The 117,933-nt window shown below is 42.2% G+C and overlaps 1 protein-coding gene across 2 annotated transcripts; it reads right to left on the bottom strand.

Moving 5' to 3' along the window:
* Nucleotides 1–2,757: 2,757 nt before the first annotated feature.
* On the bottom strand, nucleotides 2,758–89,172 carry KDM7A (lysine demethylase 7A). 2 transcript variants are annotated; one of them, XM_046020315.1, is made up of 20 exons: nucleotides 88,873–89,172; nucleotides 49,346–49,431; nucleotides 43,776–43,893; nucleotides 40,392–40,552; nucleotides 38,428–38,569; nucleotides 37,940–38,126; nucleotides 36,584–36,746; nucleotides 32,403–32,490; nucleotides 31,089–31,195; nucleotides 27,790–27,881; nucleotides 25,483–25,572; nucleotides 18,381–18,590; nucleotides 16,797–16,921; nucleotides 16,433–16,587; nucleotides 15,093–15,190; nucleotides 14,479–14,627; nucleotides 14,136–14,344; nucleotides 12,500–12,585; nucleotides 9,783–10,056; nucleotides 2,758–9,287 (listed from the first exon to the last, which is right to left on the bottom strand). In XM_046020315.1, exons 1-20 carry the CDS (start codon nucleotides 89,064–89,066, stop codon nucleotides 9,193–9,195), a joined length of 2,829 nt encoding a protein of 942 aa, XP_045876271.1. In that variant the 5' UTR covers nucleotides 89,067–89,172; the 3' UTR covers nucleotides 2,758–9,192. The 2 variants fall into 2 exon arrangements, with proteins under 2 accessions (XP_045876271.1, XP_045876272.1); XM_046020316.1 differs by lacking the exon at nucleotides 18,381–18,590.
* Between the last annotated feature and the right edge of the window lie 28,761 nt (nucleotides 89,173–117,933).

Below are 117,933 nucleotides of genomic sequence, written 5' to 3'. Positions count from 1 at the left end.
AAGTTCTTTTCTCATTGTTCCACATTTTTCTTTTATCCTACTTCCTCTACCCCCTCCCATTCATCCCACTGCTAGAGAGAGAGGGGGAGAGAATCATGATAATAAGGACTGTGTTTATGTGTTTATTCAGTGTAATTTTGGTGAGATTGATGCTAAATTCTGGAAGGTGTCAAGAATAAAAGAACACAGTGAGGCTGGGAGTTCAGGCAGACAAAACGAGGAACAAGTACACACTGCAGAGTGAGAAGTACAGCAATGGAAGCAGAGACAAGGCAGAGAGCAGGAGAGGAGGGACAAAGAGCTCCCTTGGTGACCTGTTCTGTGTCTGTCCCCAGACCCACTAGGTGGCCAGTATAGCACCCCCGAACACAAGGGCCTGATTTCTGTTGGGTGTGAATAGGTACGAGGGTGTAAGTAGTATGTTCTTGCGCGGCTAACCCACACCCTGTGGCAGAACAAATTTGTCTCTTTTAATTACAAATTTAACAGCTTATTTGAATTAGGAAAAACAAAACAAAACATGAGACCTAAGGGTGTAGAAGTTCCCAGGCTCTCTGATGTCCCCATTCTCATTCCCCGGCCACGAGTCACCACTAATTTCGTGGGCGTTATTCCAGACACAGACACTCTCAAGATCTTCAGGTAGGGCAGCTTGTAGAGTGAATGATTAGGGGAAGGTCAAATACTATTTCTACTGTTGAGAATCTTTTGTTCCAGGTTTTATTTGTCTTTAAAAATGTAGAGAATTTACAAGTTACTTTCTATTTTGGGGGGCCTTCCTTTTTTTCCTTTTCAACTCTGGCATAGAAGGGACAGTGACTTTACAACATTCCAGAATTAGCACTTTAAAAATTGTCAAGGGTATTTCTGGGACCAAGGGAGGGAAGAGCCCAGGACGGGGGAATGGAGAACCTGGAAGTTGAATGAAGGTGAGGACGCGGATGGGAAGGGGTTTTGGGAGGTGGGGGTAGGAGAGAAGCCAGGCTCCGGAAGGCAAGCAGCAGGCCTTTTCTTTCCCCTTCCTTACCAGGGCTGGCCTGCTTACAGAGCTGAGGGGCAGAAAATGGCAGGAGAGGCCTCCACATGGGAAGGGCAATGGGGGCAGCAGGAAGGGAGGCAGCTATGCTCCCTGACAGGGGCCATGTCCCTGCCTGTGCAAGCCCCCCCCCGCCCCCGGGCACAGCCAGTCCTCGTACCCTTGGTATGTGGCTTTGGGAACTGTTGTTAGGTTCATGTATTTTCACAGTATTCCATGCCCCTTGTTTACAGCCTATTGTCCACTAGAAGGTGAAATCCTAGGAGGTTAACTGTCTTTCATGTGTGCCTGTCCCTGGGAAAACTAGACTCGAAGTTGAATGACAGAAAACTTCTGAAGAAAGTATGTTTCAATCCAAAATGGGTACCTACAAAGAAATGTTTAGAACCCAAACCATTCCTAAGGGCCTTCGATTCCTTTTTAATAATTGAAAGCATATAAAGTAATTAAAGAAAGACAAATTTTTAAAAATACCATAGCTTTTAGGTAGGCTTTTGATTAAAATCTCAATTTTACTTCTTAGCGTGTGAACGCAGACATATTTATGCTCTCTGGCCTCACGTTCATCCATAGGATGAACGGACAATACAGCACCCACATTGTTGGGTTGGCGTGAGGAAGGAATGAAAATCTGCCTTGTACGCAGGAAGTACTCACACGGACTGAAGATAATCAGGGCTTCTGTTCAGACCTCTGTAGAGCACCCGGTTCTTGTCAATCTAAAATGACGGGTGGGTAACACGCCACATCACACAGTGATGGGGTCTGTCTCCGTCTCACTGCTTGGTGCCAACTCAAAACTCAGGCTAGAAGTCTGAGGGGACGAGGTCCTGATAACTAAGGCGGAGCATCCCACAGGTATCCAGACAGTCTGTGGATTTTCACTATTTTTTAGTTCAGATTTAGGTCTCCATCAGCTGGGCCAAAAGGCAGGCCAGTTAAGGGGAAAGACTTTGGGTAGCCCTCTGGTACCGTGACTGAGGGACGCCAGGGGTGTGCGCCCGGCACACCTTCGGCCTTGCGGGAATTAGGTACAGAAGAGCACAGGCCTCTCTCAGGAGCCTCGGTTTGCAGGACCTTGTTTCCAGTCGGGGTCCTCCTCCAGAGGGGACTCTCAGCCACTTGCTGCCCCTTCCCAGGCCCTTCTTCTGCCCTCAACCCCATACTCCTTCTTCCTTGGTCTGTGGCTTCTCTCTCACTTTACCACGTATCATCCCAGACCCAGCTTTGGGGCCCCTCAAAAGCACATCTGAAACAGAGTCCGTCCTTCTCACTGAACCAGCACTTCCGCTCCCACCGTCACTGAGGCAGCGGCTCACCCCCCCACCCCCCCGCCCCACCATTCACATCTGCCATAAGCTCCCTGAGGACTGGGGCTGGGTTTTGTTCACTCCTGCAGCCCCAGCACTAGAACAGCACTTGGTATACTGCAGGTGCTCAACAAATACTTGTGGGGTGCCCGGGCTGGGGGCAATGAGTGCTCTTAAATGTCCATCAGTAAACAACCCCCGCCCCCGGCACAGCAGCATCCTGTGTTCGTTCCTCTCTTTCAGCAACTGCGTCCCGAGCAGTACTTGCCGTAAAGGAATAAGGCACATCACTTTTCACATTTAAACCTTCAGAAATAGCAAGAAGCGTGAGTGTGACACAGTTTTTCACATTCTCAAATCTCCTCTGCGTCAAGAAGCAGAAAAAGGGAACGAAAAGTCGGAATTGGATATAGAATTCAGATTTTTTTTCTTTCAAAGACACATTTTATACAACTTTCAACATTTATACTTTCAAACAAAATGAGCAAAAAAATACACCGAGTGCTAAAATAATCAAAACAGAAGGAATACAATTTTAATTTCAATATTTTAAAATACAGAAATTGGAAAGTGAGAGTACTAAATACAACTTTAAACAAGTCACGTGTCGTCTCCTATAACAACCAATGTAAGCTACTTAAAGACTTACAAATTTAAAACAGAAACAAAATAAATACTGTACACTTTCCCTGCCTGCAGGCAAAAGATGGGAAATACTGTTATGAATCCAAAAAAAAAAATGCTCTTAAAGCTTCAGCATCCCATTTCCCAGCCACACCCCACTCTGTTGTCACACCGTGTGCTTCTGTATTCAAAGGACACACATGTGCACACAAACGGACTGCCTATACAGACAGACAAGACGCTACTCCGCAGACACCCCAAACAAGAAAGGGCAACAGTCACCTTGGACCATGGGCATAAAAATCAGTTAAGGAAAGTCAGTCAGGCTAGCAAAACATTACTACAAAACTAGTAAATACCATAGCCAACAACTGTCCCCTTTTCAAATTTCACAGATTTCAAACCCCTAAAACCAACACTACCCCCCGCATCACCACCCGCTATGCCCCCACCCCCACCCCCCAAAAAAACCTGCTGAAGCACTGGCAAAGTTAGACATTTCACAGTAAATGTGAAAATTCATATTATATAATCTCTTAAAATGAACCTTTTCACCCTCTTTCCACAGCATGAAACTGTTATGGCTTAATTTATATTAAAAGTAGAAAAGTCTTTTCGGAAGGAAATACAGTCTGCAAAGATGCATATGTGTTTCCTGATCAGTGCTATTTCATACCTAACAACTGCATGACTTGCTTTTGCAGTCAGAAGCTGTTTTTGAAAAAACTGAGGTTATAGCTTTTGATTCAGTCTAACCATAAAATGTAAGGCCCTTAGTTTGGTTTAGGTTGCTTTTGCAAGATAAAATAACCTTGGGGTTCACTTAGCAAGTTACACCTCAGGTCCCTGACTATAATGTAGAAGTTTGTATGTATGCTTTGTAAAAATAAAAGGTTACTTAGGAATCTTAGAGGGAAGAAATGATTCTAGGCAAGGAATCAGTAACTCCTCATTATATATCACACGTAATGCTGGTAACTGTTACCAACCAAAATCCACCAAAGAAATGTAAGAGTATGTCTGGGTTACTTTATTCCTGCAAAATATTCTATATTCCAGCACTTATGATCATTGTTTTGGTGAAAAATCTTGGGGGGAAAGAGCTGACATTTTGAAAAGGAAATGGCCAAAATAAAACTGGGTGGAGGCAAGGTTTATCTTTATGATCAAGTTCCCTTTAGGACTGCTTTCTGCAAAAAAGAAAAGTGAATTCAGAATGTCACAGGTCTTGCATAGGTAAACTACTTGGAGGTCAAGGGCTACGTGGTAGCCAGGGTTTATTAGTGAAATAGTGCAGAGCAGATCAACTTGGAAGAATCACCGAATACAGTTTCAAAAAGGTTGTAACAAAAAATTTAACTTTGCACTTACTAAGACAAAGCCTTAGGACACTAGAAAGGGCACCAAGGGTGAGTGGGAGAGTCTAAGGGGTAATGCAGGCAAGTGAGTATTATTTTCCCTACCCATTACAAAGGGAAAAAATACGATAAAAGAATAAAACCACAGTCATGATAAGCTAATTGCTTTGGAAATAGGCATTCGCTTCTTATTGCCCTTACTTTAAAATTTTTGCTTACATAAGGGTATCAAATATTTGACTTAGGGCATGACGTTCAGTGTAAAACAAAATAAAAGGGTTTTTAGTAAGGCTACAGTATTATTAAAATTACATTACGTTCATCAGCAATGGAGTAAGTATATTATTTGTCCCCTTTTCTTTCCACCTGACCGGTAGTCAGTGTGTGACCATCATCCACCCCTGGATGAGGACAGGATGCACAGTAACAGGGGCTAAGCAAGCAAGCTACCTGAGGTCTAGGGTCTTCTGTGACCCCAGGTGAGTCACTGCCCTCCTGGCTTTCATTGGGCTCCTTTACTTACTGGCAACACTCCTTTCCTAAGCTCACGATCTGAAGTTCAACCTTTTTAAGATTGCTTTAGATAAAAGCTTGGACATCTGAAAATGACTGATGCTTTTTAGCTTCTCTTTTCGGAGGGAGCAATTAGCTTAATATTTAATGGGGGAAAATGAGCTTTTGAAAAATTTTCAGATTTACATTATTCATCTCTTAATATAAAATTGCAAAATGCTTACATGCTGCAATGGTTACTCCTGGCAGTAGTCGCGTGGGCCATACAATCACTCATCACTCTTTGGGGAGTAGCCCTATCACTACAGAGAGCATCTCTTGAAAAGGACAGAAAGAATCTTCTCCTTTGAAGATGTCAAGTCTCCTTTCCACCACTAGCGTGGCTGTGGTTTCTCCCTCTACCCAGCAAGCTGCTGTTAGCCAACCCTGAGCTGTCTTTGTTGGTTCCCAGATTCTGACCACCTTCTCTTTTTTCCCTAGCTCCTTGGGTAGTTGCTACATTTTAACTGCATGACTTACTTGACCTCTATCTAGTGCCTGAAGAATAGGTAGAGTCTGTGGAGCAGTACTGTCCTAATTCCTCTTTGAGAAAAACCTAAAACCATCTTTGAATTCCTTTAAATCATCTTAATGATTACGTGGGGATACACATTCTCACTCTTATCCATCAACTATCTCACTTCTTTTTCTTTCACTTCAAGCATGGATTCTGATCTCAATCCAACACCTTCTTAGAGCTTCTTCAGATGTTTTAGGTGGCATGCTCTGGGCATATACTCAATATGAAAGGAGTAACAGTTTTCACTTAAAAAGGATATAAATGTGCATTGTCAGTTGTAATTTAAATAATGATAAATTCTCTGCAAGTATGAAGTGTCAATAACTAAGGAATGCTTTTCTGTATTTTTCTTAACCACATTTTTGTCCAAACTGCCAAATGAGAAAACCAAGACTCAGAAAGTGTAAGTGACTTATTTACAGTCACACAGATGATCCGTGAATGGCAGAACTCAAACAAAAACCCAGGTTCATCATCCCTTCCATGCTATATACCACACCCCTCTATGACCAACATTAAGCTACTAACTTTTGAAACAATGTTTCTTAAATTTTAAAAATAAAAAAAATTGACTTCCACTTCTACAGTTGTACTTTTTCAGTTGAAACTGATATAGTTACGCTCTTTTTCTTACTACACCGGGCCTCTTCTGCTTAAAGTTTGCTTAGAAATGCAAGTAATACTGCTTATTTCTTGGAGAACATACCTTCCAGAACAGAGCCCCCCACCCCAGCTTTACGTTCCCCCCCAGTACTAAGTCTCGCCGGGCACACGAACGTCGCATAAATACCTGCGGCCATCAGGCGAGTCAACACGGCAGGGCTCATTGACAAGGCAAAAATTAGGATTATTAAAAAACAGACCAGTATTGAAGCTAAGTATTTACATCGTGGTCACGATGGTCTTGTTTTCTCTGGGCTTCTAGGATTTCAGTCGGAATTTTAAAATCTGTATGCTTATGAAATTCAGTGTATTTCTAGGGAGCTGAACTACTATCAACCGCCAGCTGTCTTGTTGACATCATTCATCCATCCTGGAGAGCATAGTATGTGACACCGTCCCAGTACAGGGGATCCCAGGTTAACAGAAGTCACTTGTTTCAATCAATACAGAAAAAATCATTATCTACTACTACCGTTAAAATCGCATGTTAAGTCACAACTCTTTTACCTATTTTTCTGCACTTAACTAGCTGAATGCCGCCACTGTTTTCTCCTTGTCTAAGCTGCAGCTTCTGTGTGGTAGAGAGTTTATAAATGAGACTGAGGAAAACACGGAATCCAGCTACTTCCACAAGATAAAGGGAGGCATCACAGCCAGTAAGTATAGAACAAGCTTGACTAGGCAACTCACGAGTCAGTAGGCTGAATTTTCACCAATTTGGGAAAAGATACATGAATTGTTTCAGTGGTTAGATTATCTTACTGAAAGTTTTTTTCACGTAGCCAGTTCATGGGCTAAACCTGCCAAAAATGAATCCACAGTACCTTAATACTTACACATTCTGGCTACTTAAAATTAGATGTACTGGCCTAAGTACACAGGGCAGATACTGGTCACCATTTTAACTCATAAAAATAAACTGACTTTAATTTTTTATAGCTAAAGAAAAGAAGTCAGGTAATTAAAAATACTTAGAGCTATGAAAATGTAAAGAAAACAAAAGAACCTAAGAAGGAATTGTAATTCTGATTTCTTAAACCCAAACAAAATCATGTGCTCTCCAACACTAACACCGTGTCTATAGAAAACCAAAACATCACATACTGGGAGATAGGAAAATCAGTCAAACCCCAACTTTTGACATCTTGAGATCCAGTGACCAAATAAATGACTGATTATACCTATCTCTTGACCAGTTTTGGCATAGTGTAGACAGAGTGACGTAGGCCCTTTACAGACATTTAGTGTTTCCATAAAAACTCTTTTTCCTGACACCTAGATAAGACCCAGAATTTGGTCCAGTCATCTGGACCAGAAAGGTTAATCCATAAGCTGTTTGGTATTTATTCCATGAGATACTGGAATGGAGACAGAATAAGAAATATTTCTCTTTGAAAATACACATTTAAACGCAACCATGAAAGATGATGGTAGAGATGTTTTTTCTTAGCGCTTCAAGTGATACTTAATACAGAAGGGCAAGTCCTGCTACCTTGCTGAGTAAAAGAGACAAATCCATAATATGGCCATATTACTTCCTCATAAAAATAAATTTTATCTTATTTGCCTCTATTTTCTTTGTAGAAATTTGTAGAAAAAAAATTTTTTTTGTCAGAATTGGGAATATCTTCACCCCAGCCCCAGAAATCACTTACTTTTATGCCATGGGGAGGAAAAGGGAAAATATAAGCTATTACAAGCAACTGAAAACTGGCCTTTAGTAAGAGCTATGCATAAAGGAGAGAAGTGATTCCTTAAAGCTCAACCAGATACTCAATATACACTGGTTAAGTTAGGACAGATGGAAGAAACTGCAAGAAGCACCCATTTTACTCCAAATCCCTATCTTAGATATTTCTTTAGAAGGTTAAGAAAGAAGAAACTAAACACACATACACCCAAAAGATCTACTCCAACATGCTTGCTTCTATACAACTTAATATAGTATAGTCCTATTATATTACGGCTTATTATGCAGATTTGAATATACGAAGTCAAACCATATCTCATTATTTTCCAACGAGTTAGGTACACAGAATAAAAGCGTCATAAAATATAACCTCTGTGGCAGGTGCTCGTCCTGCCCTCCAACACCAGCAGTATGAAGAAGGCCCTCTGTAGTTACAAATGTATTTGAAAAACTATAAACATGACAATTTAACCAAACTTATAATCCTTTTCCCACAAGTAGGAAAAAGATATTAAAGCTGTTCTCTTTGGGACCCAGATATTATCAGCAAAAATGAAAATGCAAGAAGCCTATTTTTACAGAATTAGAAGAAAACTGCAATGTCAAACGAAATGAGAAATGTGGGATCTTTTATGTAATTCTTACACATTGGCTATGAAAGTGTTTCCCTGCAAAGAGAAGAGTCTTGTTGCGTCGTCACAAAATGATGGGGAGTGCAGAGGGAAGGTGGGATATAAGGTAATCAACCTGGGTAACAGTATGCACCTTGGATGTTAGCAAAAGCGAAGCTAATAGCTTATAAAAAACACATGAAATATATAAAATAAAATGATTTTCATATACATCTTAATTTAAAATAATTAATGCATCAAATCCCTGTTTAAGACTTTAACCTGAATATCAAATTTAAGAGTCCAGACTAGTTACTGTTACTGTGGCTCTTCCCCACATGTAACATACACACTATCAAAAATAATTTAAAAACTTTCACATTCTTAAATCTAAATTAGTGAGATATTTCTCCAGAAATCTTCCAAATAAATAGCTTTAAAAAAGAAAGAATTTAAAAGCTGTTAACTTTAAAAAAAAATCTGTTAAATAAATTATTGATAATTCTTTACCCTACCACTGAAAATAAATCAAGACACTACCAACAACAAAATGAAATTCAAGCCCTGACAAGAGACCTTTTCCAGTTCAAGGTCTCTTTTTAAGGTTCAACCCTCCTTCTTCCTCTCCCCCCACCAGGTCCAAACGGTTATTGCTGAGTGGGTGTGGCACAGTGAAAATGCAGCATCAGGTTCATTTTGTTCCTCCGGCAGTGTTCTCTACTGTACATGCAAACTGCTCCGGGCAGGGGCGCGGCGGGGAGCGCCAGGCTCCCGCGCCTCCGCCACTAGTCTGTCTCCAAAGGGAAGAGCGGCCGCGGTGGCAGCTCGTCACACGAAGAAACGGGCATGGCCATTTCTGTTCAACTTCAGGATCTTCCCAAGACGTTGTTTGGCTGTGGCCATTCCTTTTTTTGGACGTTTACCTGTGAGACAGCAACGACAGTGTGAGTAACAGTGAAGACCGTTCCTGACAGCACCGGCAAGGCTTCAAGGGAGGGCTATGCGGCAAGGCTCGTGGGCGTGCTGCAGGGCCAAAGCCACACTCCCGGAATTCTACTGTTCCAAACCTCCCATCGCACTATTCGAGAGAGAGAGAGAAAAGCCAATCTCCTTCACGTGACCTACAGGCCGACCCAAGGTCTGATCCCGCCTCTCTCTCGAGCAGGGCCCCCGACCCGATCTTGCATCAAACCGCGCTTGGGCCACAAAACTGACAGCAGCTGCATAAACAGCCCAGGAACCGTTTCTCACCCTGGTACCGTGGGCCACACGATCTCCTTGACCTTCACTGCGGTCTGCCCTGCCACTTCCCCAACCCAGCTAACCCCATACTATCCTCTTCGGGATCACCACCCCCTTCAGAAAGCTACGCCCAAGCCCGGGGCTGACCTAGGGAGCCTGCCGCTGCGCCACGTTACCTTTTGTTGCCTGGTTGCTGATAGGTGGTGGATTTGACGCGGGTCTCTTGGTGGGGTGAAGGGGCACGGAAAAGGAAGTTTCACCAACTGGCCTTTCTGGGCTTACGCTGCCATTATTGATCCGGCACGCCCCTGAAATCAAGCTGGAATTCTGCGTATACTTCCCATTTTGAGGGCTGGAGCCACTGCTGTCCACAGAATTCCTACTTTGTACCTTCTGACTGATTTCTGATGAGCCTTCCTTTTTGATGCATTTCTGGCCTCTACTTAGATCCTAAAAAAAGGAAGGAAATAAGGCAGGATTTTTAGAGTTCCTTTACAGTAAGTGAGGTATTCAACCTCTCTATGCAATAACAAGTCAAGGGAGAGAAGAAACAGACCACTGCACTTTGGTTTTCTTAACGTGTAGCAGCCACAGACGACCATCCCGTCAGGAAGGTCATGTCACCCCAAAACCTGACAGCATGAAAGGACTCAAGTATGGAACTTCCGCATCATAACTTAAGTCCGGAAAAATATATGTGTGTGTGTGTGTGTGTGTGTATAAACTTTATACATACCTATGTAAATGTGTGTATCTATATATTATATGTACTGTCTATTACTTATTATAATACGGCATTCTGCACGTGCTTTGACATGCCATGGAAGGAACACATGGCTGGGACATGTGAATCTACCAGTTCCTCAGCACGTCACACTGCCGTGTATCTCTCACGGTGTGATGCACTATCTTTTTTAGAATCTAACTTCTGTTACGGTTCATCTCCACTGTATTTAAATTGTTTGCTAAAAAAAGCAGCTAGGTGCTGAGCCCCAAGCCTGGTTTTCCTCTAACAATTCTTCCTTCAATCTCTTTAAGAGACCACTGAGTGAACCATCAGGAAAAAAACCAACAATGCTACTGATGGGTAGGTCTTGAAACCAATGGAGAGGGTCATGACTGGAAAAGAAAGGAAAAAACAAACTTGAAAAGCGCATACTGAAGATGTAATGTTCCATGAAACTAGCCGTGTGTGTGTGTGTGTGTGTGTGTGTGTGTGTGTGTGTGTGTGTGTGTGTGTGTTTAATTCCTGATTCTGTAATGGTCAAATAAGCTTTAAAAACAGCACTACAGGCAAAAGAAATCTGACTTTCTCTAAGGTGATCTTGCTAATCATCTGTCCTCTACTTCTTTATTTTCAAAGACAATTATAAAAACAACAGCTAAATTTAAATAACAGCTTATTTTTTTTAAAAAAAAAGATTTTATTTTTAAGTAATCTCTATACCCAATGTGGGGCTAAAACTTACACTCCTGTGATGAAGAACTGCATGCTCTACTGACTAAGCCAGCCAGGGAGCCCAATAATAGCTTACTTCTAATACTGAATCCTATAATGCTAATAAATTATAAACATTATGACTGCTATGGCAACATAAAATTATACACTGAATAAGTGAATTACTAATAGTTAAGGGATTCCTTCCTTGACCTTTGATTCTGGAGCATACCCTTCTATTAAAAGGACTTGTACTTACAAAACGTTACCTTAAAAAATTAACTTGGCTCTTTCTGTCATTGTTAAATGTATAAGTTTTAGAAAATTTAGAAAGGCAAATGAAGAAAATAAAAACCATCCATCAGGGGCGCCTGAGTGGCTCAGGTGGTTAGGCGTCCATCTCTTGATCTTGGCTCTATCTCAGGGTCATGAGTTCAAGCCCTGCATTGGAGCCTACATCCCAACATAGAGCCTACTTAAACAAACACCTATGATTCCACTACTCAGTGTATGCTTGGGGTTAGAGAAGTTAGGGGACTCTACTCTGCAGCATGAGAATTTTGATTCTTTGGCTGTCATATTCCAAAGTTTGTAGCCAAAGTTCCTATCACTTTTCTTGTTTGGTGCTACTGGTAAAGCTGTGGCTTTTCAAAAAGCAATGTGAGGTTCATTTTGTTTGGTATAAGCATTTATATGCTGTGATCCCAAAACATCAAGTGTCTTGGAGCAAGGGCTCTTAATCTGGAGTCAATGGATGGTCTGAGTAACGATGAGGCACAAACCATAAGAAAATGCTATGCAAAAATCAGTATTTATGGGGTGCCTGGGTGGCTCAGTGGGTTAAAGCCTCTGCCTTCGGCTCAGGTCATGATCCCAGGGTCCTGGGATCAAGCCCCGCATCGGGCTCTCTGCTCTGCGGGGAGCCTGCTTCTTCTTCTCTCTCTCTCTGCCTGCCTCTCTGCCTACCTGTGATCTCTGTCTGTCAAATAAGTAAATAAAATCTTTAAAAAAAAATTCTAAAAAAAAAAATCAGTATTTATGATGAACACTTTTCTGGAAAGAGAGTCAATTATCTGTCATCAAATTCTCAAAGAAATTTGCTGCCTAAAAATGTTCAAGCAACAACATCAGAAATTAAAGAGAGATCCTCTTTGTACTTTTTCCCCCTTTCCTTCCAGCCGTACATAACCTAGAAGTGTTGGCAGCCAGTTTTCAACTTTCCTTAAATCAACTAAACTATTCTTTTCCAGACCACAGTCTACCCGTGAGACTTACATTAGTTGTTACATCAGAATTCCTAAAAACAGATAGCTGTTCAAATGTGCACTCATAAGTTATTTTTTAGCTTTCCAGATCTAATGGTTAATTACTGGTTGCAGCAAAAAAATAGAAAGCAGAAGAAGAATTAATGATGATCCTAAATCTCCTTTTGATGTTTCAAACCTTGCATATTACCTGAAGATGAAATCTGGAAGTTGTATCAAATTGTTTAATCCAGGAAGAACTTCTCAAGTCTTGATCTTCGGTCTTGACATGGTACCCTAAACAGGAGTTTTAATTAAATTTTCTCCACACAAACTTGATCATAACAAGCAAAATTCACCTAGTGTTTAAAACTAAAAGTACATTTAGGTTGACGCTTTATTAAAAAAACGACTATGTTAATATTTACTCATACACTTTCCACCACACTGCTTTCCCTCTCAAAAACAAAAGAGTCATCAGCTCACAATCTAACATGTTAATTCTTTCAATTCTCTCAAAGACTGTCTATATGACAGCTTTTGTGCCAGATGCTGGAAGATCCAGAGTCAAGTTCTATGGCCATCTGTTGTAGATGGAAAAGCCAAATGCAATATACTCTCTCCAAAACTGGTATATTTTTCCATATAGAATAAAGGCATATGTTTGCCTGAATTCTGCAGTATTTTCACAGAAGCCTTCTTTTCAAGTGAGGACCAAAGAAATTACAGGGAGAAAGAATGGTGTGGACAGACAGAGAGACCTAGACCTGAATTTGAGTTTTTCCATAATGCCTGGATTTTTAGTCAAGTTATTTAACCTCTCTAAACCTCTGTTTCCTCTTACACAGTAAGTCAAGATTTTGAGATCAGACAGTCCTCGATTCCAATTCCAACACCAGTGGATAATAACAGCTATGTAAGGGGGCGCCTGGGTGGCTCAGTGGGTTAAAGCCTCTGCCTTCGGCTCGGGTCATGATCCCAGGATCCTGGGATCAAGCCCCACATCAGGCTCTCTGCTCAGCAGGGAGCCTGCTTCCTCCTCTCTCTCTGCTTGCTTCTCAGTCTACCTGTGATCTCTGTCAAATAAATAAATAAAATCTTTAAAAAAAGAAAGAAAATAACAGCTATGTAAGTACAGACAAGTTCAATGAACTTCACTAAGTCTTCTTGCCTCTACCTGTAAAAGTCTTATTACATACACCAAAATGTGGTTTCACGAATTAAGTGAAATGGATGTCAGGTTGCTGGTATACAATCCACACAACCAGGTAGGAATGAACATGATTTCTGCAGCAAGCGTCTCTGCACAGGCTTTCATGGGATACCATCTTCTCCCGCATCCTCCTCAGACTTTCGGGCAACAAAATGTGCCACATGGCCATCGCTGGTGCTATCACTGAGTCTTCTCTTTCCCAATAATTCTTTTTCAAGTAGGAGAGAGAATGTCCTCAACCGGAAACAGATCAGAACTTGTTTTCCCTCCCACAAAAGGAAAGAGATAGACGGTTCAAGCCTAGCGGACCGCGTAAGATGTCTCCCCACTCCTTCCACTCAGAACGGCTTATGAAAGGCAACAAGTAGTAAGTGTCTTGCAATAGCAGTGCTAGGATTATGCCAGTGAACACGATTCTCCAGACATTAATTTACATTTTGAGTTCTTATAACTTGCGTCTTATATCTGTCAACTTTTTATGTATTTTTTTGGCCAATATGCTTAATGCCATTTCCAACTACCGATGTGCAATTAACAGTTCTTACTCAAACTGTCTAACCTCAGCTAGGATGGGGAGCTATGACGTTGGGAGTCCTATGTTACTTTTTAGAGACCGATCATTTATGTTTCTTACCACATTCCACTGGCTTATCACAGCGATACACCTGTCGAGCCTCCTGGTTACTGCTGTGGCAGCCGCCGGGATCCTGGAGACAGTCTCCTTCGCCATTGCAGTCTGTGCTTTGTATCTGCCTCTGTAAACACGCGGAGTAGTGCAACCCTGCCATCGACAACATGCCCTGAATAGCTTCTTCCTCTGTGCTCGTCGAGGTAGGACATTCCCTAAAGAGAAGGTAAGCAGAAGGACAAGAGCTTATTTCTTCTTCTGGCATCTTCGGTAAAAGTTAAAATTAAAAAATGTTTTCATACTACTTAAATTAAAATGTAGTAAAGCCACTAACCGTTGGTAAGCCTACCTTTTAACTGGAATTTCACTTCTAGAGGGCTTCTGGCCCTTCTGAAGGAAGTTCCTCATCACAGTAGAGTCCTCCTTGAAGTTTGATGTTATTTCTTGTTTTTTTTCATCACCTGAACTTTCAGACTCTTCAGTGGTAAAATTATTTTTCTGAGATAATAATTAAATGGAAGCAAATCCATATAAGAAATCTGATTAAATCTCTACTAACTAAAAACACTGTATCAGTCTAGACAAAGTTAGAAACTTAATTATCATGTAATTATTTCTGTATTTCTGTGACAGAGTTATAACCTCTAGTAATTGGAGTATATAATTCCTTAGTAAAAAACATATAGTACCAGTTGTCTTTAAAGTCAAATGAAATACAATCTAGGAGAAATATAAGAAACGTCAAAACATCCACCCTTTCTAAAGCCAGACAAAAGCTATGTTTATCAGATGTCAACAGTCACATGACAGGGTGTGTGTTTGTGTGTGTGGAAAGACCTTGTGCCACAAAGGTCATGGAGACAGGCTTTGGGAAAAGCTGTCACTTATTTTCCCTGCAGGTGAAGGAGAGGCGGGGTCATCTTTCCATGGAGCAGTGCACAAGTCCCGGGGGTTTGGGCATACCAGTGCGGTGCAATCAGGTCCAGAGTCTTCTGAATCAGAAATATCAGAATATTCTGATGATCGATTCCTGAGTTCTGATTTCACACTTGTAAAAAACCCTGCGAAGACAAAGGAAGAGAGAAAGAGAGCAAGTCAGTGGAAGCTCATGAACAGGGTGGGACCTAAAGTCAGACCCACTTCTGCGCAGGTCTCGACTGCCCCAGCTCCATCCATTTCCACTGCTTTCCTCTTCTTCATTCCTTTCTTCCCCCGAAGACTTTTCTCCTGAATTGACCAAGATACAGATTGCACTGTACTCTTAAAACATTTGTGGCATTTACTGAACATGATGATACATTCCTCATTTGCGTGGAAATTTTCTATTTCTTTCCAGAAAAAAACCTCCAACACTAAAATTGGCTGCAAGATGCTTATCACTTTCCCTCTTGCATTTTTTCCTCTCAACAGAAAACAAAAAGATAACTCTCCTAAACCTCAAAAGCACTCAAGCAGGCAGTGAATTCAACAAGCTTATAAACCGGGCTTGACCACTGCCCTTCTCTCCCACGTGGCACGGCCAAGTAACAACTGTTTGGTAAGTCCACTGAGGAGCAGCCTCTCCCCGGCAGGGGACACATGCAGAGCCACCAACTACAGCAATACCAGATTTACTTAGAATTAGCCCGGCCTGTGGTATTCAACACAGACGAAATGTTCGCTTTTCTTGTCAAGTTATCAAAGTATTTAACCACTTTTTAACACAGAAGGGTATAAGGAGACCCTGAAAAATGCTAAGAAATGAAGACTTCACTCGAAGAATGATCTCAAGAAGGAGGAGGTGTTCCTGTTTGTCACACTGATGATAACCAATTAGTAACCAAGTAGAGGTCTTCCTGTCAACAGGCAGTCGAACAGAACAGTACCCGGATTACTAATAGCTTCAGGGAGCTAATTATGTGTGTCTCCTAATGCTGAAAACCAGATACATGTTCACTAAAATTACGTATGAAACTATTAAACTTCCAACTATTTTATTATTTCGAGTAGAGGCCCATAAAATGCACAAGCTTTCATGTGACTCTTGAAACAACTGTCACCTGACAAGGGTGTCACTGACCTGCACATACCCTCGTCACTAAAAACACCTTCCCTGGGCATGGCACCTCACGCGGCATTCACATTCACATCTCCCCGATGGACAAACTACTCACAAATACTTCCGATTTCTCAGGAGAGTATTAGGGACACAACAATTTTCAGTCCTACTACAAACTTCAGAACTTTAAAATTAGCACGGGACTGTACAAATTATCACACGGGTAGTGAGCCGACCTTTCAAACGACCATTAAAACAAACATACTGTTAAGTGGTTTTTCAGACTCTTCATTCTCCACCCCTTCTATTCTTGAACTCTCTTCCATCTTCATTTTTGCCTTTTTCGTCCTTCTCTTGTCCTCCTCATTTTCGCTGTCTGCTGTATAAAGACTTGGATCGGCGAAGGGTTGTCTCTCGTCCCTGCACAGGGAGGGGAAAACAATCACGTCACAAAACAGTGCGCCACTGCAGCCGAACAGTCTACCCTCCCCCGTCATCTCCAGCCGGAGAGGAGCACTGAGACACTCTCCCCCGCAAGCGGGATGTGCGCTGGTGGGGACCAGGGGTTAAATGAGAAGAGGGAATCCACGAAAACTCATCTGTAGGACACTGTGATCGACTTTACATACTTAATTATCCTTCCGTTGGTCAGCAGTAACCGTAGATCATTATCTTTTGCCCTCCATTCAGGTACCGTGGAAGATGGCTGGAGATGTTTGTTAAATTTTCCATTCAGTTTAGAGCTCAAGACGTCCTTAAAGTATAAAAACAGAACTTACCTTACCATCTGCCCTCAGATACACCTGCCCCACTAGAGGAACCCAGGACAGTGCCGCCTCCCACCACGACCCCACACCCCAAACCGTGCAGCGTGTGCGGCACCGACACTAAGTGGTTCCTAAAACCACAGCATGAATGTGGCTCCTCTTTCTGCCCGTGCACCACCAGTAAAACACATTCTATAAAGCAGAATGTAAAATTCACATCAAGTAAATTCAAAGACATTTCAGTCTTGCAGAGAGCTGAAAAGCTGGAGCAGCAGCGCGCGGATGTGTTTCAGTTCTCTGCTCCTTGCTCCTGTCTGCTGAAGCACTAGCTGCTGGTCCTTCCTGGTCCTCCCATCCTTGACCTAATCCCTCAGCCTTCCCAGGAGGCCCCATCAGCAGCTCACAGATCACCACCTGCTGTCATTAGGAGCAAAGGCCACCGTGTGACATAAAAGCACAGCCATAGCTGGCTTTTTTAGGTTTCTTTTTTGTGGAACTTTTTTCCTTTAATAACAAAGAGAACCTTCTCCCAGATACTAAGGGTTAAAGAGGTTTAGAACACAAAAGCTTAAAACAGTATCAATACAATGATTTAAATGTAAAGTCTTTAAGTTATAATTTCTACAGAATTTCTTCAATATTTTAATTCGGAAACACTTCCATCTTATTCATTTTAAATTATGCCTGTTCTTTACTCAGGATGTGAAATGAAGGCTGTTACGTCTCATCACAAACTCACTACCATGTTTTACAAAGGCCCTGCCCCTCGCCCCTTTGTCCACTAAGTCAGCATTTCCCAAATTTGAATGGGTTTCTTCTAACAGTCTCCCAGCCCAGTAGCTGCTCGTGCTGGTACTGCTGGGGAAGGAACAGGTTTTCTGCACTTGCTTGTCCCTCACTCAGTTTCCTCGAAGCTCTGTATCCACCTGACTTCTTCCAGTATTTATCAGCTCAAATGCCGCCACCCAAGAGGCTCTCTGGCAGTCCCAGCTAACGGAGCCAGCCACAGCCCAGCCCCTTTACTCTCCCTCCCTCTACTGTCTCGGCTTCCTCTGTAGTACGTATTATCTGAAATTATGTTATTTTAGTATATGTCTCGCCTCCCATTCTTCCAACAGGAGCTGGAATGGAAGCTACACAATGGTAGAGACTTAAGTTTTGCTCACTCTGATAATTTCCCCAGAGCCTAGAAGAGCGTAGGGTATCTGGTAAACTCTCAATAAAACATGTCTGCAAAGAAAATGAGATCTACTCAGCCTACTACATGGATGCTCGGAAAGCTGAAGCCTGTTCCCTGTCCTGGACATCTGTACTGCTGGACCCCACAATGCGAAGCAAAGATTAGAAAACAAACAGTGCCAGACTATTTTTTTTTTTTTACTATCCCTTTAAAAACTTTCAGGAACAACCAAGTCTCTTTCTATAACCATGGGTCATAATACTTGCCTCTTCCCATGGACACATCTCTAACCTTCTGAGGACCTCCCTTGTATGGAGCTCTAGGATGTCTAGGTTAGAAGGAGTTCGGACATTATGATCTCGAAGTTTCCTCATCTTTCGCCGGGAATGGTATGGGGAAGTTGCTTCGTTTGAGGATCGTGAAACTGGACACACAGTAGGAATTCCCTGAGATTTAACTGGTTTGCCATTTTCCTCCTTTAAGAATTAAATTCAGAGTGTTTTTATGACAAGGCCAGATATATACCTGACTCAGTAATCAGCCATAAAAAAAACTTTAAAAAACAAAAACCATTCATATAAATAACGAAGACCAAATCATAACACTCATAAGATTCAACATAAGCTTTGCTAAGACCTTTATCCCCTGCTCTCCCCCACATAATACACTGTGAACATATTTCTTTGATTTTAAATAGCATTTTAAAAACTGAGTAAGTATTCTACCATATAGATACAGCCAAATTTGTTGACCTGATACTTACTGGTAGTTATTATAGGCTGCTTCCAGTTCTTTCCTATGATGGACACTCTTTCACATATATATTTGCATAAATCAGTAATTGCTTTTTAAACCAAAGTCACCAATCTATGTAGTTTTAAAAATTAACTCTATAAATATATCATGAAAACCAGTGGTATACTCTTCCCCATTCCTGATTCCCATTCTCCAGAGCCAACCACTTGCAAGTTTTCTTTTATTGTATTGTATTCTTTTACTGACATACACCTAATTTCATGGCACATATCAGGTATTATATACATAACTTACCATTTAATGTTGTGAGGTGTACAGGGCAGTGGCATTGAGGACATTTCACACCGCTATGCAACCACATACCATCATCCATCTCCAGAACCTTCTAATCCTCCCAAACCTAAACTCTGTGCCCATTACACAATAACTCCCATTCCTCCTCACCACCAGCCCCTGGCAACCTTCTACTTTCTCTATGAATTTGACTCTTCTAGGAACTTCCTATAAGTGGAATCACACAACAGTTATACCTTTGTGGCTGGCTAATTTCACTTAATGTAGTATCTTAAAGGTTCATCCAACTTAAGCTACACACCAAAATTCAAGATTAGTATTTACCCAATGTAAAGGCTTCCAGGAAGGAAAAAAAAAATAGTATCTTTTGAGAAATCCCTCCTGGACAGGAATGCCAGCTAAAGTACCAGATGCAGAGCTAAATTTGAACTTCAGATAAACAACAAATACGGAGTCACCCTCCTGATCCAACCTGGACTAGCTGTGCTCCCAGCCTGCACAGGTCAGCCAAACCTCTCCTGCGCCGCCTGCACGCCACCACTTAAAACTGCAACCCCCACCGCCAGCTCGGGCTCTCACACCCTGTCTCGTCCCCCTTCTATATTTTTCTTCGCAGCATGTGTCAATTCCTGAAACGTTAGAGTATTTACGGCTAGCCTCTTCCTACTCAGTTCCACGAGGGCAGGGCCTGTCTTCTTCACTGTTCTTTGCCCATCTGGGTATTCGTATTTGTTGGAAGAATTCCAGAACTCCTTTTTTGGCCTATGTTCTCTCTTTTAGAACAGCACCCTTCTAAGAGTTTCCTGAAAAGGGGACCATGGGAGGTAATTTTTTTGAGATCTTGCCTCTTTGACATCTTCAAGATTTCATTTATTTGAGAGAGATAGAGAGTGAGAGAGCGAGCCCACAGGGAGAAGTAGGCTCCCTACTGAATAGGAACCCCTACATGAGGCTTGATCCCAGGATATACTGTTACATGTATTCTAAAATGTAACCACTATGTGCCTTGGCATAGGTCTTTTCTCACTCACTGTACTGGGCATTCTGTAGGGAAGATGTGTCCTTGAATTCTAAAACATTTTCTTTGATTATTCCTGATTATCTTCTCCTTGTTTTCTATGTTCTCTTTTTCTCTTCTTCCTAATATTTGATGGTGACTATGTAAAATGACCTTCAAATTTTTCTGTCCTATTCTAGTCTCTTTTTTTTTAACTTTATGAGAGATTTTCCCAACTTTATCTTCCAATGATTTTACTAAAAAATGAAAAAGAGAGAAAGGAGTTCTTTTTTTGTTTTGTTTTGTTTTTCTAAATGGTATTTATTTATCTGTCAGAGAGAGAGAGCACAAGCTGGGACGAGAGGGGCAGAGGCAGAGGGAGAAGCAGGCTCCCCACTGAGCAGGGATCCCGATGCGGGGCTCGATCCCTGGACCCCGGGATCACGACTTGAGCCAAAGGCACTCGCTTAACTGACTGAGCCACCCAGGCTTCCCTATATTTTGTTTCTATTATATTTATAATTTCCAAGAATCCCTTTTCTTTCTTCTATGACTATTCCTTTGTTACAGCCGCCTGTTCTTTTTTCATGGAGGCAATATTTATATACTCTTTTCTCTCAAGGATATCAATTATATTTGGGTTTTGGGCGAAAGAATTTATTTATTTACTTCAAATCCTTTTTTTCCCCCTCCTTTAGTTTTGGTCTCTGTCTTCAAAACTCTTCTTGGCTCTCCATGCATTTCAAAATAGAGAGCATTAAAAAGCTAACTGTTTCAAGAAATGGTGCTAAGAGAACCAGATAAACATACGGGAGGAAAATAATGCCTTAAATGTACCTGCTGCTACCCACAAAATTCAAGATCAGCTATTTACCCAAATGTAAAGGCTTCCGGGAAGGAAAAAAAAAAAAAAGTATCTTCAACCCCTGGGGTGGGCAAAGACTTCTTAGAGAGGACACTAAGAAATACTAACTATAGGGGCGCCTGGGTGGCTCAGTGGTTTAAGCCGCTGCCTTCAGCTCAGGTCATGATCTCAGGGTCCTGGGATCGAGTCCCGCATCGGGCTCTCTGCTCGGCAGGGAGCCTGCTTCCCTCTCACTCTCTCTGCCTGCCTCTCTGCTTACTTGTGATCTCTCTCTGTCAAATAAATAAATAAAATCTTTAAAAAAAAATAAAATAAAAAGAAATACTAACTATAAATAAGAAAACAAACTTCTAAATTGGACTTCCTCAAAATTAAAATTTTCTGCTCGGAAAAAGATACCACTAAGATAATGAAAAGATAAGCCACAGGCTCTGGGTAAATATTTATAAGGTTCATCATATATGAAAGCATACATGCCAAATGACAAAAACTTGTGTCTAAGATATGTAATGAGCTCCTACAAATCAATAAAAACAACATAATTTCTTAAATGGGCAAGAACTTCAAACAGGTACTTCATAAGAAAAGATACAAATAGCCAAGGCACAAGAAAAGGTGCTCAACATCTTTCGTCTTCAGGAAAATGCACATTAACAGCATATGAAATAGCATTTCATACTCTCGAGAAAAGCAAAGATTAAAGAGACAGAAACCACCAAACACCAGCAAGCGTACAGAACAACGACAACTCCTACACCTTAATGGTGACAGTGGCGCAACCATCTGGGCAAACTGCTTGGCAGACTCTTATAAAGCGGAAATTCACTTACAACTTGGTAACTCTATTCCCAGGTACTTAATCCCCCCAAAATGAAAACATGTATTTACTACAAAAATATACAAGGTAGTTTATAACAGGGTTTTTTTTTTTAAATGATTTTATTTATTTATTTGACAGAGAGAGAAACAGTGAGAGCACAAACACAAGCAAGGAGAGTGGGAGAGGCAGAAGCAGGCTTCCCGCCAAGCAAGGAGCCTGACACAGGGCTCAATCCCAGGACCCTGGGATCATGACCTGAGCCGAAGGCAGATGCTTAACGACTAAGCCACCCAGGCGCCCTGTTTATAACAGTTTTATTCATAGCGGCCACATCTGTATATGACCCAAATATCCATCAACAGGAGAAGGGAAAACAAATTATGGTATAGTCATTCAACGGAATACCACCAGCAGCAAAGAAAAGAACTACTGGCAGATGCAACACACAGACGAATCTCAAAAGCATGACATTGAAAGAAGCCAGACACAAAACTAGGATATGCTGCATGACTGCCTGTATTTGAAATTCAAAAACAGGCGAACTAATCTGCAATGAGAACCACAGAGGTTTGAATGGTGGTAGTTTACGGTAGTCAGACTGCCTAGAAGGGGGAGAAAAGGCTTTCTGGGGTGACAAAAATGATTTATAGGTCTCAGTGGCAGTATTCGTTACACAAGCGTCTACTGAGTTTTCATCAAAACTCAAACTGTACTTTTATGATCTGTGCATTTCACTGCATGTAAAAAGAGAAAAGCTAACTGGAAGCTCTGTGTGAGTAGGGCTTTGTCAGCTGGTGGGTTTCACTGTAGGAACCCGCCTGGGTTGCTCCATCAGAAGGTTTCAAATAGTCACTATCACGGGATCTTCTTGGCCTTACAGGTATAGGCCAGGGTGCCAGTGTTTGGAGAGTCAAGTGGAAAAAGAATCATTCACTATGCAGACTGCCACTTAATCCTCTTGTTTGCAGCATGGTACCCATGTCCTTCAGCTGGGTTCGGTGTCCCGAAGCCCAGTCTCAAGTTCAGTCTCTCAAACAACTACACCTCTAGAGTTTTCAGCATGTGTTAAGATAGGGATTTAGAGATCAATTCATTCCTTAAACAGACCTATAATCAAACCTGTCCTCAATCCCACCTCCACTTTTATATTCAGAGGGCCCTAGCATCCCTAATTCCTGGCTTTTTGTAGGTTCTCCTGTACAAGTAAGACCTATCTCTGGGCTTCTCCCTCTACCCACATAGATTTTGGCTCTCTCTAGCGTGCTAAATCAGTGATCACTTGTATATTTGCTTTCCAGCTTCCAAAACTTGTGTGGAGTTCATCTCTATTATTTTTTGTCTTCAGGAATATCATTTTTATTCTTTTTTTTTTTTTTAAGATTTTATTTATTTGATACAGAGAGAGGGGCGCCTGGGTGGCTCAGCTGGTTAAGCAACTGCCTTCGGCTCAGGTCATGATCCTGGAACCCTGGGGGGTCAAGTTCTGTACCCGGCTCCCTGCTTAGCAGGGAGTCTGCTTCTCCCTCTGACCTCTCCCCTCTCATGCTCCCTCTCTCTCATTCTCTCTCTCTCTCTCAAATAAAGAAATAAAATCTTTAAAACAAAACAAACAAAACAAAAACATACTTGATACAGAGAGAGAGCAAGTGCAAGCAGGGGGAGTGGCAGGCAGAGGGAAAGAGAGAAGCAGGCTCCCCACTGAGCAGGGAGCCTAATGTGGGTCTCGATCCTAGGACCCTGGGACCATGATCTGAGCCAAAGGCAGACACTTTACCGAATGAGCCACCTAGGTGCCCTAAGGAATATCTTTTTTATTCTTTTACTATCATTTTAGTTCCAAGAGGTGAGAGCAGTAAGTAGGTATAGTTAATCTACCAAGTTTAATTAGAATGCTCTTATTTTATTAAAGGGAAAATGCTCAATTTCAGGATATGCCATGTAGAAAACACAAACTAATTTATATTTCCTAAATAGCAGGACAAGAATATAGAATTTTATCTCTGCTCATTAGATAAATGATCACACGAAATCATAAATTATTTGGCAAAATGTGGCTGAATACTTTTTCACATACTGAATACTTTTTCACACAGCTTGATGAAGGGGTCTTGGGAGAAGTGAAGCAAAGAAATTTATCTGCATGCGGAGAAAAGGCGGGAGAAAAAGAAAACAAAGTGGCACAATGGTAAAAGGAAAACCGAACTAACAGAGGCAACCAGCACTTGACACACAGGCCAGACACACATTTTTCATATTTTTATCGGATTGGCATTTCGTTTCTTCTTTAGTTTCTTTGCATATTTTCTATAGCCATTTTGCTGCCTTCTCAACGGTCCAATTTAAAAAAAAAAGAACACTTTGTGAGGGGCGCCTGGGTGGCTCAGTGGGTTAAGCCTCTGCCTTCGGCTCAGGTCATGGTCTCAGGGTCCTGGGATCAAGCCCCCAATCAGGCTCTCTGCTCAGCAGTGAGCCTGTTTCCCCCTCTCTCTCTGCCTGCCTCTCTGCCCACTTGGGATCTCTGTCTGTCAAGTAAATAAATAAGATCTTAAAAAGAAAAAAAAAAAAAAACACTTTGTTGGCTACTTTTGCCCAATTATTCTTACAGGTATAACTCAGCAATTTAAATTTGTAATGTTAATTTAGAACTGAGGTATTTTCAAAATGACATTTATTCAACTATTGTGTCACTTCCTTTAGTAAAGATTTATAGTTTTTTTCATACAGACCCACACCTTTCTGAGTTTATTCTTAGTTTTGGTTATCATATGAGATTTATATTTATTTATACATCTACATATATATTTAAGATTACATATGTGACTTTTAATTTTAAAATCTATTTATATGCAATTATTACCATTCTTTAAAAATAGAAAATATTTTCCTGCCATGTCTGAACACACTGAAAATTAGATGAAATATTCTATCCAAGGATACTAAACACAGCAGTTCATCATTTCTTAGATGTATACCTTTCCATTCCCCAAATACAGCCCTAATCTAAGCTGTTAAATTACCAGTTAGCCTCCATTCCTGCACTTAATTTCCTTTCAGTTCAAGCTAGATACTAACAGAACCATCTTCCTGAAGAATTCCTTTCATTGAAATCTCCTTTAATACCCAGAATAGTTCCTAATTAAAAATTAAAACACCTAACCTCAGATTTTATGGGCTTTCATCAAGGGGCATGTACATAACCACGTTGTTCTAATACTCAGTCAAGGGGGTCTCCTTGCCGCACACCACTAACAGAATCCCGCTTTCCAAACAGTTCCACCTGGCTCTGCTCACCCCACCTTACACCTTCCTCTAATTACTTAACACATATTCATCTCTGCCCAACAGAAATGAATGGGATCTGAAATTTTGTGTATGCTGTGTTTCTTATTCTTGGAGGAAGCTGAAGAAACCGAAGTGACTGGTAACTGCTTTCTTATTACCTCATTAGGATACAATCCTCTAGATTTCTCTGTAGGACTTTGGAAGCCTGAAAATCTGATTCCTTCCAAAAATGCAGCTCATTCTATTTCATCTAAGAGTATAAAGGCTTTTGAATGTTTGTAATGTAACAGCAGATCCATTTGCTTCTCAAAGCAGACAGTAACCAAGCATTTAGATGATCGTTTCTACTCTTACCTCTATTGCTCGAATTACTTTTGAAAGTTCTTTGATAAGATGTCCAGGTCTGACATTGTCTGGGATCTCAAAAGCATGTTCAGATACAAGCTGTATTTGGATTAACAAAGATAAGACAACCAAAGTTATTTACACTATAATGGATAAAAATTATTTCCTAAACAAATTTTGAATTCTCTAGATTTTATAGACATAGCAAAATACTAGTAAGCCAGGTCTCAGAGTTCATGTAGTTGGTACAATACCCTTTAGGGAGATTCTTACTAACTTATAAAATCCTCTTAGTTTGTGTTAGAGATGGACTGTCTCACAGTGAATTTTGCATTATACTGAGATGTAACATTGTACTCTATCCCTCAAAGCCTACTGTGACTCTTAACTACTACTATAATTAGTAAAGTAACTAATTAAGCCAAAAAACATTTAATTCATAATACATAAGGATTTACAAGTGGGAACAAAGGCACTAAAAAATGATCCTATTTCCTATGGGAGGTCTAATTTTTAATAAATTTTTGTAAACTTTTTTCTTTTACTAGGAAGAAGATCCCATCGATAGGACAGAGGAATCGATGAGTTGCCATACCTATCCAAATGCAAACTACTGTCATTATTTCTTATGTCTATTTCTAAATATTAACTTTTGTATCTAAAAACACTTTAATTTTTTAGATGCACTCAATATGCTAGTTTTTACTTTTTCTTTACAAAGATGTAAAGATTCTGGTTTTAGCAGAATTTGTTAAAACAAACTAGTAACAACGTAAGTGCTAACTATGTGCCAGTCAAGATTCTATGCTGTTAAGCACTTTCTGAGTGTTAACTCACTAAGCCTTTCAACAACAATGTGACAGAGATACTACTGTTAGTCTCATTTTACAATTATGAAATTGTTCATTTCACAGGACTGAAAGCACAGAGGTTCGCTAGTTTACTCGCAGCACAGCTGAGATTTGAATCCAAACTTCTGACTCCAGAGCCCATGCCCTTGAGCACTACGCTGAGCTGCCTCTCACCAGGCCACAAGGTGAACAGAGTTAAATGCAAATATCATGCTTTTAAAAGAACACTTCAAATGTCATGAATTAACAGTATTTATCACTGATGAATTTTACTGTGCATCAAAATCACCTACAAAGTTTGTTAAAGACAGAGGCTCAGATCCTACCACCAAACTAGTCAATCAGTGTCTCCCAGGGAATACCCAGGGAGTTTATTTTTTAAAAGACTCTGACAAACACACAAATTTGAAAACAACTTATCAACTTTTACAGTTTTTGCAACATGTATTTTGTTATTACCTTGTTAAATAGTTCTCTAATCTACGTATGCCTTTACTCCTCATCTACATGACGACCTCTCTGACACTCAAAGACTTGATGTTTATTTTCCTGATGGCTTCCACAGTGCCCTGCTCTAATCTGTACATACTAGCAGTGATAATAAAGGAAAGGAGTAAAAAGTTACTGGGAGGGTAACCTGTTAATAACTGTCTCCAGTATCTCTTAAGAGCAGGATTTTTATCTCAAGTGGATGGTCAACAAATTAGTATGGAAATATATTCTCGTCAGTTTGCCTATCTGTCGCTTATTAAAGAGTTGCATGTAAGGTTCCTGGTCTTCAAGAGCTCATAAACCTAGTGAAGGGGACAGGAATATATTGCTTTACAGATATTACTTTTAAGTCCACTGGCATAAGAAACGTGCTACATAAGCAGAAGGGAAGGACACACGGATTCTAAATGGGGACCTGGGATGACCTCTTGGAGGTAGTAGGATTCCAATGCTAACATCACATTTAGTGAAAATGAAAGCTCCTGCTTGAACCCTGACCTCCCTTTTCCTTCATTTTTATGAAAAGTCTAGCGCATGGAAAGGAATATGGGCTTTGCAGTCACAGAGACTGAGCTTTAGACTGAGGTCCTCCACAAAATTCTGGGCAAGTTACAAAGAATTCTTTGAACCTCCATAGTAGCTTCTCCATAGTAAAATGGGGATAACAAGAGCAGATGCGAGCTCAAAGTTATTTATTATCCTAAATTTACATGTTCATTTCCCAGTCAATATCCTAACCATATTTGAATTACTTTCTTTTCCAGATTAAAGATTAAAGAAATACTTAATTCTCATAAATATGAACATAAGCCAGCACATTTGTATACACCATACAAGAAAATGGAGGCTGTACCAAAAGCATTTCTATTCCCTCGACCGCCACCACTCACGTGCTGCCAAAGCAGCGTTAAGGACTCTCATTTTCAATCTTGCCACAGAAACAACAATTATTTCTCCAAGGTAAACGACTTACTTCTTTCTTCATCCATAACTTTAAAGCAGCGTGCAGTGCTTTCACTCCCTGTACTAGGTAAGTTTGAGGCTGGAAACCATCCTCTCTCAGTTCTGTGGGAATGGAAGTGGGTGGGGGAAAGGAGTTAGAGGGCTCCCAAGGTAACGCGTTAGCTTTCGCTGCTGAGCCACCAACTGTCAAACTGTGTAACTGCCGAATGCCCAGAGGGGAAAACCAGTGAAATAAAAAGCAAGAAAGAAAAAGAAAAGAAATGACATTAAATGTGATTGTACCAAAGGCTCCAAGTAAAAAGGAGCTCACCGACAGTCTGAGCAAGAGACAGGTCATGGAACAATGTCAGAATGGACCTACTCACATGAACTCTAACAGTGGAAACCATGACTACTTTCTCATCTGTGACACAGGCGACAAAACTGAAGAAAAGGATTACCACAGAAGTCAGGACAGGGGTTCTCTTTAGAAGGGAAGGAGGAGGGTGCACTGGGAAAAAATGACTGGATGTTTCAAAGGCACTGGCAAGGCTGAGCCAGTGGTACAGGTGACCCAGGTGAGCCTGTAATTAATATGCACACTGTTAGGACCGTGTATGTGTGTATGCCGTGTGCGGTCTATACAGTTAGCTACAAGGCGGGACACAGTTCATGAATGTAAAGATAAACATACCACACACACATACATCTTTTCTGGGTCTTTAAAATCATCTGAAACTCACATAAATGTATCAGATGTGGTCTAACATTCAGGTAAGCCAAAGCAAAAACAAAAGGTTTCACTTCTGTCCAATGGCTGACTGACTTACATACGTCCAAAATTAGTTCACTGTTTTATTATTACTGACCCTAAACGCAGTTAAGTTTCATACAATCTCTTTCCATTTACCCAATCATAGAAGCCTTATAATAGTCTGAGAGCTGGCAAATACTAGGCCATGATGGAAGGTTAAAAGATCAGGGATGAAAGAACATAATGTGGCATGATAAGACCACCATCCCTGCTTCCAGGCTGAATGCCTAGGGTGATGGCAATTGGTACAATGGTGATTTCGCCCCAGCCTTAGCGGGACTGGACTGACTCACTAGTATTACCAGGTCTCCTATCCTGTATTGATCCAGCTGACGAACTAAAATATGTTAAAACCTGGCCTATCAATATCTTTTTGAAGTAATCTTCTTTAGCTGGTGATGTATAGGGTCACATTTTCAATTAGATCTCAATATTTCTAAACTCTCAATGGCCTAGAACAAAGGCTAAATCATTGTTCTAAGATTAAGCACTTTACTGTTTGTGGCTGTTAAGAGGAACAGCCAGATTTTACCTTTCAGATAAATTCTTAATTTGTCCTAAAAATGTGATTGATGAACCCCTCCTGGACAATTGGAAAAAGCATCACTTGAGGGGTGGGTGTATGTTAGTGAGAAAGAAAAGATGGAAAAAGGCTCTGCACTTTTTTTTTTTTTTTACTTTAAAGATTTTATTTATTTGACAAAGAGAGACACAAGAGAGGGAACACCACTAGTAGGGGCAGTAGGAGACAGAGAAGCAGGCTCGCTGCTGACCAGGAAGCCCAATGTGGGGCTTGATCCCAGGAACTCTGGGATCATTATCTGAGCCCACGGCAGACGCTTGATGACCGAGCCAGCTAGGAGCCCCAGCTCTGAAATGAGTACTAACTGCCAATCTCCTATCTGGAGGGCTCGGTAACTGGGTTTTATTTCCGAAACACAAGGACATTTATAAATGTTTTTGTAAGTATTTGTAAGTGTTCCTATTTTTCTAGGCTTCTACTTGGAGAGGAGACTGAAAACTTTACTGCCCAGTACCCCACTGCAAACTACATATGGCGACTCTATGTGCGGTCCCCTGTGAGATTCCTGCAGCCAAGACAACAAGACACGCTCACTGAACACAGGTGCCTCAGCTTTGCCAACACCCGAAAACACTGGGTGAGTCAGGGACTCAGGGTAAGGGTGCATTTCTGGAGAGAGACTGGTCTTGTGCAGAAAGCAGCCAATCCCCTTCATGCACAGGCTCCTTCCTCTACCATCTCTCTCTCTCTCTCTCTGCACCACGTCAAGACACTGATCTCCATCTATACTGTGCGGGGTGTGGGATGGGGCCCTACTGTTTTTTCCAAGGAGAGTGAGGTTGTTTTCTGTTTTTGCTGTTTGAGGAAAAAATCATAAATGACTTTTATCATTAATTCTGTGCATGTTACCCTGGGAAGTAAGTTACTGATTCTTCTCATTTTACCTTTTCTTCCTGTGTAACTTTTAAATGGGGGGGGGGGGACCCATATGTTCAGAACAGACTTTACTATTTAATCTGTTTCTTATCTGTTCTTCTGAGAATTCATTATAATAATAGCACTACCTGCAAACTGACAAGAAAAGTCAGACAACACAAAAACCCAACGAACTCTATTCTCACAGGCACAAGGGAAAGAATGGTCAGAAGTAGATGTGACAATCAGCCTCCAACTTGACTACTCAAAGATTATTAAACCAAAGATAAAACACCAAAATCTGAAATTCTGCAGGGAAAAAGGTAGCTAAGTTTAAATAAAAGAATGTCCTGGGTACCTGGGTGGCTCAGTCAGTTAAGCGTCTGCCTTTGGCTCAGGTCATGATCTCAGGGTCCCAGGATCAAGTCCCACATTGGGCTCCCTGCTTAGCGGGGAGCTTGCTTCTCTCTCTCCTTCTACCCCTCCTACCTGCTTGTATTCTCTCTCCCTCTCAAATAAATAAAATCTTTTAAAAATTAAAAGAAAAAAAAAAAAAGGAATGTCCCCTGTCCAAAACCATTTTCTTCGACAGACTCAGTCTGACCTTCAGCTGGTTTGCGCTAACAGGTGCCTTGGACCAGCCAGCATCATAGTCCTAATAGTAATGGCTCAGGCACCCCCTGTTCTCTCAGGACATGAAAAATCCCCTCGATTTTTAAAAGCCAATGCTTAGGAACACACATGACAGTAACAGTCCCATAGCCTGAACTGTACTTTTGTGAGGGAGGCACTTTTACGTGCCTGACACTGTGCGCAGGGTACTAGAGTCCAAGGGGAAATGAACATTTTCCAGCATTTCCTGTGTCGCTCTGATGCAGCTCTTCATAGATCTGATTTTTAAGGCTATGGGTAGAGTTGATACGCTAAAAAGTTTCTTGGCAGGGGGAAATCACGCATTTTAAAAAACAAAACTGGGGCAATAGCTACACCATAACAAACAAAAAAAAAGGCCCCTCTATCAGTGGCTTTTCATGAATTTACAAACATCATGCATCATAATGTACAGATTATGAATTACCTTTCAAGGTTTCCAGCAAATTTTTGGCTACAAACCAACATATGGCTTCAAAGAAAGGGAATTTGAAAAGATCTGGTGTTTTAAGCCTTTTTTCCATCTCATAACACCTAAAGAAAATTTGAAGAAATTTATTAATATTAGCATTTCCAAGTTAAACAGAGGCAACCAACTTAAGGAAAATAAAACAAGCAGGCCACAATACGTAAGGCCAATCAAGTAGTGTGTATCACCTAACTCCACCACACTTGAACAAGAATGAACTGTGATCTTATCCAGCTCTGACCTTAACAAATCGGACAGTATACTGAAGATTTATACTGGGGTCTTCCCGTCGTAGTTTTAGCAAGAGGAATGTTATAAGGGTTCCACCGCAACAAATAAAACAGCATGTGTAGAGAACAGCTCCCTGTGTAGCACCACAATACCCACTCGGAGTTTTCTTTAGGCTCTGCTACACCCGGCGCTGGTCACAGTGAGAAGACAGGATCCACAGCCTGCCGGTGTTATTCTTCTGTGGGAGTCCTGGCAGCAGTACCCACAGCCAGTAGTCATCTCTCCCCCAGGGACACTCCAGGTAGAGAAACAAGATTCACATCTGATGGGTGTGGGAGGTGCCCCCGCTTCGAGCTTCATGGCGCTATTTCTCACAATACCTCCACAGACACAGAGCTCCTAGCGTTCCCCCGGGCACGCCAGGTTACAAGAGTCACCACATTCAGGAAAGCCCAAAGACATGGCTTCTGACTGAGCATCTCTAGTTCTCCCGGTCCTGATGCAGTTAATGAATCAAATCATTTTACCTTAAGCCATGTAGCTCGGTAACATTCTGCTCCCTTCAGGCTACCAGGGGAACAGAGTTACCCAAAGGTCAGTCCAAGACAGAAGTGGAAACAGCTGTTAGTCCTTTACCCACAGCAAACTAAAGCAGGTGTTCTGACAGCAGTCCTGACTTCGGATGACTTTCCCCCAGCACCATGTCACCCCTGAGTCCAGCTGGACTTGGTTCATTTCCCTAACTATAAAAACAGGCAAACGACAGAGCCCACATTTTGTAAAATACTAAAATTCAGGGTTACATTTCGGATCAAACTGAATAAATGACTATTTCTGTTTTTAGGGTTGAAATGCATCAAGGAGTCGTCCTGACAAAATTTCATGATAATACATTTGGTTTAAAGGTCCTTCATAATTCCTTAAGGCCTACCTCCATGAGAATGCAATTAAAATACATTGCTGAATTAGTTTTTCTGGAACTTTAAAAATAGTATCTTATTTAAGAAAAGACAAAGATCTTTAAATACTGATGACACAAACCTGAGCTGCATGCCAATGTTAAGGTTGTGCAGAAAGTTCCCCCCAAAAGCCATACAGTCCTGAGACGTGAGCACAGCATGAATCCACCCTGGAACAGTTAAAATGCACATCAGTGAGTTTTCAGTATATAAACCAAACAAATGTGATGTCTACCTGTGAAATGAGAAACTCAAAATACCAACATCAGTTTCCTTCCTACTCCGCCAGAGCTCGAGAAGCTGATGCTGATTATCATCTGTAGACACATTTGTTCAAGTATTTATTAAGAACCAAACACATGCTAGACTCTGCTGAGTTTGAGGTAACAAATGCATTGATCCAATCAGACAAAATCATGGTACAGGATAGGTGATGGGTTTTGTGGTTGTTGCTGTTTTAGTTTTTTAGCTTAAAAACATAATCCAACTTCTCATTAAAGATGTTACCCTGAGAGGGTCAAATGTGGTAAGAACGAGGAGAGCACATTTCCATTACACGGACACTGGACTGGCCGAGCCCTTCCCTTCTTCTTTTTTTTTTTTTTTTTTAATTTTTTAAAGATTTTATTTATTCACTTGACAGAGATCACAAGTAGGCAGAGAGGCAGGCAGAGGGAGAGGAAGGGAAGCAGGCTCCCTGCTGAGCAGAGAGCCCAATGTGGGGCTCGATTCCAGAACCCCGAGATTATGACCTGAGCCGAAGGCAGAGGCTTTAACCCACTGAGCCACCCAGGTGCCCTCCTTCCCCTCTTTATTAGCGCCGTCCTGAAGCAAGCAGTGCCCTGAGGGACTAAGCAAGAAGTAAGAGCAGGACTCGAGGGGAGACCTGGCGCTAATTAAAAAAGGTAGATCACCCACAGTTCACTGTGGAGGGTTACGGGTCCTAAGGTACAAACGGTGGCAAGTAAAATGATGTCTTATTTTCCCATAAACATGTCTTCAAAGTAAGAATCATTTCTAAGAGGTGATGCCTAACTTTTTTTTTTTTAAGATTTTATTTATTTATTTGACAGACAGAGATCACAAGTAGGCAGAGAGGCAGGCAGAGAGAGAGGAGGAAACAGGCTCCCCGCTGAGCAGGGAGCCCGACGCGGGGCTCAATTCCAGGACCCTGGGATCATGACCTGAGCCTAAGGCAGAGGCTTTAACCCACTGAGCCACCCAGGTGCCCCTGATGCCTAACTTTTGAAAAAAAAAAAAAAAAAAAAAAAAAACCCATAGGCTGAGCATAAAGCCTTCATGCAAGTGTATATATAAATACACACGTTTGTGCATAAAAATTAGTTATTAAAACAGACCCCATTTTCTTTATATTTGTCACTTTTTGATCCCTCATTGTGCTGTGGCACACATGAAAAAAATTCCTTTAAAGACTGACTTTCAAGGGGTGCCATCTGTATGCTTAAAGGCACAAAGCCTTCAGCTTCACCCTGAAATCACAAATGAAAAATTTTTGTCCGCTACAAATCCTACAGATCATTGGTTCTCTACAGCACAGAGGCAGCGCGGCCTGTATTGGATGTTTGAAAAGTCTGGAGGACCGGCTTTGATTGCCCATGATCAAGAGGCATTAGTGTCATTGCCTGAGTGAGAGCCAGGGACGCAACAAGCAGGCCACTCCATATAGTGAGAAAGTCGTGCATTACTCAGGGGTCTCTGCTGGGCATTCACACAAGTACAAAATCTGTCATTAATGGTCCAAGTCTAGAAACTGTAAGTCCATTATATATGTAAGCAAGGCATTTTTTGCACAGTTTTGGCACAATTTTCTGAAAAAGCAACAGTCCCTATGGCAGTGGTCCTCTAGGTGGGGTCTCCAGCCCGGCAGCATCAGCCAGCAACTGGGAACCTTTAGAAATGCAATTCCTAGCACCACCCCCCAAGCCTCTCAGATCTACTGAATCAGAACCACTGGGGATAAGGCCCAGCAATCCATGTTTTAATAAGTCCTCCAGGTGATTCTAATGCTCAATGACATTTGAGAACCATTAATCTACATCAATGCTCTAGAACTTGAGTTGCCAATCATACACCTGTATGAGCAGGCACATTTTGAAATAGTATTTTATTATTAATTGCTTTTGAGTTTCTTCTTTCTGTTCTAGTTTGATCATTACATCAATTTGGGGGGAAACAACTGGTATAGGAGGTTATATCATGAATGAATCTGAATCCAAGATTTTGAAGGGAGCATTAACAGAAGATTTGTTACAAAAGGGAGCCCTGGGAAAAGGATTTAAGAGAGGAGTTGAGCCCATGCACAATAAAAATATTGATACTTATCTAGATTTATAAATTCTGGTGGTTCTAGACATTTATTCATTCATTTATTCAATACATATTTATTATTGCATACACCAAAGGCAAGGCAAGAGAGCAAGGCCTGTGGCAACAGATCCCCATGAACTCTGCCGCCATTAAGGTCACCCAAATCAGAAAAACATTAATTCTCAAAACCAGTGGCTGGATGAGTCCACACCCTGCATTCAGTCAATCTCAAAGTGACATGCTTGACAACCTATACTTGAGGCTATAGCCAAGGCTGGTGTTCAGTTCCTTCCCAGGGTCCCTCAAAATATACCCACTGCCTCCAGTGTCCCAGGGCAGCAGCCCAGATTCTTAGAGCAGGCTCGGCCTTTGATAGCAATGTAGAGCCGGCCCGTTAAAACTGAAAGTATGTCAACAAAATTTTAAAATTTTGTGCAAAGGAGATTACAAAGAACATATAAACAAAGTGCAAAGATAAGCCCCAGAATAGGAGAGTTACTTGTAGGACATATATCTGGATATATCTAGATCATGTATCTAGTATGGAATATATCAAGAACACTTACAACTCAACAATAAAAAGACAAATAACCCAACTTAAAAACGGACGACGAATTTGAATAGCATTTCTCCAAAGATAGATACACAAATAGCCAAGAAGCACAAGAAAAAAAGTTCAGCATCATTATTCATTAAGGAAACGCAAGTCAAAACCACAGTAGGATACCAATACTTCACACCTACTGGAACAGTCAAAGTGAAAAAGGTAATTCCAGTGTTGGTAAAGATGTGGAGAAACTGGAACATGTGTACATTGACGGTGGGAATGTAAAGTAGTGAAACCATATGGAAGAGTTTAGCAGTTCCTCAAAAAGCTAAACACCGTAAGTGCTACGGTCCCACCATTTCATTACTAGGTATAGATATAGATATAGATATAGAGATATAGATATAGATATAGATATAGATATAGATATAGATATAGATATAGATATATAGATATATCTCCACAAAAACTTCTACAAAAATGTCCAAAGCATCACTATTCATAATAGCCAGTGTCTATCAACTGACGAATGGATAAACAAAATGAGGTCTATCCATACGGTGGAATATCATTTGGCCATAAAAATAATGAAGCACTGACATTTGTTGATTTGTATTAACATGGAGGAGCCCAGGGAACATGAAGCCGCTAAAAGAAGCCAGATACAAAAGGCCACGTATTCCATATGTTATACACGAAATATCCAGAATAGGCAAATCCACAGAGACAGAAAGTACATGAAGTGGTTGCCAGGGGCTCAGGGGAGAAGAACGCCTATTAACTGGTAAGGGTTTGTTTTTGAGGTGATGAAATGTTCTGGAAGTGGTATGGGTGCACAACTTTGTTAATCTACCAAAAACCACTGACGTGTACACTTTGAAAGGATAAATATTATGGTATATGAATTTTTTAAAAAGATTATTTTATTTATTTATATTTATGTATTTATTTATATATATGAGAGAGAGAGAGAGAGAGAGAGAGCAAGCACAAGTAGGCAAAGTGGCAGGCAGAGGCAGAGAGAGAAGCAGGCTCCCCCCTGAGCAAGGAGCCTGATGTGGGACTCGATCCCAGGACTGTGGGATCATGACCTGAGCCGAAGGCAGCAGCTTAACCGACTGAGCCACCCAGGCATCCCGGTATATGAATTTTATCTGAATAAAAATTAAAATGAAGGCAAATGACAGAAAACACAATTCCAGAACAGGTTCTAATTGCAAGAAAAGCCCTCTAAGGGACAAAGCAGTGGAAAGTCCAAGGTCAGAATTATCTCTCGGGCTACGCAAAGCTATTTTCCAACCATGTTAAAGCCAGAGCTTCCAATAAAATGCCGACTCTGTGCAACTGAGCATCAACTGTGGGGGGAGGGGATGGGATGAAAGCCTTACCTGTAGGAACAAATAAAGTATGTCCCTGCTTTACCACACATTTGTAGCATTTATCCACCTTATCTCCAAAGAACACCTCACTCTGGGTCACAGATGAACTCCAAGACTCATAGAGTGCCAAGTTTTCATCTGTTGGCTTTATCAAATAGAAAATCTTCTCACCCTAGAAGGAAGTAATCACACTATTTTTGAAAAAAAAAAAAGCCACTCTTAGAATGGCCTACATGGATGCGATTTCCCAATATAATGCTAAATCAAATTAGATTAATTATGAGATTTTCTTAGGCTCAAGAGAACATCTTTCACAAATCTGATCAATAATTACTGCCCTTAATAAGCATCTTAACAAAAGCTAAAGCTCCCCCTCCAAAATACGACCAGGGGTCAATAAAGCAGGGTTGGAGAAACAGTTACAAAAGAGGAGAGTAAACAGTCATAAACACCTTACTGGTCTCATTTTTAAGGTACGGAAGTAAACACATGTTAACAGGCCCAGGTCACAGAGTCATCTCTGCAACTTTGCCCTTGCCCCTAAGATCTATGATTATTTTTTTCAAAGACCAGTAAATAAACTTCCTTTAATCAACTAGCCCCTGCATTCTCACGGAGAAGAGGAACAGGAGCTCAAGGACACAGCGTCGAGTACAGTCCAGAGCGCTGCTGAAGCATGGGCGCTGTACACAGATCTGGTTCTAGACCAGCACTGTCCAACACAACTTTATGTGATGATGGAAATGTCTTCTATCTGCGCTATACACTTGTCGTCAGCCACATGTGGCTACTGAGCACTTGAAATGTCACTAGTGTAAAGAAGGAACTGAATTTTAAATTATATTTAATTATAATTATTTAAATTTAGCTACGTGTGGCCAGTGGCTACTGTATATAGTCCAATTCTAGATAAAGCAAGGTGAATATAAGCTGCCAAGAAGAATTAGGGTTTTTTTTTCTCATGGGCATTTCTGACTCATTCAACTAGCTGGCCTGGTCTACCCCTAAAATCAGAAGCAAGTATTACTGTAATTATGCTGTAATCAGGTATTTGACTCAGGGATTAACTGATAGTTGGCTAGGGTGAAAAGGAAACAGAGACGAAAGGCTGCAAGTGACCAATTTTTGAGACAGGGACAAAAAAAAGGAATGTAAATATAAAATAAAAGCATGGTGGCCCCTCCATTACTTGAGATTAAAAAAAAGAAAAACCATAATGCTTAAAGGTAAAACGCTGGAGCCTACTTAAAAAGCACAAAAGCTTCCCTCTTAATAAATGTCATTTACAGCAAATGAGTGCATTCCTGGAAAAACAGGACTAAACGTTTCTGTCAGTAAGAGGAGAAAGAAATGCCCCAGTCTTACCCAGAGGACATGGTACCAGACTGAAGTTCCACCAAAGTCAATGTGGAAATCCGTGTAGCTGTCTTGAACTCCCATTAAGCAGTACTTCTGAACAAACGGCTTGGGAAAAACTGAATCATCTGGCCAGTAATTTTCCACCCAGGAAAGTTTTCTGGCTATATCAGGGACCTCCACCAATTCAGACATCCTTTAAAAAAAACAAACACACATATACACACATCCCCACATCATGCAAATTGAAAATCTTAAAGTTTCATTTCCCATCTCAACCCAAGCCAAGAAATTAAATGGAACTCTAGGTTAACAATACTTAAAAGATTAAAATTCATATTTTTAAACATTCTCTGTGCGTGTCAGAGCAAAATGTACATTGCTATGACTGGATCTCTTCAGAAGTCATAATTAGATTTCGTACTGAAATAAATGTATCATTAACTACATTTAGCTAACACTGAGAAGACTAAACCAAAATGTCCAGAACTACTCACTTTGTATCTGAAAATTCAAGGCTGATCACGTTTAACACTTTTGGTCTGTTAGGATTCATGAAGTATTTAACATAATTGTGAAGGGTCATTTTGCTGTCTGCCTGCCTTGCCACATCAATGACATCTATCACTTTGTCACCACCTGCAGAGAAAAATTATAGTCTTGTTATCGGGCTGAAGAGTTACAGCAACAGATGCCCTAAACAAAAATATTTTAAAGACTGTATTTACTTAAAGCCAACCATAAAACGACATAGCCTAGACAAAGATTCTGCCAGTATCCTTATTTTTTAAGTCCAACTTGTTACTTCTGAAAAAGGGGGCTGCTTTTGAGGGAAAGAATAAAGCAATAAAGACAGAGTTACTAATTTAACAATGAGCATGAAAACTTAAATGCTTACAAAATTTTTTACATACTACTGATTTCTGTGTGCAGCTCACACTGACAAAAATGCATTATACGGGTATGTGGGAACTGGGCCATGTGCTCTGCATTTCCAATGTCCCCATGCATAAGACGAGGGGACTGCCTTCATCCTTCCACTCCTCTAACACCTAAGATACCATCATTTAGAAAAACCAGTCAGTCACTGTGGAATTAGTGAACAATGTAACCATGACAATTTCTGCTTGCCAGGTAGTGTCTTCTCTTCCAACATTCTGCTTCAAGAAAAAAAATCAGTGGTTAGGAAGCAAAAATCAGTTCATATTAATGCATGTGAAATGAGTTCTCAATTGGGATTAATTCAGATTTTTCCTATAAAACCATGAGGTGTCTCTTGCCCATCACTGAACAGTCACCCTAGAAAGCAAACCCAGTTTTGTAATGTCCTACAGGACAGACGGTAAATTCAAAATATGGCAATACTTAATCAATCTGAAAGAGAAATCGAATAAATGCCATTTTCTCACTTTAGTATTAACGCACTGCCTAGTAGACTTTATTTTATACCTAAGAGGCAAAACAGTTCTGTTAACCAAAGCATTTTACAATGCTAAAAAGTAAACTACCTAGGAGTTTGAGTATTTTTCCTATACTTACATTACACTAGCCACTTATTTTACAGTGCTATTTATGCAAACAGGCCAGGTTAAACCTCAGCCTCATCTCTTAGTTTATCAAATAATTCAGAATTCGTGAATGTGAAGTCATGACATTAAACTGCATTTCCTCAGTGAAGCATTTATCAATGAAAACTGTCACTCAGTGGCTCAATAAAGGGACAAGTTCTCCAGCATTTTATACTGGGGAGATAATGCATCACAGTAAATGTACAGTTCGGAGTCAAGGTCAATTTAAGATCTAATCCTCAAAAACATCTCTATCCACAACTAATAAGGAATGAGATCTACATACAGTCAGTTTTATCCACAGATGCCGAGATGAGAATAAACAAAATGACTGACAATGTTGAGAAGAATGTGACCGAGAAACAGTTTCCCCCTTGTTTCTTATGCCTCTCTGGGCCTCAAAATCACACACCGAGTGCAGACACCAGGCAGTGGCAATACCATCATGTCACAAATATAGAAACGGGCTTGAACATGGTCTCCTCTTTTTCCCAGCCCTTCTCTAGGCCCTGGAGGTCAATGACACAGGATCCAGGGATTCTGCTCTTGCATGCTACAGACTCCTAGAACCAGTCCAATTTCCCAGTGTCTTCCTCCTGTTATCTGTAGTTCCACCTCACAACTGTTCCTTCTGAGCAGGTACCAGACAATCGGATGACAACAGAAAGAGCATCAGAACGAGGCTGAGTACGTAAGAACAGAGCAACTGACTCATTGTCTTTCTCTGACAATTGGAGGTTTGCTCCGAAGAAAGTTTTCGACCTGGGTGATACTGAATTTCACTTTTCCTACTAAATTACCTTCTCTTCACTCAACTTCTAATGTACTCAGAACACTACTACTACTACTTTTACCCCACTTCCCCCAAGTACTTCAAGAAACCAAGTGCGTACCTACATAGCGTTCCACATCCATGACAGAAAAAGTAGGTGGAGGGAGCCTGAGTCCTAGGTCATCTAATTTGGGGACCATAATAGGAACTTCAAATCCGTGTTTCTCCAGGTATCTTTGTGTCAGCTGGCTGCCATGCATCTTTACAATGATTTCATCGGCACTAAGGAAAACACAAGGGTAAATAGTCATCTTTGTTGGTAAGTTCATTTTTAAAAAAGAGTCTGGTAATGAGTTAACTCATATACTGCATCACTGTCTATATCAGCAGTTCTCAGCCTATCGAACCCAATTCTCTTTTTTAGAACAAACGTTTTATCAAGTCCTTTTCACTATTCTAAAGTAAAAGTCATAGATAATTACCTCAATACGTATCATTGGAAAAATATAAATACCTAAAATTAGTTTATAGCAAAATACATATTCGATACATAAATGTTTGAGTAAACTACACAAGGAGAGATAATATAATAATAGGAAGATTACAACTTGTTGTAATGAGTGACTGAATTTAAGAGAAGTAACTAGACCAGAAGCCACTAAAAACAAGCTGTGTAGGAAATCAGCAGAGCGAAAGGGGGCACATTAGGAAAAAAGGTGGTGTCAAGATAAGAAAAACAGGTAAGATTCTATCCAGCTGTAAAATTCTACACAAGTATTTGTTAGACATTTCAATGCCTCATGGACATAGGACAATTCACTGTTGTCCTGCACCATGGAGAACGACTAGATCTTGTGGTTCCCGTCCACCAAGACAAAGGTCGAAAAGGAACTCTTGATCTATCTGTTACAACCAGTATGTCATAAGTTATTGTAAGTGGTCACCTCAAGCCACTAAAAAGTATGCTGAACCCCAGCTGCCCGCTCTCATGAGTAACACGTCATGAGCATCACACTTAGGAGTGGTTTGTCCCTTTCCAGTGTTCTCTAACCATAAATCAAAGATCTCTTTAAATGAGGATGTTCTAAATTTAATCTTCCAATTGCCCCCAGAATGCAGCTGTTAATACATTCAAATAAGTACAACAGCTGCTTTACAGGCTAAAACACAGTCATTTCCATTTACATAATCCGACCTTAACTGTCTTCATGTCACCTGCAGCCTGGGAATCAAGGAAAAGACAAGAGGTACAGGTTCTCTGAATTACTGGGTTCTAATCTGTCCACCCTCTCAGTAAGAAAAGGGCAGTGTGAAGCTCCCTAAAATGAGACAGACTTTTTCCGGATAGTCTTATATTTGAAGGACTTAGATCTCCTTCATCTGACTCACTGCGTTCTGTGCTGCCTTTTAGTTTCCCCACAAGCATCTAACATTTCCCTCCTTCCCCAACCTCTGAGAATCAAACAATTCCTTCAACTCCAATATGAGGGATAACTTCCAGTCACTTGTACTTTCTGATCTTCAGTGTTTGGTGTCTCACTTCCCCTGTCGATCAAAAACATGTAAGTACAAGTGCTTAAAAATACGTGCACACCGTTACTTGCAAGGGGAAAAAACTGGAGACAACCTAAACACACATCAGGGAGGGATGGTGAAGTGGATTACGGTGAGTATACCCGACTGCGCACTACACCGCAGTCAAGGAGAGAGGCAAAGTTTTGTAAATGGGGAAATACCGATGAAACAGGTATTTCATATGCGTAATATAACCCCATTTTATTTTTTTAAAATTAGATGCATGTATATATACACACATATATAGACATAAATATTTTACATGTAACTATTTATGTAGGAAAATGTCTCAAAAGGCCCACACTAAGTTTTACAATGGGGGAGAGGGAGGTAAGATAACCCATGCACTTTATTTTATACACTTCTGTGTTAATCACATCAAGTATGTGTAATTTAATTAATTACCAACTCTATATATGGTTTTAAATGATGTGAAGGTTTATGGAGTTAAAATAAAACCAAAAACCTTTAATTAATGGTAATCATCGTTTAGACATTTGTGACCATCTCTGTAACTGGCTCTTACTTGTTACCACCCTGGCACAGAAGCCACAGGCATCACAAGCCAGGATTTTTAACACTGTTCTTTTGGGTCACAAGCCTATTTGAAAAGAGTAAAAGCTTTGGCTCCTCTTCCTGAAAAATGCATGTTCATATATTGACACTAAACTATTTACGCAGCTTCAAGAAACTGACAAGCCTCTCGGAAGCCTGTTCATAGACCCAGGCTAAAAACTCTGGCCCTAGCTCCCAACCAACCAAGGAAAACAAACATTCGTCCAACCACTTTGAAACTGGTAAGAGAGTATTTGAGACGAAGGCCTTCGCTATCACAAAAGTCATGTGGAAACCACTGTGAAGAGCTCAGCAGACCTGAGCAGCCAGCTCAGCAGACCTCAGCCAACACTGGGTGCGTATCAATTACACGTTTCTGTTTTAAGGATTAAAAGAGGGAAAGGGATAGACAAGAATGTTAAAGACTGTGAAGAAATAGCACGGGTTTTACAGTTACGGGACCTGAAATAATTCTGTAATAGCCTGCACGTGATGTTGAGATTTAAATTTAAATTGTGCTTTCCCTCCTTAACAAGCCTGGATATGATCTCATGTAAAAGGCTATTAAGCATTATCAGTTTAAATAGATGTCAGGCAGCGAGCGGGAAATGATTTAAATTAGCATGATTAAATGCTGTGCAATACTTTGGACGCTCTCTGAGCCACAGATAAGTCAAACACTTTCCATTATCTTTTAAAAATCAAAAAGCCCAGTCCTGCTGCCACCAGAGAGGCTGAGCAATGGTTCTGGGTACCCCTGACAGACCTAGGGTAGAGAGGTAAGAAAACAACACAAGAAAAACACAGAGTTTGACAATCAGAACAGGTGAGGTAGAAGGGGAGGAGAAGCAGCAACTTCCCATCATGAGGAATCTGGTACCAGGAACAACTGCCTTAGATAAGTGTATTTCAAATTTTCTGGACAGAGATCAGCAGTTCATTATTTGTACAACGTGCCCCAGTACACACAGGTAACATGATAGTTCCATGAAACCTTGCTTATTTACTCATTACTTATATCTATGTGCCAATATTTTATATTTCATTAAAAAAAAAAGTAAGGGGCGCCTGGGTGGCTCAGTGGGTTAAGCCGCTGCCTTCGGCTCGGGTCATGATCTCAGGGTCCTGGGATCGAGCCCCGCATCGGGCTCTCTGCTCAGCGGAGAGCCTGCTTCCCTTCCTCTCTCTCTCTGCCTGCCTCTCTGCCTACTTGTGATATCTCTCTGTCAAATAAATAAATAAAATCTTTAAAAAAAAAAAAAAGTAAAACGCTGAGAATGGGTTGCAACCTGAAGTCTGAAAACACTGCTTTAGATGATGCCACTGCGTGAGATAACAGTCTCAAGTTTTCTTTGGCAAGAACAAGTTTCCATACCTTGGGAAGACTCGAGAACGTAACTCCTTCACAAAAGTCCTAGTCCCAGCTTGCACTGGTTTGGTGCCATCATCAATTTCCGTGTAGTCGTGCCTGTGCCAATTCCTCCGCTTTTTCACTGGGTTTTTAGAAGTTTTAAGAAAGAAAACAGTTGTGATAACTAGTGATACCATGTAGTTTCTAAAAGGTATATTCTATATGACAAGAAATAGCAATTATAAGTACAATAAAAAACACTCCCTTTTGAATGCATTTCCAAGCTGAAGAGTGTAAATTTTACTTTATGTAATGCCACAATTATAGGTAACTGACTGTGGATTTTAAAAAGTCTATGCTAAATCTATGTTAACTAACTAGAATTTAAATAAAATTTTGAAGAGAGCACAAAAGTTTTTTTTAAAAGTCTACTCTTTATTTCAAAAAAAATTTAAATCGACAAATGCAAATTAGCAGATGGAGCCCGTTATAATATCCACAGACACATACAATAAAATATCACAATTACTTTAAATCACGACTTTCACGAGACCATGAAGTGACAGTATGATTTTTATTGATCATCCAAGTCATGGATCCCACATCAGAAATCTTTTTTAACAGCAACAGTTCCCTTCTCTTTTATGTCAAGATCTGGTCCCCAAAAAAGCACGCGTACACCTGCCACCAAAGAAGAGCATGTGGCTACAGCACAGTTAAAGGAAGACAAGAGGAAAGACAGAACAAGTAACTTTACGATTAGTCCTAATGCTCAGACCCTGTGATTCTACAGCTCGGGCGACTACGGTCTTGAAGCGTCCCAGCAATCAAAATCAGGAGACTTGGACTGGACTCCCAGTTCAGCCATAACTTATTCTGCAACTGTGGGCAAGTCATGTGACCAGACTGGGTCCACGTTCCTCAAATGGAATGAAGGGAGGAGTGCTCTGTTTCTCTCTCTTCTTTTTTTTTTTCTTGGAGTGCTGTATTTCACCCCATGTTGATGAATCCCTTAGTCAAGGGGAAGATGGGGAAGAGGCCAAAACAGAAACTGTGGATCTCAATCTGCTTTCGACCAGGGCAACACTACCTATAGCCCTTTCGTGTGCTAGCAATTTAAGATGTCTAAGTTTTATATCCTTTTGTAAGTTTGAAAATCACTCTTACAGGGCACCTGGGTGGCTCCATTGGTTAAGTCACTGTCTTCAGCTCAGGTCATGATCCCAGGGTCCTGGGATCGAGTTCTGTGTCAGTCTCCTTGCTCGGCAGGAAGCCCGCCTCTCCCTCTGCCAATCCCCCTGCTTATGCTCTCTCCTCTCTCCCTCTCTGACAAATAAATAAAATCCTTAAAAAGAAAAAAGAAAATCACTCTTAAGCCTAAAACCTTCATGACTCTAGGAAATATACTAAAGTCTACAACTAGCTTAGAATGTATCAAAAAAAATAAAATAAAATGGATAGATACGAGACTGTGTAGTGAACCAAGTAATATAAAATATTAATAGTAGAGCCTACATGGTGAGTTTGGAAGTACTCCCAACAAAATTCTTTCAACCTCTCCCGTATGTTTCAATGTTTTCCTAATAAAACACGGAGCCAGGGGAACTCTATGAGTCTAAGTTATGCCAAACCTTCACCCTAAGAGATCATAATAAATTAATACTGGATCCTCATCTGGATAAGGAGAAGTCACACTAAATAACCAATAAGGGAGGAAATTGGGCTTATTCATTTCTGAAGGTTTAAAACAAGATTCTCAAGTAATTCATGGCAGTCAAACCCTCAATATAGAAAATGGTAAATCCCATTTTTTAAAAGTCTCATGAGAAAAATAGTATCATAAAGCAACCTTCCTAGAAAATGCCATTAAGGCATCCTTCGTGTGTTATTTTTTCTCATTTAAAATCACTTGTAAAATTCAAGGGTGTTTTATTCCAGACTTCTGTTCTACATATATATAGATACATAACCCCATTTTATCTTCAACTGGGATCATGATGTTCATTCTGCTTACCTTTCTTATTCTATCATGAGCATGTTTCTCCTTACTAAATATTCAAAAGCAATTTAAAAACAGCCGAGAATTTTGAGACATAGATATAGATGCATCACTTTATAACCCATTTTTTGATTCTTAAGTACTTAGCTCATTCTGAATCTTTCTTCAAACAAAATTAAGATTAATATTCATATACATAAATCTGTTTCCCTCATTAATTCTTCAGGAGAAATTCCTAGAAATGCTAGAAGATTCAATATTTTTAAGATATTTGCTACATATTGCAAAACTGCCTCCAAAAAAGTGGTAGGTAACTCACATTCTTACCGGTATACACAAGCAGTCTATTTCGAAGCCCTGGGTCGACAGTGAGCATCACCATTAAAAAAAAAAAAGAGGGGTGTCTGGGTGGCTTAGTTGGTTGAGCATCTGATTCTTTATTTCAGCTCAGGTCATGATCCAGGGGTCTTGGGACAAGCCCTGCATCAGGCTCCCCGCTCAGCAGGGAGGTCTGCTCGTCTCCCTCTCCCTCAGCCCCTTCCCTCACTTGCACATGCTTGCTCTCTCAAATACATACATACATTATTAAAAAATAAAATTAAAGTTTGAATTTAAACTAAAAAAAAGACAAAGTTACCCATTTGATAAGTAAACTATAGTATTATATTGTTTTAATTTTCATTTTGGCAGAACAGTTAGAATTAGAACAGATCTGGGATTGGACAGCTATCGGCTCAAGCTCCAACTCTGCCAAATAACTACATGAAAGAGCTAGTTCAATCATTTTTCTCATCCCAACATGTCACAAATATCAAAGGAAATAACATACGTCAAGTACTTCTTAGCCTAGTTCCTAGGGCATCCAATAAGCTGCCAATTACTTCTCTTTCCTTTTGAGCAGATCTGCACAATGTTGACAGAGATGCTACAACTGTCCTGTTAGGCCAACATGCTTAACACATCAAATCAGCCACTGCAAGAAGCTGACTGAATTTCTTAAAGGAAGGAATATTCTAGTAGCCATCACAGGGAGAGAAAATTTTGAGTTTAGACTCCATGTGCCTGAGAAACACTAAGATATGTAAGTCTGGGGCTTTTTTGATATTTGACCTTAAATCAAATTCTTAACTCCCACTAAAAGGGTCAAATCTAGGGGCGCCTGGGTGGCTCAATGGTTTAGGCCACTGCCTTCAGCTCAGGTCATGATCTCAGGGTCCTGGGATCGAGTCCCGCATCGGGCTCTCTGCTCCGCAGGGAGCCTGCTTCCCTCTCACTTTCTCTCTGCCTGCTTGTGATCTCTCTCTGTCAAATAAATAAATAAAAAATCTTAAAAAAAAAAAAGGGTCAAATCTAAATTCACCTTACCAAGTGACTATTACACTGTCTGAACAGTATCTACAATAAGGATTCCTGGGGAACTCTGAGAGAACAGGAAGCCCTAGGTGGCAAACGAGAGAGGTTTAACAGCAGAGGGAAAGGGGCCAAAAGGAATGACCCAAGTTAAGGGTGTAGGGTGAGAGGGAGGGAAGGTGAGCCTTAAATTAGGATAGAACAAATTACTGGATCTTGGACATTTTCCCTGTGGGTATTTAGTGCTGGACTTTTGCCCAGAAGATAACCAATTCCTGATCTTATGTGATTCAAGCATGAGAAGTATACAATGGGCCACACAACAGTCCAGCTTCTCTCTGAAGCATCATTATTCAAAGTGCAGGTCATAATCCATTATGGATTAGAAATCAATTTAGTGAGCATGACAAGCTTTTTAAAAAATTAAATCATATAGGAAAAACAGAAAACAGAATGCATCACGTATCACAGTGTTTTAAACACAACACTGTTCCATCTCATTGTAACACACTTAATATTTCATTGAAATTAAATTCAAATTATTTCATTTGGAAATTATATAAATTCTAAACTAAAAGTGTTATAAATTTTAGTTCTGTTTCCTTTCTTGAGGTAACAACCCAGTACTATTTATTTCCTCCAAGAATTATGCTTGGTCAATAATCATTCCAAGTTATATACCACATACTTCACTGCTGCACAAAATAAGAAGCTTTAAAAACATTTATGACAATAAACTGGCCAATTACACAAAAAATTCTACCAATTTGCTAACCTCAAATTTTATACTGTGTAATAAAATGGATATTGTGTATTTTAATATTTTATGAAATTTAATGTAATATTTTGATGTATTCTTACAGCCTGAATTTCTAAATCTCTTACAAAGATACTAGGTAAATTATTAATTCTAACAGACAAAATGAAAAAAAATAATACCGTCATGTTTTTTTCCCTTTAAAGATTTATTTATTTGAGAGAGAGAGTGCGAGAAAAAGCAAGTGTGTGTGAGTGGGGGCAGGGACAGGAGGAGAGGGAGAGGGAGAGAATCTTAAGCAGACCCCCGACACATGGAGCCTGACATGGGACTTGGTCCCACGACCCCAAGATCACCTCTGAGCTGAAATCAAGAGCACAGGCCAGGAAGTTCATGTGCTCTCTGGGGTGTACCAATATCACACATAAAACGATATTTAACTCAGGCAGGAAAGTGTAGACAGACACTTGCTCAGGCCTCTGCCTTCCTCAGAATGGGACTGGGTCAGGGGTATTGTCTCAAGTTGGGCAGGACTCTAGGCCACACTCAAACTGAAGACCAAAATCAGAAAACAAAATAACATTTCAGCATTTTGATACCCAAATCTCCCAAAAATATAATACATGTGTGTGCATTAAAATCTTATCCTGTACACTGTCCCAATTACTACTGAAAGTTTTTTTTTTTTCAATTTATAAAGAGATAAAAACATTTGAAATCAGTTTCCAGAATCAGAAAACTTTACTTTTCCACACTTCTCAAATTGAAAGCATTGAATACATGCCCTTAAGTTTGGGGATTTTGCCCTTGCAATTAAGAACAACAGTATTTTGGGGGCACCTGGGTGGCTTTGCCAGTTAAGCAGTTAAACATCTAACTCCTGATTTCAGCTCAGGGTGATCTTGGGGTCGTGGGATCAAGCCCCATGTCAAGCTCCATGCTCAGCAGGGAGTCTGCTTGAGATTCTCTCCCTCTCCCTCTCCTTCTGTCCACCCCCCACTCACACACACTCATTTTTTCTCGCACTCTCTCTAATAAATAAATCTTTAAAGGGAAAAAAAGAATGACAGCATTTTTTTCACTTTATCTTCTTGATTTATTAAATGTTATTCAGCAATTTAGACAGAAATTGTCATGGGGCACCTGGGTGGCTCAGTGGGTTAAGCCTCTGCCTTCGGCTCAGGTCATGATCTCAGGGTTCCGGGATCGAGCCCCACATCGGGCTCTCTGATCAGCCGGGAGCCTGCTTCCTCCTCTCTCTCTGCCTGCCTCTCTGCCTACTTGTGATCTCTCTCTCTGTCAAATAAATAAATAAAAATATTTTTTAAAAAATTTATTAAAAAAAAAAGAAATTGTATTCTATCTTCAGAAAAATATTCCCTATAGTTCTTGGTGGGTGGAACATAACTAGTCAAAGTATTATTAAAATATTGTCATGTACACATTAAATTCTAAACTTTGGTTTTTATTTAAGTTTCTAGTACTTACTCAAGGAGGAGCCATGTAGAACAGCACAGTTGGGACAGTGATAAAGGTCAATGTCAACAGCATGATGTTCTTCTACACCAACACAGCTAGATAAAGAAAAATAGAGTCAATATGTAAATAAGCTGAAAATCTTTACTTAACTACAGCAGATGGTTAGAATTTTGCTGGGAAGTGTACAACCACCTCACCAACAAATTCTGTAGATTACAGAAACATATGCAAAGATAAATTTTATTCTCCTCCCTATATACTTGCTAAATAATTATGGGGGAGAATATGCTCAAATACATGGAAAGAGATTACTATTATCAACAGCAGAGACATCAGAAGTAATTAGAAGCCATAAGACCCTCAACCATTATGTAAATGCCACCTAGTATGGACTCATTGTCTGTATTCCCCCAAATTCACATGTTGAACTTGTAACCCCATCAGTGTATTTGGAGATAGGGCCCTATGGAAGTAATTAAGACTGAATGAGGTCATAAAGGTAGGGCCTTGATAAAAACAGAATTAGTGGTCTTAGAAGAGACACCAGGGGCATCTGGGTGGTACGGTCAGGTAAGCATCCAACTCTTGGTTTTGGCTCAGGTCATGATCTCAGGGTGGTGATCTAGGGGTCATGAGATCAAGCCCTGAGAAGAGTCCCACATCAAGCCTCCAGGGGAGCCCCACATTAGGCTCCATGCTCAGCATGGAGTCTGCTTGAGATTCTCTCTGCCCCTCTCACTCATGCTGTCCCTCAAACAGATAATAAATTCTAAAATAAAGAAAAGAAGAAGAGACATCAGAGAGCTCTCATGATCTCTCTCTCTTCTCTCTCCCTTCCTTCCCACCCCATCCCCCATCCTAGCATTCCATTAACGTAGCATTCAGTATTCGGTTAAAAAATGTTTCAGGAAGGAGAGGGGAGAAGTATTCGTAGTCAACCAAAAACTGAGAGTTCACCTCCAGCTAACCCACAGTAAAGGAAATGCAAAGGACATATTGTTGGCCAAAGGAAGTTGATCACAGAGAGGTCTGATGCAAGAAAAAAAATAAAAAGCTTAAAAAAGTAATAATAGGGGCGCCTGGGTGGCTCAGTGGATTGAGCCGCTGCCTTCGGCTCAGGTCATGATCTCAGGGTCCTGGGATCGAGCCCCGCATCGGGCTCTCTGCTCCGCAGGGAGCCTGCTTCCTCCTCTCTCTCTCTGCCTGCCTCTCTGCCTACTTGTGGTCTCTCTCTGTCAAATAAATAAATAAAAATCTTAAAAAAAAAAAAAGTAATAATAAATATATGGGTAAATTTACATGGATATTCACTACATAAAATAATGTCATGTGAGGGGCGCCTGGGTGGCTCAGTGGGTTAAGCCTCTGCCTTCGGCTCAGGTCATGATCTCAGGGTCCTGGGATTGAGCCCTGCATCGGGCTCTCTGCTCTGCAGGGAGCCTGCTTCCTCCTCTCTCTCTGCCTACCTCTCTGCCTACTTGTGATCTCTCTCTCTGTGTCAAATAAATGAATAAAATCTTTAAAAAAAATAATAATATCATGTGAGATTTAAAAATATACAAAGAACTAAAACACATGACAACAGCAGCACCTGAGTTAGAAGAGAACACATGGAGTTATGGGGTTCTACCGGGAAGGTGATGATTAACCCTGGACTTCAGTAGTGAGAATGCCTACTAGACTCTCTCAGGAGACAAATGAAAAAGGGAAATAGAAAGTGTAATTTCCATACTATTACCAGCGTGGAGACAAAGAATTTATTTTAAAAATCAATTCAAAAAAAGGAGGGGAGAAAAAAATGGAGAGACTAAAATAAAATGGAAGTATAAATTCAAATATATAAGTACCATAATCATATCATATGCAAACTGATTAACCTGTTCCAGTTAAAAGACACAGATTACCCAGCTGGACTTAAACACTACAATTCACTGGTTATAAGAGACACACATAAAACAAGGAACCAGAAAGACTGTAAGTAATAGGATGGGTAATTTTTTAAAAAATAGTATTAAAAACCAGTAATCATATAGTAATTTTTTTTAAAAGTACAGGTATGTTAAGATATAGTAACAGAAAATCTGAAGTAAAAAATGCGAGATAGACATATACAGTTTAAAAATTTCATTTCCCAGGAGGATGTAACAGGAAGGACCATAGTGGGACATTTTGACAACTCTCTCAGTATCTGACAGAATAAAGCAGGTAAAACAAAAATCTACGAAATATGTAAGATCTGAACTTCAGGATTTAAAAACATGGCCTAGGAACACATGGGTGGCTATTTGTTGGGCATCCAAATCTTGGTTTCAGTTCAGGTCGCGATCTCATGGGTCGTGGTACTGGGCCCCGTGCTGGGCTCCAGACCAGCACTGAGCTCCACACTCAGGGGAGAGTCTGCTTGAAGATGTTCGCCCTCTGCACCTCCCCCAACTCACATGCACTATCTCTCCCCCTCTCTCACACAAATAAACCTTAAAAATAATAATAATAAAAAAAATAAAAAACATGACCCAATGGATATTTATGGGATAATACACCCGACATCTACAGAACACACATTCTTTCCAGCATACATCAACCATTCATAACAAGCAACAGCACACTGAGCCACAGTCAAATACTGAAGGTTGAAATCTGGAACATTCTAGCCACAGTTGAATTAAGACAGAAATTAATGACAAAAAAGTTAAATGGAATCTTCATGTATTTAGAAATTAAGAGACAAACTGCTAAATAACCCATGAGTCAACAGATAAATCGTAATGAAACACGGAAAATTATCTAGAAATGAGCACTAATAAAAATGTTGCATAACAAAACATGTGGATGCAGAACTTACAAACAGAAATGCACAGCTTTAAACACACGTATTGGGGAAAAAAGCTGAAATCAATAAGCTAATAGGCAGCTACCTGAAGAGGTGAAAAAGAACAGCAAAATAAACCTTAAAAACACAGAAGGAATAAAAAAGCAGATCTGATGACACAGAAAACAAACCATACCATGCAACAGAGCACCAAAGCCAAAAATTGTCTAAAAACATAAAGTTGGCAAACCTCTCTGGCGAACTGAAGAGATAAGACTGGAATAACCAACACTGAGAACGAAAAGAGGTACAGAACTATAGATTCTCTAGACATTAAAGGTAAAAGAGAGTATTATGAACAATTTTATGCTAAGTGACTAGAAAATATAGATAAGATAGGCAAACCTGAATCACAAAGAACCAGAGTATCTGAATACTCCTGTGATTGTTACTTTGTAATTTTTAAAATTGTTCCCCCAACACACACAAATATCCCAGTCCCAGATATACTCAAGAAGTAATTCCAATACTATATAAAACTTGCACCAGAGAATAGAACAAAAAGACTTACTCCCCAATTCATTTTAGGGTAACACAGCCTGATATTAAAACTTACAAAGGATGATATAAGAAAGGAAAATTACAAGCCACTCTCATTTATGAGCAAAAATGCAAATACCAAGTTTGATCTATCTCAGGAATCCAAGGTGGTTTTAACTCTAAAAGTTTTAATCAGTGAAATTTGCTACATTGACAGATTAAAAGAAAAAGTCTTGTGACCACTTAAAAAGATACAGGACAAGTACTTGACAAAATTCAACATTTACTTATGACTAAAAGGTGAAAAAAAACCTTTTAGAAAAATAAGACTAGGAAGCCTGCTGATTCACAGACTTGTACTCCTGAGGCAAATAATACACTAGATGTTAATAAAAATAATTAATAAAAAATAAATTAAAAAATAAAATTAAGATTAGGGCACTTCCATAATCCATTTGGAAGGGTGCTTCCAAAAAATCCTGCAAATGACATGAAATTCGTTTCTCTGAGATTAAGAACAAAAGAAGAATGTCTGATGTTACCAGTTCTGTTGAACATTAGCTGGTGCACTAAAATAAGAAAAAGAATTAAAAGGTATAGGAACTAGAAAAGAAAAAAAAAGCGGTCATTTGCAATTATTATGCCTACATCTGCAGAAAACTCAAAAGGATCTATAGACAAATGATAATCAATAGAAAGGTTGCTACATATAGTATCAGCACATAAAAATCTCATTTCCCTATATAAACAATAAAAAGCTAAACAATGAAATAAAACACCATGTATACCTGGATAAAAATTGTCAAGGGGCACCTAGGTAGCTCAATCAATAAAGCATCCAACTCTTGATTTCGGCTCAGGTCATGGTCTCAGAGTCGTGAGAACAAGCCCCACATCAGGCTCTGTCTTCAGCGCGGAGTCTGCTTGAGACTCTTCCTCTCCACCCCCACCCTGCTCTTCCCTGGACTAGCGCTCAATAAATAAATAAATAAATAAAATCTTTTTAAAAAGTCGAGTACACTGGAAGTGAACAAAAACTAGGTAAGACCTCTTTAAGGAAAATTTAAAACATTATTAAGTGATTTTAAAGAAGATATAAATGAATGAAGACATATATCATAATCATGGATTTGAAGTTCAATAATGTAAAAATATTAATTCTCTGTGAAGTGATTCACAGATTCAATTTAACCCCAATCAAAATCTATGGAACCTGATAAGCTGATTCTAAAACTGATATGGAAATACAAAGAGCCAGTAATACGTAAGGCATTCCTACATATACTCTACCACGTATCAGGATTTATCTGAAAGTTATAGGAATTGGGGCACCTGGGTGGCTCACTGGGTTAAAGTCTTTGCCTTCAGCTCAGGTCATGATCTCAGGGTCCTGGAATCGAGCCCTACATAGGGCTCTCTGCTCAGCGGGGAGCCTGCTTCCCCCTCTCTCTCTCTGCCTGCCTCTCTGCCTACTTGTGATCTCTGTCAAATAAATAAATAAGATTAAAAAAAAAAAAAAAAGAAAGTAAGTTACAGGAATTAAGGTACTGTGGAAAAGAGGTTTGAGCTCAAAAACAGTCTCACGCCCATGCGGACACTTATGTGCTACACAGAAGCCACGGCAGAGCAGGCAGCAAGGACAGATTTGTCAACGTAAGGGTCTGAGACTTTTATCCATCTGTATGAACAAAAAAATGAAATTAGGCACCTAATTCCCAACATTAAAATTCATTGCAAAGTAGATCAGAAACCTAAACAACACAAGAAAGAAAAACTAAAAAGGCTGTGATAAGAGAATATGAAACTAGCAGTGTCTGGTTGGCTCAGTCAGTTGAACATCTGACTCTGTCTCGGCTCACGTCTGGATCTCACAGTTACAAGTTCGAACCCAGAGCTGGACTCTGAGCTGGGTGTGGAGCGTACTTAAAAAAAGAAAAAAGAAAAAAAAAAGATAATATGAAAATATCCTTATGACTTTTGTGCTGGGAAGGGCTATCTTACTCAGAATATAAAATGCCCTGTCCATAAGGGGGGGAAACCCCCAGTAATTTCAACCATACCAAAATAACTTCTGTTCATTAAAATAAAGAATGAAAGGATAAAGCAGAATGGAAGAAGACATTATAGTACAGATCACCACCAAAGGAACTATATCTAGAATATAATAAATTCTTACAAATAATAAGAAAAAAAAATAGAAAAAATGGCCGAAGATTTGAAGAGGCACATCATAAAAGGAAATCCAAGTGGCTAAACATACACATGGTGAGATGTACAACCTCGTTAACAACTGAGGAAAATACAAATTAAAATTGTAATATAATACCACAATACACCCACCAGACTGGCTAATACTAGAAAGTCTGATGGCACCAAATGTTGAAGACGATGTGGAGCAGTGGAACTTTTCATGCACGGCAGCCTGGAGTAAATCTAGTACAGTCATTCTGGAAAACAAATCTGCAACAAAACTAAAGAGCTGTATTCTCTGACCAAGCAATTTCTCTCTAGGTAAATATATCCTAGAGAATCTCACACACATGTGCACCAGGACACCTACTGAAACAGAAATGATTATAGAATCATTATTTGTAATAGTCAATAGTAAAATGAATGAATTGTAGTATATTCTCAAAGTCATAGTATATACAGATACAAAAATGAAAGAACTATAGCCCCGTGCAATATATGAACAAATTCTATAAGTGAATGATCCGTGTGTTAAAAAGAGAGAGAGAGAGACAGAGAATACATACAGTGTATTCTACTCATGAAGTTCAAAATCAGGCAAAGCTGTATTAGAGCGCTTAGAGATTAAACTAAAAAGGAGAGCAAGAAAGAGAGAAATCACAATAGTAGGATCATGGTTTCCTCTAGGGAGATGCACTCTGGAAAGGTGTGTCTTGGGGTCCTGGGTGGTTGTTATGTTTTGTAATTATTCATTAGACTGACGATTTAGGTTTAGACTTGTTTTTGTGTCATTTTAAGCAACCAAAACTTTAATTAAAATGTAGCAATCGAACAACTATAACAAAATATCCAAAAAAAAACCCTTAGAGGTATCTGGATATCCCAAAACAAACCCACTTTCATGTGTGAACTCCATCCCAAACATCTGCTACCAAACGATCTTTAAGAATCTGAGTAGAGGGGGCGCCTGGACGGCTCAGTGGTTTAAAGAATCTGAGTAGAGCTCACTGCAATCAAGACTAAAAAGTCAAAACCAGCCGTCAAAAATAACGACATTGCCATTCAAACATTCAATCCATGTAACTGAATCCAGTAAACACAATTCACTTTTGAGTAGAATTGAAACTTGCTTTATTTTGTCCAATTTAAATTTATTTCATTTATTTCCACAGAAAGCAAAAGGTGAATATACTGCTTAAAAAGATTTTTTAGGAGGGCGCCTGGATGGCTCAGTGGATTAAGCCTCTGCCTTCGGCTCAGGTCATGATCTCAGGGTCCTGGGATTGAGCCCCGCATCGGGCTCCCTGCTCCGCAGGGAGCCTGCTTCCTCCTCTCTCTCTGCCTGCCTCTCTGCCTCCTTGTGATCTCTCTCTCTGTCAAATAAATAAATAAAATCTTAAAAAAAAAAAAAAAAGATTTTTTAGGGGGTGCCTGGGTGGCTCAGTGGGTTAAAGCCTCTGTCTTCAGCTCAGGTCATGATCCCAGGGTCCTGGGATCGAGCCCCACATCAGGTTCTCTGCTCAGCAGGGAGCCTGCTTCCCTTACCTCTCTCTCTGCCTGCCTCTCTGCCTACTTGTGATCTCTGTCTGTCAAATAAATAAATAAAATCTTTAAAAAAAAAAAAGATTTTTTAGGGGCACCTGGGTGGCTCAGTGGGTTAAAGCCTCTGCCTTTGGCTCAGGTCATAATCCCAGGGTCCTTGGATGGAGCCCCACATCAGGCTCTCTGCTCAGCAGGGAGCCTGCTTCCTCCTCTCTCTCTGCCTGCCTCTCTGCCTCCTTGTGATCTCTCTCTCTGTCAAATAAATAAATAAAATCTTAAAAAAAAAAAAAAAAGATTTTTTAGGGGGTGCCTGGGTGGCTCAGTGGGTTAAAGCCTCTGTCTTCAGCTCAGGTCATGATCCCAGGGTCCTGGGATCGAGCCCCACATCAGGTTCTCTGCTCAGCAGGGAGCCTGCTTCCCTTACCTCTCTCTCTGCCTGCCTCTCTGCCTACTTGTGATCTCTGTCTGTCAAATAAATAAATAAAATCTTTAAAAAAAAAAAAGATTTTTTAGGGGCACCTGGGTGGCTCAGTGGGTTAAAGCCTCTGCCTTTGGCTCAGGTCATAATCCCAGGGTCCTTGGATGGAGCCCCACATCAGGTTCTCTGCTCAGCAGGGAGCCTGCTTCCTCCTCTCTCTCTGCCTGCCTCTCTGCCTCCTTGTGATCTCTCTCTCTGTCAAATAAATAAATAAAATCTTAAAAAAAAAAAAAAAAAGATTTTTTAGGGGGTGCCTGGGTGGCTCAGTGGGTTAAAGCCTCTGCCTTCAGCTCAGGTCATGATCCCAGGGTCCTGGGATCGAGCCCCACATCAGGTTCTCTGCTCAGCAGGGAGCCTGCTTCCCTTACCTCTCTCTCTGCCTGCCTCTCTGCCTACTTGTGATCTCTGTCTGTCAAATAAATAAATAAAATCTTTAAAAAAAAAAAAGATTTTTTAGGGGCACCTGGGTGGCTCAGTGGGTTAAAGCCTCTGCCTTTGGCTCAGGTCATAATCCCAGGGTCCTTGGATGGAGCCCCACATCAGGTTCTCTGCTCAGCAGGGAGCCTGCTTCCTCCTCTCTCTCTGCCTGCCTCTCTGCCTCCTTGTGATCTCTCTCTCTGTCAAATAAATAAATAAAATCTTAAAAAAAAAAAAAAAAAAGATTTTTTAGGGGGTGCCTGGGTGGCTCAGTGGGTTAAAGCCTCTGCCTTCAGCTCAGGTCATGATCCCAGGGTCCTGGGATCGAGCCCCACATCAGGTTCTCTGCTCAGCAGGGAGCCTGCTTCCCTTACCTCTCTCTCTGCCTGCCTCTCTGCCTACTTGTGATCTCTGTCTGTCAAATAAATAAATAAAATCTTTAAAAAAAAAAAAGATTTTTTAGGGGCACCTGGGTGGCTCAGTGGGTTAAAGCCTCTGCCTTTGGCTCAGGTCATAATCCCAGGGTCCTTGGATGGAGCCCCACATCAGGCTCTCTGCTCAGCAGGGAGCCTGCTTCCTCCTCTCTCTCTGCCTGCCTCTCTGCCTCCTTGTGATCTCTCTCTCTGTCAAATAAATAAATAAAATCTTAAAAAAAAAAAAAAAGATTTTTTAGGGGGTGCCTGGGTGGCTCAGTGGGTTAAAGCCTCTGCCTTCAGCTCAGGTCATGATCCCAGGGTCCTGGGATCGAGCCCCACATCAGGTTCTCTGCTCAGCAGGGAGCCTGCTTCCCTTACCTCTCTCTCTGCCTGCCTCTCTGCCTACTTGTGATCTCTGTCTGTCAAATAAATAAATAAAATCTTTAAAAAAAAAAAGATTTTTTAGGGGCACCTGGGTGGCTCAGTGGGTTAAAGCCTCTGCCTTTGGCTCAGGTCATAATCCCAGGGTCCTTGGATGGAGCCCCACATCAGGTTCTCTGCTCAGCAGGGAGCCTGCTTCCCCCTCTCTCTCTGCCTGCCTCTCGGCCTACTTGTGATCTCCGTCTGTCAAATAAATAAATAAAATTTAAAAAAAAAAAAGATTTTTTAACAAAATTTTTAATTTATTTTTATTTATCTGAGACAGACTGAATGAGAGAGAGAGAGAGGAAGAGAGGCACAAGAAGAGGGAGAGGCAGACTCCCCACCACAGGGAATCGGAACCAGGCACCATCCCGAGATTCCAAGATCATGACCTGAGCCCAAAGCAGGCACTTAACCGACTGCCACCCAGGTGCCCTAAAAAGCTTTTTTTTTTTTTTTTTTTGACTGAAAGGCTATCAATTTCCAATCCAATAAAATAAACCCTAGGCAAAATTCTCTACACATTTATGTACCATGTCCTGGGCCCACAGTTTCTTACACCCAAAAGGGTTTCTACAACCCAAAGAAAAGGTTAATAATCATTAGCGAGGGGGTCCAAGCTTCCAAATTTCAAAACTTATGTACAAAACTACAGTAATCAAGATTGTGTGGTACTAGCATAAGAAGAGATATGCAGAATGCAACAGAAATGAGAACCCAGAAATAAACCCTTACATTTAGGATCAACTGATTTTCCACGACCATGCCAAGACCATTCAATGCGGAAAGAACAGTCTTTCCGGCAAATAGCCCTGAGACAAACACACGTGCAAAAGACAGCACTGGGACTCCCACCATACACATATACAAAAATTAACTCAAATAGATTATATACCTAAGAACTAAGTAAGAACCAAAACTATAAAACTCTTAAAATAAAGTGGAGGAGTAAATCTCTGCGGCCTTGAATTGGCATCCAACCTCAAACACACAGGAACAAAGAAAAAAATTAATGAATTGGACATCACACTATGGCCTCTGCTTTCTGCTTTCTCGGCTAACCTGGTGCGAGAGCATGAGCTGAATGTGGTAAGTGTGAGAAAAAGAAAGGTGTGAGGTGTGAGGAACTAGGAAAGAAAGTATAAAATCATCGATCTGAAGAACGAAAGACCAAGAAACACAGTAACATTGCCAGGCAGGGCTCAGAGTCCACCTGAGGTCTGTGACCATAAATTCCAAGTGAAACCACTTCTGCACATAAAAATGTGACATTTTTTTCAGCCATGTTCAACACAGGCCCAAGGGAGGAGGCTGGGTCTGTCCAGAGTTGGGGTTTTGTGGACAAAGACCAGAAAGAGAGTTGAGGATACTTACAGAGAAGCTGACATAATGATAGACCCTGCGATCCGAGCTGCTGGACGGAAGAGGCATGGAGACAGAAGAAGGTAGTGAGAAAACGGTGAAATGGTCTGCAGGATCTCAGTGCATCCCTATCCCTGACTCAGTGGAGGCCTTGAACAAGTGATCTGTAAGGGGCAGAGATTATGCTCAAACAGTGGGATGTTCAGAATCTGAAATATCCAAGGTAGTTTATTCTTTAACACTGATAAGGTTTAAGTGCAGTAACAGCAGGCTAAGATGGAAAAGTTCATGAAAAAGTGAGATGTGTGAGGGCTACCCTGTATCCAATGAGAGTTCCAAACCAACCCTCTCTATAAAGTGAGGTTCATTAGATGTCAGTAGTAGGGGCTGCACTTCAACCAGAACAGAAACTCAAAGCCACAGAAGTCAACTTGACACTTCCAGAAACTCAGATTTTCTCATCATACCTTGACTATGGCCACATGTCTCATTCCTAAAAAGTGACGGCTACACCAAATGAAGTAAGAAAATGATGTTAGATGTGTCCTGGAAAATCTAAAGCAACATAGAACATAAACTCAGCTATTCATATCTAAGACACATAAATAAGGGCGATTTCCACAAGGCTTAGGGAAAAAAGGGAGGATAGGAACAATCAAATTAATTCAGGACACTCTGGGCAAAATTTAGCTAATAATAATTCTCGAAGGTGCCCGGTTCCTCTCTCCAGCTGCTACTCTCCATCTGCCATTCCCACAACAATGTGATCTCTTATACTATAATGTTAGTGATGCCTTCAGGTTTGGGCAATTAGAAACATTGAAACGTTTAAAGTTTTGGAATTTAATACTAAATTTGATACATTTACAAATTTTATAATAGTAAATTAATAAATTAGTAAATATTAAAAACACCTTAAATTAATATAATATGCAATTTTTAAAAATCAAATTAAACATAAAAATTAAGTGTTCCTAAACCAAGAAGTTTATTTCAGATCTTTGAAGAGCACCAAAGGGAATTACTACATACATTTCAGTTTCTCTCCCAGAGGGAGGGATAACTCGTCCCACCCCCTACCCTCACCCTACATTAAAAGGATTCTAGAATCACTTTCGCTTTAATAGCGAAAACAGAGTAAAACACAGAGTAGAAAACACAAAATGTAGAACTCTGAAAGCAAAATTTGTAAGAATCACTTTCAACCCTTTAGTCCCTCTCACTCTTATTTCTCTTATAAAACTTGCCTTCATATACAAATCGCCCCACTTTTTCCGAACAGCAAAATGTTCAATGTTTATTAGACCAGTGTGTGTGTAAATGTGTGTGTGTTGGGGGTGGTTTTCTATAGGGGTGACAATCTGACCTTTGCTGAATAGCTTCCATCTATAGAAGAACAACCCCACTGCCAAATGGTAAGTGGGACAGTGACAACTTTAGCACTTGCTATTGTCTTAATCTTCTGAAATTGTTGCTTAGCTGGCCTTTTTCTTTCTTTCTTTCTTTTCTTTTTTCTTTTTTTTTTTTTTTTTTGGACACCTGACAAGAACAGAATTGAATTAATGACTAACCAGAATTCCGTAGGATCTGACAAACATTCTCTTTTTTCCCCTTGGATAATGCTCCCATTTATATTCTCTACTCTCGTTGTTGAAAGGGTGGGTGGCCAAATTCTTTAAGATCTCACTGTCCTGTGGACTTCATTAGATATTCCTCTGGCTTCAAATTCTCTCCCCATTCTTCACCTAGCAATCCATACTACCTAGTCTTCAAACCCAACTCAAATTCCAAATTCCTCACTGGATCACCCACAGAAAGTCCTTTGACATTTTACTGATACACATTTCTACATATTGATACTGAGCTATTTTATATACTATATTTCCTGAACTGAGCTCAAGACTTCTCTCAGTACCAAATACAGCCTGCCCATGACACCATAGTCCCAGTAAATTTCTACTGATAACTGTGCAGAAAACCTATTTGAAAACCAATACATTGTGGTAAAGCTACAGCAACTTTTATTCTTAAAGTCCATTCAGCTTAATTTTTTTTTTAAGAATTTGGTATAGGAACTAAAGGCAACAAATGAGTGGTAAAAAAGGAAAGATCCTTCAACCCAAATATTAGTAGATTTCTCATCCACCCTTGGATGACAGAATGATGTAGTAATGAAATTCATTCATTTAAAATTTTCCTTCCTTACAAAGTTTTTACCTAGGTATCCAAAGTCCACCTTCTTACCCAAACCACCGAACTACCGACTGCAACCTCCAAAGCCCCACACGAACCCCATCAAAGAGGCTGGGAAGTGACCTTTGAGGTGAATTACCTCCAGGAACATAGAGGATGGGTTTATAACCTGCTGTGTATTTCCTTTTATATTCTAATTCTGGGGTCAGTCTGGCTCTTGGGACAGCTATGAGCCGGGCAAGACCCACCCAGCCTAGTTCCTCGCCACACTTAATAAACAAGTGCCAACTAGCTCCAGTGAGATGCACAGATTTTGGAATTAGAAAGACTTGGTTTGATTTTTAGCTCTGGTAGTTTTGACTCTGAGCAAGTTTCTTCAACTCTCTGAGCATGAGTTCCCCTAGAATTAAACAGAACAATGTGTATTAAGATGTAAGGCACAGGGCTTAGCAAATAGTAAGCAATGCCATAGCACATATTTGAGGTACTAACTGGGAGCCACTACTATTACGACATTTCTATCAGATAGAAGTCATAGCTCACAGAACTCTGGGCTTATTCATGAAGTTTGAGCCTAAGCAGGAAACTTGGCTGAATAGTTTCCTTCAGGATGGCTCTTCAGAACACACTTCAGATCAAACGGCCATTCTTAAAGGGGAGAAGAGAAAGATCATTTGTTTTCAATTTTTGATTAGTTCTGATGGCTGAGTTGTCTGGAGTCAAGCTGGCCTGCGCTGGAATCCTGGCTACTCCACCCCTTAGCTGTGTAACTTTGGGCAACTTACTCTGCCTGTTGTTGTCTTATTTATAAAGATGGAGATAATGGTATTTGTCTCCCTTAAAGAAAGAATAATAAAATTAAGCTAATATACATAAGATGCTCCGAATGAAACCGTCAAACAATAGTTTCATTGGTCCAGAAACCTTGTTTTGCTAACCAGTATTGACTTAATGGACTGAAGCTCCCACTAAGAGTACGAGGATGTCAACAGGCATTTCCACTTTTAAATTATGTTTCGCGCAGTGTGTTAACCCTGTGATATTTCATTACCAGATATCAGCTAAAGTGAATTTTTCCTTTACTAGTAATGAATTTTTAAAATTTGTACATATGAAAATCAACTGGTAATTTGTGGTTAACTCTAAGGTTCTGAAAAAGCCCAACTTCTGTTATTTTCTTGCTGACATATAAAACTATTTTCATAAAATTAAGGGCTTTTCTTTTAAGTTGAGCATGGCATATTTCAGCTTTTGTGAACATATTATTTTTGACACATTAAAGCCATTTATTGGTATATTATGTGCTTAACCATGCTTAGTGAGGGTTTGGAATGAAACACTCTGAACCAAATTCTTTCAGTTCATAATCTTGAAAAATCAGACACTTTTTCTGCCTCAAACAGCTGGCTGACACTTCCAACTGCTCCGGGGCTTCCAAACTTCTCTCTGACCAGCTGACTATGAACACGAACGCGTATGTTACTAAGGAATTGAACAAAGAATAGGAGAGAAAAATAAGGGGGTTGAAGAACCAATAGGTGAGCTCACTGGTACAAAACGTAACCCACCATTTAAAATCCAAACTTTCTGTAACAAGCTTCTAGCAAAACTTGTTCCAAGGTAAATTTGTGAAATATACACACAAATACATTTTAAATGAGGATACGTTACACTGTCTGCTTCTTGAGTGCAGAACACACGTTCTTTCTGCTCGTCACTGTGTGACATCTAAGTACAGAGCAGACAACGGAAATGATTTAAATGGATCTTTACTAATAAGCACAAACAAACCGTTCTCTCATGAGGATAATAGTATCTTTTTTTTTTAAGACTTTATTTATTTGTCAGAGAGAGTGAGCACAAGCAGGGGAGTGGCAAGCAGAGGGGGAAGCAGGCTCTCCACTTAGCAGGGAGCCCGATGCAGGATTCAATTCCAGGACCCTGGGATGATGACCTGAGCCAAAGGCAGATGCCACCCAGGCGTCCCGAAGGTAATAATTTCTATTAGAACGTTCTAAAGAAAGGAAAGGTGCTTTAAAGTTCTGAATACCCAAAGACCCAAACATATACCCAAACATATTTACCTTTCACCATCCTTGGTTATTCCACCAGCCATTCAACCTCTTAAGCTAATACTCGTACTTCTCTTTGGCAACCTACTTTCTGCCTGTCTAGCCATGTAGGAGGTACATCTGCAGAGAATAAGGGAAGGCAAACGATGCCCAGTGGACATGCTGTTTCACGGAGATAGACTGTACTTCTATCCCAGTGAAATGGCAAACAAATGGCAACCCAAAATGAATATGTGACAATTTAAGAACCCTGTAAATTACCTTGGGGGAGGAAAAAACTTGCCATGTCGATAAAAGATAAACAGTAGCAATTTCATAATGGTTTGTTTGGCAATGGTCTTAAGTTAATGAAAGAAGGAATTTAAAAGTATGTTATCAGTATGTGTATCAGTACATACACTACGGCCTTCATGTATTTTTGACATAAATTTTACCTCATAACAATAACAGGTAAGAAACATTATGCAAAAATGTATTCTAAAGCAACCTAAATCCAGAAGTACATGAAATGTTTGCTGAGTCTAGTTCCTTACCGTGGAATGTAAGACTTTCAAGTATTAACATTTCAAGAAAACTTTTTCTAAACTCCTTTAACACTCAGACTCTCTCTCTGTGGCTCCCAAACCCGGCTGTGCCCCAGAATCCCCTGTAGAGCTCTTACGCGCTGCTGGGTGGCTGCCTTTCAAAGCTCTGGAATAAGAGCTAGAGAAAGATCTTGAAGATACGCGGGAAAGCAACAAAAGCCAGGTGCAGAACAGCCCGTGTAACATGCCCCCAACTCCAACCAACCACACGGCGCGTCTGTAAGCACATGCTGACTCTCAGTCGCAACAACACGCAGGAAAGTGGTGACAGCGGCTGCCTCTGGGCAGAAACTGGGAATGGATGCACGACGGAGAGGGAGAACTGCTTTTTGCCATATAACCGTCTATATCTCTTGTGCTGTGCATTGCCTATTTTTAAAAAGAAAAACACATTCCTGAGCCCCACCTGAGATCTACAGAGAAAAGTTAATGGGTGGGGCCCAAGGATCTTTATTTTTAACAAGCTCCCCAGGTAATTCTTTTGCAGCCGGCTCAGCAAAGAAATGGTATTTGGGCACGGAGGCTGGCATAACACTTTATTCACAGCTGCTTCCGATGGGAGCTTTGTTACTCCAACTAGACTTTAAGTTCCTTAAAGACATGAATAATACTTAATAATTCAGAATTTCCTATTCCCCACAGATCGACCTCAAGTTGATTACATAGGGGATGCTCACAAAATATTTACTGATTGACACAAAGCAGGAATTCCAAGCACATCCGGGAGGCATTAGTTTGGGCTACTATTCTGAAGCCTATTTAAATATGAATTTTGCAAATATGGAGGGTAGAAAAATGGATGAGGGGGGAAATAAATAAAAGATGAATTTTTCTTTTGAGATCTCATTTTGAAATGTCCACAGTTTATGTCAACGAAAAAGGATGCAGTATTTGTGCCTATTTAGGTTCAGTCATAGGTATAATCGTGTTGTACAGAAAGGGTCCCTATTTGGTACAGATATATGTATCTTATGACCACTTATTCTGTTTTTGTTTTCCTTTCATGTCGCTCCTAAGTGTCCCTATCTTGATTTTCCAAACAGGGTATCTCTTTAAAGAACAGAGAGGGATTAAATAGATTATAAACAGATAAAGATTTTTAAAAGATGAACCAACAGCCACCAGTAACATCAACCCAGCTGACAGTCCTATTTCCCATCATGAGTATGGGAAGAAAAGCTATATTCCTTGGATCTAATGACACCTGCAGAAGATTTAATATATTCAGGGCTAAGAGATCACACCCGAGGATAAAAGATAACACCAAGTCATAAACTTTTACACTGAAGACACTTACTGATGAGTCAGCTACAAAAGACAGAAGTCAACTCAAACAGATCTAGTTCCTTCCTGACCTTTCTCCTCCTGTAAAATCTTCACTGCCTGCATCTACGGGCAGAGATCCCACATTCCATGCTAAGCCATGAAAAGATTCCTACTAGAGGACTTCTTGTTGGGACAGGATCTAAAGTCAACAGTCTGAGGGGGAACACTAACATCCTTAGCAGGCTTCTTCATTTTCAATGACGAATGAGCTGGAATAGGGCTTTGGAGCATGGAGAGCTTGACATCATACAGAACAAATATCCCTACATGGAATTTCATGTATTATCCAGAAGATCTGCAAGAACGTCAATTCAATTAAAAATCAGAAGTATCCATCAAAAGTGAAATGGGGGCACCTGTGGGGCTCAGCCAACTGAGCGTCAGTTGAGTGTCTGACTCTTGCTTTCAGCTCATGTCATGATCTCTGCTCCCAGGATCAAGCCCCACGTGGGTCTCCGTGCTCAGTGGGGAGTCTGCTTGAGGATTCTCGCTCTTCCTCTACCTCTTTCCCACCCATGCCTTCTCTCAAATAAATAAAGTAAACCTTAAAAAAAAAGGTGAAATGGGTAGCCCTGAGTTGTCCAACAGCAAAGACTAGACCATCCTATTTCAAATCACACAAGTAAGAGTAATTTAAAACATTATGCCATAAAATGTGCCTTGACTGAGTTTCTCTGGCTGTGCACCTAGAGTCTCTCAAATGCCGTCAGTGTTAACATTCCTTCCATCACTTATTTATTATTCCATTTATGCACAACTTAAACTGCACTTCCAGAATCACCGCTTTTTGTTTCTGCTCCACTTTCATCTTTATTAGCACGTCCTCTTTTGATAACCCAGTTTTGCCATGTGTCACGTGGGTTTATCATGGGGAGACAAGGAAACAGCACAACAACACACTTTCCTGTCTGTATGAGCTGGAGAACAGATGTGAACCTGCCATTTACACAGATTCGCTGGCCACATATGGAAGAGCTAGCAGCAAAGACTGTACTTTATGCACAGTTAATATGTCGTGGTGGCTAAAATATGAATTATGTGACTAGGGAAGTAGTGGTTATTTAACTGAACCACAGTGCTAATGTGATAGAAGAAGAAATATGTATTTGGTCTCTGTCCCTAATCCTGGCACAGGAGTACAGAAAATCCTTGTTAATTTCCTGATAAGGGTGAAAGTAATGCCTTTTGTTATTCCCAACAAGCTCCCTTCAACTGTGCCTGAGTTTATGCTAATGACTTTTGATGGGCTCCTTGATAGCTTCAAGATGGGGACTGGGGTGCACCTGGGTGGCTCAGTGGGTTAAAGCCTCTGCCTTCAGCTCAGGTCATGATCCCAGCGTCCTGGGATCGAGCCCCGCATGCGGCTCTCTGCTCGGCGGGGAGCCTACTTCCTCCTGTCTCTCTGCCTACTTGTGATCTCTCCCTCTCTCTGTCAAATAAATAAAATCTTTTTTTAAAAAAAAAAAGAAAGAAAAAAAAAAGATGGGGACTGGTGGCGAGAGGAACCAACCACGTGATTGGAGGGTTAAAACTTTTAGCTCCATTCCCAACCTCTGAGGCCAGGATAAGGACTGGGGATTAAATTAATCAGCAATAGCCAAATGGTTTAATCAGTTATGCCTATGCAATGGAACCTCCATAAAAACCCTAAATGCAGGGGTCTAAGGTCTTTGAGGTTGTTGAATGCATCCACATGCCAGAAGAGAGGCACATCCCAAACCCCAACAGGAAAGAATCTCCCACGTGTGGGCCTCTTCTGGACCTTGCCATAAGTACCTCTTCATCTGGCTATTCATTTGCAACCTTTATAATATCCTTTATAATAAACTAAATTTGTGCTTGGTTCTAAATATGTCCTTGGGTTCTGTAAGCCATTATAGCAAATTACCAAACCTGAAAAGGAGGGCATGAGAACTCCCATTTGTAGCCAACTGAACAGAAGTGTAGGTTACCTAGGAACCCACTATTTGTGACTGATGTCTGAAGTAGGGGGACAGTCTTGTAGGACCAAGTCCTTAAGGACCAAACCTGAAGTGGGTTCTGCACTACTCACTCCAGGTAGGTAGTGTCAGAAGTGAATTAAATTATAAGACACCCTCTTGGCATCCACAGAGAACTGGGGAATTGCTTAGTGTGGAAAATCCACACATTTGGTGTCAGAAGTGTTGTAAGCAAAAAAACAATTTTCCTTTACATGGTAACTGAAATCTGTGCATATCATAACCGTGCTAAGTGAGGACTGCCTATACAGTATTCTCCAAAAGAGCATTTCTTAAACTGTCCCACAGGAATTAAGGTTACTCACAAAATGATTCCAGAGTCAAATAAGGCTCCTTAAGAAGCAAGACACACCATATCACCAGCCCAGCCATCTGAGTGCCTTCTCTGCAAAACTACCTCTGAGCCAGGACTACCCTTATTCACCAGGTAGAGCTCCTGTCCCAGGGCAATTAGAATTCAAAGCTACTCTCCAGCTTCACAAGCACTCTGGCTTAAAAAATTCTAACCTTGCCTGCCAGACCTACTTAAATGATACCTGCCAAGTCCCTTTTGCATAGCTTGACTCCATTCCTGGCTGGGCTCATCCTATCACAAATGTATCAGAATGACAGAATGGGCAATTTAAGAAGACCTGCTGTCTGATTCCCCACTGAAATCTTAAGTTTCTCTCCAATTACAAAAACACAGAGAATTAGAAGCAGTATGTAAGGGAGAGCAGGAAAGTATATTAAGGAAGGAGATGAAACACTACCAATAAATAGCTCTGGTCTGGGGCAATTTAGTACACACACGGTCCAACACATGCCAGCAGCCCATAGAGCAGAGCAAAGTAAGGTCCATGACACTGAGTCATCAAAATTAAATAGTGCAATATTTGCTATGTGAGCATAACACATCCACCCAAATCCTTCTACAGATAATTGACGTATGAGGAATTCTACCTCCTGAGCAACTTTTCTGAGGACATTCAACCACATTTCACAAGGAGACTCTTCAGTTAGAGGAAAATTGTATTCAAGCAGACCACAACATTCCTCAAAGATGGCAGAGCGGCTGCTAGTTTTTATAGGCTGGTTAATCTGTGAGAGGTTAACACTTCATCGCAATTGTACCCATGCTAAAGGTTACTTATCACTACATAGAATGTTTCTAGCATATTCGGAAAGAAGGCATTTGAAGAGAATAAAGAAATGGAGAAATAAAATAGTAGCAAACAGTTTCAAAGTAAAAACAGATCACACATAAACCAGGGGAAGACATTTTTCCATGCAGCGGGACCAGAAATCTCTTCAATGAGGTAAGTAAGTGGCTTCCAGATCTAATTCACAGGCCATGTTCCCAGTGCATTTGCACATAGGTAGAAGTAAATGAACCCACACCTATTACACAGTCATTAATACACAAATATGATCATCACGTAAAAAACCTGTTATCTGCTATTTAATAAAGGGAATCCAAACTCTACTTCCAAACCCAGTATCTCTCATTTATGACCATTCTTCTCATTAATAACTTTCTGCTGCTTTTGGTTGCAGTCTCCAAAAGGCAGATCTTAATACCCAAATCTGGTACAGATGCTCACATGGCAGGTGATCCCCAGAAGCGCTAGGAAAGGACCGTAAAAGTGAGACAGGAAGAAGCCAGGAAGACCCCTTTGCAGACATCTGGGAAACTATGTAGAAGGGGCCTGGGCCCACCCAGGGCAAGATGAAGCTAGGTTATTTACCTAGTTTCCTGAAAGACAATGGCTGACAGCTACCCTAGAGGCATTAACCTCCCAGCATTTTTGGCCTGCTTCCAACGCAAGGTGCTGAGCTCCTACAGCTGGAGAAAGTCCTCAGGTCACATCTTAAGTGCTTTCCGCAAGAAGTCTTGTTCAAGAGACAAAGACAGAGACAGAAACAGAGAGGGAGGGAAACACAGAGAGCCAAGGGAAATAGGGTGCTGCTCCCACAGAGCCTACTACACGCCTAAAATTCCAGTACAGCCAAACTACTATGCATACCCGCTAAACCTGTTCATTCTTTGTATACACACATATGCTCACCTTTTTTTTTAAAGATTTTATTTATTTATTTGACAGACAGAGATCACAAGTAGGCAGAGAGGCAGGCAGCGAGAGAGGGGGAAGCAGGATCCCCCGAGCAGAGAGTCTGATGCAAGGCTCGATCCCAGGACCCTGGGATCATGACCTGAGCCGAAGGCAGAGGCTTTAACCCACTGAGCCACCCAGGCACCCCCACATATGCTCATCTTCATACTCATTGTGGAAAAAAAAAACTCACTGCTCATTTGTTCTTCACCCTTCTCCATATTATTCCTCCACTGTCTCTGGGATAAATACTCAACATGTATATACATAAAACACATGTAATAAGGTTATCAGAGGTAAATAGGTATAGATTAAATAAGTAATGCTAACAAGTAATATTAATTAATAAGTAATATTAAACATTTATTTCCCAAACAAAAATTAAAGAAAACTTGTGCAACTTGATGAAGAAATCCACAACTGATTTGTGTAGGAGGGGACGAACCATCACTGGACCTCAGGCATTCTCCAGAGGGAAAAATAATCACTCCTAGCAATATATTGTATGTCAGTTCCAGAGACATACATAAAATTGATGAATCTTCAAGACAAATTCTGTTCCACCACTGAGGGCAGTCTCAGCACTGCGCTGAGCTACCATGAATCTCTTATGAGTCTGGGCCATCATGCAGAAGAATGTAACGTGGAGCAGATGGAAAGAGGGCAATCTTTTAGACAAAGGGATTAAAATATCTTCGCTATCTTAAGCAAAGTTCCACAGAGAAAAGTAGCACTTCAGGAACTATTTTTAAATGAAGTTAGGAATCATGGTGATGACTAGGGAATTTCCAGAGACTTATGCTTAAGAGGAAAGTGGTACAATAAATTACGCGTGTGTGCGTGTGTGTGCGTGTGTGTGTGTGTGTGTGTGTGTGTAGCGAGGGGGAAGAAGAGGGAGCATATAGACAGGGCTGTGGAGAGGGGTGGCTCTGAGAACGAAAAAAGAAAAGAAGCGAAGCCAGAATTGGGTAGAAGAGATGAGGGCGCAGAGAGACCCCTAGAGGGCAATGTTCAACCCGGGAGGTGAGAGCAGGAGAATTGTGAGCAGGTGGAGCGGTGGAGAGGCGGGCCATGCGTTACACTGGCTTATCAGTCCAGCAGCCCTAACACTGTACGCGGCTAAAAGACACACTTAACATCATCTTCTTTCCTTCATCATAATGTAAAACAAACCCAAAATGTCTTCTCTTACTACAGTCATCCACTCATTCAAAGCACTATCAGGACACCTGAAATATAATCATGACAAAACCAAAAAAAAAAATCAAATGTCTACACTCCCGAAGCTTACATTTTATTGGGGAGAGACAGAAAAATGAACAGGGAGCCACACGGTATATGTCTGGTGATAACAAGCGCTATGGAGGAAGAAGTGTGCCAGAGGTAAGCGATTTTCTATTTTCCACTCGAGTAGCCGGGGAAGGCCTCGCTGAGAAGATGACAAGGAGAAAACCTAGGGCACGTGTGGGACCAGGCCCTGGGGTAGCTGAGGAAAGATGCTCCAAGCGGAAGTAAAAGCAAATGCAAGCACGCGGCCCCCGCAGGAGCTGGCGAGCAGGCCGGTGGCGCAGCAGCGGGTGAGGACAGCAAGGGAGCAGGGCGGGGGCAGAGTCCGCAGGCTCCCACGCGCCACACGGAGGCTTCCACTGGGTGAGATGGGATTCTCTGGAGGGTTTCCAACAGAAGAGCCACCAGACCAACTTATATTTTTAAAGTGTCACTCTGGTTCCTGCGCTAGCAGAAGAAGAGGGACTAGTTAGAAAGCTACGGCAATAACCTCACTTTACTAAGGAGAGTGATGTGAAGGGTAAGCCAAAGATTCTGCTGAAGAATTTAATGCAGATTATAAGAAAAGAAATCAGTACGACGCCAAACATCCTGGTCTGAACATCTCGAAGGAGCTGCCATTAAGACAGGCAGGGAAGACGGCAGGAGGAGGAGGACGGCTGACCAGGAAGGAACCCTGGCTTCCACTGCGGTCACACCAGGGGGTGCGATGAGGACTGCTTGTCTGAGGCGAGACGTGAAAGTTGACAATTACATATTCAAGACTAGAGCCCAGGGGAGAGGGCCCTGAAGGGGATAACAATTTAGGAATCATCCACATCGAGATGAAAGCTGAAGTCAGGGGATCAGATAAACACTAGAAAAAGAGAACTACTGAGGACTAACCCCTGGGGTCCTCCAGTGTTAAAAGATCAGGGAGATAAGAAGGGACTGCAGTGAGGACTGAGAAGTAGTGAACCTGGAGAAACCCAGCACAGGGCTTCCCCAGAAGCCACATAAGGGGAAGCTCACTGGTCACTCTGACAAGACAGCCACCACCAAGTAGTAAAGATCAAAGTCCAGCTGGGTTCAGAGAGAACAGGACCTTAACTAGGGGGAAAAAAAAGAGAGACGGGGGGGGGGGGCACCTAGGTGGCCCAGTCATTAAGTGTCTGCCTTCAGCTCAGGTCATGATCCCCGCGTCCTGGGATGGAGCCCCGCATCGGACTCTCTGCTCAGCCGGGGGCCTGCTTCTCCCTCTCCCATTCCCCCTGCTTGTGTTCCCTCTCTCGCTTTCTCTCTCTGTCAAATAACTAAATAAATTCTTTTAAAAGAGAGAGAGAGAGAGAGAGAAGAACAAAACTGGTGACAGTAAACACGGACACTTCCTTTGATGGATTTTGCTAAAGGGAGTAAAGAAATGGGGCTGCAGATGAAGGGGGGACGTCAGGACAAGGATGTTTCCTTTTTTTTTTTTTTTTTTAATGAAGGTTATATACTCTTTGTAATGAGAAAAAAGTGATACGGGGGAAGGGATGTAGTTACTGAAGCCATGTCCTTGAATAGACGATTCAAAGGTTCTAACATACCTAAAGATAATTCCCAATGATCTGGCAGTTTCCTTTTCTTCCTGAAGCTACATTTCCAGAAATTTCCTACATCTGAAAATAGACCACTCCATACTACAGCAAACTTTGGCAACTGTGTCTCACATATAAATGGCTGAATGCAAGATGTGTAGCACTGACTCTTCAAAAACAATGATCATGAAAAGTACCAAAAAGAAAATAATGTCATTTATTTCAAGAATACACGCATCCTGACAAAACAGATTTGCTACCTCTCCTCATTTCAGGGTCCCCTCTTTCCACTGGGTGGATATACACCTCCTCGTTACTTTTTTTTTTTTTTTAAAGATTTTATTTATTTATTTGACAGACAGAGATCACAAGTAGGTGGAGAGGCAGGCAGAGAGAGGAAGGGAAGCAGGCTCCCTGCTGAGCAGAGAGCCTGATGCGGGGCTGGATCCCAGGACCCTGGGATCATGACCTGAGCCGAAGGCAGCGGCTTAATCCACTGAGCCACCCAGGCGCCCCCTCCTCATTACTTTTTATGGATCTAGCTCCAGGTCTACCAAGGTGTAGAGTTACGCGTATCTGAGGAAGAGTCAAGCAGGCTTAAAGCCTGCTTTAAGGTACATCTGAGAAGGTACATCTTAAAGGCACATCTGAGAAGCTGATCTTCAAGTCACCCCATCTTGCTAGAAGGACTGAGGAACATGAAATGGTTGAGAGCAGTTCCTCAGACTTGCTGGGCAGGCAAGGTCACCCCTGAAACAGGGAGGCACCCCGAGAGCCCCAGCTCCATCATCACCATAAGGACAGCTGGACCTGATGGACTCCAGCTCCCAGATGGCATCATACTGGCAACAGGACACGCTTATGAGAGCTGAAGCTCAGGACAATCTGCCCTGCCGCTGGGCCTCCTGCTGCCTAAAGCCATTCTCATTTGGTTAAGTTCTATCCCTTACTTCCCTTAAGGAAATGTGTATTCTTTCCGTGTGTCTGTTAACTATCCTTTCATCAATCACCACCACTCTTCTGACAATCTCACGGGTACACATTTTATATGATAAAGCCTCTATCACAATAACTGTGTCTTTTCTCACAAATATTAAAATATACAGTGAGCATCACAAATGTGATTTAACAGATAACCTCTGTTTCGGACAAAGTTAAACTGGAAAAGCCAAATCCATTTAAAGTTGATGTAAAGAAAAATGTTAAATAAATACTGCATTGTAGAGATAGCTTAGAAACCATGATGGTGGTCGGGAAACCAAAAAGTCATTGATGTGGTGGAGAAGAAGAGCTAGAAAGGGTCAGCCATATCCTAACGCCACTTGACCTAAAAGTCCTCAGATCTGTGTCAGAGTCTTCCTCTGCTCTGTCCAAAGAAAGAGAAGACTTTTCCTGAGCACTGGAGCTGGTGAACGATCCGTGCAGCAGGCCTGGGGCCAGCAGGAAGACTGAAAACCAGCACTCTGCAACTGGTAGAAGTGAGTCAGTTCCCTGGGTAGGTACCACTCCCAAGGAGAGGGGCAGCCCGAACAAGGTGATTCCAAGAGGAAGAGGTATACAAAAGACTCTGGGTAATCAATTCTCTTATTTTATTTTATTTATTTATTTGAGAGAGAGAGAGCGTGCGCAGAACAGGAGGGAGGGCCAGAGAGAGAAGCAGGCTCCCCAGTGAGCAAGGGAGCCCTGACTCGGGGCTTGATCCCAGGACTCTGGGATCATGACCTGAGCCGAAGGCAGATGCTTAAGAACTGAGCCACTAAACACCCCAATTCTAACAACAGGTTCAAGGAATGAGGACACTGAGAAAAAACCTTCACATCAGAGGATCTGATCTGTCCTACCACAGGCTAGATGCCCACAGAGAGGCAAGTAGAAGAAAATTACAGAACAGAGTCCAGCACTGACTACTTGGCATTTAGACGGTTGGAGAAGCAGGTTTGAGGAAAGAATTACCCAAATCAAAAAGAAAGGACTCTGCTCTCCAGTAACCATGGGATCTGATCCTTTGATTTACAGAAAATAAGGACAGGCTAGCAAAAAAAAAAAAAGGGGGGGGGGGGAAGAAAAAAGAGAAAGAAAGTGATTCAAGGAAACAAGGCTCACAGAAAATGAGCTTTAAAAAAGTACTGAAATAGGAAGACTGTTAAGAGAGAAATATGACTCAGACCTGTGACAAGTTAAATTAAGTAAAAAGACTCAAATTCCTCTAAACTGCAGATAAAACTATTTATACCCCAAGATTACTTCAAAAAGCAATAAAGTAAAAAGGACTGACCACATGCCTATAGTATCGTGTGTGTGTGATAGGTGAGACACTGCAGGAGGTCACAGAGAAGAAGAAAAACCCATGACCCCACAAACCAGTCTCCAGGGGAGAAGGCTCCAATGTGGTCACCAGAGAAAGTCTCTGACGTCACTGATGGGAACTGGCCAGAAAGCCTCTGCTTCCAGGGTGCCTTGTGTCCCACTTTTTGTCACTCAGTAAATCAGTTAGGATGCTAGCCAAACTGATACATTCTTCTGACTTTAGTTCGTGTGTGTGGGGGGGGGGGGGGGGTGCACCCGCATGTGTAATAGTCTATGGAGTTCCTGAGCAGTGAGAATATCTCCAGGACCTCCAGGCAGATCCCCAGGACCATTTACTTTTCCTTTTCATATATATTAATACTACAGTATCCATAAGACACTATATAAATCAAAAGGACCACAGTGGACATCATTCCAATTTCTTTGTCAAACAGTGACCGCTTATCTAAAAACAGCTTTTGCACATTAAAAAAAAAAACAAAACAAAACACCAAATTATCTACGATGGTATCTCCCAGCTTGAACAATGTCGTAATTTACTGCACATGATGTCAGACTGCTATGATTACTAACTGATGTTTGAAATTCCTGTGTTTTGTGCTCAAGGAAAACTCTACTTCTAAATTACAGAAGACAAGTCCTGCACTTTTTCACAAAATATTCTGCAAGTGTTTTATTCCCCCTCCCCATAATAAAATACAAATCCGATATGTCATTGTATGTTCTCTAACACTGACTTTTGATGCATTAAAATTAGCTGATGAATGCAATTTACTGCCCTGGTAAATCAGCATTTTAAATTTGCATAGTTAGTATGGTTAAGCTCACCAAACCTATACTTCAGTATCACTGTTCCTTGTGTCCCTTTAGAACATATATTTTACAATATGACTACAGGTCATATTGAGCCTGGGTGGCTCAGTAGGTTAAGCGTCTGCCAGTCAGTTAAGCGTTTTGATCCCAGAGTCCCAGGATCCAGTCCGCATCGGGCTCCCTGCTCAGCAGGGAGTCTGCTTCTCCCTCTGCCCTTCACCCCACTTAATGCTCTCTCTCACTCTAATAAATAAATAAAATCTTTTTAAAAAGCAAAACAAAATAAGAGTACAGATAAAAACAATTTTCAAAATGTATAACACTAGAAACCTACCTTCAGGATACCCAAAAGCTTGTCAAAAATAAAGATAAAGACACAAAAATATATTACACCGCAGCACTGTTTAATACCACAAGAAAAAGAAAGAGGGAGAAACCAGATAAGGAATCCATCAACAGATAACCAGGTTAATTATGGTAAATCCACAGAATGGAATTCTGCGCAGCCACTAAAAAGAAATGAGCTATCTGTATATGCTGATACAAAAAGCTCTCCTCAGCCTCCAGGACAGTTTAATGAATGAAAAAGAGCAGAACAGAATCATGTGTACATGATGGGAGCCCTCCTTCTGGGATGGAAACTCAACACCGTTAATGGCGTTTACCACTGGAAGAAAGGACGGTAGGAAGGAGACAAGAGATGTTCACTTCTCCTTTTTTAAATCTTTCTATATTGCTTGAATTTCTCACTAGATTTTTTTGGTTTTATTGATTTAAATTACTGGGTATGTGGTCAAAGGAGACATGAACCCTTTTTTTATTCATCTGTTTACCTGTCTATATTGTTTACAAATAAGTATTATTCATTAAAGTTTTTCTTTACTGAATAATGAACAAAGAATGCTAATGAGCCAATTAATTCCAAAACTAGTGATAAAGGGAAATATTTAATTTTTCCTCTCTTACACAAACTGTACCACTAGGTAACCAAAGAAGTAAAGAAAAATCTTCTCTTCAGAGAAGTATTCTAGCTAGTAAATAAAAAAGAATTATGTAATTAAATTATCATCATTTTTGGAACCACTCATGAATAAATGAATGCATACTGGCATTGGTCAATGGGGAAAAAAATGACAAAAAGAGAAAACAAGCAAACACTTTATACCTCCTGATGGAAAACTATACCACCCACTTATAAAATGTTCTTGAGGAAAAAACCTGAATATGATCAAGTTTCTCTAGCTCCAACGACCAATTTACAGGAAGGAGAGGAATATATTAAAAGATGAAGCAGGGATATAATAAGCAAAATCCAGAAAGTGGAAAACTGTAGGATAAACAACCACTTTCTACCAAAAATAAGTTGCAAAGGAAAAGTGAGCAAAATGAGGAAAACCTGTAACTCAGGGTCTTCCAACACTACTGGCACTCAGGGACACACAGTCCCTCCTCACAGGGGCTGTGCTGTGTAGGATGTTTATGAGACCTCTGCCCTCTAACTACAAGACATATGTCCCAATCACAACACGTGGACTGTATTTGGATCTTGATTCAAACAGATAGTATAAAAACTTATGACATTCCTGAGACAACTGGGAATTTGAACAATGACTATTTCATGATATTAAGGAATTGGCAATTACTTTTAGTTGTGATAATGGTATTTCTTCTAAAAGAGGCCTTACAGATATATCTGCTGAAACATGCACAAATATAATGATATTGTCACAAATTTGCTTCAAAATAACTAAATGCGGGGGCACCTGGCTGGCTGGGTCAACAGAGCACTCTTGATCTCAGGTTGTAAGTTCAACCCCCACACTGACTGTAGAGATTTCTCAAAAAATTAAAAATCTTAAAAAAAGAAAAAAAAAAACTAAATCCAAGGGAAGGAGGAGTGTTAGCTGAAACAAGACTGCTCATGAACTGATATTCACTGAACCGGAGGGATGGTTAACATGGGAGTACATTATACTATTCTGTCTACTTTTGTGTGTTTGAAATTTTCTCTAAAAAAAAAAATTAAAATTAAAGTCAAAACCATCATGGTAGCTAGCAGCAACCCAATCTAACCCATTCTTAATAACATTCAACTGATTTCCACTAACTTTCCCATAAACGCTTGCTCATATAAACACTCAGAGGCAGTCAAGCTAATCCATTAAAAAGAGAATCCTTGGGCGCCTGGGTGGCTCAGTGGGTTAAGCCGCTGCCTTCGGCTCAGGTCATGATCTCAGGGTCCTGGGATCGAGTCCCGCATCGGGCTCTCTGCTCAGCAGGGAGCCTGCTTCCCTCTCTCTCTCTCTGCCTGCCTCTCTATCTACTTGTGATCTCTGTCAAATAAATAAATAAAATCTTTAAAAAAAAAAAAAAAAAAAGAGAATCCTTGTCTTTTTATAAGACAAATTAAAAGAAATGAACTCCCAGGATACCTTAAACCTCAGGGGTTCATAAAACAGATGAGAAAATCCTGCTTTAGAGAAATTCCTGGATCATTAATGCTTTAAAGATTCCTATCATATATCATATATATATGACTCATATACCATAAATATATTACTTATTTAGTGTCTATTTGTTCCTCTATGTCAGTTCCATTTGTCATTTTTTTATACTAAAAATAACCAAAAGCAATGGTATTTTATTCATTTAAAATTTTATTTATTTGAGAGAGCACAAGTTGGGGGGGGGGCACAGGGAGGGAAGGGGGCAGATGGAGTCAGAGTAGCAGATTCCCCACTGAGCCCAACTTGGGGCTTGATCCTGTGAACTGAAGCCGCTTAAATGCTGAGTCACCCAGGCTTCCCAGGCAGTAGCATTTTAAAATCTAGAATCTAGACTCTAAATCTATACAGAATAACATTTTTAAACTTAGGTACAAAGCATCACCAGAATACAACTTAAGTATCCAATGGTGAAGCATGTAGTGAAAAATATTTTTACATGAGGCTGTCTTCACAGCAGCTAATGATAAAACACTTAAAAATATGTTATATGTATATTAACAGATGTAAGGGGGAAAAGCATATGGTTCTCTTCATAGGTGCTGAAGAAGTCTTTTGACAAAGTCAACATCCATTCATGATAAAAACACTAAAAGATTTAAAAGAGACTTTTTTTTAAACATTTTATTTATTTATTTGTCAGAGAAAGAGAAAGAACACAAGGAGGGGGAACAACAGGCAGAGGGAGAAGCAGGCTCCCTGCTGAGCAGAGAGACTGATGTGGGACTCGATCCCAGGACCCTAGGATCATGACCTGAGCCGAAGGCTGACACTTAACAGACGGAGCCACCCAGGCGTCCCCAAAGCGACTTTCTTAATATGATAAATTATGCCTAAAGCTAGGCATAAGAAAATAGAGGCATTTCTACTAAAATCAAGAACAAAGAGAGGATATCCACAATCTCTATCACTATTTAACACTATAAGGGATAAAAGCCTGTGCAATTAGGTAAGAAAATTCATTTTGAGGTGAATAAGTAAAGAAGCAGAAAAACTCTATTTGCATTTGACAGGAACCTGTAGTGAACTGATGATACAGCGAACTCTAAAAATTCCTCTGGTAAGGGGCGCCTGGGTGGCTCATTGGGTTAAACCTCTGCCTTCGGCTCAGGTCATAATCTCAGGGTCCTGGGACCGAGCCCTGTGTCGGGAATCTCTGCTCAACAGGGAGCCTACATCTCCCCCCTCTCTGCCTACTTGTGATCTCTCTCTTTCTCTCTGTCAAATAAATAAATAAAATCTTTTTAAAATTTTTTAAAAATTCTTTTGGTAAAATAGCAGGAAATAAAAGTAACATTCAAAAGTCAAATCTTGGTGCATCTGGGTGGCTTAATCGGTTAAGCATCTGCCTTTGGCTCAGGTCATGATCTCAGGGTCCTGGGATCAAGCCCACATTAGTCTCCCTGCTCAGCAAGGGAATCTGCTTCTCCCTCTCTGCTATCCCTCCCCCTGCTCATGTTCTCTCTCGCTCTTGCTCTTTCTCAAATAAAATCTTAAAAATAAAAGTCAAATATGCATATATATAACCAATAACCAATGAGCAAGCAAATGGTAGAGAAAATCCTATTTATAATAGTAACAAAGAAAACAATATATAGGAATAAACTTATTAATACATGTGCAAAATCTATAGAAAAAATGTAAACATATCTGAAAGTCACATAAGTAGACTTAAATAAAGCAACATGCCTGTTCTTGGATAGAAGACTCAACTTCACAAAAAGTCAATTCTCCCTAAGTTAATTTAGAAATTGAATGTAAAACGAATAAAATACCAAACAAGCTTTTTAAAAAAGTTTTTATTTTAATTCCAGTTAGCCAACATACAATGTTATACTTGTTTCGGGGATACAATGTAGTAATTCAACACTTCCACACATCACCCTGTGCTCACAGGGACAAGTGCCCTCCCTAATCCCCATCATCTCTTTCAACCATATCCCTACCTCTCTCCCCTCTGGTAACCATCAGATTGTTCTCTATAATTAAGAATCTGTTTCTTGCTCTGGAAAATCAAAAAGCTTTAAAAAAAATTATTTACTTACTTCAGAGAGAGTGTGCAAACATGAGAGTGGGGGGAGGGTCACAGAGGGTAAGGGAGAAGGAGAGACTCGCAAGCCGACTCACGCTGAGCTCAGGGACACACCCAGGGCGCAATCCCCCAACCCTGAGGTCAAGACCTAAGCCAGACTCCATCCAGGATGCTGAGATCCTGACCTGAGCCAAACCAAGAGTCCGGAAGCTCAATAAGCTGAACCACCCAGGTGTCCCTGAGGGTAAGCTTTTTAATAAACAGTGCTGGCACAGTTGGGAAATTTTATTTAGAAAGACTTATTTATTTAGAAAAAAATAAAATTGTATCCCTATTTTTTACCATATACACAAATTATTTCCAAATGGATTAGGGATCTAAATGTAAAACAAACAAACGAATAAACAAAAAACAGAATCATACAAGTTCTAAAAGAAAACACAGGTAAAAATCCTCTAAAGAGGATTTCTCTACCTTGGAGCAGAGAAAAGCTTGCTAATCATGTCTCAAAACCCAGAGCCAATAAAAGACTGATAAATAGGACTACACAAATATTTTTTTAATTTGCATGGCAAAAAAAATCACCCTAGACAAAACGAAAAAGAAAACCAACAAATGTGGAGAGACTATTTATATATGTCACAAAAGCCTAATAGTCCTACTCTTTAAAAAAGACACAGTCAGAAAAAGCTATCAACAGATCATTTTCGGAAAAAAAAGAAGAAGAAAAAGAAGAAAGAAAATGGCTTTCAATAAATGAAATGTTGTTCAAACTCATCTGTAATTAGAGAAATGCAGATTAAAACGGATCCAATTTTTCACCAATTGGATTGGCAAAGACTAAAAAATATGAAAATGCAGTCTGATAACAAAAATGTGGGGAACAATGCACATTCATACCCTGCTGGTGGGAAGGCAAACCGGTCCAACCATTCTGAAGGGAAATCTGGTGATCTCAATAAAACATCTGCACTCACCTTTTGACCAAGTAAACCCACTTCTAGTAATCTAACCTGAATATACCCCCAACAATATGAAAATACATATACACAAAGTTCTACTTTGTTTGTAACTATCTGTAATTGCAAAATATTATAAACAACCGAAATTGCCCATGCGCAAGAGAACGAATAAAACAGGGCACATCGCCATGATGGAGTGCTATGCAGCTATTCAAAAGAATAAGGAAGAGCCCCGTGAACTGACACAGAATGATTTCCAGTACATATTATTAAGTGGGAAAAAAGCAGAGCATTTATCATAAGCTACCCTTTGTGTTAAGGAAATACACATAAGAAAATACACATTCATCTGCCCATTTGGGGGCAAAGAAACAAAACTTCCACATGAGATAAACCAGAAAATAAAGAGAGCTGGGTGGAAAGGGGATGGAAAGGCACCAGAGAGAAGGAGAGGGCGTGACACTTCTGAGTATACCTTTTCACATACCTCTAACTTCTTAGAACCCTGGTATTATTTTACATACTCAAAATATAAACCAATAATTAGAACCACCCAGGATGTGGGAGGAATAAAAAATGCAACACAAACAGTAACAAACCCAACTATATTACAAATAAATGACATGACATGATAAACTGGGGGAGAAAAGAACAGAACCTAAGTTAAGTGTGGAAAATGGGCTGACTAGATGTTATAGGTAGCTGGAAATTAAAGGCTAGATATTATAGACAGACAGTAGCTATTATAAGGCTAAAGATATTATAGATATAAAGCTAAGAACAAAAAAAAGACAAATACTGTAATTTAGTCAGTAAATTTATTACAAGGGTATGGGTTAGCAATTCTAGAACCACTTTACATATACACGAAGATGGGGAAAAAACATAACTACACTGTGGATAATGGGAGCTGGATTTCTCAGTGCTGGACAAAAAAGTCACACGGAAAGGGGGAAAGCTAAAAAAGCTTGGATTAGAATCAAAGTTATCATTATAAAAACTCAGAGGTTTTAAAACCTACAGGTAGACAGCACAAACAGAGATGTGTGTGCCTATCAGTTTCCCGGCTCTGTCCCCTGAGAAGGCCTACAGCAATGAACCGCTTACTGCCAGCCCTCGGTTTCTAAAAACCATTCTTCAATACAAACACCCGCGAAAATCATCCAGGTTACCAATAAATCACACTATAATTAATGGGAAAAATTCGTGTTCATAGTAGTGGAAAAGCAAGCAAACGAGCACTATGTTAATAAAATGTCATTTCCAAAAAGAATCAGAAACTTGGTAGCAGCTGCAGGATCAACACTGTCCAACTGTTCCAAAGCTGTACACTTTATGGTGGAGTCTGAAGCCCCAAACCAACCCAAGTTTCGCCTAACAATCAAATTCCTCTACACCTGTTCCATTTTTCTTGAGCCCCCACTTCAGATCATCAAATATAAAGGCATTTCTTCCCCTTGGATATTCAGTAAACTCAATGTCACACCTAAGAATACAGGATATGAGAGCATACCACACAGAAATCTGCCCCAAACTTAGATCTAAGACAAAAAAAAAAAAAAAAAAAAAACCTTGACGAGAGAACTGTCACTGCCTCCACGCAGCCCAAGATGAGACTCCCACATCAAAACAGATTTTGCTCAAATAGCAAGATCAAGTATATATATTCACTTTTATAAGTGACACACAGGAAAAGAATGCTCATATGTTTTCTTATGATAAACTGTCAGTAAAAAAGAAACTGAGAAGTTCTCTATTCTCTTACCGGAAGATATATGTTCACCTACTAAGTTTATGTCATAACACTAAAAGCAATTTTATCATTACAGGGAAATGTATACAGAATCAATTTTAAAAATAATTTTTATCCCCAATTTAAAAAATTAAAATACACTCCAGTAAAAAAAATTATAACAAAGATGAAAACAGAGATAAATTATGGAACTTCTCAAATATTTTATAAACTGTTCCCAAAGCAGTTATGATCATTTTTAACATATTCACACTAAAGACAATTTAATAAAGAACAAAAACAAAGGTACAATGGTTCTAGATGTATCTCTTCAGAACCCTGTGGCATCTCTTCCACCTATGCCCCCTCACACCCCAGGATAAAGACAGACAAGGAGGAAAGAAACCCAGTACCATCTACTAACTGGTCAAGAGAGTGAGCTCACGAGTCAAACCCACTTGATTTCAGATCAGCTAGCTCTATGACCTTCTAGTTTTGTGACCCTGGACAAGCTACTGACCTCTCTAACCCTCAGATCCCATATGTAAAATAATAATAATAATAGCACTTATCCAACAAGGTTAAGATACAAAAGTTGAGAAACAGATAAGCTAGTTGAGTTCATTAATACATCTAACACAATCAGAACAGTGTCGCATGGGTAGAAAACATTCAGTAAGTGCGTGAATTCCAAGACTCAGAGGGTGTACCTGAGAAATTGCTACCCAAAAGCACTACTCTGGATAAAATTTTTCTACTCTCATAAACGAAGCTCTTCACTCATTCAAGCTTCAGAAATTAAAATTAATATGACATTTGAAAATTACCAAAACTTACTCCAACTTTTAAAATCCTCTCACCTGGATGACTGCAAGTCTTCTTCCTGGTCAGCCTGTCATCTTTGCCTCCCTCCAGTCTAATCTCCAAGTAGCAGCTAGAGTGAACCTTGTAAAGGTTAAGTCAAATTCTTTACTCCTCTACTCAAAATACACCATTTTCCCTGAGTAAAATCCAAAACATCTTGTATTCAAATGTGTCCTTGTCAAGGCCTTCCATAATCCTGCCATATAAAAGTGGCCTTATACTATCCCCAGGCCTTTCTCTCCTTCTAACTCAATCTCCTTTTCTTTTGTCATCTACATTTATCTATCTTCCCCCAATAGAATATAAGTTACAAGAGAGCAAGGACTGCTTTGTTCACTGCTATATTCCTAGCACCAAGAACAGCGCCACACACACTGCAAACTCGGGGCGGAAGCCAAGATCCTACCTAACAATAAACCCAAGAGGCAATCCCATTAAAGACAGGACAAGAAACAAAATCACAAAATATCACACGTCAGCTACCAAACTGGTAAATTATTTTTTTTAATTATTTATTTGACAGAGAGAGAGAGAGGTCACGAGTAGGCACAGAGGCAGGCAGAGAGAGAGGGAGAAGCAGGCTCCCCACTGAGCAGAAAGCCGGATGTAGGGCTCGATCCCAGGACCCTGAGATCATGACCCCAGCCGAAAGCAGAGGCTTAACCCACTGAGCCAGCCAGGTGCCCCCAAACTGGTAAATTATTAATTTTTTAAACTTTGAAGTACACTTCAGCCATTACAATAGTTTTTAAAAATCCCCAATGCACATCCACCTCAGTGAGTTTTTATATCTGTGTACATTATGTAACCACCACCCAAGATCAAGATATAGAACATTTCCTGAACTTCAGAAGCTCCCTTGACTGGGCCTCCTCTTGGCAAATACCCCGCAGAGGTAAGGACCAGTCTGACTTCTCTCAACCAATTAGGTCTGTACTTGAACTTCATATAAGCAGACTCAAACGGTAATCGCTGTTGTGCCTGGCTTCTTTTATCCAACCTTGTATCTTTGATACCTGCCCATGCTGCTGCATGTATCAGTCACACATTCTTTTCTTAATGAATATTAATTGATCCACAATTTATCCAGTCTACTGCTAATGACATTTAGATTGCTCTAGTTTGGGGAGGATATGAACAGCACTTCCGTGAACAGTCTTGGGTATGTCTTTTGGTGGAAATATTCATTATCTGTAGATTGGCAAAGTGTTTGATTGGTTTTTGGGGGGAGAGTTTAATAACACCTTAGACTGGGGATGATGCAGGGAACTAGAAGCGGGCACAGCAAACTGGTGAGAGTATAAAGTAGGATAACCTTTCTGGAGGACAACCTGGCAACAGGCACCAGAAGGTTGGAAATATCTGAGCCCTGAGACCAATAATTCTACTTCAAGGAAATTTCTTCTTGAGTACCTACAAGTGCCAGATCTTCTAAATGTTTTGCATGTATTAATTCATGGGATTTATTCTAAGGAAATATTAGAAATGCTCACAATGGTTTAGAAGTTAGGTTAACAGTGAAATGCAGGAAATGCATAAAATGTATGCATTTACCTTAAGTGTTAAAGTAGTGGTAAGTCCTAGAAGACATGCGTACTTTCATATTCTTAATATTTTTCTATACTTCCCATTTTTTTCTATATGAATTTTGTCAATCAAAGAGAATATATGACTAAAAACACTAGCAAACAAAGGTTTTTACATTCAAATGTGGAGACAAAAGGCATTATAACACAATTTAATTAGGGCAGTGATACAGTTTTGTAGAGGATGATAGTAAGAGTACTAAGGAAATCGGGGTGCCCAGGTGGCTCTGTTGTTAAGCGTTTGCCTTCGGCTCAGGTCATGATGCCAGGATCCTGGAATCAAGCCCCACATTGGGCTCCCTGGTCGGCAGGAAGCCTGCTTCTCCCTCTCCTCCTCCCCCTGCTTGTGTTCCCTCTCTGGCTGTGTCTCTCTCTGTCAAATAAATAAATAAAATCTTTAAAAAAAAGAGTACAAAGGAAAGACCTCAAGCCTAGAGATTAGGGGTGTGATATTATCAGGAAAGATCTCCATTGTCTTACTTCCACCAAGGGCCCAGAGAGGAAGAACTCCCTGTCTAGGTTGGAAGGAACCTTCCCAGGAAAATCCTGTTAATTCCTCAGCTCACTGTCCTTAACATATCAATTACACACTGTACCTTGGCAAGTGTTCTTCTCCCCTCCCACTCAGAAAAGAGCCTTAGGCAGACTGACTGATAGGAATTCCTGAACACCAAAAATTCAACAGCCAACAGCCTCAAACCTGGAGGCAGCCGCTCCCCTTCACTCGGCTGCCTGGCTGAAAAGCATCAAGGAAGAGCTCCTCCTTCCCTGTCAGGTTAAATGAGGGAAAAAACTTCTCAGACTTCCAGATGTCAAAAACTCCAGAGAGAGAGTAAACTCAAATTTACACCAAAATTCACTGACTCGAGTTTAAAAAAATTCTTGTACATGAAGTAATAAAACCATCAAGAAATTATCCCGTAATGGTAATTCTCTCTCACAGCGCTCCTAGTCCCCCCTCCCTCCTCTGCAGAAGGACCACCCCTGGAAACCCCAACGGAAAGTGAGCGTGTAGATTAAAACTATACCTTGATGGTACCATAAGCGTCATTTTCTCTAACGTTATCCAAATTACTCATACTTCATCAAGAAATTTGATAAGAAGATACTGCTTTTGCATGACAGGGCATTATTACTAAATTTTCTAACTTTTGACATCTGAACGACATTAAATTCTCAAGAACTGCTGGTCAAAAAAACACATACTTTGGGCCCTTGCACCGATATGAAGTCACACTAATCTACGTGATAAAGTAGAGCGGACTTGCTTTGGCCTCACTCTCCCTCCTTCATATATGCCCTCTTTATTTTCCCTTCAAATTTCTTCTGTTTTCTAATTTATACTTCAATGTATTACCAAACTTTCCATAAACTACCTGCAGTTTTTCATGGTTACAGTGTTAAATTACCTAGATTAAGGTAAATAAAACCTAGTCTAAAATTTATGAACATATCTACATTGCACCATAGAACAAGCTTCTTATGCAGCTAAAACTGTTCTTTGAAAAAAGAGTATTTACATAATCACCAGAGATTCTGGTTTTGTTCTATATGTAACCTAGATTTTTGGATAATCTACTCCGATTTCGAAGGGTATATTATGGGAACAGAGGATATAGAAATAGAACTGGCAAGATTTGGTACGTTCAAATTTCAGTTTTACATGTAATCAAAATACAGGGGGAAAAATCTATTTGGAGTAATAAAAAAGAACTTTAGATAATTTATTCTTAATTACATGTAACAAAGTTCTAATAATATTTTCCCCAAGCATAGACCAGACTGTGAAAAATTACCTGATATACAAAATTAAGACTCCATCTCTCTTTCACAGTGGCAATTTTAGGGCGTCTTTTTTTTTGCTGCTGTTGCTGTCAGAATTGTGCAAGCTGGTTAAATAAAACTACTTGAAGATTAAGTAAAACTAAATGTACCGACACTGAACACTGAGAACGCTGTAACCTAAGTGGTTTTCTCTCCCAGGGCCAGTAGAGGGAGACTAAGACATCTGGCCTGGTCGTGTAGTGTTTCTGTAAAATTGGGGAGGGGGGAGCGGAGGCTGTATTTAAATGTCCTGCTGTCAATCAAAGGACACTTCCTACAATCACAGTCACCATATCTGCTATTAGCCGTGAGCGTACTCTCGCCAAGATACAACACCAAACGGTGCTCGCGTAACCTGCTTCACCTAAAGGTGACCGCAAGCTTTGCCACAACACCCAAATAAGGACTTTGGGAGCCCAATCCCAACTAGTTTCTTTGTTTAAATGCCTGCGAATCCCTCCCACGCCGGAGTCAAGAGGCTGTGGCGCCGCCCTTTATTAGCCTCACACTTTGATTACAAAACACACGAGTCGACGGCTCGGCGGCGGAGGCGGCCGGAGCTCTCACAAACGTCAAACCCGAAACGCAGGCGCCTGCCGAGGCACAGGGCGACGCTCGCCGCCCCCGCCACCCGCCCCAAAGTGCCCACCGGCCGGCGAAAGTTCGTCCGCACCGGGGCCCCCGGCTGCGACCCCCCGGCCGTGCGGTGTCGCCGGCCCCTCGGGCGACGGGAAATTTCACTCTTTGTAAAGTTTGAGCGGCGGCGCGGGGGCGACGCGGGGGGTTGGGGACCGGAGGCTGTCCCCGCCGGGCCCCGCTGCCCACGCCACCCGCTCCACCCCCGCCAGGACAGGGTGTGCTGGGGTGGTAGGTGGGGGGCACGGTCCGAGCCGACCTGCCGGCCTGCCCGGGACCCCCGGCCCCAAACTTCCGACTGGCATCTTTTAAGTCCCCGAGAGTGCCTCATCTGTTGCTCTGTTTACTCCTCGGAGCCCCGCCGGGCTGGCGCTGCCGACGCCCCCGTCCCAGTGCCCCGCGGCCGATGAAGTTTGATAAAGACCGGGGAAGGGGGCGCGACGGGGACCGCGGGGGGTCGGGGGGAGGGCAATTTCTGGAGACCCGGAGCCGGGGCGAGCCGGTCGCCGCCCGGAAGGAAGGCGCTGCGGCCGGCCGCGTAGGGCGGCCGGCCGGGTGGCGACTCCCGGCCGGAGCCCCGGGCGGGCGGGGCGGCGGCCGGGCTGCGGGCGCGGCGAGGGGCTGCGGGCCGGGCCGGCGCTCCGCCCGCCGTCTCCGCCGGCGCCTGCCCCGGCCGCGTCCCCTCGCCCAGGTCTCCCCCTGCCAACTTCTCGGCCGGCCCCCTTTGTTCCCGTTTGTTGTGGCGACTCTTCTCCCGGCCGGGCGATCCCACCAGCCCCCCTCTGTCCGCCCGGCGCCCGGGGAGCTCGGGGCCCCGCGCGCCCCGCTGCCCGGGCCGGGGGTTGGGCGCTGGGGCCCCTCGGCGCCTGGCGCGGCGCGGCGGCCGGGCGGAGGGGGGCGCGGGCGACCGGCGCGGCGGCGGCGGTTGGCCCGTGGCCGGCGACGGCGACGGCGGCGGCGGCGGGGCTGGAGGGGGTTTATTTACCTGCCGTGGAACCAGTCCTTGCAGATATCGCACTCGATCATGAAGCGGTTCACGTCGTACGGCTGCCGGCACACACAGTACACCGGCGGGGGCGGCGGAGGCGCTGAGGCCCGGCCCGGAGCCGCCACCGACACGGCTGCCGCGGCGGCTCCAGCTGCTGCTCCCGCGGCCACCGCCGCCGCCGCTCCGGCCATCTTTAAAAAACACACACACGCTCGCTCGCTGCTCCGCTCGCCGACTGGAGCGAGCGCAGCCGCCAGCCAGCGCCGCCTCCTGCAGCAGCCGGAGCAGCAGCCGCGGCGGCGGCGGCGGCGGCTGCGGCGGCGCCTCAGTGCGCGCGCGCGAGGTCGCGGCCGGGGCCGGGGGGCGGGCGGTGGCGCGCGCACGACGCGCGAGGCCCCGGCCCGGCTCCTTCCGGCGCTCCGCGCGGGGCCGTGTGTCTCGCGCACGTCGTCCCGCCGCCGGCGCGCGCGCCCCGCTCCCCTCGCGTCGCTCGGGCGGAGGGACCGGCTGAAGGGCACGCGGGGCGGGGGAGGCGGAGGGAGGCAGAGGCTCCCTGAGGACACGCGCGGCGGCGCCGGGAACGCGGCCCTAGGAGAAGGACGGCGGGAGCGTGCGAAGAGCCGGCTTCGGCGTTTCTGAGTGAAAGCTGAAGCCGGGGAAGTTCCTGCGCGGTGAAGAGCGCCGCTCGCTGCGTCTGTGCCCGAACAGGGGAAACCGAGAAGTTAGAGCCCAGCCAGGGCCGCCTCCCGACGAGGGGGGAAGCCGGAGGCCATCAGCAGCCGCCCCGCGACCTCCGTGGGCCCGAGCCGAGGGTTCACAGCCCGCCGAGCCGGCTGCGCCCTGCCGAGGTGCAGGTCTGAGACTTCCGAAAACGTCCCACCTCAATTCCCCGCGACTGGCTAGAGAGTTAGCGCGGATGGAGCCGCTGATAGGTGAAGGAACTGGTTCCCGAGGGGAATTCATTAAGTGCGGCTGGTGGAGAAAGGAAGGACTGGAGAGGACCCTGGCGTGTCATAAGTAACACGACTTGGATGCGATTGCTTTCGAGTCCCAAGTTTGGAAGATGGGGACAGAATTCTAAATGGCAGTGACACCTCGGAAAAAGAATACTACAAAAGCCGGATAATGCGGTGGTTGGCGCATAATATAGGCCATTAATAAATATTTCTGAATGAAGGGTAAGATTGCTAGGAATAAAAACAGCTAACAAATACTGAGTAGAGAAAGAATGCCTTGGAATCATAATGAGTTGCAAGGCATGTGAAGGATTATTGAATGAGATGTTTGTAGCTGAATTACTGCATTTCTAACATGGGGAAAGCCCTACAGCTCCCATCTCACCCAGCCCCAGGCAGAGAATCGCTGATCTAACCTCTTTTTTATAATTGAGGAAAGCGAGGAACTTGCCTGAAGACTCAACAGAGCTTAAGCTGGAGCTAAACTTACAAGTCTCCTGACGATGCACGCGATCTTTTTTCTACCTGGCACATATTTTGCAGGAAGACACACCTGTAAATCAGAGTCGACCACGAAGTGAATACATTTGAAACACATTTCTGCTGGAGAAAAGGGAAGAGTTACTGTAATTTGGGCATATGTTTAGCGGCACCATCGATTGGTGGGGTGGCAAGAGCCCTCCGTTCAGATCCTGCTTCAGATAAGCTGTGCAACCCTGGGCAAGGCACTCCATTTCTCTTGAACTAGATCCTTGGAGATCTGTTCAAGGAAAACATACGGATAATAGTACCTTCCTTGGGGCGCCTGGGTGGCTCAGTGGGTTAAGCCTCTGCCTTTGGCTCAGGTCATGATCTCAGGGTCCTGGGATCCAGCCCTGCATAGGGCTCTCTGGTCAGCGGGGAGCCTGCTTCCCTCCCCCCTCCCCCCCACCCCCCCCCCCCCGCCACTCCCCCCCACCCCCGCCTGCCTCTCTGCCTACTTGTGATCTCTGTCAAATAAATAAAATCTTTAGAGTAATAATACCTTAACTACCTCACAGAGGTCTTACAACAAGCAAAGGGATAATGTATTTTTAAAATACATTGTAGAGGATATGTGAAGGGAATAGCACAGCAGTGTGTGAGGGAAGGGGAGGCAGCCAAAGCTGTCATGTTGGACTTGGGGTGAGAAGGGCATCCACACAGGGAAGTGGCCTGGTATAGAGTGCTCTCCTCACCTTGCTGGATTAGCCATCTGGCCTTGGGAAGTCAGCACGGGTAGGTGAAGAGGACAATCAAGCAGGGGAGGGGACAGTATCAGTGGTGAGAGATTGGTCATGTACAAGAGTACCATCCAATAAGTAAGGAAAATGGGAATCAAATTTCTTACTGTTGAGAAAGAGAGTTAAAACAGAAAGAGAGTAGAATGAAACTTTTGGTAGGTATGATAATGGAGGTATCAATATTTACATTGGTGTGTAAGTACATATATACTCTGTACACTGAGAGATTCTGGGAGTAGTGACAAAACAAAACAATGAATTCATCTAGCCCAGATCTTGGCTTCTCAATACCATTCTCCTCATTTTTCTTTTTGGCAAAATGGCTGATTTCCAGGCTGGAGAAGAGAAGTACAGGTTGAGCCTGGAGCCTCTAGTTGTGCCAGAAAATAAGGACATGCTCAAAGAATGATGGGGCATGTCAAAAGGACACAGGCCAACTTGTGTCCCACTGGCCAAATCTTTGACAGACTGACCTTCAGAATAAAAAATGATAATATATTGTAACCCACTGAATAGCACAGGAAGCCAGACAGATGTAAATAAACATAAACTGAAAATTTGCAAAAGACTGGAATAATTACATACTTTCAAATTAACTCCCCATAAAGTTCTTACTCATCACAAAGGGAATTAGGGTAATTTTATAGCGGGGAGAGTCTGGCGAACACCATCTTAATCAAGTGTTCAAATGCCATCAGTAATGGGACAAATCAAATGAAAAGCATTGGATCCAATGAAAAGAATACTATCACTTCTGTGTGTTTCTTCCTGTTCTAATTAGATGAGTCTCTAGTTTGGAAATGAACGTTTTAAAGGTACATCAAGAAATCAGCAAGAATAAAAACACGATAAGGCATACAAATCTGTAGGGAAAAGGTTAAAGAAATTGTAAATACAAAGACTGAAACTTGAGAAGAAAAGGATGAAGGCTAGAAGTCTGAATAATCCCAAAATTTTAGTTACAAGCTTCATGCATAGTAATTAAGAACATGTGCTTGGATTCCACAATCCACTATCTCATGACAACTTACTATTGGGTTTTAGTCTCTCATTTTATTTTATTTTATTTTTTAAAGATTTATTTATTTGACAGATAGAGATCACAAGTAGGCAGAGAGGCAGGCAGAGAGAGAGAGAGGAGGAAGCAAGGAGGAAGCAGGCTCCCAGCCAAGCAGAGAGCCCGATGCGGGGCTCGATCCCAGGACCCTGGGATCACGACCTGAGCTGAAGGCAGAGGCTTTAACCCGCTGAGCCACCCAGGCGCCCCTAGTTTCTCAATTTAATGCAGATGATAAGAATAACTACCTCACAGGGTTGCGTTCATTAAGGGAGATAACAAAATGCTGGCCACAATTCTTAGTACATAATAACCCACATAGCCGTTAGCTATAATTATGAATAATTATTTTACTTGTTTATTAACAATAATAGGACTGAAGAGCATCTAGAGAATTAGAAGAAAAGCCTAGGAGAGCATTATCCCAAAAACAAGGGGGAGAGAATTTCAGAAAGAAAATATCTCAAAGACAGCCAGCTCCTGCCAGCATTGGTTGGCAATGACTGTGTGGCTCCCTCTGCCTTTCTCCTCTGCAAGTGCTCTTAGTACCTGCAGTAGATCTTTAATTCTCATATCTGATCTCAGCTGCTCTGTTGGCTGTTTTTAACACTACACTTGTCCTTAAGCCCTCATAGCTCTGAAAAGAAATATATTCTCCAACTTAACAACTCTGCTTCCTACTGCTACCGATACTTGTCTATCTCCATGACCATGTCTGTTGTTCTCTCCTTTTTCTTCACAACCTGTTCAAAACCCACCCCAGGCCTCTGACTAATGTGTGTGTGTGTGTGTGTGTGTACACACACATGTATATATACACATATATGTATACATATGTGTGTATATATAATTTAATTTCCATATTACTTGGTGTTACTCAGATTTTCAGTCAGTGCCTATACTTCTCTTTTTCTCCTAGGGGATTAGTTTCCTTCTACCAAAATCAGGAACTGAAAGAGCCTGTTTCCAACAAGCCTTACATACTTACAGGAAAAACATGAAAATTAGAAAAAAATTTAATAAAAGGGATATTAGCAGAACATTTAGCAGTAGCTCTGGATGCTTCTGTGGTGATGAAGGTAAGAAACCATTTATCCTATGCAGTTTATTTGGGGATCCTGAAAGAAATAACCTATCTCAAGTGGTTTTCTTCATCAGCTTGCCAAGGTGCATAAAAGTCTCATGTACAGAGTCATCCCTTAAACGTAGGTGTACGTAGGGTCTTCTATCTTCAAGGCTCCTGAGCAAATGCAGGTATAAGGTGTGAGACATAGCCCACTGATGGTAATTCCTGGGAAACAGTAACACTAAAAGATTCTAGAGACTGCCAGCTCCCATAGTCAAATAAGTTTGGAGAAGGCTACATTAAACAAACAAACCTAAAACCTGTGTAACTTTGGCTCAGCTTCTCCCAAATCCATTTGACTTCTTAAGTTGTTGGGGGTCTTTTGTTTTGTTTTATTTTGTTTTGTTTTGCATGATAGACATTAATGTCCCATGGAAGAAATCTATTTTGGGAACGCTACATTGAGCCACTGACATGTGTTAAATGATAGCGATTTTCTCTTACAGAGAACCTACTTGATTTTCACAATTGTCTGTTCATCAGATTAACTAGAGTAAGGAAGGAACAACCTGCCTAAAGTTATAGTGAGAAGATAGAAATTTTGAGGGAGCCGAAGAGGAAGGGAGATGTCTAGACAGAAAACATCACTTGGAGAGCAGATCTTGAAGATGTAGTGCATTGCAGGTGCTGGGAAGGACAGCATAGTCCCAGGAGAGAAGACAAGATCCCCCAACACATGAAACTCAGCAGCTTTTATCATAATCAGCCTATTCTTTGCTTCTACCCCAGGAGTTCGGGAAAAGTCTAAACTGACAGCCGAAGGTTAGGATATTATTAAAGGAGGACTCATCGTGTTAACCATATTTGATCAAAATGCACATCTGAGTATAAAACGGATGAGAAAGTAGTATAAATGAAGACAAACCAGGTAAGTGACAGTAGTAAAGAAAGTGAAGAGAAAATGTAGCCTGAGGGATATCGTATAAAGTACACGGCATCACTTATGAAGTATTCTTGCGAAAAGTATTTACCTGGAATGCAATTAAGCCTTTCGACTAAACTTCCAGCTTTTTCGGGAGATAGAGCAACAAGTTGCATGATGCCATAGGGAATTCAGACCCATCCAACATGTGAAACACTCTACAAGACAACTGGCTCAGTTTCTTTTAAAAGTTGTCATTTAAAAAAAGAAAGAAAGAAAAGAAAAAAGACAGGAGTAAAGGAACACTTTTATAGATAAAAGTCTTAAGAAAATAACCAAGAGGGGCCTGAGTGGCTCAGTCGGTTGAGTGTCCAACTCTTGGTTTTGGCTCAGGTCCTGATCTCTGGGTCCTGAGATCAAGCCCTGTGTTGGGCTCTGCCCTCAATGGAGAGTCTGCTTGAGATTTTCTCTCCCTCTCCCTCTGCCCTTCCTTTCTCTCTCTCAAACAAATAAATAAAATATTAAAAAGAAAAAAGAAAAGAACCAAATACAATTCAATTTGATCCCAATCAAAAAAGAAGTAGCTATAAAAGACAGTTTGGGGGAAAACTGGGGAAATTTTAACATAACCCAGGTATTAGATTATGATAAGGAAATATTCGTTTTCTTTGGTGTGATACAATAGTGTGGCTTTATAGAAGAATGGCCTCATTTTTAGGAGATGTATGTTGAGTATTTAAAAGTGAAGCTTTTTTTTTTAAGACTTTATTTATTTATTTGAGAGAGAGAGAGAGAGATAGCAAGAGAGAACATGAACAGGGGTGGGGGGAAAAGCAGGTTCCTTTCTCCCGGCTCTCCCTTCTCCCTGCAAGCAGGGAGCCCGACATGGGTCTCCATCCCAGGACCTTGAGATCATGACCTGAGCCCAAGGTGGACGCCTAGTCAACTGCGCCACCTAGGCATCCCAAAACGAAGCATTATTATTTTTTTTTAAATATTTTATTTGTTTATTTGACAGAGATCACAAGTAGGCAGAGAGGCAGGCAGAGAGAGAGGGGGAAACAGGCTCTCCGCTGAGCAGAGCACCCGATGTGGGGCTCGATCCCAGGACCCTGAGATCGTGACCTGAGCTGAAGGCAGAGGCTTTAACCCACTGAGCCACCCAGGCACCCCTATTTTTTTTTAAGATTTTATTTATTTGACAGACAGAGATCACAAGTAGGCAAAGAGGCAGGCAGAGAGAGAGAGGAGGAAGCAGGCTCCCCAGCAAGCAGAGAGTCTGATGCGGGGCCTGATCCCAGGACCCTGGGATCATGACCCGAGCCCAAGGCAGAGGCTTTAACCCACTGAGCCACCCAGGCGCCCCCGAAGCATTATTTTAAAAAATAAATAAATAGGGGCGCCTGGGTGGCTTCTTTGGTTGAGTGTACAACACTTGGTTTCAGCTCAGGTCGTGATCTGGCATTTGTGAAATCGAGCCCCAGGTCAGGCTCTTCATTCAACCAGGAGTCTATTTCTCTCTCTCCCTCTGCTCCTCCCCTCTGTTTGCATACTTGCTAGTTCTCTCTAAATAAATAAATAGATTTATTCTTAAAAAGTGGAGCTTTGTCATGTCAGCATTTGCCTCAAAAGATTTAGGAAAGGGTGCCCAGGTGGCTCAGTCAGTTAAGGTCTGACTCTTGATTTCAGCTCAGCTCATAATCGAGCCCCACTTCAGGCTCAACACTAGGCATGGAGCCTCCCTGAGATTCTTTCTCCCTCTCTCTCAGTCCCTCCTCCACCACCCAAGCTCACACTCTCTCTTTAAAAAAGAGAGAGAGAGAGAGAGAGAGAGAGAGAGAGAGGAGAAGGATGGAGGGGAATGAAGACAATACAATAACATTAACAATTTATCAAATCCAGGGGATGGTTTGTGCACAAGTATTCATTGCATTCATCTTTCAACTTTTCTATATTTTTGTAATTTTTTGTATATATTTTGTAATACGTTTAAAAATATAGCCTCTTTCTTGAGTCTGTTCAGAGTTAAATGTTATTTATGTAATCAATGATTTCCTATTCTGAATCTCTCTACAGTATGTTATAATGCCTTCTAGAGTTACTCCTCTCTTTCAGAGATCAAAGTACTATGGGATCGCTATTTTGTTAAGCTCTAAAGGCCAAATATGGCCCTTCTAAATAGTAAGAGGGAGGGACACATTTTTAGGCTATCTATATACACCTCCGGCAATTTTCCTACGTGTTTTCACAGTGTGCCTCCACTCCTCCATCTGTCATCTAGGGAGATGTTACTCATGGGCGTGTGCCACACGTGTGCCCAATGCAGAAGCAGAATAAAGTTGACAACCACCATGTTAGATTGTGTCTCCTTAGAAAAACTCCACCTGTGCTCCAGTCTAACCATGAGAAAACCATCAAACAAATTCTTATGGAGGGACATTCTACAAAGTTCCTGACTGGTATACCCTAAATGGCCAAGATCATGAATACAAGGACAGTTGAGAAACTGTCACAGCCAAGAGGATCCCAAGGAGACATGACAACTAAATATAATGTGGTACCGTAGATTGGATCCTGGGTGGGGGGGACAAACATATTAGGTTAAAACTAAAGAAATCTGGGGGCACCTGGGTGACTCAGTCGGTTGGGCTTTTGACTCTTGATTTCGGCTCAGGTCATAATCTCAGGATCCTGGGATGGACCCCCGCACTGGGCTCTGCACTCGGTGAGGAGTTCTGCTTAGGATCCTCTCTCTCCCTCTCCCCCTGCTCCTCCCCCCACCCTCCCCAATAGTGCTCTCACTCTCTCTCTTCCTAATAAATACATAAAATCTTAAAAAAAAAACCCTAAAGAAATTTCTATAAACCATGGACTTCAGTTAAAGATAATGCATCAATATCAGTTCATTAATTGTAACAAATGTACCAGACAAATGTAGGATGCTAATAATAGGTAAGACTTGGTACTACCATATGGGAACTCTGTACTACTCAATTTTTCTGTAAACTTAAAACTTTTCTAAAAGATAAAGTTTATTCAAAAATTAAACAAAAAATCTTTATCTTTCAGGGGCCTAGAGCTTAGGGCTAACCCATAATTATGAATGCTTGGGATCTGTATATTACTTTGGCCTACCAAAACACTGTTGTGTACCTTATCTACAAAGTCTCCATGTTTCTAATACCAACACAGCTGCTTAAAAATTGTTGTGCAGGGCACTAGGTCATGGTTTCCCATTCTGAATTCTGGGGTACTTGGATGCAATTTGAGAAGGTACGCCTGGTGGGATGAGCAACATATTATTAAAGATTAAATCTGGAAAATTACAGAGGCCTGTGTCTATATGTGTAGCAAATGAGCCCGAGGGATTGGCTAAATTTAAAAGTAAAGTAACTTTGGGACACCTGGGTGGCTCAGTTGGTTAAGCAACTGCCTTCGGATCAAGTCATGGTCCTGGAGTCCGGGGATCGAGTCCTGCATAGGGCTCCCTGCTCGGCAGGGAGTCTGCTTCTCCCTCTGACCCTCCCACTTCTCATGCTCTCTCTCTTGCTCTCTCTCTCTCTCATTCTCTCTTTCTCAAATAAATAAATAAAATCTTTAAAAAAGTAAAGTAACTTATTTATCCATCTACTTATTTGTCATTACTGAGTGGCTACTACATACATCTGGTAGGTGCTAGGAATACAGAAATGAAAGACACATCCTCTGTCCTCAGTGGGATCTCACCACCAAAGAGATAGAAAGTCAATATAAAACTGTGTAATCCAATATGGTAAGTGTTGTGGTGGAGAAAAACACAGGAGTTGTGGCAGCATGTAGGAGCGACAGCTAAGCCAGACCAGAGTAGATCGGGGCAGGTGTAGTTCTACAGGGCAAACACTGAAAGTTCTATGTCCTTCACCATCCCTATTCCTGAAATATTAAAAATTTTACTTTCCAAGAAGTATAAGGAAGTTTTACTCTCCCCTCAAGTAGACATATATATCCAGTAGCTACATATGGATGTATATACATTTATACACACATATATGAGTATATAAGTATACTTTCCATATCGACACATATATACTTACATAGATACCATACAGATATATCAAGTATATATACTTATGTATATACTAGTATGTATGTACATGAATGATATGTGTGTGACTATATTTTTTATACATATATATATACTTTTTTTTTTAAGATTTCAGGTTGTAAAAGGCAAACTAATCCAGGTAGTGCTTACTAGTAAATGAGTTAGGGTGTGTACCTTTTTTTTAAGATTTTACTTATTTATTTATTTATTTGACAGAGAGAGAGATCACAAGTAGGCAGAGCAGCAGGCAGAGAGAGAGAGGAAGGGAAGCAGACTCCCCGCTGAGCAAAGAGCCCGATGTGGGCTCAATCCCAGGATCCTGAGTTCATGACCTGAGCTGAAAGCAGAGGCTTAACCTGCTCAGCCACCCAGGCGCCTCATGGGGTGTGTATCTTTAAAGGAATCTGAATGAACGGCACCTAGGGGGCTCAGTGTGTTAAGCATCCACCTTCAGCACAGATCATGATCTCTCCGTCCTGGGACTGAGTCCCGCATCAGGTTTCCTGCTCAGCAGGGAGTCTGCTTCTCCCTCTGCCTGCCACTCACCCCCAACCCCCCCCTCCCCCGCCACTAGTGCTCTCTCTCACTCTCTGTCTCAAATAAATAAATAAAATCTTTTTCAAAACTAAAATAAAAAATAAATAAATGAAGAGGACTGAATGAGAGACAGTGGCAAAAATCACTAGTGTATCCACAGCCACCAACACTCATGAAGCACTCCAGGCAATATGTTTAGCAAAACTGCAGATATGAAGAAAAATTGAATAAACATTGTAATACAAAATTATGGACAAAGCCTTAGTAAATTTTGTTTCCAGTCTTAGTTTCGGGGTGATTCATCCCGAATAACAATAACAATAACAATAAGTAGTCACTCCTCATAACCTATAAATATTTCCAAAATGTGAAGAATGTCATTCAAATTGAACCCAAATGACAAGTAATTCTTTTGTGACCAGAAAACCGCAGCATTAAATATGTATGTAAAAAGTTCCGATATTGTTCATTGTCTTTAAATTCCTCACATATGACCTACGGCCTATGCATAACTAAGTTACAACCTAATAAGTCTGTAAATGTAGTTAAATTGTGACTCCTGCCTCTTGAGTTTATTACCCTCACAGATTTATTCCTCTCTGGGTCCTTAGTGAGAAATTATCATTAAAACCAAAACGAAGTTTTACTTTTGTTTTTTATTTGCTCCAAGGCTGTAAAATACCACTGAGTATCTTTCTTCATAATAGGAGACAGAGTTCAGAATTCCCAACTCTCTTTTGCCTAAGTACATAAAAATAGTAATTAATGGGGGTGCCTGGGTGGCTCAGGGGGTTGGGGCCTCTATCTTCGGCTCGGGTCATGATCTTGGGGTCCTGGGATCGAGCCCCATGTTGGGATCTCTGCGTGGTGGGGAGCCTGCTTCCCCCTCTCTCTCTGCCTGCTTCTCTGCCTCCTTGTGATCTCTGTCTGTCAGATAAATAAAAATAAAATAAAATAAAAACCTTAAAAAAATAGCAATTAACGTATAGTCAGCCTTAATATTTAGGGCCAGTTATGGGAAAGAAATTTGCATTTCCATATGTTTGAGAAAGAATGGCTTTAAAGATGCTTTTAACAAAAGCACTAAGAATTATCTTAGCATATAATAACAAAAACAAGTTGGGTTAGTAAGATTATACTGAGGTCTGCTTCATGGAAAGGTACTATGCTGGATGTCAAGGAGAAAAATGAAATATACAAATGGCTCCTGCTTTTAAGTACTTATAATTTATAGGAGTAAGAATAGTGAGCAAAGGGCTAATCGTGTGTACGTACACAAGGAGCCCTGCAAAGCCAAGATTTTCAGAGAACTTGGACAAAGGGAAATTCAGTCAAGAACAAACACAGAAAAGCAGCACGGATGTGTATAAAAGGTGTGAGGAAGATTAAAGCACAGGATGGGGGGTGGGCCTTGCCAAAATAAGCTAAGGACGAGGGCACCTGGGTGGCTCCATGGGTTGAGCCTCTGCCTTCAGCTCAGGTCATGATCTCAGGGTCCTGGGATCGAGCCCCGCATCAGGCTCTCTGGGTCCTGGGATCGAGCCCCGCATCGGGCTCTCTGCCTAGCAGGGAGCCTGCTTCCCTCTCTCTCTGCCTGCCTCTCTGCCTACTTGTGATCTCTATCTGTCAAATAAATAAATAAAATCTTTAAAAAATAATAATAATAAGTTAAGGACAACGAAAAGAACCTTTAATCTATATTTAGAGTGAGAAAAAGAACAAGGCAGGTGTAGGCATGATGCTTGGTGGGGAGGGTGTAATACTGACAGATAATAAAGCAAAATTGCTCAATATCTATTTCATTTTCATCCTTCTTATCAGAAGACATCTTTGAACTAGAAAATACTCTCTGCCAAAGAAGATGGCCAATGGGATTAAGTACTGATTTGACCCACTTATTTGTAGCAGGACTGGGAAGACTACACAGGTTCTCCATTTAAAACTTGACTTAGCTTCTTCAGTGACCCAAAGGGAACCATCAGAGTATGAGAGAAGCAGAGGCAGGTGGTGCCAGAGACAGACCCGGGGACAGGTGCACAGAGGGTCAGTTTGTCCGAAGGAAATCATAAGGCCAGGTGACAATGCAAAGACAGCTGTTCGTGGTGGGATCAGAGGCAAGGTCATAAGGCATGGAGAACAGACCTGGTATTTCTGTGTGGCAGCTACCCCAGATGCTTTGTAAATACGCTCTCCTTTAATCTCTTCAACACTCTCCATGACAATAGTGTGACCCCTGGGCTTCTCTAATGTGGAAAATAAGACTTGACTGGCAGGTGAAGGCAAGCAGCAAGCGAGAGGAGCCGGTGAGGTTCTACCCGGGTCCAGACGCCTGCACTGTCTCTTCCTCTACAGGTTCAAGATGGCTGAAGAATGTACCACCTAAGAGATAGCAAAGTCCAGAATCAGAGGTGCCCGATGGCATCAAGGAAGTCTGTGAGCAGCTATGAGAGCCCCCTTCTTGGGCCTGGAGTTTGGGGGGAGGGTGGCCTTCCCTGGGCAAGGAGACTGATACGAACAAAGTGAGGTACTAGGCCTTCGTTGTTGTCTTCGATTTATCAAGTGTGACCTAATCACAGAGGACAAGGCCAGAAGGCCCGGAATTTCACACACAATTCAAGGAAGGATGACTTGATGCTGACCTGCTTAAGTACTTCCTGCTAAGATTCCAACGTGGGAGAACAGTTGAGGGAAACCCCAGGACCGCAGCTGAGCAGAAGGCCCGGGAGCAACCTGTCAGACAGGGAGTCCCACAGCAAGCTTCAAGACAAAGGTCTCCAGGGAGGGCGCCTGGGTGGCTCAGTGGGTTAAGCCTCTGCCTTCGGCTCAGGTCATGATCTCAGGGTCCTGGGATCAAGCCCAGCATCGGGCTCTCTGCTCAGTAGGGAGCCTGCTTCCCCCTCTCTCTCTTTCTGCCTCTCTGCCTACTTATGATTTCTCTGTCAGATAAATAAATGAAGTTTTTAAAAAAAGAAATATGGAGTGAAATAACAAAAAGTGGCTGAAAGAGTTGGAAGCAGTTGCCAGTTACAGAATGGGTTTGGGTGGCGTGGGTTGGGGGGGTGTAGTGATGTGGGCAGGAGATTGCTCTTTTCATCACAAGTCATTTTGTACTATTTGATTTATTACTTACATCATTATGACGAAATGGCTAATTTTTTTTTTAAAGCAGATGGGATCTGACTAAAAAGAGAAAGGAAACCACACCAAAAGTAACTGTGAGTCACCAGTCAATGCACTGAAAGAGAAGGAGTGAGCCAGGGCACAATCAGCAGAGTAACTCATTGAAGAAACTGGGAACCAGCCAGAGCAGGTGTACAACCCTCTCCTCTCCTCCCCCGAAACAGAGCTGCTCGCAGCAGCGGCGTTGCCCTAAGCCAAGAGGTGGCAAACTATGGTGTTTGTTTTGGGGCTTGTTAAAACCTAGACACCTGAGCCCCACCCCACCCCCACCCAACCCCCCATGTTTCAGTAGGTCTAGGGCGGGGCTCAGCAGAGAATTTGCCTTTTGAACAAGTTTCCAGGTGCTGCTGCTGCTGGTGGTCTGGGACCCCACTGAGCACCAGGATCCAGGCCGCAGCTACAAGGGCTCTCTAAAGAAAACAGGCAGTGTGCCCAAGGAGGGCTTTTAATAAGGGGACTGAGGGGTGGGATGGAAATGCTGCAGAATTTAGGCTAATTCCAGTCCTCCACAACAGCTGCTAGGAATAAGAAGGAAGGGAAGAAGGAGGAGTAAAGGACAAGGATAGACACACACTAAAGTGTTATTTTCACAGAATAGGGCCTTTCTTACTTTGATCATTGGAGAGGTCCCCAGCCTGCTGGCCTGAGCCCCACATCCCTGACCAGGAGAAAGCCTGTAAACACTCCTCACCCACTGACCTAAAAGCCACAGTCAAGGCTCCCATGCGGGAAAGAATCATGTCAATAAACTGCAGAAAAAGTCCAAAGCAGCCACACACCAAGAAACAGGAACATGTATTACAAACGCGAAGGGAAAAAAAGGCACGTGAGGAAAATCAACAGCTGCAAGAGAAAGATTAGCATGAAAAACACACACAAAAACAGCTCACCCTAAAAGAAGCGTAATTCAGGAACATAGGGAAGTATTTCTTCTTTCTTAATTCTAGCCTCAGAGATAAACTTGAGAGAATATTCCAAGCAACAAGAGCAGACTGCTATGAAAAAGGAGCGTAGGTCCTCGTAGTTTGAGGAACCTAAAAAATACAACTACCCAAGCTTAAAAAAAAAAGTGAATGAGCACAATAACGAATGAACAAAGCTAAAACCTGAATTAGCGATCTGGAAGATAAACCTAAGGACATCACTCAGAACATGATACAAAAGTCAGAGAAATATAAGACATGTGAGGAAAAATGAGACAGAAGATGAAGGAAGTCCTATCATCATCCAATGGAAGCTCCTCAAGGAAAGAAAACAGAGAAGGGGGGGAAACGTCAGAGAAACAACAAGGAAAAAATTCCCGAAGTTGAAAAATGAACAATTTCAGAATGAAGGGACCCAGAGAATGCCAAACCAGAGCCGTGTAATAAGATCCAGAACTAGGTGCGTGTCGGTGAAAACCCTAAATAAAAGTCAGATTAAATGATCTACGTGTGTGTATGTGGGAAGTTTCTAGAAAGAGAAAGTGCGTTAACTACCAAGGAGTAAGAATCAATTGACTTTAGACTTAGCAACATTGCAAGATGCTTGAACATCTTCTAAGCAAGGCCAGCTTCATAACTTGCAGGGCTCAGTGACAATGAAAACGTGGGACTTCACGATGAAAAATTATTAAGAATTTCAAGATGGCAACCATAGAGTCTTAAACCAAAGCGGGGTGGGGGGGGGGCGGAGTTAGGGGTAGAGGGTATTTTTAGGACAGGGCTCTTCTAAGCACTTCCTTTACCTCCTGATCCTTCCCAGTACTTCATGCTATTTTCTTTCCTGGAGAGCACAGGTCCCATGCCAATGGAGGCAGCCCTGTTTCCAAGTTTGGAGAAGCAAAGATTTTAAACCTAACATTCTCTATTTAGCCAAACTGTCGACTAAGTAGAAGGGCAAACAGAGATGTTTTTGGACTTGTGAGAATTTAGAAAATTTACTTGACGCCTACCCTACATGAAAAAGGTATTTGAGTCGCTTTCAAAAAAACTTAGAGCTTCCAGAAAAATAAAATCAGACTCCAAGAAATAAAGTGGCTTAAAATATCAGACACAGTGGTAGCTGGGGATGACCTAGAAGTAAAGGGAGATGAAAAGGAAGCTGGGGAATACATTAGGTACTGAGGCTTAAGTGATTTTTCTTTAAGCTTCAAAGGTTTAGTGACATTGGATTATGTTCCTTCTCTATAGAGCCAATCTTTGTTGGTTCAGTGGTAAATAATATGTAAATAATTAGAATATTGTCTTGGCTTTTTCAATGATTTTTATTCTTAGAATCAATCTATAATCAAAATGCATAAAAAAACCCATCACGATGATTACAGAACAGGATGTAAATATTATAAACCTTGGCAATGTAACATAAGTCATACAAAGAAATAAGAGGGAGATAAGAAAAGCAGAGAATCAAGAGGATCTGCTTGAATTTGATAGATCCAGAAATAAAGCTTTCCGTATTTTATTTGAAGTTGTAAAATACCCCATACAAAAGCTGAATAATTAAAATAATAAATCTAACAAAAACTGGTCAGGGAAAGTAGGTGGCATTATAAGATGTTTTAGATTCTGCATTTTCCTTTTCTTTTCTTTTCTTTTTTTTAATATTTTATTTATTTGACAGAGAGAAATCACAACTAGGCAGAGAGGCAGGCAGAGAGAGAGAGGAGGAAGCAGGCTCCCTGCTGAGCAGAGAGCCCGATGCGGGGCTTGATCCCAGGACCCTGGGATCATGACCTGAGCCGAAGGCAGAGGCTTTAACCCACTGAGCCACCCAGGTGCCCCTGCATTTTCCTTTTCATAGCAAGCAATCAATAGACCCTTTCTACACTGATAAATCAAGAATCAAAGGTATAAGCAAATTGTTTCAGATTCTATAATAACCACCATAAAAATTTTAAACAGGAAATCTTGACTGGGGGCTTCTGAGGAGAGAGACTCAGGGAGCAGTCTGGGGAAGAAATATAATGTTTATTTTCCATTTCATACTTTCATTCTATACTTTTCTGTATCATTCTAATCTTGCCATGTGCATGCATTATTTAATTAAGAAATCAGTTCAGCAAGAAAGGAAATGGGAGCAATAGGAATCAGTAGGAGCCAGTATGGCTCAATGAATTTGACTCTTTTCCTGGTTACTAGCCTGCTAGATCAAGAGAACTCAGTATTACCATGTTTCAGACCCTCTCCTAGGAGCTGGGGATGCAGTAAAGGAACCCTAAAAAGAAAAAATGAAACAAAAAGTTGTCCTCATGGAATTTACATACAAGCGTAGGAGGTTGACATCCCAGGTGGTCAGGTCTAAAGAAATTTCCATGAGGGAAAGATCAAGGGATGCCTGGGTGTGTGCCAGTTTTGGTTCCAGTGACCAGAGAAGGCCTTACTGCAAAAGTGATTAAATTACTAAAGACAGAAAAGTGATAAGGGAGTGGTCAAGTAGATAACTGAGGGGAAGCATTCCAGATAGACTAGCCAGTGCAAAGGCCCTGGGGCAGGAATATACCCAGTAAGCTCCAGGAACCCAAGTGTCTGGGGTGGAGAAAGCAAAAGGGAGTGTTGTAGGAGATGCTACCAGAGAGAGGTAAGGTAGTAGGGGCAGGTCACACAGGCCTTATCTGCTCTTTGAAGGACTTCAGTTTTTCCTGTGAAGGTGATGGCAAGAGCCCTGTGATACAGCAGAACACAGAACTTCTCAAACTTTAACATGCACTTGCATCACCTGAAGGGCACATGAGAATGCAGATTCTGATTCAGTAGGATTGAGGTGGGCTCTGAGATTCTCCAGTTCTTTTTTTTTTTTTTTTAAAGATTTTATTTATTTATTTGACAGAGAGAGATCACAAGTAGGCAGAAAGGCAGGCAGAGAGAGTGAGAGGGTAGCAGGCTCCCCTCAGAGCAGAGAGCCGGACGTGGGACTCGATCCCAGGACCCTGAGATCATGACCTGAGCCGAAGGCAGCGGCTTAAACCACTGAGCCACCCAGGCGCCCCTGAGATTCTCCAGTTCTTACAAGCTCCCTGGTTATACGGCCCCATTGGTCCAAGAACTAGCCAGTGAGCAACTGAGGTCCTCAGTCTAAGAACCTATGATGAACTGTATCCTGCCAACTACCATAGGAGTGAGCTTGAGTTGAGCCCCCATCAAGCCAACTCCAGCCCTGTTGAATACCCTGATCACCACCTGTGATGGACGCTGAGCCAGCAGACCTGGCTAAGCCACATCGAGATTCTGGACCCACAGACCCCGTGAAATAATAAATGTGTGTGTTTTATTTATTTATTTTTAAAAAGATATTTATTTGTTTGTTTGTTTGTTTGTTTATTTGACAGACAGAGATCATAAGAGGCAGAGAGGCAGGTAGAGAGAGAAAGGGAAGCAGGCTCCCTGCTGAGCAGAGAGCCCGATGCGGGACTTGATTCCAGGACCCCAGGATCACGACCCAAGCCGAAGGCAGATGCTCAACCCACTGAGCCACCCAGGCGCCCCTTATTTTTTCTTTTTTTTTTTTAAGATTTTATTTATTTATTTGACAGAGAGAGAGAGGGCACGCACAAGTGGGGGGAGTGGCAGGCAGAGGGAGAGGGAGAAGCAGGCTCCCCGCAGAGCAGGGGAAGCCCCATATGGGACTCGATCCCAGGACTCCAGGATCATGACCTGGGCCGAAGGCAATGGCTTAACCAACTGAGCCACCCAGGCGCCCCAATGTGTGTTTTAAATCACGGATTTTCAGAGTAATTTGTTACACAGCCACAGAGAACTAATACATCATCAAAATTTTCTTTTAAAATAGATGGGGCATTTAGAATGCTCTGGCCTGCATTATCAAGCATGTTCTCGATAGATTGTAATGAGGCTTTAATGAGAACCCAATTATTTGTGTAAAACGCACATACCTGAAGATGGAAAGAATTCTCCACCCACTGGCCTCTGGCTCCATACATTTGAAAAAATTGGTTTCTTCTCCCTTATTCACTTATTTCATATCAAATGCCTAACTCTAGCCCTGAGCCTTCATGTCAACAAACAGGGTGAATCAACACCTTAGGGGATAGGAGAGTTCATGGCTCCCAGCCTTGTCAGGGAGCTCGCTCCTTCCAGCTCCCAAGAACTGCTAGCTTTTTGGGAACTTGGGGAGGCAGCTGTTAATCACGGCCATGATTCAAAATTAAATAATAAAAACTTACAATTAAATCAGTAATCCTAAAAACAAAGATCACACACTCTCAAAACTCATCATTTCCTACTCACACATGTTACTCTAAGTTCTTGACGCTATTTTCATCTATTGTATTCTAATTGTGTCAATATAATGGTGTCTGCTCTTTCCAACCCTACACACAGGGATGACACACCAACAGCTCGAAATAGGTGGGAGTATTTATACCACAGAAATCAGCAAATATTACCAATCTGGTTCTCAACATTTACTGGTATACCCCTGCCTGCGAACATCCCTACTCCCGCACCACTAGCCACAGCATAACCAGACACAGAGCTGACTATAACCCATATAAGCACGTCCCACAAACCCAAAACCGCAGCTCAAATTCCCTCCAGCTGGGCGGCTCTCCTACCCAACTCAACAGGAGGATACGTGTGATGGAGAGGAAACTGGAATGGAAAAAGATGTCAGTTTTCACCAAATGCAATTAAAAATATCTTTTTGCAAATTTGTTCAAAACAAGACAAGTGAATACCTTGCTAGGGCCCCAACTAAGGCATGGAGGAAGCTCCAGCAAGTCCGACGCCCTGAAGCTAAAGTTCATGGTAAACCCACCTGCGCCCCAGAACATTATGGATGCTTCCATCGCACCTCAGGGCCTCCCGTTGCGGCCAACTCTGGGATGGGGAGCACAGGGTGGGGGGTGCTGAGAGCATTAGCACCTGACACGTTTCTGCCTTCTCTGCTCTGGTGCTCGCTGTGGTGGGCTCTCAACACACACACTCACTTCAATCTTCCTGGCTGAAAGCGGCTGCCCTGGGGTCATGTCTTTCTCTTTCTTCATTGCCAGAAGAGCCATTAGCTGGTGCGGGGGTGGGGGGGGGGGGTGGGGGGCCCCAACAAAATACCATAGACTGGAACCCTCAAATAATAGAAATGAATTTTTTTACACTTCTGGAGGTTCAAGTCTAGGATCAAGATGTCAGTAGGTTTGTCTTCTTCTGAGACCTCTTTTGTTGGCTTGAAGACAGCCATCCTCTCGCTGCTGCGCCTTCGCATGGTCATTCCTCTAGGCTGTCATGCCCCTGGTGTGTCTCTATGTCCAAATCCCCTCTTCTTTGAAGGACACAAGTTGGATTGGATTAGAACCTACTTTAAAGACCTCATTTCAACTTAATCATCTCTTTAAAGACCTTATCTCCAAATACAGTCACATTCTGAGGCACTGGGGTTGGGATTTCAACACAGAATTGGGGAGGGGAGGGACACAATTCAGTCCCTAACACCATCATCCCAGAGATGCTAAGCTCAGCCTCTCCGCCTAGCATCAATACGAACAAGACTGCTGGAAAAAGACCTCATTTACTAAAAAGGAAAATATAGCAGGGGTGCCTGGGTGGCTCAGTCGGTGAAACGTTCCATCTTTGGCTCAGGTCATGACTCAGGGTCCTGGGATCAAGCCCAGCGTCTGGCTCCCTGCTCAGGGGGGAGTGTGCTTCTCTGTCTCTGTCTGACCCTCCCCCTCTCCCCCATTCATGCTCTCTCGCTCGCTCTCAAATAAATAAATAAATAAATAAAATCTTTAAAAGGAAAATGTAGCAGTATTTCAAAAACTACCATTCTGTTACAGAATTATTCAAGAGATTCATAGAGAATAGGGATGAGAAGAAGGATCCTGTGCTTGGAAGCTATAGGAAGACAGAGTACAAAGGTGTGAAAGTCCCATGCAGAAGTGGTAGTGTCTGGTACCCAAAGGGCCCTCTGTCACCTGATGCATCAGAGCGAAAGGAGTCCAAGCAGACCCTGGAAAACCAGTCAGAAGGTATTCACACAGTAGATAAGGTTTTAAATTAGATGACCTTCAAAACTCGACTACTCCCACGGTCTCCAATTTTTTCACGACCAACATGGCAACCACACCACTTGATTTAGCAAATCTTTTATTTTTAAAAAGGTGGAATATTATCATTCAAAGTACACTTCCTAACCTAGAGTGATTGCTAGGGAGCTTTCCTTTAAAATTCTATCTGGAAAAGATCTGAAATGATTGAAAGACAAAATAAAAACAAAAAAAATTCCCCAAGCTCCAAGATTTGAAATTCAAGAAAAAATGTTCCAGATCTCAGCATGAAATGATCCAAAATAGGCAATATAATTTTCACATCTCTTGGAAAAATACTGAGTCATATTGCCCACCCACATCTTACAAAAATAACAGAAATCCAGTGATTCAAGCAAGATACACTCGGCCATTGTCTGAAGCAAACATTTGAGTCATTCAGGAAAATGAGGTGCAAAGTCCCCTCAGTGAAAAACATTTAAATTCCATGTCCCAAGGGAAGTTTTGTAAGGAGGAGTTCTTTCCAGCACCAAACATTCCTTTTTTCTCACCTCCTGGGATACCTTCGTGCCAGAAATGGGGGGCTTAGTGGAACCACAAAGAGTCCCTGAACAGGCGGAGTAGTCTCGTGCCCAGTGAGCAGTGATTAGGCCTGGACCCACAGCTGCCTAGGACAAAGGTGGGAAAGGCTCCCCAGAGACCCTCAGGACCCATGGGGCAGAAGGAGGCCACACCTCGCCACCCTCTGGGCTCGCGTCACCTCCCAGTCATGCGTCTTTCTCTAGACTCAGCAGCAAGCAGCAGGCTAGCCCTCCGCCCGTCGTTCACCCCCCAACTCCCCCTCTTCCTACCAACCCTGCTCTGTCTGTGCCTTCCTTGTGCATCCCTCCTTCCCTGCCCCCCCACCCCCACTTCCCGCCAGGCATTGTTCCCTGTTACCACCTAGCAGAGTGTCTGATGGCAGTAACGGCTCAGGAAAAGACTGACCGGGGACAATGACAACACGAACAGAAGAATTCCAAATAAGCTGCTCCTGAGCTTGTCACTCCTAAAGAAACGGGCCCAGCCGTCCTCCACCTTACCCATCCCCCTCCGATCCCCTGTACTGTGGTTGGCACCGCTAGGAAATTACTGCAAGCGTTCCCGGAAGGGCACCAAGAGGCCCACTGATGCCAACCGAGGGCCCTTGGCCCGTCCTCAATCTGCTCGGTCTCCGCAACGCTGGGCAGCGCGGATGACTCACTCTCTACAAGAGGTGTCCTTCCTGCCTGCGGCAGCAGCCCTGGTTTTCCTCCCAGTTCCACCGAGCAACGTGGGCTCGGCCCTGCGGCTGCATCACCTTCTCTTGGGCCTGGCCTTCTTTGCCGACCCCCCTTTCTTTCCACTCTCTGCACACCTCAACCTCCTCTCCCTTCGGAGCGCTCCCCCTCCGCCCCCAAGTCCGCACAAACATGGCCGCCTCACTTCCTTCTTCCTGCGCATCCCCTGTCTTCCGGTCGGGCCCTTCCGCCCTTACCTTTCCAGGTTTTCACCAAGCCGCCCCGCCTTCGACACCCTCATCCCAGTCACACAAATAAGAAATAGTCATCACCAAGCCCTCTGAGTTCTTTCTTTAAATTGTCTTTCTTATTGACCCCTGCCTCCTTGCCATCCTGTTCCTGCCTTCCTACCACATACCTGGATTCTCCTGAGTTTCAGCCCCTCGTTCCTCCAGTTCAGCGTGAGACATCTTCCTGAGGCACCTCACTGCTCCACACTGCCCTTCAGTAACATTTCAGCGGGTCCCCATCATCCCTTCAATATGTACATATATTTTTAAAAATATGTATGCATATATAGAGAGAGAGAAAGAGATGGGGAAGGAGATTTATTCTAAGAAATTGGCTCCTGTGATGGTAGATTATGGAGGCTGAGAAAAAAATCTGGGTAGGCTGGCAGGCTGGGGACTCAGGGAAGAGTTAATGTGGCAACTCGAGTTTGAAGCCAGTCTGTTGGCAGAACTCCCTCTTCCTCTGGAGAAGTTAGTCTTTCTCTTAATGCCTTCAACTGATTGGCTCAGGCCCACCCACATCATGGAGGTGATCTGCTTTCTCAAAGACTGGTTTAAATGATTAAATGTTAATCCCATCCAGAAACACTGAGTTAACCAACTTGGGCTGCTGTGACAAACATCATGGCTGGGGAGCTTCAACGACAAACCCTGATTACTGTGTCCTCACCTGGCAGAGAAAAGAGAAATTCTCTCTCTCATTCTCTTCTTACAAGGGCACTAACCCCATCTCAAGAACTCCACAAAAATGACTTAATTATCTTCCAAAGGCCCCACTTCCAAATACCATTGCACTGGGATTAGGGCTTCTACATACGATTTTTAGGAGAACACAAAATTTTAGTCCATACCAAATGCTTTCACAGAAATATCTAGAATGGTGTTTGATCAACTATCTGGGTACTGTGGCCTACCCAACTTGACATATAAAGTTAACTATCAGGGGGCATCTGCGTGGCTCAGTGTGTTAAAGACTCTGCTCAGGTCATGATACCAGAGTCCCGGGATCAAGCCCCGCATTGGGCTCTCTGCTCAGCGGGGAGCCTGCTTCCTCCCTTCTCTCTCTCTGCCTGCCTCTCTGCCTACTTCTGATCTGTCAAATAAATAAATAAAATCTTAAAAAAAAAAAAAAACAAACTATCAGTCTCTCCAAACTCTGACATTGGCTTCCTCAACTCAAGACACCACTAGGCTTCGTTTGGATTCCTATTCCTTACACAGCAGGTGGGAACTCTCTCCAGGTCATCATCTGGGAGAATTTAATGGTGTCCTTCATTGGTTTCAATTCTTTCAGATATCACTACTTTGCACTGCCTGTTGTACAGTGTCTGAAAACTGTTCTCTCGCACATTTTCTTTGCTTTTTAAATCATTTTAGGTGGGAGGGTAAATCCAGTCCCTGTGGCTCCATCATCCTAAAGGCAGAAATTTATTCCTACATCATGCAATGAAGAGTGGTTTGTTCGGGGGCACCTGGGTGGCTCAGTGGGCTGAGCATCTGACTCCTGGTTTTGGCTCAGGTCAAGATCTCGCAGTCCTGAGATCAGCACAGAGTCTGCTTCAGAGTCTCTATCCCTTCCTCTCTGCTTCCCTCCCTGTTGGAGCTCTCTCTCCCTCTCTCTCAAATAAATAAATAAATAAAACCGGGGGGGGGAGGGGTAGTGTTTTGTTCATCTAGCATTTTCATGTTCATAAAATAGCATTTTTAGCTTAAAAAGTTATTTGTTTGGGTACCTGAGTAGCCCAGTTGGTTAAGCCTCTGCCTTCAGCTCTGGTCATGATCTCAGGGTCCTGGGATTGAGCCCCGCATCGGGCTCTCTGCTCAGCAGGGAGCCTGGTCCTCTTTCTGTCCCCCTCCTGCTCTGTTCTCTCCTGCTATCTCTCTCTCTCTCTCTCTCTCAAATAAAGAAATAAAATCTTTAAAAAAAGAGTCCGTCTCCCTCTCCCCCATCACCTTGTATGCTCTCTCTCTCTCCTTAAGAAAAAAAAAATAATCTGTTTATCATAGAAAACATTTTAACTACAGAAAAGCACAAAAGAAAAAATAATTTACACATAACCTCCCACCTTTGGCTGCATAATCTTCCACTCTTTATGAATATATTTTTGTCTTCATGAATACATTTATGACTTTTATTACTATAGGATTATTATTATCTCAATAAACACTTTTGAATGAGTATGTGTGAACTGATGTTAAGATAGTCAGGGGTCACACAGGCACAAGTTCTGAGAGAACCCCCTTTCCTCCTAAGTGGGAAGCCAATCCCTGCTAAGCAGGTAGACGAACCTGCTTGACAAGGAAGTGCCTTCTGTGGGAGGTTACTTAAGGAGTTTGGACAACCAGCTTCAGAACAGAGATCCCAGACCCGGTCAGCTTCTGAGGTGTGAGTTGCTCTCAGCTGGCAAGCCCCCAAACCTTTCTTTCCAGAACAGAAACTACTCCCCATCCAGAAAAGGAAAACAGGGCATCTCGCTGTGGGCTATGGGAGTCTAGCCTGATGTGGCTCATTGGAAGGACGGGAGAGTAGATCTGAGAGGTCAGTGATGCTCAGTCCTGCCAAGCCGATGCCCCACCACACCCCAGGGTGAAAGGGACATCCCGAGTCTCCTGACTTCATGGATATGATGCCCTTCGCTCCCTCCTCTTTTTGCTTTGCTCCTCGAAGGCCAACCATGATTACTGGTTGGAATAGTGAACGGGGGGCGCCTGGGTGGCTCAGTGGTTAAGCCGCTGCCTTCGGCTCAGGTCATGATCCCAGGGTCCTGGGATCCAGCCCCGCGTCGGGCTCTCTGTTCAGCAGGGAGCCTGCTTCCTTCCCCTCTCTCTGCCTGCCTCTCTGCCTACTTGTGATCTCTCTCTTTCTATCAAATAAATAAATAAATAAATAAATCTTTAAAAAAAAAAAAGGAATAGTGAACGGAATATATAAATAAGGTAACAGGATGTCTCTGAGAAGTCAGATCTTTTTCTGGAAAGCTTTGTCCCTCCCTGATGGTTTCACCTTAGCAAAGCGGTTCGGTAGGTCCGCCAACACGGATCTGAGCTGTCTACACTCACAGCACAGGGACAGTGTCCAATCATTAACAGGCTCAGAGAGGCCCAAGTTCTTATAACACTTTCAGTTTTCAATTGTCTGACCCTCTGCCATTGTTTTAGGGGACCAGCCCGGTGTCCTTTGACTCCTGCCATTGACCTATGATCTCTCAGTCGCTTTTGGCGACTCTGGCCGTAGCAGGGGAAGATAAGCGGTGGAAGTTAGTTCAAGTGTCTACCAAGCAGACATAAATGAAATTCTCCTTTGATAAGAATCCAATAAAAAGCCTTAAAATATAGAGCAGGAGAATACAGTTGGGGGTTAAAGAGAGAGAGAGAGAAAAAGAGAGAACAAACCAGACCTTTCTTTCTGCCTTCAACACCGATGACCCTGAGGCTGGAGAGAGCCAAGCAGCCTCAGTTCAAAGAAGCTCAGCTGGACACAGGAGAACACAGTATTACCTTCCACGGTAATAATAGCTCAGTTCTCCGGGCGTCTGGGCAGCTCAGTCGGTTAAGTGTCTGCCTTCCGCTCAGGTCATGATATCAGGGTCCTGGGATTGAGCCCCGCATCGGGCTCCCTGCTAGGCGGGGAGCCTGCTTTTCCCTCTCCCTCTGCCTCCCACCCCTGCTTGTACATGCGCACGCTCTCTTTCTCTCTCTCAAATAAATAAACAAAATCTTAAAAAAAAAAATTCTGTTCTCATTGGCAGGGCTTGAAAGAATCCCCATTTTCCTTCTTTCTCATCTCAGTCTCATACTCAAGTCAGGGTAGCAGAGGGCACAGGCTCATAAAGTTACATTAAAGAGTTTGCAGGCTGAGCCCCTCACATAATGCCATTGTGACCTTCGGTGAGACCCTCACGAGCAAGGGGGAGCTGAATTTGGTAGCACCTACCTACGAGGCTGCCACGAACCCAGTGGGGTAAGGCGTTTACAATGGTTCTGCCACTGGATACAGCTCATGAAATCCGAGCTGCTATTCTTTCCTTTTCCAGATCTTTCTCCTTATATGTTCCTTTCATTACCTGGTTTCATTTAAAGAAATTATGAGGGCAGCATTGTAGATTGTTACGAAAGATTGAAGATGGCAGTGACACAAATATTTGGGGAGGGGGGAAAGGGCATAGGGAAACCAGGGGGATAGAGAAATATATGAAATGGGAAAGATACAAAAATGCCCTTTAAAAAGTTAAAAAAAAAAAAAAAGTTAAAATCACTTTGATGTTTGGGAAAGGACACATGTCCTGCGCATAGCTTACACTTAGAATGCTTTCTACAACAACTGTAAAAGGACAGTTTAGCTCAGCATTAACTATAAATCTACCGGTTGACTTAATTATTATATGTCTTGAATTCTTGTTGTGCATGGGGCTACAAGACGTTGAAGGAATCTGAGTTGTCAGTCTGTGCCTATTTGTTGAGAATCAGACAGAACCTAAGAACTAGGGGAGAAAGTCAGCCTTACAGTAAAACAAAGAGAACCATTATGTTCTCTGCACTCAGTGTCCTCCACGGTTTCAAAAAAGATACAGAAAGCCCTGGTTTCCAAAAAGGGAGCTGAGAATAAAATGAACCCGGATTCACAGAGAACACCTTTTTTTCCCCCCCACAGCTCTAATTAGTCTTGTTTTGTGCGCTGTCACCAACATAAATGTCTGCCTTTCCGTTTCTTTTTTATCACCTTCAAGGATTTGGGAACAAAGAAGTTTTGTCCCAACTAAAATTAATTGCCCAATCTTTCTCATGATTTCTAGAACTCTTTATCTAGAATTATTTCTAAAACAAATACATGTAATTTGTTCATTTGTTCAAAAAATATTGAGTCCCTCCGGCATGGTAGGCGGGGTGGGGTTGGTGGAGAGGGGGGACACACACAAGAACACACATAGCCCCTGCCGGTGAGTTGCTCATGGGCTGTGCAGGAGAGAGGCTTGTGGAGAAGTCAGTGTACTGGAGAGTTAGGGGAGCAGTGCCTGGTGCTTCAAGAGGGGGACACTCGGGGACAGTGTCCACCCAGAGGGACAAGAGGCTAAATCTGCCCATCAGTGTGAGGGTAAGGAACGTTTCCAGGGGACACATTTGATGACTCCTTTTCAGATATGCTTTCCAAATGGACCTCCTTCTTTCCTATTCTGTAGGACTTGGGGAACTCTGAAGTCATTAGGAACCACTACTTTGCAAAGGCCTCATAGACATATGGGGATATTGGGTGCCTGCGTCAGGTCATGCTCCTGGGGTCCCAGGACTGAGTCCCACATAGGGTTCCTGGCTCAGCAGGGAGTCTGCTTTTCTCTATACCCCTCCCCACTGCTCATGATCTGTCTCTCTCTCTCTCTCTCTTTCACTCAAATAAATAAAATCCTTTTTTAAATGTAGGAATATTTTTACAGTCTCGAAACTAGCTGATACCATCAGCACTACTGGTTAGGAAATGGTGGACAGAGACACTCAGCCCAGCCCATCCTTCCTCACCCAGTCAGTATCTGATTCCCTGCTGAGCGCCCCTGCTACTAGTTACCCTCATTGCCTCCGGGCAGCTCCCCAGAGTGAACCCAGAAGTCGTTCCTCTCAAGGACAATGATCTTCCTTATATCTAGAAGTCCTTTGGGTACCTCACACTTAACATTAAAGCACACCTTGGTTTTCACAAACACTCGCAGCACTTTACAGGGGACCCTGACCGAGATTCCCCACAGAGTTCCCCTGTTGGGTTTTCTCACAGACATTCTTTTCTTCATATTTCTTCTTGAAGATGGCTTTTATGGGGATGACCAAAGGTCATGGCTGAGGAAGGGGGTGAAGGGAACAGGAGTCCAGGTGGGAGGGGGTGAGCAGACAGGCGAGGTCAAAGTCCTGGAGAGAGCAAGCTGTGGCCTCTCGGCGGCCTCCAAGCTTCCAGAAGCGAGGAGCCAGCACAGAGCGGGTGCGGAAAGGCAGTCAGACTCGGGCACAGCTGTCTACTTCCTCCTCCAGGTGCTGAGCACAGTGCCCTCCTCTAAATTCTGGAAGCATTTACCACCTGTACGAGCTCCCTGGAATTAGGGACAAACAGGTTTAGGCATCAGGTTCCCAGGCAAGCACACTTGGAGATGGACAGGAAGGTGACCGGGAAGGCCCTCAGGTTCCATCGCTGACGGGGAGTGAGGGAAACAGGACCAGGCTAGGGAGGTGTTGAGCTGTGATATGGTCACAACAAAGGCCTCTGCTCTCCCGTGGGGAGCTCTGGAGCTGGGACGGCCCCGAGTGTCCAGAACTGGGGCAAGGGAGCCATACCCCAGCACTGACCAGTCTATGGATGTGGGCTGCCCCAGGAGAAGGAGGTGACCTTGAGCAAGGGCGGCAATTTCTGGATGGGGACTCAACTCAGAGCCACCAGCCAGCCACTCCCAGCCACAGGGAGAATGAGCCCGCCCAGACCCCGCCTCCGAGGGGGATGATTACACAATAAAGTATCCATCGTTACCTGAACTTCTCATTTCATTCCGATGCTGGAGGATGAACATGTTGCTCTAAGTGTCCCCACAATGCCCTGCCTCTGGAAGTCTCCCTGGACAGAATTATCAACTGGGCCTAAGAACACCAAAGTCCCTTATGCTCCTGGGATGCCAGCCACCATAATCAGGCGTGTGGAGGACTGTCCTCCTGGCTCGCCATGCCTCTTCCTAGAATCCAGAAAATCCGAACCTCAAACCCTGCGGATCTAGAAAGTCCTACAGCAGGTCTCAGGATGGGCTTGGGGTCTGGCCACCTCCGCATCACCTAATCACCTAGGAACTTGATAGAAATGCAAATTCTCGGGCTGGCCCAGCCCTTCTGCATCAGAAGCTCCCAGGGTGGGGTCCGCCGCCTGTGTTCTAACAAGCCCTCCCCGTGACTCAGGCTCACTAGTTGGAGAAGCGTGGCTGGTACGCGTGGGAGGCAGGAGATCCTGTGAATCACATTTCTGCAAGGGCTCGCACCTGGCCGGGGAAGAAGAGAGAGACGGGAGCGGGAACGGCAGAGAATGTCAAGGGTCACGGTGTCCATCCAAGGACACAGCGTGTCTTCCGGGCCCAGGGGAAGGAGCCAGGCAGGCCCCCGCCACGCATCCCACACCTGACGCCCCCCAAGCCGAGGCGTGACAAGGATGGAGGGGTGTCCTTGTGGGCTTCCCGACTCTCGCTGTGTTCTAGGGGTCTCGGGCCGGTTGTGGTTTCCTTACTGTAGTTGAAGGGAGGTGCACTGGGTGTTACTTCCTTGGCAGAGAAAAAACAACCTTCGGCCCAAGCCTCTCCCCTCTGTGGGAAGGAGAACTGAAACGGGCCGTGGGCTGGGGAGGGAGGGGGGCTGACTGGGGTTTCTGGAGCCGCCGAGACTTTCTGGTTTAATCTGACAGCGCCGCCTCAGCCATGCTAGGAAAACAGAAGTGGTTCCTTCCATCGCCCGTT

Source organism: Meles meles, chromosome 10 (genome assembly GCF_922984935.1).
Source record: "Meles meles chromosome 10, mMelMel3.1 paternal haplotype, whole genome shotgun sequence".
In the NCBI taxonomy this organism is placed as follows: domain Eukaryota; kingdom Metazoa; phylum Chordata; class Mammalia; order Carnivora; family Mustelidae; genus Meles; species Meles meles.
Note: the sequence above shows the minus strand (reverse complement) of the source record. Positions and strands in the feature narration are given on the sequence as shown.

Excerpts from the sequence above, each read along its gene's own strand:
- KDM7A (XM_046020315.1), bottom strand. The coding sequence starts at position 89,066 with ATGGCCGGAGCGGCGGCGGCGGTGGCCGCGGGAGCAGCAGCTGGAGCC. Across the intron at positions 18,591-25,482 it reads AAGTAATTCGAGCAATAGAG|GAGGAAAATGGCAAACCAGT; the intron begins GTAAGAGTAGAA and ends TAATTCTTAAAG. Across the intron at positions 14,345-14,478 it reads AGTGAAATTCCAGTTAAAAG|GGAATGTCCTACCTCGACGA; the intron begins GTAGGCTTACCA and ends CCTTCTCTTTAG.